Genomic DNA, 144,179 nt, shown 5'->3' on the forward strand with positions numbered 1-144,179 from the left:
GTCGAAACTACAGAAAAACCGTCTATAGCCGACCAAAACGTTTGGATTTAGTAAAACGCCAGCAAGCGCAGCTAGATGGAGACATGCTGCGCTGCTGCGGCATTTTGTGAGCTCCAAATAGACGGGATAGGACGCCGCGTCTCAGCGTCGGCCCGTCGAAAACTGTGTGCGCGAGGTGGATGCGCGACAAGCGAGCCGAGATCGATGTTGGGCTAAAAGCTAACCGTAGCTAACCGGTGTTCCAGATTAACTGGCGTAAGTCGAACAGCTGTATGGTAAACATGCTTTTGAGGAGCCGCTGATGAAAAACCAGCAAAAACACCAAATATTTTATCTGTGACATTTTTGAGGTTCTCTCAAACACAATCCGTTAGTCTACTTGCTGTTGAACCACAAAGTGTTTTAAAATGTCGCGTTTACCTTGTGATATTCTCACGAGGCGATCGCGAAAACGGCAAACAATAAACGTCACCACAATGATGCTCTTCACGGTACACCAACAGTAAACGATATGGAGAATCTTGTCTTCGTTATCGCTACTCTTGTACCATTTATTACTCAGATTTCAGTGTTTTCGCTTCACAACTAAAGCGTGCAGTTTACTATGTGTGCACTCTAGTGATGTGTCGGTCGCGAACGAAACGGCTCTTAGAGTCGAACCTTTAAAGTGAACGATGCGAGCCGACTCCTTATTGGGAGCCGTGTTGTTGTTGTTGTTGTTGATTTTTTTCTTCTTTTTTTTCTCTCACCCTCTCTCACACACTTTTTTCCGCTTCACTCTGCACACGAGCCTGTGCTTTGCACTGGGAGGAGGGGGGAGGGCGGTAGTTAGGCAGTAGCACAGGAACAGAGCTGGAGGGAAAGAGAGAAAGAGAGCCAGGGACAACAACGTCACATTAGAAAGGTATAGTAATCATACACAACTATTTTCAGTTGCGGATGATAAAGGATTCAGAAAGTTTATTCATGCAGGTCCATATGACAGAGAATGTGCATCTTCTTTTTGTTTTCATATTTTAAATTAGGTTTAATTAGGGCTGGGTATCATCACTGATTTCTAGATTCGATTCCGATTCACAAGGTCCCGAATCGATTTGATCCACGATTCGATTCTATTTGAATCTGGGAAATTTTGCTTCAGTCAGAAATATTCTAATTCAGATCAGTACATTTACATATTTTTGTATCTATAAAAAGGAAGCTGACACTCGCAAAACTTTATCAAAGGTGTGAGCGTCACAACAGAGGCCTTTATGTCAAAGTAGCTGAAGATAAAACACAGAAAAACATGAAGGTGATTTTCCTGGCCTGGGATTTTATAAAAATATTCTGCAGTACGTCAAAAACAAAAGAAAACCATTAATCAACACATGAACATTACCTCTGACCTTACAGCGGTTTTATTAGAGACACCGCTAAGCTCGAAAGTAAGTAAAAGGAAAAAAAAAAAACAGCGGCCGACAGCGCTGTAAACAACGGTAGACTTGTGCGTAACAAGCAAGCCAATAATGCAGAAAACAGATTTTTAGAAAGGAATGAAGTACAGAGAGAGAGAGAGAGCTGTGCATGAAGTGTGATTTTTATCATGGTGGAAGCAAAACGGCAAAACTAAGAGGGAATCCATGGCGAAGTTTATGGGAAGCGTAGTTTGGACCTCCTTTGCTGCTGGTTCGGTCAGTATTGTTTGGTGAGAGATAAAACCTGCAGCTTTAGAATCAGCGCAAAAAGGGCGTGAACACAAAGCGCGGACCCGCCGAAACATTAGAATCAGCGAGCTGTCGGCTTTCAGCCCCGACCGTGTCAGGTGAGAAAGGCGACATCTCACTGATTCTGATCCACCGGTCCGCGCTTTGTGTTTACGTCTTTGTGCAGAATCCGTGTACCTGCTGTCATTTCCTGTTTTAGCTGTTTGGTGGTTGTTGAAATTTTGTGAGGTTTCACCTGAGGGCAAAATAAATTTATATTAAAAAATCGATTCAGGATTTTAATGAATCGATATCACGTTATCCAAGCTAGAATCGATTTTAATCGATTATCAAAACCCACAAATGAACATTTTATTTTTAATTATTTGAATATATGTGAGTGCTTGTGTATAAATACACAAATAATACACATATGCTTTCAATTGTGTAAAGTGATCTAGGTAGCTCTGTTTTGGAAGTTCAGTTAATGCTACAAATGTGTTTTGGAGTTTGTACATGCGTTGTCTCTAGCATATACATACATACACATATATATATATATATATATATATAGATAGATAGATAGATAGATAGATAGATAGATAGATATATATATATATATATATATATATATATATATATATATATATATATATATATATATATATATATATATATATATATATATATATATATATATATATATATATATATATATATATATATATATATATATCTCAGTAGGGCTGCCATGATTAGTCGACTAGTCACGATTACGTCGACTATCAAAATCGTTGACGACTGACTTAATAGTCGACGTGACGTTTGAAACTTTGTAAGAGCCCAAAAGACGCAGGAATAAGTAGTAGGATTTAAGTGTAATAACGGACTGAAACAGAAGATGGCAGCACTGCATGTATAAGGATGCCAGCTGTCGTTAAACCCCGAAGAAGAAGAAGCTGTGTCGCAGAATTCATAGCATGGCCTTGCTCAGTTTCCCACAATAGCGGCAACTACTTAGTTTTAATATTACTCTTATTATACTTTCTGGGTCACAAAATAAACGTTTAACATATTTTCAGGCGAGAATGTAGCTGTGTAAACCTCAAATATCTGCTCAGTTTATCAAGACACCACATATTTTCAAAAGCGTCCCGACGTTTTTGGAGACGTCTGTTACACAACAGGTCAATACCTAGCCCGGGTTCAAGGCTCACTAGAGCCGTGAGAACACCGGACTCCCGGCAAATCGTTTTCAAACCCACCGCCGTCTTTCGTTACTCAGGTTAAACATGATATATAAGTCACTTAGATAACTTAAACATGTTATTGTTTGGCTTTTTTCAGTATTTTATTTGTTCCTGAGTAAATCGGTTTGGCTGAGATTAAAGTTATAGTTTTTACACAGCTGAATAAACATCAACCAGACAACTCAATATACTCCAGTGTCCTATTATATTTTAGATGGCAAGGACCAGACAGCTGAGTTTATTAAACTCCACTGAAACAATCTGGAAATTTCATTTAAATTCAGTAAACTATCATCTTGTCTTTATTTTTAGTTAGCACAGACCTGAAACATTTAAAGCTGTAAGCTAATGATAGTTATATAAGAGCAGATGCTGCTGGTGCAATAAGCTGTACGTTTTACGTCCAATGGATGATGATCTGATTAGTCGACTAATCGCAAAAATAATCGGTGACTAGTCGACTATCAGAATAATCGTTTGTGGCAGCCCTAATAAACATATATGTAAAACTACTTTTTTTTTTTTTTTTTTTTTTTTTTTAAATTAGTAATTCATTTTGTGCATTATTTTATATTGTTGTTAATAATAATTTAATTAAAGCAACAAAACAACATGAAGAGCTGGTTGGGAGCCAAAAGAGCTGGATCTTTGTAGTGAGTCGAGCTGAAAGACCCGGTTCTCTAAAAAGAGTCGGAATTCCCATCACTAGTGCACTCAAATGGTGTCGAGTCAACTAGCGCCACCTGTGGCCAAGTGCCATAGTCTACAGCCAGAGTAACCTGTTACACACATCTTCCCCGACGTTTGAATTTGTTTCATACACAATACATTTGTAACTTTCAATTTTTTCTCTTTTTGCGTCTTGCAAATAAACCTTTAAACTGAATGAAATCATTATGTATTTATTTACATCAGTAAGAAATGCCAAATTATATTCACAAAGAGAGTTGGTAGTTATATACAGTTTATATACGTATGGTCAATTTAATAAATATTTGTAAGGAGATGGCATTTACTGTGAATTTACAGTGATTAGTTACACTGTGATTAGTAATAAATAGACCCAGTGTGATTGAGTCGACCCTGTGAGAGTGGGTGGATTTAAGAAAGTGAGTGACACAGGTGTGTCAGTTGGTTTGTCATCTGTTTTTGAGTGTGGAGGAGAGTTAGAAAACTTTCTTTTTAATGCTAAGTTAGGAATATTCATGATTTAATTTGCAAAACTTGCATATGATCTCCAGTTTGTAGCAGATCTACTGACTATCATATAGCAACTGGAGCAGATTCAAATGTTGTTCAGTTCATTACTGCCACCCGGAAACATGTTGAAAGATGCAATGCCAGCGATGTGGAATGTAAAGACCAAAACCAGTCATTGTTAGAATAGAATGGAATAATCCTTTAATTGTCCTACAAGGGGAAATTTGGTTGTAACAGTAGGAAGAAAAACGCATATACAAACAAACAGGACACAGAACAGAAACACACAATTTTTTAACAAATTTACTTCAAGGACAATAGTTACCAAAAACAGAGTACTGTACAGTTACTAAAATTAAATACAGATAAGAGGCAAACCCGGGTTGTAGTTTGAATCGATTGATAAAATAGTGCAGTTACAGCGCTGATGTAAACATCTATGTTTGTTGGGAGCAGTGTTGATTGTACAGTCTGACACTGCAGGGAGGAAGGACCTGCAGAAACGCTCCTTCATGCATCGAGGATGCAGCAGTCTGTCACTGAAGCAGCTCTGCAGCAACATCTACATGCATGGGCTGGGAGACTCTGTCCATCAGAGATGTTATTTTGGCCAGAGTCCTTCTGTCTCCCACCACCTGCACTGGGTCCAGGGTGCATCCCAGAACAGAGCTGGCCTTCCTGATGAGTTTATCCAACCTCTTCCTCTCATCTGTCGATAAACTGCTGCTCCAACATACCTCACTGTAAAAATGACAGATGCCACCACAGAGTCATAGAAGGTCTTTAGAAGCGCTCCCTGGACTCCAAATGACCTCAGCCGCAGTGTTGTGGCTCCAGTCCAGTTTATTCAAGTGAACACCCAGGTACCTATACAGGTGAGGGCTCATCACAGTCCTCACCTGTAGGTGGCAGCATGGGGAGTTGATGGAGAGGTCTGCAGCGTAGAGGGTGAAAGACAACAGGGATCATTTTTTGTCTGTTCATTATACAGTCAGATTAGCTTGTGAGAACCATCTCTATCACCATGTTTGAATTCATAGGGAACTAAACTTTTTTGTTGTTGTTGCCACTGAGGAGAGTAGTAATTTTTGTTTGATAATCCAATGTGTTACGAACAACAGTTGTCTTTTTCTCAGGGATGTGACTGCTTTCTCTTCTTGTATTATAAGGTTTGATGTAGGAACTTTTGCACTGGAGACAGTGGCTGAGACTTTGGTCCTGATTTGTTCTGATTTAGGTTGTGGTAATTTATTAATCTTTATGGTGGTTTCCCTGGCTGTGATGAGCTCCACTATGGGCAGCAGTTGTGGAAATGTGGCAAAATCGAGTCTTTTGGCTGGCATAGTGTAAGCTCCTTAAATTACCACAATCTGGATGCCTGAGAACCTTCACAGAGACTGATAGGTTTGTAGCTTGAACCTATTCGCTGGAATGTTGAAGGCAATATAATTACACAGCAAGCAAGACACGAAGTAGGCAAAGTTCTTCTTGTTACTCATGCATAAGGGAGACCTCATTAACATATGACGTCTACATACAAACAAAGAGGTGTGTGTGTTGTTGTGATATTTTGATACTACGGTTAGCATTTACAGGATATTGTTTTGTAGTAATATTATACAGGAGAACTGTTACTCAATAAGGCCCATTTACTAGTTGTTTTTCTCTTTCTCTGTGACCCAAGAATTAATGTGTAAGACTCACAGGCTGGTACCCCAAGGTCGAAAATACCACAGAGACGAGACCACTTCCTTACTCCCATCCTCCCTTCCTTATCCTTTAGAAAAGAGCTTGTTAAAGGCCAGGTGGTTCGTTTCAGAATTCACTAATGAAAGAACTCTGTATTCTATGTCTAGGAGTGTATTTTGCTGGGATGATCATAAATTGTAGCTGAACTGATAAACTACACAAAGGATACTTCTTTGCTCACAAGGCAGGAAGACGTTTCCTTATTTGGTCTGTACCGGTTTGAACTGAGAACCTGCTGACACACGAACCTTTTTCCTCTATATAAGCTGTTGTATGATAAATAAACCTTTGAGTCGATTTAGGAAGGCAACCTGAAGCAGTCTGTGTTTCCTTGTTCTCCCAAGCTGCTCCCGACGTCGTAACTAACCCAGCTGAGCGGCATACCTGAGTGTTACTTTGAATAATTAGGAATCTTATAAGGAAAGGACAAAACTCTGCTTATCGGTGCTCACGCCTTGGAGGGAAACCGGGACGGAGATTTTCTCTTCGATTAGAGGGGTTATTGCTTGACATATACTGGCTTGTTGTTTTTCAGCTGTGCGTGATGAGGTGTAAAGTCAATATAAGGTAGGTTAGATCTATGTGTCGACATGGTTTAGTTATGTCGTAACCTATGTCTGAGTTATGTGACAAAACCACTGTTTGACCTTCACTTGTGTGAGCAGTTATCATGTTGTTGAACAGTGTGAGAGAAACAAAAGTGTGGCTTGTTGTATTTGTACACGTTTTTTTTTTTTTTTTTTTTGGCACAGTGTGTGACATAGAGTACCGGACAAAAAGGATGTTGAGTTCATTCTCTGCTGAGGCGTCCAGCTGACACAGAGGCTGTTCCTTCTCCATCAGGTCGGTACATAGGGCAGAGAAAACATAAGCTGTTATCAGTGTCAGCAAACATTTCACCCTTTGTGTTAAATTAAATACACAAATTCATTTTTGCTCTGGGTGTCTGCGGCTGCTGGAAAACTGAGCTAAATTTGCACCTCTAGCTTGTCCAACAGTGCATAAAGCGTTTTATGAATACTAGGATAGATTCATCAGGCTTCTGTTTACACATAGTTGCTGCATTTAAGTCAATTTTGTCTCTGGACATTGTTAGCAGGAATTTCTTTAGATTCTTAAAGAAATCGGTGATTTTGTCATTATTTACCCACAAAAACTCTGCAGTTGTGGATGCTTTATCATGCTTTGGATCTAATTCACCTATCTCTCTTATGAGTTGTGACTCGGTTACTCCAGGAATGCATTGACACAATATGTACCTGTAATCCGGACCACCCAAATGGTGATATCTGGTACTTCTCTGTAGTGCAGAGACAAAGGCTGTAGGATTTTTAAGAGGATCGGGAAGCTCTTTAATAGTTGTCACTAATTCTGAGATTTTAGGGGGCTGAATACAACACTGATCTCCTATTATCATAAAGGGGTAAGCGTCATTGACGTCACTAGATTTTGGGTCTGTTTGTTTACTACCGCGAGTGTTGGCGTGAGGACCTTTGTCATTCTGGCTTTGTTTTTCCTTTTTTCCTTTTAGATAAGTCTTTATTAAAGTTCGGGTAACAGGTATTTCTTTAGCTACCTCTAAACCTCTAGCTACGATATCGTGGCGTTTCATGTGGGTGTCTATCGTGGACACTGCCTGATGCAAAAGTTTTTCTTCATAGTCGTCTAAATTTTTTCTCATAAGTTCCTCACATTCTTCTTTCAAAAGTTTTTCTCTTTTTCTATGTTCTGCTAATTCTTCCTCGCGGCGTATATATTGTTTTTCCTGATCCTGTTTAAAGAGATGGCTAAGATCCGTTGCATATGATTCAGGTTTTTCGTCGCTTTCTTTTGAGCTGGTTGGATCAGAATGCTGACATTGTTTACGTGCAGCTGCTACAGCGACTATTAATTCGGTCTCATCGTAAGGGTGTGGGGCTGTAGGCTGAACGGCTGAACATGCAAGACTAGCTTTTCCTGCGGTAGATTTATTTTCTATGCCAGAGCCTGCACTAGTTTTATTTGATGTTAAAGCATCTACACCTGGTTCCGGTCCCTTTTTCCATAGTGGTAACATTTGATGTATCACGTTGCGGCATTCTATCATATATTTTCTACAGGACTTTTTAAGCAGACTACTTTTCTTATCGCAAATGGTATTCAACATTTCTACTGACCTGGTTTCTGGCGATAATCGTTCGGGATAGGGCTCCGAAAAGAAATTAGAATGCATTGTACTTACAGTTCTTAAGTTGTAGACAAAATCAGTCACATAAGCACTTCCACACGTTCTGGATACGTAATCATGGAAGTCTTCACCGACTCGCGGACGTGGGTTGCACGTGACCGGAAGTGGGAGGCGTACTGAGCCGTTATTTTTATATTTTATTTTTTTTGGTTTTACAGTTAATTTCGATTTTTTTCTCGGACCTGTCTGTGGTCTTTGAATTATTCTGACCCATGTTCAGTGATTTCCAGAGGGGTTTACACGCTTTGAAGGATTTATGTTAGTATTTTGCTGAGGCACAGCTGAGGTTACTTTAAATTTATTGCTAGCAATTTTTGTTTGGGTGAGCAACTTCTCACTTAACGAGCAACTTCTCGCAATACAACAGGCAACTTCCTGTGTCTTTCTGCTTTTTAATTTACTTTATTCGGGGACTAAGGAAGTCGTCAGTGTATCTCTCTGGATCACTAAGTGAAACTTCGTCAGCATATCCCGTTTTATGGGTCGATCACTGAGAGAGGTATAATACGGTCTTTATATAAATATGAAAGACGCATATTTACCTTCGTCAGCAATCCCACTTCTTGACACCAAATCGAAGAGAAAATCTCCGTCCCGGTTTCCCTCCAAGGCGTGAGCACCGATAAGCAGAGTTTTGTCCTTTCCTTATAAGATTCCTAATTATTCAAAGTAACACTCAGGTATGCCGCTCAGCTGGGTTAGTTACGACGTCGGGAGCAGCTTGGGAGAACAAGGAAACACAGACTGCTTCAGGTTGCCTTCCTAAATCGACTCAAAGGTTTATTTATCATACAACAGCTTATATAGAGGAAAAAGGTTCGTGTGTCAGCAGGTTCTCAGTTCAAACCGGTACAGACCAAATAAGGAAACGTCTTCCTGCCTTGTGAGCAAAGAAGTATCCTTTGTGTAGTTTATCAGTTCAGCTACAATTTATGATCATCCCAGCAAAATACACTCCTAGACATAGAATACAGAGTTCTTTCATTAGTGAATTCTGAAACGAACCACCTGGCCTTTAACAAGCTCTTTTCTAAAGGATAAGGAAGGGAGGATGGGAGTAAGGAAGTGGTCTCGTCTCTGTGGTATTTTCGACCTTGGGGTACCAGCCTGTGAGTCTTACACATTAATTCTTGGGTCACAGAGAAAGAAAAACAACTAGTAAATGGGCCTTATTGAGTAACAGTTCTCCTGTATAATATTACTACAAAACAATATCCTGTAAATGCTAACCGTAGTATCAAAATATCACAACGTGTGTGTGTGTGTGTGTGTGTGTGTGTGTGTGTGTGTGTGTGTGTGTGTGTGTGTGTGTGTGTGTGTGTGTGTCAGGAAGAGGGTAGTCTCCCCCTCACCCTAGATGGTTCACCCTAGATAACACGGTGAGGAAGTCCAGCAGTTCATCTAAACAAAAAGCACTTAGACTAGAACAGACGTAGCTACGTTAATCCTACCGTAAAACAATAAGACAAGGTACGACCTCTCTCGTGCTCTCTAATGCACACAAAGTTTGCAGACTATCAAGGATCAAGCCTCTACCAATCTACAACTAATTATAAAACTCTAAGCATATATAAGTAGATGTTTCTAAGCATAAATGACAATCAACAATACAAAACCTAACAGAGACGTTATTTTTAGAATCCAGACGAGGATTTTACAAACTGTATGTGTGCATGAGAGATGTATAGAAAGAATATACATATATTTTATCCCTGACAAAAAAATATATACGTCGTTTTGTGTGTTTCAGCCATTTGGACTCAGCTCAGCCACTTCAGAGGAAACAATGACTTCAACTCAAAAGGTGAGGAAAAATATCTCAGTTACACTGTTATTGAAACTGTGTGCACAGCTGGATGTTAACAGCAGCTTTATCTTTTCCATCCTTGTTTGAATTCATAGGGAAGGGATTTGGTGTGTGGTAAACAGGTAAATGAACTTTTTTTTTTTTTTTAATTATTTGAATATATATGAGCGTTTGTGTATAAATACACACACGATACACATATGCTTTCAATTGTGTAATTTAAGTGATCTAGGTAGCTCTGTTTTGGAAGGTCAGTTAACGCTAGAAATGTGTTTTGGAGTTTGTACGTGCCTTGTCTCTAGGGGCCACCACATATATAAATAAAACCACTGTAGTAATTCTTTTTTTTTTTCTTTTTTTGCACAATTTTATATTTTTGTTAATAATAAATTAATTAAACCATCAAACAACCTGAAGAGCAGGTTGGGAGCCGAAAGAGCCGTCTCTTTTTAGTGAGCCGAGCCGGAAATCCCATCACTACTAGCAAACACGCTTTGCCTTTGATTGAAAAAAAGGAAAAGCACTCCTTCCCTATTGGTGGGAAAATATACCATTTCAACCAATCAAAAAATTATATGGCAACATGTGGCATCTGGTTGTTTGGGAAGAGGGGGAAGTTTTAGGAATGACCAGTGAATGAGAGAGAGAGTTTTGATACGTGAGAGATTTGTGACGTTTTACCGTATTTGGAGTCTCAAGTTAGTGTGTCATCTTGTGTAGTTAGTGTGTAGTGTAGTCGTTGTTTTCTTTTGTGTGTCAATTATCAGTGTTGGGTGTAATGCGTTACTAAGTAATGCGTTACTGTAATTAAATTACTTTTCCACTGAAAAAGTAGAGTAACTAATTACTGTTAAATGTACTTTCGTTACATTGTAAAATAATTAAACTCGCTGAATATCATTATTTAATTTCAGTAATTTGTTTTCTAAACGTAGAAGTAAACTCAATCGCTGTAGTGCAGCTGCACGTCATTTCGCGCCAGTTTGCTGCACAGTCGTATTCTAAAGCAGAAGATGTCGGACTCGGCTGAAGCGAGTGGCTGTTTTATGAAATGGACATATTCCCGTCTCTTCACTTTTCTGAAACAAGCAGACCAGAACATTACAGTGAAATGTAAGCTATGTCCTGGGGAGAAAAAACTATCGGCTGCTGTTAATAGCACGAGTAATCTACTGAAGCGCCTGACACGAGAGCATAAACGAACACTTCTGGGTGATTCTTGTTCGTCATCCATGGATAACACCGCGGCAACTCCTGCTAAGCAGGCAAAACCTGATTTTACTTCAGCAGCACAGAAAGCGTCTGAAGGTGAGCTTAAAAAGATGATTGCAGGCTACATTGTGGAAGAGATGCTACCTCTGCGTACCTCAGTCTCCGTCTTTAAAAAACTTTATTTATTGTTTAAAGAGTTTAATTTCTATTGTTTGCCCACTCAAGGTTTATAGGGATTTTAAGAAGTATTTAGTTAAATTATTTATTTAGTAATTAAGTTACTTTTCTGACACAGTAATTAGATAAGTATTTTAAATACAATATTGACTAAGTAATTAGTAATTAATGACTTTTTTTAAAGTAACTTGTATATGAATATTTCATACTTTAAGGCTGCCTGTTTATTTGGGGACATGAACAAAATACATTGGACTTGTACATAATAACATCACAGATGATAAATTAAAAAGATTTTAAGTAAATGCTTGTGCATTCTTCAAGTCTTGTTGAATATGTTGAATTGAACTATGTGATCTATTTAACGCCTCTCCCAGTCAGTGCTGTTCTCCATGCCTGTGTGACTGTACATGATGTTATTAGCACAAACGCTTTAAAGGTGATCATTTAGGACTTTAGCAATAATACAGACAGCAATGTAGCTAGCAATAAAACTGTTTTATTGGAAATGAACTTAAAAAAAAAACACACATCCATCCATCCATTCGCTTCCGCTTATACTTTTTCAGGGTCGCGGGGGGCGCTGGAGCCTATCCCAGCTGTCATAGGGCGAGAAACAAACATCTGTCTCCTATTTTTTTTTTTTTTTTTTTTTTTTTTTTTTGTCACACAGGAAAGAAGCATCATTATCCACTGATAAGACTTATTTCTTTCTTTTATTTTTTCTGTTTTTTCAACAGAAGAATATCTCTAACAAGTTGGTTTATTCACATTTTCACATCTTTAGTTGTAAGTGAAATGTGCATTTTGAGTTTATACACTATGTATATAAGGCGACCGTTCCTTTTGCAGTATTTGTGTGTGTGTAAGCACCTTGAAAGTGCTTAAAGTGCTTGAATTTGACACTGAAAACGGCATATAAACCCTGAATGGAGTTTCAGTTTGTTCCACGACTGTATTTCACACACTGCTTCTGTTTGTATCTCTGTCACTGCAGGACCAACATGGAGCCAGAAGTCAGCGCTCTCAGGAGGACGACAAACCTCACAGAAGAAAGAGAGAGAAAAAACACAACTGTGAGTTGTGTGGAAAATCTTTTACCCGGGCTGAACGCCTAAAAACACACCAAGTCATCCACAGTGGAGTTAAACCTTACAGCTGTGAATTGTGTGGAAAGTCTTTTACCCAGGATGGAAGCTTAAAATCACACCAAGTCATCCACAGTGGAGTTAAAGCATACAGCTGTGATCACTGTGGTAAAGCCTTTGCTCACAGTAGGTACTTACGAATTCATCAAGTTGTTCACTCTGGAATCAAGCCATACGGTTGTGACATTTGTGGAAAAACCTTCACCCAGTCAGGGCACCGAAATGTTCACCGGCGCATTCACACCAAAAATGATGTTTACTGCTGTGATCAGTGTGGAAAAGTCTTTGTGAACTCAAAAGATTTAGAGAGCCACATGTTTACCCACACTGAGGAGAGACCTTACAAATGTGACCTGTGTGAGAAGGCTTTTAAAGAGCCACGTTCGCTGAAAAAACACCAAAAAATTCACACCAGAAAGAGACTCTACAAATGCAGTTACTGTGAGGTATGTATTTATATTTTTACAGTTGCAGTTATTTTGAAGTATTAAATGAATGTAGTTTAATTTTCAAAAGTGAAGTGAAATTTATTTTGGTCAACAACAACACAGGTTATTGTCTTGATGCATTCTCAATCATCCAGGAAGGTAAATCTCCAAAAAGTTGATTCTGTCCATCTGGACGTAGCGTTTTGTGGGACAAACGTTTCGTCACTCGTCTTCAGTCTCAGCTGACTGCAGGTTTCCCCAATCTTATAAACAGCACATTTGCATAATGACTGAAACCAGCCCACTGAAGGAACAATGGGCTGGGAGGTCAGTTCCTTAATCTTAATTATGCAAATTCTCATGACCATTGATCAACAACCACTGACCAAAACCCGCTGATCAAAGACCACTGATCAATGGCCATGAGTACCATTCACAGAGAGTTGGGGAATGGCTGCAATCACAGCATTGCAAGATGGCGAAAGATGTACCAAAGAATGCATTGAGTAAATGTGGTTATCCCAGCTGGACTTTTGTCAAAGCTGGAAAAGCACCTAAAGAAAGCTCCAGCTGATCCAGGAGAGAAGGACAACCGCCTGCCTAAGCGAAAACCTGTAGTGATCCCATATGTGTCAGGAGTATCGGAGCAGTTGAGACACATTTTTTTTCTAAACACCGGGTCTCTGTGGCTTTTAAACCCCAAAACACGCTGCACAAAAAATTGGTCCGCTCCAAGGATCGGGTCCCCCGACACAAACAGAGTAACATAGTGTACGCTGTTAAGTGCCAGGAGGACTGCCAGGATTTATACATCGGCGAAACCAAACAACCTCTGGTCTATTTACACCTACAGGCCAGTGGACACTCTTTCAAGGATGAGGATGTACACATCTTGGACAGGGAGGAACGCTGGTTTGAGGGTGGAGTCAAGGAGGCCATTTACGTGAAAAGGGAAAGATCATTTCTGAATCAAAGAGGGGGCCTAAGGGTACATCTGTCACCATCTTACAATGCTGTGATTGCAGCCATTCCCCAACTCTCTGTGAATGGTACTCATGGCCATTGATCAGTGGTCTTTGATCAGTGGTTGTTGATCAATGGTCATGAGACTTTGCATAATTAAGATTAAGGAACTGACCTCCCAGCCCATTTGTTCCTCAGTGGGCTGTTTTCAGTCATTATGCAAATGTATGTTTATAAGATTGGGGAAACCTGCAGTCAGCTGAGACTGAAGAAGTCATTTGGATGAGTGATGAAACGTTTCTTGGGAGAAACATTATGTCCAGATGAACAGAATCAACTATTGGAGAACACAGATTATCGTTTTACATAAAAGTAGTCAATCATACAGTAACTGAAATGTCCATTCAAGTATTCAATTTCACTCCCAAAACTGACACACATCTATACGTAACATTGGTTCTCACTTTAGGTATTTCAAACTTATAAGACCCCCTCAAATCATATTTTCCATCTCTTAGTTTAAACATACTTAAAATACAAATTGGAACATTCTTTTTCATCACTAGATACATTATTTCTAAAGTTTTAGAATGTATAATGTCCATGAATTTTAACATAGATGATCCTACAAAAACTGGTTGGTGGACTCCTTAAATCCAACTTTATTTATTATTCCAATAGCTCGTTTTTGCAATTTAAAAAGTGTGTGTGTGTGTGTGTGTGTGTGTGTGTGTGTGTGTGTGTGTGTGTGTGTGTGTGTGCGCGCGTGTCCAAATTTCTGCACAATAGGTCATATAAGGCAAACAAAGGGAAGTATACAATGGTTCAAAGCTAAATAAGACATGAAAACTTCATGTACAGAATATTCAGTCAAATCTGACACAAATCTATTGAAACTCCTGATGATGGAAAAAGTAACGTTTTAAAAGCTCCTCCCCTTTCTATCTAACATTCACACTCCAATGGATAAATCGGAGAGCAGCTTGGGGTTAGTATCTTGCAGCATCCAGAGTAGAGCATCTAGGTGTTTAACCATTCCCATTAGGTAGATTACTTACAAATGAAGAGTCTATTTTGTCCAGTAAGCTGAGCGTTATAATGTAAACAGTAAAATGTATTGGATGTGGGCAGAGATGCTCTTTATTTCAGGCGATGTTCAGGATAAAAATGTTGAAGGAATTCGCTGACTTACACCGTCTCTGTGTCTTTGTTTAGAAGCAGAGCGACACAGATGGATCCAGTTCTCGACCCTGTCATCACTGTGGTGGTGGGAAAAACTTTCACTGTGACCTTTGTGGAAAAATGTTCAGTAATCAATGGAGCCTAACAATACATCAACGTAGACACACTGGAGACAAAATGAACTACTGCAAAGAATGTGGGAGAGGCTTCCCCACACCGAGTCAATTAAAAAACCATGAAGTCATTCACAGTGGGGTCAGAAAGCACGTCTGTGACCAGTGCGGGTCATCCTTCACCACTCCAGGTGACCTTAAAGTGCATAAACGAGTCCACACCGGAGAGAAACCATACAAGTGCAGACACTGTGACAGAAGCTTCTCGCAATCATCTGGTCGTAGCAAACATGAACAAACACACTGGAAGAGAATTTCAGCTGTGACCAGTATGACAAGAGCTTCAGGAATCTCAGTTCAAATTCCAAATACAAACGATCCCACGCTGTAAATAAACTGTTTCACTGTTACCAATGTGCAAAATCATTCACTTCATTATCTGCTCTGCGCAAACATCAGCGTGATCATGCAGGACTGAAATCACTGGATCACAATGAATCTGAAGAGACAGAAAGATCCTCTTCTGGTTTCAGGGTCAGACTTAAACACCTTGAGATCAGGCTCCACAGAGTTCAGATGGAGTCTCCTGTAAAGAGTGCAGCTGATGTCACACTTGGATCTGATGCGGTAGCTCTGATTTCTGGGCCTGCAGTGTATATAATCCTGAATGTTTCATCCAGGAAGCTGGAATAGAATAGAATCCCTTTATTGTTGTTATACAGATGTACAATAACATACAGAGCATCTCCTACTCGGTACAAACATGTAAGCAGGGGCTTACAGTTGCTGCAGTACTATATACCCATTGGACAGTGTTTGCAGAAAACCAAATATATTAAAAAATATCCAAATATAGAATTGGTGGTTCAAAAGTTACAATTTGGATTATTGAAAATTACTTGTTTATAGAGGGAATAATGACCATTTTAAAGATTTTGAAACCTGTCGTTGCCTAGTTTCACTTTCGTGTCTTTACGCTCTCCTTGAAGTCCACATGTTATTGAATGTATTTTGATTCACATGTTCTGCAGCTGTTTTCTTGTTGATTTGAAGTTTGTGTTATGAAATCCTGATACACTTAGAGTTCATCAAATATAACTAATGCTTTGTCTAGTGTTTTCTTAAACAGTTTGATGTGAAAAATGTGTAGTTTGAGCCATGATTTCAGGTTCAGATCAACTGTTTTCAGTGGCAGAGGTGGAGGTTTATCAGAGGAGACTTGGCTGTTCTCCGATCACACTGAACAGGGTTCCTGCAGCTTATTATAAACTGAAATTCTCTTCAAGGAAAATAAGGTCATAAAATTTTATCTCAAAACCTTGCTGTAGGTATGAAGTTTGCAAAGGGTGTGTTTAAGATGCTAAACGGATGAGTTTTCCTTCCAAACTGCAAACAAGCTGTGCTTTCTAACAACCAAAGTGAGATTAATCAGACTACTTTCATAATCCATAAGGACATTATTATGTACAGAAGGGTAAATTGAGCTTAAGAGTTTTTAGTGTCATGAAAATGACTCTCCTTTTACCTGACTATAATCACTATGGTAAGCAGGGATGCACCAATACTGGTATCTGGTATCGGCCTCAACACCACATTTTCTAAAGTACTCGTTACAAGTCCCCCGATAACGGGGACCGATACACCGGTCTGAGAAATGTCTATGTTTGAGCGGCAGGTAAGGGGTTAATCACAGGTGCCGAGTTCCCACGCGCTGGAACAGCACGTATTACATGCTCCAGTCCCTCATTGAGCAAAAGCGAGTGGTGGGCGTGTATGTGTCCGAGCATGAACTCCCTGGCTGTATCCCAATTTAGGGACCATCAGAGACCCTTGTCTAGTAGAGCGCAGTCCTAGGAACAACTAAGATACTACGCAGGACATTCAAGGGGCGAGAGGGAATATTTTAAATATTTGATATGTACCATGTCTGCTTGAGCAGAAGTGTGGTGAATGGTTGCTTGTCAATGTTGGTTCTCTTTCACTCTAGCTGTGGCTGTCCTCCAGATTTTTGAGCCTCTCTTTGCCTCTGTTTGCACCCACAAACTTCCATTAGTCAACTAAAATGTGCTTCATATTTTGTCTGTCACAAGTTTCTTGCTCTGATATTCAAATCATTGGTAATTGTTAGAAAAACAGTAGCTTGGTGTACATGTACTGAATGTGATTCTAACTGCTTTGGATAACATATAATAATGATGGAAAATAAGCATTTGGTCAATAACAAAAGTTAATCTCAATACTTTGTTATATACACTTTGTTTTCACAAGCCCAACAATAACACTTCTCACTATTGCCAATATTAACAAAACTAAAAAGGGTAGGCCAAGTTATATATATTAAGAAAAAGAAAATAAATAATGATGCTGTAGTGTTCATTTGACTTTGGGACCTGAAGTGGAGTTTGTACCCGGAAACGGCTAATGACATCAGACTTCTAAGACCGGATTCCAAGTTCACCATCAGGATCGCTCAGCGTCGACATCATGAGAACTAATTATAATGAAGGCCGTTACATTTAGAAACATCATCGTGTCTTAAACATAAAAATATAATGCTACTTTAGCTTGTGTCACATATTCAGTGAAATTAAATAACTTAAGCCATCACGTACAATGGTTTGCAATAACATGTTTATCAAAATGGGTGGTGTATTTGGGATCATTGTCATGCTATAAAACCCAGCCACCTTTTATGATCAATATCCTTGCTGATGGAAGGAGGTTTTTCACTCAAAATCTGACAATAATTAATGAAAATTGTAAATAATTAATGAAAATTGTAAATAATTAATTAAACAAATACTTTTGACACATTTAATTATTTATTTCACATTTTAATTAATTATTGAGACATTTCAATACTTATTTAATAGTGTATTTAATTAATTCATTTTGGCACACTTGACTCTTCATGTCTTACCATGAATTTATTTTATCTGTCAACCTCACCCATCAAACCCAGGGGGCGGGGTTAACGCTAATCAAGTCAAAACCATTGCTTTAGCCTGGTGGCCGTTGTTTTTAGAAGGCGTTACTGGATATCAACAACTGGCATGTGGAAACTAAGAGAACTGAACTTTGAAAAACCCAGTTTGTGTGTCACCAAATACCATTGTAATATTTTTTTAGCTGAGAATGTAGCGGTTTAATCTTCATGTGTCTGGTCGGTTTGTCAAGATACAGCCTCTTTGCAAAAGTGCTTTGATGATTTCGGAGATGTCTGCCCAGCCCAGTCTTACAGCAAAGCGTGCGAGAGACCTGCTCGCCTCAAAGCGCAGGCCCCGGTACTCAGCTGCCATAACCCCCGCAGTACACTGACTTCATTTACTGAGGTTATATTTATCAGGTTTTTATTTCATAATGTTCATATGTGTCATAAATGTTTAAGTCGCCAGTTCTGAATCATAACTAACATTAAAAACATGTTTAGGAGGAGAGAGAGCAAAAAAATCAGATTATTTCGGGGCGATCGTGGCTCAAGAGTTGGGAGTTCGCCTTGGCCTTCGCCCGACTCCGACAGTCTCGGTCGTTGTGTCCTTGGGCGAGACACTTCACCTGTTGCCTACTGGTGGTGGTCAGAGGGCCCGGTGGCGCCAGTGTCGGGCAGCCTCGCCTCTGTCAGTGCGCCCCAGGGTGGCTGTGGCTACAATGTAGCTGCCATCACCAGTGTGTGAATGGGTGGATGACTGGACGTGTAAAGCACTTTGGGGTCCTTTGGGACTAGTAAAGCGCTATACATATACAGGCCCTTTAACATCTGATCTTTGGGTTTTTGTTGAATACTCAGCCTGACCTGTGTATAAGATAAGATAAGATAAGATAACCTTTATTAGTCCCACACGTGGGAAATTTGTTTTGTCACAGCAGGAAGTGGACAGTGCAAAAGTTATGACGCAAAAATTAGAATACAATAAGAATAAATACAGTACACAGCTGTACAGAATAGAATAAAATAATATACTATATACAGTAGAATAAAATAGAATAAAAATATACAATAAGATAAAAATAGAATACGAATGCTATATACAACTGAGTAAAAATACAACGATGCCAGAAAGGATTATTGCACTTAGTGTTATTGCACATGTGTGGATGTGTGTGTTTGTTCAGTTAAAGTCTTTGTTGTGGAGTCTGACAGCAGTGGGGAGGAAAGACCTGCGAAATCTCTCCGTCCCACACCGTGGGTGCCGCAGTCTCCCACTGAAGGAGCTGCTCAGTGCTGTCACAGTCTGCTGCATGGGGTGGGAGACGTTGTCCAACAGGGATGACAGCTTAGCCGCCGTTCTCCTGTCACTCACCACCTCCACTGGGTCCAGAGGGCATCCTAGAACAGAGCTGGCCCTTCGGATCACCCTGTTCAGTCTCTTCCTGTCCCCAGCAGAGATGCTGCCGCCCCAGCAGACCACACCATAAAAGATAGCAGAAGCCACCACAGAGTCATAGAAGGTCTTCAGGAGTGGGCCCTCCACCCCAAACGACCTGAGTCTCCGCAGCAGGTACAGCCTGCTCTGCCCTTTCCTGTAGAGGGCGTCTGAGTTATGAGTCCAGTCCAGTCTGTTGTTCAGATGAACACCAAGGTACCTGTAGCTGTCCACAGCCTCAATGTCCATACCCTGGATGTTCAGTGGTTGCAGTGGAGAATGCTTGTGCCTGCGGAAGTCTACCACCAGCTCCTTGGTTTTACTGGCGTTGATCTGGAGGTAGTTCAGCTGGCACCAGTCCACAAAGTCTTGAGTCAGTCCTCTGTACTCCTTGTCGTCCCCATCAGTGATGAGGCCGACTATTGCAGAGTCATCAGAGAACTTCTGCAGGAAGCACTGGGTGGAATTGTGGGAGAAGTCTGCAGTGTAGATGGTGAAGAGGAACGGAGCCAGAACCGTTCCCTGTGGGGCCCCCGTACTGCAGACGACCCTGTCCGACACACAGTCGGACCCTGTCCGACACACCGAAACACAAACTGTATTAAAAGAAATAACGTTGGTGTTTCCATCATGTAGTAACTGCTGGCTTTAACTGTACAAAGGTTGTTCGACAGTATGAAACACATACAGACTTCATGATGTTCGGCTAATATTTTTATTGTGAATATTAATCATGAGGGTAAACGGCCCTGTATACCACGGAGCGAGGTCAGCATATCCACGATATCTTCAGCTCTCTGTGTTAACCCATCAAACTAATCTAATGGTCATCTACGAATAATTCACGGGGTCATATCAATATGATTTTAACAAAAATCATCCTTAATACTGCCAACCATTCCAGAGACGTGCACTCAAACTTTACAACCGCATCACTTAACACTGCAGTTTTACATGTGCACTTTTTTTTTTGCAGTCCATTCTGAGCTTTGTTGGTCTACGTGCCATCGGGTGAGAAAGCCGACAAAGACAAAGCAAACCCCATGAATTACCAAAGATTCACACCAAACTTATCACAAAGATGACATTCTTGGTTGCTTTAACAAACATTTTATTATGTCACGGTTTCATTCACTCATGATTTGTCGTGAGCACTTCTTTAGTTTGAACCCAGTGACAGTATGAAGTTATTAGATTTGTTTTTATCTCAGTGTTTTCACTTCCAGCCATAAAGTATTTCCACATGGGGCTCCTCTTTTAATTAATTCCAAATTTAATTAATTATTTAATGGTGTATTTAATTAATTCATTATGGCAGTCCTGGCGTTCCATACTCTTTCTCACGCTCTCATCTCAAAAATGTGATTTCTCAGCGTAGCTCCATCATGTGACCGCACAGAAACGAATAACAGCAGAGCAGGAACTAAGGGGGCGGAGTAAAGTGTACCGCAGAGGAGACGAGCAGAAAGAGCTCCTTTTTCATGAAACGGGAGTAAAGTACTGAACTTTGAGGAGAGAAAAAACCGAAGTACCGATCATAAACCACTACCAACGTTTGTATCGATATCTACAGCCATCTGCCCACCCTTGTCTCCTGGCTAGTAGCTGAGATCAGCGTGAACCACGTCGGTTCACGCTGATCTGTTTCCTGTGTTTGGAAAGAGTTCCAGCTTCATCGCGGAGTTTCATCTAAAGGTAAGCACCGAGCTAACTTTACTGTGAGTTCAGTTCATGTTGAGTTTAGCTCCTGAATGAGGTCTTCTGCTGCTCTCCTCGGTGTCTGTTCACGGTTTAATGTGAACACGTTGAGAGAAGAGAGAGTGTATTGCAGTGTATTTTTGGAATGGCGACGCGATAGCTTACAGCGGCCCACGGCCACACCGAGTCCAAACCATGGTGTGGGGCTGCTCGTTATAACGAAACATATCGGTTGACGATAGGAAAACATCTATCGTTTCATATCACTCTGGGCCTGTCTCAATAGAGATTGACAGACCACGTGACTTTGGCGCATTGCATTGTGGGTGGCAACAAAATCAAAAAACTCCATCAAGCGCTAGCATTTCCAGCACCGGTGATCATTCATTCTGCGGTCCTAATCCCTACTTGCATTTTATTTGCCCCAAAAACATATATGTGAACACGGCAGGTCCGTACAAAGCCAGACTTCACGAAAAGGCAAAAAAAAAAAAAAAAAAAAGAGGAACAAAATCAGAGGAGTGAAAGGGTCAGACCCATACAAGCATACAGAGTGGAGTAAGGGCGTTAGCCTGCTGCCCGACTTTTATCACGCACATATTTACTATTATATGGTCCTAAGTGTGAGTGCATACACTCACAAAATGTTTAGTGACTTCAGATCCCTGCAACAAGCCCAGCTCCAGTTTACTTTGGTGATTTGGACTATTCCATTTCACAGCTGTTGTTACATTTTTGTCCTTTATCTCCTGTACAGGCCAACGCAATCTAATTGTTGTTTCAGGTTGTAGTGTTACACAACATTTTCAGATCTAATAGAAATAAAATGAGTTTCGTAATTCATTCAATTTATTGTCTTTATTCATAACTGGCATTATTGTTTCATTCTATTATAGAATCTTCCAAAAAAGAGGCTAAATTGTATTCAATGGTGCTTTATTAGCTGCTTCGGTGAAAAAATAATCAACAATGCAATAAAAAAAACATATCAAAACAACTTACTGGAAAACCGTTATTCATCACTTGATTGCTTCAATACAACACTTGGGCACATATGTGCTTGACTTTTCGTGGCTGTTTTGATATTGCTCTCTTTTTCTTAACTGATCAAATCTTGCTGTGGTAGCAGCTAGGGCTGCCATGATTACGTCGACATTCGTCGACTCTTTGTTACTTCGGAAACATGGCTTGAACAATTTCTCTTCCACATCGGAATCCAATAAAAACCGTTCTCTTTACCCATCGGCTTCCAGTGGCTGTCATGCAACTGGCCCTTGCCAGTTAATGCAACAATAATGCAACAGCTTCTTGCCATTCTTCATGTTTCTTTTTATCGTTGTGTGACTTTACTTGTGAAAGCCTCTCTGCGCTAGTACCGCTTGCCACTCGCACCTACAATCCTTTGCGGTTTTATCCCGGAAATGACATTTTATGCGTACTTGTGCATACTTCCGTACTCATGGTACGCCATCAGTCGGAGACCAAGTAGTTTTCCAATCTGGTCTTTAATTTTGACATCATTAGCCGTGCCTGGGCCCAAGCTCCGCTGCAAGTCCCTAGGGCTGTGTTCCAATCCAGCAACCACACTCTTCGTAGTGCGCATTTGGAGACCAATTACGTCACAGCGACAGCTGTCCCAACTCGAAGTGGTACTCCAAATGCGGTCGACCAATGCGCCAACGATGGCCCCAAATTTGAAGTGTGGTCTGGTGTAGACTTCATGGTCCCATATATCCCACAATTCATAGCGCTGTGGAGGATGTGGATAATTTTGACACGAAAATATGTGTGACGGCTGAAGTGGGTGGCCGAGGAGTAAACTTTCAAAAGGAAGTACTGAGTATTATGTCACTTATTTACAGTGGGGCAAAAAAGTATTTAGTCAGCCACCGATTGTGCAAGTTCCCCCACTTAAAATGATGACAGAGGTCAGTAATTTGCACCAGAGGTACACTTCAACTGTGAGAGACAGAATGTGAAAAAAAATCCATGAATCCACATGGTAGGATTTGTAAAGAACTTATTCGTAAATTAGGGTGGAAAATAAGTATTTGGTCACCTCAAACAAGGAAAATCTCTGGCTCTCACAGACCTGTAACGTCTTCTGTAAGAAGCTTTTCTGTCCCCCACTCGTTACCTGTATGAATGGCACCTGTTTGAACTCATCATCTGTATAAAAGACACCTGTCCACAGCCGCAAACAGTCAGACTCCAAACTCCGCCATGGCCAAGACCAAAGAGCTTTCGAAGGACACCAGGAAAAGTATTGTAGACCTGCACCAGACTGGGAAGAGTGAATCTACAATAGGCAAGCAGCTTGGTGTGAAAAAATCAACTGTGGAAGCAATCATCAGAAAATGGAAGACATACAAGACCACTGATAATCTCCCTCGATCTGGGGCTCCACGCAAGATCTCATCCCGTGGGGTCAAAATGATCATGAGAACGGTGAGCAAAGATCCCAGAACCACACGGGGGGACCTGGTGAATGACCTGCAGAGAGCTGGGACCAAAGTAACAAAGGTCACCATCAGTAACACACTACAACGGCAGGGAATCAAATCCCGCAGTGCCAGACGTGTTCCGCTGCTGAAGCCAGTGCATGTCCAGGCCCGTCTGAAGTTTGCCAGAGAGCACATGGATGATACAGCGGAGGATTGGGAGAATGTCATGTGGTCAGATGAAACCAAAGCAGAACTTTTTGGTATAAACTCAACTCGTCGTGTTTGGAGGAAGAAGAATACTGAGTTGCATCCCAAGAACACCATACCTACTGTGAAGCATGGGGGTGGAAACATCATGCTATGGGGCTGTTTTTCTGCCAAGGGGACAGGACGACTGATCCGTGTTAAGGACAGAATGAATGGGGCCATGTATCGTGAGATTTTGAGCCAAAACCTCCTTCCATCAGTGAGAACTTTGAAGATGAAACGAGGCTGGGTCTTCCAACATGACAATGATCCAAAACACACCGCCCGGGCAACAAAGGAGTGGCTCCGTAAGAAGCATTTGAAAGTCCTGGAGTGGCCTAGCCAGTCTCCAGACCTCAACCCCATAGAAAATCTGTGGCGGGAGTTGAAAGTCCGTGTTGCTCGGCGACAGCCCCAAAACATCACTGCTCTCGAGAAGATCTGCATGGAGGAATGGGCCAAAATACCAGCTACTGTGTGTGCAAACCTGGTAAAGACCTATAGTAAACGTTTGACCTCTGTTATTGCCAACAAAGGTTATGTTACAAAGTATTGAGTTGTATTTTTGTTATTGACCAAATACTTATTTTCCACCCTGATTTACGAATAAATTCTTTACAAATCCTACCATGTGGATTCATGGATTTTTTTTTTTTCACATTCTGTCTCTCACAGTTGAAGTGTAGCTCTGGTGCAAATTACTGACCTCTGTCATCATTTTAGGTGGGGGAACTTGCACAATCGGTGGCTGACTAAATACTTTTTTGCCCCACTGTATGTGCAAATGCTTAATAATGAAGAACATTAAAGTATTGTTGGTGGCCACATGTCGACAAAGTTATGTGACATTAATGATGTTTGTACTAACTCTGTTTTAAAGCCTTTACTTTAAAATGTATGCCGTTCAATGGTTGACCTTAATCTTATGGAGAATGGGATGATTTTATGGAGAATTAAATTCAGTAATATATCCACAAACACAACAAGCCAGTGAATACTGCTCGGTTTGCAATCCTGAATAACACGACACAAGCAGGATTCACTTAAGGCTGGGCGATAAGGTCTAAAATCTATATCACGGTATAATTTGAAGCATGTGCGGTAATGATATATATGACGATATAGTATATTCTTTCTTCTATATAATGTACTTTACACACTTTAAAGTCACACTTAAAATCCTTTAATTTTCTTAAAAATCGACAGTGTGCTTTGTATGAATTATGGTTGTGCTTACTGACCGATTATACGTAGCACATGGCGTGCAGAAATCTTTCAAAGAATGTTTTAGTACGACTTTGGTAAGTTATGAAGGCACATTGCTTGATGGAGTCAGGAGCCACGCGAGTTATCTGGGTCCTAAATTCCATCTCTTCAGGTCCCAAAGTCAAACGAACACTGCGGCATACTGAGAGTTAAAAACTGTCTAAATTCTTTCATCTGTAATAAAATGATCAGTGTTGCTGCTCCGCCAGGTGTAACATTAAGTCTAACATCCAGTGTCGCAAAATCAATCAATCTAGAGCAGTGTCACAAACCACGGAGGCCCCAGGAAAGTGCAATCAAACGATGAGTTTATTAACAGCCCGGAGAAAAGATCAACATATGTCTTCTGACTAAAGCAGTGGGAATGACAGATTAAAATAGGTTCCAGACATTAGTCACAGTTAATGGTGCATCTTGTACATCTTTAATGGCTATAAACAGACATAGAACTTCTCTTTTCTATAACACCTTCCATACAAGGTAATAAGCTTCAAGCCCTCAGGGTCTCTGGGGCTAATTATTGACTCTGGTCATCTGTTGGCAAGTAGAGTAAAATATAGTGAGACACCAAATGAGTTAAGGCCTCAGGCCGGACACATTCCTAGATTATATGTGTTATATGTATTTTAAGCATGCATGCAATCATCCTTCTATGTTCTAGTTTCCCTCAGCATGTATCACCTGGACAGTCACGCCAGTGAAGCTTAAGACCCTTAATGAACCGAACATCAACTCAAAATAAGCACAGATATGCAATGTGTATAAAATACTTCTAACCGCACTTGTAATAAAAGTTAACATAATGGAAGGATCCTCAAATGAACATCTTCAATAAACAACTGTAATGCAATATCAATACTGTGAGAAATATTATTACATGAAATAATGCTGTAAAGAATGTTATTAATGCAATTATAATGATGCAGATTATATGGCAGCAATAAAATAATTTCTGTATCTCCACACCAGGCATCATGAAAACCGAATTTATGAAATTCAACAGAGTTAGAAGTTAGCAGGAAGTTAGCTCGCTAGTTTCCACCTAAGCATGATATAGCATGTTCTGACTGAGATATTAGTGAAACAAATTAAAATGTACAGCCATGCTATCACTTTCAACATAAATGAAGACGGAAAACTAAACTAAACAGCAGGGATGTTTGCAGGGTTACTGAAGTTCCACCGAGGACGCCATCACCATAGCGCTCCACACTGCGCTGAGTCACCTGGAGCACCGAGGAAGCTATGTGAGAATGCTCTTTCTGGACTTCAGCTCAGCATTCAATCATATCATCCCGGAGATCCTGGTCCAGAAACTGTCTCACCTGGGACTCTCCACCCCCATCTGCCTCTGGATCAAGGACTTCCTGACAAATAGACCACAGTCTGTCAGACTCGGCCCCCACCGGTCCAGCACCATCACACTCAGCACCGGGTCTCCACGAGGATGTGTTTTGAGTCCCCTCCTGTTTACGCTCTACACATCTGACTGCTCCCCTACCCATCTCTCAAACACCATCATAAAGTTCGCGGATGACACCACAGTGGTTGGACTCATCTCAAGGGGGGATGAGTCGGACTACAGAGATGAGGTCAACAGACTGACTGAGTGGTGTTCAGTTAACAACCTCCAACTGAACACCACGAAAACTAAAGAACTTATCTTGGACTTCAGGAAGGGCAGAGCAGACCCGGCCCCACTTTACATTCACGGGAGCTGTGTGGAGAGGGTACACTCCATGAGGTTTCTGGGCGTGCACATCTCTGATGACCTCTCCTGGACTGCAAATACTACAGCGGTGGTTAAAAAGGCCCAGCAGCGTCTCCACTTTCTGAGAGTGCTCAGGAGGAACAACCTGGAGGAGAGGCTGCTGGTGACATTTTACAGAGCCACCATAGAGAGCATCCTAACGTACGGCATAACATGGTATGCAGGGTGCTCAGCTGCGGACAGGAAAGTACTGCAGAGGGTCATCAACACAGCCCAGAAGATCACTGGCTGCTCTCTGCCCAGCCTGGAGGTCACTGCAAACTCTCGGTACCTCAGCAGAGCTGGCAATATCATCAAGGACTACTCTCACCCCAGCAACCAACTGTTTGAACTATTACCGTCAGGCCGACGGTACAGGTCACATAAAACCAGGACAAACAGATTCAGGGATAGCTTCTTTCCCAGAGCTATCACCGTAGTAAATAAGCACAAAAACAATTGAACCTATTCCATACCGTCACTGTCATTATATTAATGCTGCTATCCTGTATATATTGTACATACTATTGTTTGAGTACTTACGATTGTTTTTTTTTTTGTACTTTTTATATTTTACATTTATATTTATTATTGAAACTTGCACCAAGGGAGTGGCACTCCAATTTCGTTGTACTCTGTACAATGACAATAAAGGCTATTCTATTCTATTCTATTTGCTATATATTGTGCTACGCGATCGCTAGCGACACAGGTACGTTAGCATAACATTAGCACAGTGAAGCTGAAGGACGAACACTAACTTTTTTCCACTTGATAAAAGTTAACGTGAGGGATTCTGGTGGTTAGGGACAAAAGCAATCACATAGCAGGATGCTATACACGGGCCAAACTTCAGTCAGGAGAACAACTGAGATAATCCATCCATAATAAGTGGTTCGTTTTTAATGTACTGCTGCACAAGTTAGGCGGTAGTTGCATCATAAGGTTTTAAAAACTGAGCTTTAAAATGATTAGTGGTAATAAAGACCAAGAGAGGCCGACAGTGATCACTGAGTGTTTTTAGGGGCTTTTTGAGATAAAGTAGAACAAGATATAAAGCAATAAACCATGTTAAAAACACAAAAGCCTTATTAAAGGCGAAGTAGTTTGGGCCTGGAATTAGCCATTGAAGACTTGATTTAAAGTACGCATCGAGCTGAGAACGTGAAAAATTCCTAGATGTGTTCTCGTTCCTCCTGTTTTATCAAGCATGCATTGGTGGTGACTTGTGTGTACTTAGTACAGCTAAATATCCTAGAATGCATTTCATCCAAACGCCAAACACGGCAATGGTAGATGAGCGCGGCTAAAACTTAAATATTACTCTATATCTAAAATCACAAAATAAAAGTTATTTTAATGTGAATGTAGCTGTGTAAGCCTCAGATATCTGCTCGATTCAGCAAGATATACATTTCCAAAGTGATCCGACATTTTTGGGGATGTCTTTTACCCACCAGCTCCATAGCTGACCGGGAGATCGAGGATCACTAGAGCCGGTGAGAACAGCGGACTCCCAGCACATCGTTTTCAGCAATATTTTCTCATCGATTTGATGGTCACTGTTAGTGGTGCAACGGGTCAAAAATCTCACGGTTCGGATCGGATCACGGTTTTAAGTCACGAATTGGATCAGCAAAAACAGGAAAAAAAAGACAAAAATTCGACTCGCCATTTACTTAAGTATTTTTGCCTCTTAAAAAACATTCAACTGAAGACTCATTCCACGCACTTATATAAAAACAAATTAAGGTACAATATAGGGGTGGGCGATATAAACGATATATGATATAAACGATATAAATTTGACCAACGATAGAGATTTTGACTATATCGCTCTATCGAGATAGCGCATGTTGATGATGTCATCAAGCTGTGCCTGTTTTGGTCGAAAGCATCGCAGCGGCTACAACCATTATCATCTGCAAATTATGGCGACAGTCATAGCAAAGAGATGAAGCACTTTTGAAATATGGGGAAAGCCAAAAACTGCGCTTCCTCTACTTCCGTAACACTGATTCATTAATGTTGAATTCTCTCGCAGCTGCTCTATTCCCATGTTGTTGCAGTATATTAATGACTAACCTCGTATTGTGGATGAATAATCTCAGTTGTTCTCCTGACTGAAGTTTGGCCCGTGTACAGCATCCTGCTATGCGATTGCATTTGTCCCTGACCACCAGAATCCCTCACGTTAACTTTTAATGAGTGGAAAAAAAGTTGGCGTTCAGTCAGTTTGTCTCCACTGTCTGTTGTTATGCACACCATTTTTTTCCTCCTCCAAACTCCAAGAGATAAGACCCTCCTTTAATCCATGTGCTAGAGTCTCGCCTGTGTGATCCTCGGGGAAAAAGGCAGTTTGTAAGCACCGACTTTTCATGGTGAAGTCCCTGGTAACATAATGGACTGTCAGGCTCATGTAAGGCTCCATAGTTTGACTCGACCATAAGTCTGTCATTGCCGCAAAATGTTGTACTGCTTGTAATTCCGTTGAATAAAGAAACAATCATTTTTGCCTTTTTAAAAAAAAATTAAAACCACTTTGTAACTGATGTGATGTTCTATAATGTAGAATCCATGTCATTTATAGTTTACAAATGACAAAATGTTTACACAAAATCATGACAGTTTACATGATATCACCCACTACTAACATTACTTTAATTACTGTATCTTTTGAAAAATTACCGCTATTCAGACAGCACAAGAATATTCAACAGGAGCAAGTTTCATTTTATCTGGTTTTACCACCATACTGTTCACCAAAACGGCAGCAAACCTTCACCATCTTATCCAGAAGGGTCACCTCTTCACCCTGACTGAAAATGTCTGGAGCACACCAACAGATATTTGGAGATGGAAGAGAACTGGATATCAGCTCGTCTCACAGCTGCTATCCAGGCTGGACGCCTTCGTTTGGTAACATCGATACACGAGCTGCCTCATGTTGCTTCCAGGTTGGGAAAGAATGAAAAGATAAACCCTTTTCAAGCTTATTGTCTTGCTGGTCGTGCGATCGAACATTGCAGCCAACCACCCAGCAAATACGAACCATGGCTGTTGTGTGTGCCTTCGCTCCTTTTTCGCTTGCACTTTGCTTTGACCCCAAAAATGGCGCATCAGGCCAAAATCCTTTCCACGCCCACCCCCGTGACATCACGCTCCAAAGCCCTATATAAGTGAAAAGCGAGATTACATCAAAGGGAACTTTAGTTTCATCTGGATCAAGTGTAAGTTTGTTTGAGTGGGACTCCTTCTTTGTGTGTATATATGGAAGTCCATATATACAGGGTGCAGCATCCACCGGGTAAAGGTGGTGGTATGCAGGGAGCTCAGTGACTTTTTCAAGTTCTTGTTGCAGCTGATGACTTTCTTTTTGTAGTTGCTTCTGGGGTTTCACCTTGAAGCTTCATAGGTATTGTTGTCACTGAGTGTAGTAATGTTTATTTGCTCTGCTTCTTCTTGTCAGGGATAAAATACATATCTATACTTTTGTGTCCCAGCTGAGTAACAGGAGGAGAAGAGTCTGGTGGAGCAGCAGAGGAACAGTTTCAGCCATTTGGACTCAGCTCAGCCACTACAGAGGAAACAATGACTTCAACACAGGAGGTGAGAAAATATCTCAGTTACTGTTATTAAAACTGTGTGCACAGCTGGTTGTTAACAGCAGCTTTATATTTTCCATCCTGGGCTCCTCCACACATGCAGAATGTACGTCACAAACAGAAACCACAGAAGTTACAAGAAAATATGGAGATCATATTTTATCAGCACACAATTGGGGGGGGGAAACAATGTCATCAGTTCAACTCAAACTTTTCCAAAGAGGAAATATTTTTTCCCAACAAACAATTTCTTCAATAATGTTTTCTTTCCATTTTCTTTATTATCAGTTGAACTCAGTTTTTTTTTTTTGTTGTTGTTTTTTTTTTTATGAAGTAAGGCAAATTTATTTGTATAGCACAATTCAACAACAAGGTGATTCAAAGTGCTTTACAGAGACATTAGAAACAAAAACAAATAAAAAGCATGATTTAAACATGTAACAGCTTTTGTCCAGTGATCAATATTTCTTCATTGTAGCACATCATTGCAATGTGATACTATCACCAGAAGGTGGCGGTAAAACAACTACAATGTGTTTGTTGACAACTTTAATTCCACTAATGGAGTTTCAGTTTGTTCCACGACTGCATTTCACTCACTGCCTCTGTTTGTATCTCTGTCACTGCAGGACCAACACGGAGCGAGAAGTCAGCGCTCTCAGGAGGCCGACAAACCTCACAGAAGAAAGGGGCAGAAAAAATACAGCTGTGAGGAGTGTGGGAAGGATTTTATTTGTCCTGCAAACTTAAAAAGACACCAACTCATCCACAGTGGAGTTAAACCGTACTGTTGTGAGTTCTGTGAAAAGCCTTTTACCCAGGCTGCAGACTTAAAATCACATCAACTCATCCACGTTGGAGTTAAAGCGTTCAAATGTGACTTGTGTGAAAAGTCTTTTACCCATCCTGGAAGCCTAAAAAGACATCAACTCATCCACAGTGGAGTTAAAGCATACAGATGTGACTTGTGTGGAAAGTCTTTTACCCACCTTGAAAGCTTAAAAATACACAAAGTCACCCACAGTGGAGTTAAAGCATACAACTGTGACTTGTGTGGAAAGTCTTTTAGCCAGGCTGCAAGCTTAAAAACACACCAACTCATTCACAGTGGAATTAAGGCATTCAGCTGTAAGTTGTGTGGAAAATCATTTACCCAGTCCCAAAACTTAAAAAAACATCAAGTTACCCACTCTGGAATTAAGGCGTACAGCTGTGACATTTGTGGAAAAACTTTCAGCCATGTAGGGTACAGAAATATTCACCTACGGATTCACACGGGCAATGATGTTTACTGCTGTGATCAGTGTGGCAAACTGTTTACAACAGATGCACAGTTACAAAGCCACATGTTTAGCCACACTGAGGAGAGACCTTATAAATGTGACCTGTGTGATAAGGCTTTTAAAGAGCCAAGTTCCCTGAAAAAACACCAACAGATCCACACCAGAAAAAAACTCTACAAGTGCAGTTACTGTGAGGTATGTATTTTTCTTTTTAGACTTGCACTTATTTTGAAGTATTATGTGAATATAGTTTAATTTCAAAGCTAAACGAGACATAAAAACTTAATGTACAGAATATTCAGTCAAACCTCACACAAACCTTCTGAAACTTTCCTGATGTTGGAAAAAAATATGTTTTTAAAGATTCTTCCTTTTCTATCTAACAATCACACTCCAGTGGATACATTGGAGAGCAGCTTTGGGTTACTTTCTTGTGGCATGCAGAGTAGCGCATCCTTAGGTTTAAAAATCAGTCTTTCCATTAAGTAGATTACCTACAAATGATGAGACATTTTCACCCAGTAAGTTGAGTGTTATAATGTAAACAGTAAAAGGTAACCGAATATTGGCAGAGCTGCTCTTTATTTCAGGTGATGTTCAGGATAAAAATGTTGAAGGACTGACTCACACTGTCTTTGTGTCTTTGTTTAGAAGCAGAGCGACACAGATGGATCCACTTCTCAACCCTGTCGTCGCTGTGGTGGTGGGAAAGACTTTCGCTGTGACCTTTGTGGAAAAACGTTCAGCCATCATCGAAGTCTAGAACTACATCAACGTAGACACACTGGAGACAAAATGAGCTACTGCAAAGAATGTGGGAGAGGCTTCCCCACGCCAAGTATATTAAAAATACATGAACTTATTCACAGTGGGGTTAAAAAGCATGTCTGTGACCAGTGTGGGTCATCCTTCACCACTGCAGGTCACCTTAAAAGTCATAAACAAGTCCACACAGGAGAGAAACCATACAAATGCAGACACTGTGACAGAACCTTCTCGCGTTCAACTAGTCGTAACTATCATGAGAGTACACACATGGAAGAGAACTTCAGCTGTGACCAGTGTGACAAGAGCTTCAAGAATCTCAGTTCATACTCCAAACACAAACGATACCACGCTGCAAATAAACAGTTTCACTGTTACCAATGTGCAAAAACATTCACTTCATTATCTGCTCTGTGCAATCATCAGCGTGATCATGCAGACCTGGAGTCTCTGGATCACAATGAATCTGAAGAGACAGCAAAGTCCTGTTTGGAGGGTCAGACTTAAAAACCTTGATCAGGCTCCACAGAGTTCAGCTGATTTCACACTTGGATCTGATGAGGTAGCTCTTATTTCCGGACCTGCAGTGAGTAATCCTGAATGTTACACTCAGGAAGCTGAAATTATAAATATGTACGTCAAGTTTTTATTTTTCTTTGATTACCTTTGATGCTCTGTTTCAACATGAATGTTTTTTATTTATTTATTCATTTCATAAGTTACCTCAGTTGAATTCCATGTTCATGTTTAATCCTCCTGTTTTGTAATCTGTGCTCTTAAATTGCTTTTCTCCCAAAAGTCCAAATAATTTTACACCAGTTGCTCGTGAAGCTTCTAATATGAACTAAATTGGTCAACAGGCTTTGAAACAACGACTGATGTGACTTGATACCGAAAATAAATAAAAAATAAAAAAAAATTCAAGCTAAATTTGTGTTGGGCTGTACTTTCATGTAAAACCAGTTTGTGCCAGCAGTTGGAGAAATGACTCACTACAACCATTATTCAGTCTTTAATTCTGGCGTCAATAGCCGGGAATGAGTGCGCTAACATACCTGCAGGTTGCTGTTTTAATGAGTGTTTGATGGAAAACGACAAGAGCGGAGTTTGCGCTCTCCAGTCACATGATAGGTGAGTACTAGTAAATAATTTTTCAGTACTTGTACGTAGGGCTGCACCATTTTGCATAAAATGAGAGTCACGATTTTTTTTGCTTAGAATTGAGATCACGATTCTCTCTCGATTTTTTTTTCCAATATAAATATTTATCGCACTTATTAACTGCACATCAACTTCGTAACAGTTGAGACTGAACATAAAAACAATAAATGTCTCACTTGTCTACGCTTACGTACAAAATATTTAATATTTACAATACTTTAACAATAACATTTTGAACAGTATTCTTTGCGTGTGTAAGGTGATGAGAGAGGTAGGTAATAGGTATGTTTCTTAAAATGTAAACCACAAATATTAACAAAATATAACGCTTGACATGACGATATGATAGTTGACCATGGCAGGACCACAACAGAGAACGTAGTCCTTTTTTTATGCAGCCAGCTGCTTAAAGGTGTTTTGCCAAGAACACAAGTCGGTCAACATTTTGAGGCTTCAGTGAGGAACGGAGACACGTTACAATGTCCCCCCTGTGCTGAACACCCTTTCAGAAAGGGAACTTGTGGCAGGAATACAGAGGTATTTTTTTGCCAGTATGGACAGTCTTGGAAATTCTCCCTTGTGTTCCCTCCACCAGACTAAGGGGTCCGCTTCACTATCAATGTTGCTTAAGAGCAAATATGACAGTAGTTCTGAGACGACATCTTGCTCAGGCTGGGATGGTGTCTCATTGCCTTTTGCTGCTTTAAGGAAGCTGCCTAAGGTCTTTCGGCTCTTCTTCATGGGGGCAGCCGGGGATGCAGTTGAGGTGGAACTCAACTAATCTTAACATTCTGTTCCACACCACAGTAATACCTTTAAAATAATAAAGTACAATATAAAAATTTTTCTAAGAATTTAAAATGTGTGAATATCATTATGAGTCTGATGTGATCTGATGTAAACATAATTACCACAACTGAATTTATGCTAGTCATCTCATGTGTCAGTCTGGCTTTTTTTTTTTTTTTTGTCCTCATGGATGTAGTCCATCTTGGATCCAGAGATGTGGCAATGTCTAACAGCTCCTGTGTGTTTGGATCACTGTACTTTTCCTGAAGGTACCCCAGGACTTTGGACTTAATTGATCGTGTGAGATCCAAGTCATCTTCCTGCACAGCCACAACTGATGTTTCAAAGAGGTGGAGAACCGGTTTCACTGAGATGTTCACATATTGCTCTCCTGACAGGGCATCAGTGAAGTCTGTCAGTGGGCTGAGTGTTTTGTTGAGTGCCTCGAGAACTTCAACATCCTGCCATGTTGGAACCAGGTGTCTAGTCTTCCGATCAGAGGAGAGAACATGTGAAATAGCAGGTAGCTGTTCAAGTACCCTCTGGACCATAGCTTGTCTGGAGCCACATCTTGTTGGACACTCCATTTTAAGCTTGTGCTCTGGTAGCTTAAGCTCATTTTGGGCCTCAGCAAGTTCCCTCTTCCGTCTCCAACTGTAACTGAAGCAGCCCACAATTTTATGTAATATCTATGCACCTAATGCAGACATACCCGCCTTTTTTCATAACCTGTCACAGTATCTTTTGGAATTAGAAGGTGCACAAATAGTGGTAGAAGGAGATTTTAATCAAATACTGGATCAAGACCTAGATAGATCACTTCCTAGGAGAGGCACAGAGAGTAAATCTGTAGTTGCCATAAGGCAGATGACCTCAGATTTAGGTCTGAATGATATTTGGCAGACAATGCATCCAGAAGACAGGGAGTATTCCTTTTACTCTCCACCTCATAATGTTTATACTAGAATCGACTACTTTCTTATTTCTGAAGCCTTAGCCAGCAAGCTTTTTGCAGAGACCTACAGCACGATCAATTCTTGGATCTTTCATTGCATTCTCTAACAAGAAAAAATAAAATTTGAATCAGTTCTTGTCATGAACTAATTTATTATTATATTTAAAATCTTACAGTATCATTATCAATATCATTATTGCCTAATTATTATTGTTGTTTAAAACATACAGCTGTATTAATATGAACTATTTTTGTAGTATTATTAATGCTGCTATTGTTGTTTATAATATACATCATACTAGCATACAGCTATTGTTTTTTTTGTTTGTTTTTTTTAAAAAAAATAAAATTATCAACTTACAAGAGCAGCAAGATGTAGTCTGTGGCCAAAACACTGAAGCTTTGTCCAGTTAAGGGATGCTGCTTTCACAATGTTGGCTCCACTGTCTGTTGTTATGCACACCATTTTTTCCTACTCCAAGAGATAAGGCCCTCCTTTAATCCATGTGCTAGAGTCTCGCCTGTGTGATCCTCGGGGAAAAAGGCAGTTTGTAAGCACCGACTTTTCATGGTGAAGTCCCTGGTAACATAATGGACTGTCAGGCTCATGTAAGGCTCCATAGTTTGAATCGACCATAAGTCTGTCGTTGCCGCAAAATGTTGTACTGCTTGTAATTCCGTTGAATAAAGAAACAATAATTTTTGCCTTTTTTAAAAAAAAAAAAAATTAAAACCACTTTGTAACTGATGTGATGTTCTATAATGTAGAATCCATATCATTTATAGTTTACAAATCGTTAGCTTCATAGCATAAGTGCCTAAGTCATTTTTTGGTCAAATTGAGATTTTTGCCTAACTTTACTCCCCTACCACTGCTGCATCATCCTGTCCGTCTGCCTATGTCACTGGCCAAAAATGACTTAGGCAATTATGCTATCAAGCTAACGAAATGACAAAATGTTTACACAAAATCATGACAGTTTACATGATATCACCCACTACTAACATTACTTTAATTACTGTATCTTTTGAAAAATTACCGCTATTTAGACAGCACAAGAATATTTAACAGGAGCAGGTTTCATTTTTCCCTGGTTTTATTATCACACTGTTCACCAAACGCAGCAAACCTTCACCATCTTATCCAGAAGGGTCACCTCTTCACCCTCACATGGAAGAAGTAATCTGATTGGCATGGTGGTATGTTTGAAGCATGTCCCTTGTGTAGCGCTGGAACCCAGTCATGATGTGCTTCACCCATTTCATCGGCTGGTTTACTGCAATAATGCCAAATAATTAGCAACTCTATAAATAGAAGGTAGTTCTGCAAAATCACTCAGTAGGATGTTTGTTCTAATTTGCTATGAGCTCAGAGTGCATAGAAAATAAAACTAATAGACTATAAAGAGTGATATGAACATGTTTAGAACTTACCGGAATGAAAATGTCTGGAGCACCAACAGATATTTGGAGATGGAAGAGAACTGCACGTCAGCTCGTCTCACAGCTGCTATCCAGGCTAGACGCCTTCGTTTGGTAACATCGATACACGAGCTGCCTCATGTTGCTTCCAGGTTGGGAAAGAATGAAAAGATAAACCCTTTTCAAGCTTATTGTCTTGCTGGTCGTGTGATCGAACATTGCAGCCGAACACACAGCAAATACGAACCATGGCTGTTGTGTGTGCCTTCGCTCCTTTTTCGCTTGCGCTTTGCTTTGACCCCGAAAATGGCGCATCAGGCCAAAATCCTTTCCACGCCCACCCCCGTGACATCACGCTACAAAGCCCTATAGGAGGACGCGCTGTCGTGTCATCCATGTTTTCTACAGTCATTGATCTCTATCCGTTCTTTAAGTCTGACGTCACTAGCCGTGTTTGGGCTCAAACTCCGCTGCAGGTCCCTAACGATCAGTGTGGCATCACGGAGAGTTGAAAAACTGTCTAAATTCTTTCATCTGTAATAAAATGATCAGCGTTCTGCTCTTCCAGGTGTAACAATTGAGTTTAACATCCAGTCATCCATGAAAATGGAATTTATGACATTTAACGCAGTTAGAAATTAGCAGGAAGTTAGCTCGCTAGCTTCCATCTAAATATAATATAGCATGTCCTGACTGCGGGATTTTCGAAACAAATTAAGACGTACAGCTCTGCTATCACTTCCAACATAAATGAAGACAGAAAACAAAACAGCAGTGACGTTTGTAGGATTACTGGAGTTTGGCTAGCTGGTATATAATAATGTGCTACGTGACCGCTAGCGACACAGCTATGTTAGCATAATATAAACAAGCTAACTTTTTTCCACTCAATAAAAGTTAACGTGAGGATTCTCGGTGGTCAGGAGGACCAAATGTAATCGCATGGCAGGATGCTGTAAACGGACCAAACTTCAGCCAGGAGAACAACTGAGATAATTCATTCATAATAAGTGGTTCGTTCTTAATGTACTGCTGCACGAGCTAGGCGGTAGTTGGGTTAGTCATTCATATACTGCTGCATGGGCTGGGCTGTAGTTACATCCTAAGGTTTTAAAAACTGAGCTTAAATAAATGATTAGCAGTAATAAAAGCCGAGGGAGGTCAACAGTGATCACTGACTGTTTTTAGGAGCTTTTTGAGATTAAATAGAAGAAAATACATAACATTAAACATGTTAACAACACAAAAGCCATATTAAACGCAGACTACTTTAGGCCCGGAAGTAGGATTTGTCACGTCATCACTTAAAGACCGGATTAGGGAAACGAAAGAGCAGGTACTTTGTGTGTGTTCAGCGAAGTTGTGTCACGCCACCGCACTGCAACAAATCACCGCAGAGCAGGAAGAAGGGGGCGGAGTCTTTTTTGATATAGAGAAAGTGTATGATATGATGTGGAGGGAAGGTCTATTAATAAAAATGAGCTAAATGGGTATAAATGGTCGAATGTTCAGATGGATTAAGGATTTTTTGGAAGGCCGACGAATAATAGTGAGGATTGGGAGGAGTTATTCGGAGAGTTTGCCGATAGAAAATGGAACGCCACAAGGAAGCATAGTTAGCCCGTTATTGTTTTCACTGCTGATAAATGATGTGTTTAAGAACATAGAGGGTGGGATGGGGCAATGTGGGCAAGAGGACGAAGGTTAGACTTTTTGGTAAAGAAAGTGCAGGGGGCAATCACAGAAATAGAACAGTGGTCATATAAATTGGGGTTTAAATTCTCAGCTGATAAGACTAAAATAATGGTTTTTACAAGAAAAAGAGTTGGTGTTGACATCAGGGTCAGATTATATTGATAAGAATTAGAAAGGGTAAAACAGTTTAAATTTTGGTGGTTGTGGATTGATGAAAGGGTGATGTGGTAGGACTTGACTTAAGCGGCCAAAGAAGTGCAGGAGGCTGATGCTGTCCAGTGTAGCAAGTGATTTATTCACCATTTTGTAGTGATGGCCCGCTTGAAGCTGACGCTCCGGAGCGTGTGTCGAAAAAAACAACACACTGGTTCAGAAGCACTGTGTCGAGGCTTGCTTCGTTTGGCAAAAGTCACGTGACCAGTGACATCCGAAGCTTCATTACGCACGTAACTGCTTCGGTACCTGATTCAAACAGATATAAGGAAGTGAATCATCCACGGGATTCGTGGAGTGTGTTGATGGTGACAGATAGCGACGAGGTGATCATTCCACTGACAGATATGGAGCCAGCGAGGAAGAGAGGACGTTATGGCGTGTGGAAATATTTTGAGTTGATTTTGCTCAATTCATTTTATCTGCCGAAGTGAAAAACTTGAAATGTCCAAAATCATGTTTTCATAATGTAAATATCATTACAGCATATGACTTTAGGAACACTTCCATGTGAATTAAAGCTAATGAAGACTACAAAAATGTATTTGGCACTATACGTACATTACATTGCTACAGTTTAGAAAATCATTTTGTTCATTGTTTTTAGGTGATAGTCTGCAGGACCCAGGAATACCTGCATATCTACCAGCTTGCAGTGTGGTTCCTGCACTCCACAGCCTCTTCTGTTCCACGCAAGTGGATTTTCTCCAGGGCAGGAGAAACTATTTCTAAGAAAAGAAACAGACTCAGCCAGCGCACAGTAACACTAATCCTCTTTTTAAATGTAAATAACAAAAGGGCTACCTTACATTGATCATGTTTTTACTTTGCAAGTTCTTGATTAGGGGTGGGTTTTGATTATCGCCTTTCTGATTACAATCCATGCTAAATTGAATAAAGTGATATTGATTCATTACAATCCTGTGTCGATTTGTAAATTAACGTTATTATGCCTGAAACGCCAGCATCTCAGGTTAAACCTCACAACATGTCGTCAAACACCATGCAGCTAAAACAGTAACTGCGAGCAGGTTTACGGATTCTGCATACATAACGTGAACACAGAGCGCGGACCCGACGCGTCAGAGTCAGATTTTGGTGCGTCGGCGGGTCCGCGCTGTGTTTGCCTCTTTTTTCTTCGCTGGCTTCTGCAGCTGCAGGTTTCATAACTCTCTGTTTACATCTCTAATTAAGTCTCACATGTGTCAGCTTTCTTTTAATAGATACGAAATTATGGATATATACTGTTAAATGATCAGAATTGTAATATTTCTGACTGAGGCAAAACTTTCCAGATTCCAATCAAATTGAATCGGATCCTGTATCGAATCAAAAGGATTCTACAAATCAGTGACGATGCAGCCGTACTCAGCCCCCTAAGCATTTTCCCTTTCCAGTTCACAATCAATCCCACCCCTAGGTCAAAAATATGTATAGGAATTGGCCTAATCTAATATTTTGTATGAACCTGTCCAGCTGTCCAGTGATTAAACGACAAGTAGATGGAGGCAGGACTTCACAGCAGGGGCATACTCCATAATGTGCTGTGCATTATCATATGTATATTATATATATTGCTCACTTATTGTATTTACCAACATCAAGGAGTTATGAGCAAAGAAAGGCCACACCATAGTGCATGTTTAAATAGGGAAAGTTTATTGATCAAAATGTATTACGCAAATACGCATTACATTTTTTTCAGCCCCCCAATCGAGAAAACAAAACCAATTACATGTTCAAAGCAACGGAACGGTGGCCCAATATCAGAGAGAACTCCACTCTTGAGTGAGCAGTGATAATTGAGCAGTCCGTTTTATTTTGCAGATTCAAGCTGCTCTTCAAAATTTTCACCACCAGATGTCACCGGAGAGGACTGTGTTGAAAAGCTTCGAGTAATGAACCGTTTTTCAATACAAGCTTCAGTGCTTCGGAAAGCTTCATTTGGCCATCACTACCATTTTGTGACCCAAATAATATTTACAAAGAAACAAATAAGAAACTCAAATTAACTCAGTTCAAATAAACATAAGTGAACTTAAATCAACGGAAATTAAGGTCAAACTGCACACAGCTACACCGATTGAACCTTTCTCCTCAAACACCTGAGTTCTGCTTAAATAGTCCACTTAACCAAACAATTTCTCCTCTCGACTATTCCATTCAGTAGGTAGGTAAGATGAACATGATTATATTCAAACCTCTACTGCCACTCTTTACTAGCAACATAAACTCTATGGTGTAATCAATACATATTACATCAATAAATGTATTTATCCATAAACCCTCTAAAATCAACTTTATTAAATTATAAGAGTTCTTCCCCTTCTGCACTTGGTCTCTTCCTGTGACCTCAGATGAACCCAGAAGCTATAAAGCAGGAAGTAAAACTACATTTCCTCCTTTTGTTTCTGGAAGACAGGTAGGTAAGGTAGGTTCTAAACAATACAAATTAACAGTTGAAGTAAATAACATGTTAACTTAACAAACTTGTATGAATTGATTTAAACCAAGATGTTATATTATATAATCTGTAAAAGTGCAAAACATAAACAAACCCGGGATATTAGATGTTTGCCTATTGCAGATTACATGCGAAATATGGTTAAATCAAAACAAGAATGTTAACTAAGAATATGGACAAATCGTACTTTCACCCACTTTGTCACAGGTGACATGGACTGTACATATTCAGAAAATAATAGACCAATGCAAGAAAGTAGTGATGGCCAAATGAAGCTTTCTGAAGCTTGTATTGAAAAACGGTTCATTACTCGAAGCTTTTCAACACAGTCCTCTCTGGTGACATCTGGTGGCCAAAAATATGAAGAGCAGCTTGAATCCACAAAATAAAACCAACTGCTTCATTAAGATTGCCCACTCACTCTACAGAGTGGAATTCTATCTGATATTGGGCCGCCGTTGTGTTGCTTTGAACGTGTATTTTTTTTTTTTTTTTTTTTTTTTGGTGGTTAAAAAAAAATGGTTTATTTGTTTAATAAATAATTTTGACCAGTAAACTCTCCTTGTTTAAACATGCACCATTGTGTGGTCTTTCTTTGCTTGACACTTCTTGGTGTTGGTAAATACAATAATTGAAAAATACCACGTTACATATGATAATGTACAACACATTATGGAGTATGCTTCTGCTGTGAGGTCCTGCCTCCATGCACTTATGCAATTAACCGCTAGACGGGTATATATATAAATAATATTATATTAGGGAAATTTTCCTATACATGTTTTTGACCTGGGGGTAGAATTGATTGTGAAAGGGAAAATGCTTATGAACTTGCAAACTAAAAGCATGATGCATTTAAGGTAACCCTTTTTCATTTTTATTTAAGAAGAAAATTTGTTCCACTGTGCGATGGCCGAAACTGTTCCTTTTCGTGGAGATAATTTCCCCTGCCTTAAGGAAAATCCCTTCACATGGCCCAGAGGATGCTGGAGCGCAGAGAAACTGGTAGAGATGCAGTTATACAGTCTACCTGGGCCCCACAAACTATCAGCTAAAGAGAATAAATACATTAAATTGCTGCACATTTGGCAGACTAACATTTTCAGATTAATTAAACAATAAAATATATCTTTTACAACATTACATGTAAAGAGTCAAGTGGAAGTTTTTCTATGGAAGCAGTTAGGTTCTAAATGAAGCTTCGGACGTCACTGATCACATGGCTCTGGCCAAACGAAGCAAGCTTCGACACAGTGCTTCTGAAGCAGTGTGCTGATTTTTTTGACACACGCACCAGAGCTTCAGCTTCAAGCGGACCATCACTACAAGAAAGTGTTGAATATAATGAGGTGCTTAGTGGGAACTGACTGGGGGGCTGATAGGAAATCTTTAAAAGCTTTATATACTGGGTTGATTAGGTCAGTATTGGATTATGGGTGTGTCGTATATAATTCTGCTGTCAGAACAAGTCTTTGTAAGTTGGATGGTATCCAATATCAAGCGTTAAGACTTTGCTCAGGCGCATTCAAAACAACATCTGCAGCAGCTGTACAGGTAGAAATGGGAGAAATGCCATTACAAATAAGAAGAGAGCAACTGGCATTGAATTACTGGGCAGGTTTACAAGGACGTGGTCAGGATCATCCGACAAAAACAGTTTTCCAACCATGCTGGGAAAAAGAGAAACATGAATAGAAGAGTTTTGGGTGGACAGTGGGACAGAAAGCAGCTGAACTTAATCTGGACAAGATAAACATAAGTCAAACAGCACCGTTGCCTACAATACCACCATGGATGCTCCCTGATGCAGTAGCAGATTTCACATTGTTAAACAAAAAGAACAAGGAGAGGGGTTTATCTTAAATCTACATACAGCACAGGAATATATTAATCAGTATTAGAGTTATGTCAAAATCTACACAGATGCATCAAAGAATACAGCCAACCAAAGCGGGATAGCCTTTATTGTTCCTGAATTTAATATCAAGGTGGGGAAAAGGATCAGTGACGATTTATCAGTGTACACGGGTGAAATGGTTTCATTATTGTTAGCTGTCCAGTGGGTTGAAGAAACAAAACCACTAAGATCTGTGACATTTTCAGACTCGAGCTCCTCACTGGCCAGTCTGCAAGACAGTCACTCAGACTGCAGACCTGACATTCTGATAGAGATCCAGCAAACATTGTTCAGACTTGTTATGATGGGGCTTATGGGCACATTCTTATGGGTACCAGCGCATCGTGGAGGTAAAGGAAATGAAATGGCAGATAGGACAGCAAAAGTCGCAACAAGGAGACCGATGGTAGATATGGTTATTAGTGTGAGTAGGACGGAGCTCAAGAGTACAGTACGATACAAAATGAAGGAAAGGTGGCAAAAGCAATGGGAGGAAGAGAGGAAAGGGCGATGGTTTTATAAAATCTAAAGGAAAGTGGGGAAAATGAGAAGTACAGGCCGAAACATGATAGAGGATACGATTATATCTCGACTGAGATTCGGACACACTGGTTCAAATAGCACCTTGTTTTTAATAGGTAAACACTGTACAGGGGAGTGACTGCAGTAGGGAACAGGAAACAATAGAACATGTTTCTTGAATTGTCAGAGGTTTGATATTGAAAGGAGACAACTGATCAAAAAGCTGGACGGTATGGAAGTGAAGTTGGACTTGATTGATCTGTTTCGCACGACCTCTTTAAGTGAAAGTTATCAGGCTGTATTTTGGTTTTTAAGGCAGACCCATTTGTTCGAAAGGATTTTATTTTTTATTTTTTTATTTTTTTTGACATTCCGGTCCGCACTCCACACCAGTTGGTGGCGGCAATGCACCCTTTTGCTGTTTGCCAACCGCCAGTAAACCCTATACGGCAGAAGAAGAAGAAGAAGAAGAAGAAGAAGAAGGGGGCGGAGCACAGTGTGTGTGCAGGAGAGGAGCCGAGCAGAGAGAGCTGCTTTTTCATGAAACGGGAGTAAAGTAGTGAACTTAGAGGAGAGAAACAAACTAAAGTATCGATCATAAACCACTACCAACGTCCTGATCGATATCTGCATCGATCTGCCCACCCTTGTCTCCTGGATCGTAGCTGAGATCAGCGTGAACCACGTGGGTCTCTGCTCCCTGATCTGTTTCCTGTGTTTGGAAAGAGTTGCAGCTTCATCACGGAGTTTGTGGGCTCATTTAAAGGTAAGCACCGAGCCACATCCAGGGTTAAAAAAGCATTATGTACAGTTCAGTGCGGGCATCGCTATTCAACAGTACCTTTCGGTGCACCTCGTAAATTCAGGAAACTGTACACCTAAACTCACAAGGTTGTTTAAATGATCCTGTAGTTTTCTTCTCCTTTACGAGGATGGCCGGAATATTAGGGGCCTGCTGCATATGTATTCCTTACAGTAGTCACAACCATAGCTAATAGTAATAATTTAATAATAGTAATAAGGTATTTTCAGTACTAAGATCAAATTTGGAGCTTATATTTTGGTCGTTTGTTTTTATTATTATTCTTTTAGTTAAAGTAAAGAAACTAAAATGTTAAATTATTCTTAGTGTTTTTATTATTTTATTATCATCATATTACTTGGTTTTATCCCAAAAGCTAATATAACAAATAAAATACTCTCAAAATTACATATTTCATTAGTTTGGGGTTGTTTTTGGGTTGGGCATAGTCTGATGAGAAGGGGAAGGATTTTGGGAGAACTACATGTGTTTTATTGAATCTATAAACAGACACACACAGTGCAGTGAGGAATTAAATCCACATTTGGCAGCACTGAAAATTATACAGAGATCTTTGACTTTTGAACTTCTCCCTTAATAGAGATGTTATGTTACCAGATGTTACGCTATGAGTAAAAAAAAAATGCTTGGACACTGCCAGCATAATGGGCAAGTTTTTGATGAGGCTCACGTGCAAACCTAAAGCAGAAGATGAAGATCGCCAAATATGCTTCCAAACCAACATCCTTCTAAGCCAAAGAGTAGAAAATATGATGACGTGTATCTTACCTTTTGCTTCACTTGCACAATTGTGGTGTTGGGTGTAATGCGTTACTATAATTAAATTATTTTTCCACTGAAAAAGTAGAGTAACTAATTACTGTTCATTTTTAGGTATTTTAATTACAGTTACTTACAATGTACTTGTGTTACATTGTAAAATAATTAAACTCGCAGAATATCATTATTTAACTTCAATAATTTATCTTCTAAAGGTAGAAGTAAACTCTGCCGCTTTAACATCGCTGTAGTGTAGCTGCGCGTCATTCCGCGCCAGTTTGCTGCACAGTCGTATTCTAAAGCAGAAGATGTCGGACTCGGCTGAAGCGAGTGGCTGTCTTATGAAATGGACATATTCCCGTCTCTTCACTTTTCTGAAACAAGCAGACCAGAACATTACAGTAATATGTAAGCTATGATCCTTGTTCATCATCCACGGATAACACCGCGGCAACTCCTGCTAAGCAGGCAAAACCTAATTTTACTTCAGCAGCACAGAAAGCGTCTGAAGGTGAGCTTAAAAAATGATTGCAGGCTACATTGTGGAAGAGATGCTACCGCTGCGTACTGTAGAGTCTCCGTCTTTAAAAAATTTTTTTATTATTTAAAGAGTTTAATTTCTATTGTTTGCCCACTGAAGGTTTACAGGGATTTTAAGAAGTATTTAGTTAAATTACTTATTTAGTAATTAAGTTACTTTTCTGACACAGTAATTAGATAAGTATTTTAAATACAATATTGACTAAGTAATTAGTAATTAATGACTTTTTTAAAGTAGGTTTCAATAATCAATTTTCTGATCGAGGTATTAAATCCTGAATCGATTTTAAATATAAAACGTGTATAACTGAAGACAGTAGTGACATCTTTAACCAGGTCTTCCCATTAACACCTGACCTGTCCAGAGGTTCAGTCAATGAGCTTGTCAAGGTCAAATTTATTGATATGGCACATTTCAAACAGCTGATGCTGCACAAAGTGCTTAACAATATAAAAATGGCATTAAAAAGCAACAATGTAATGCAATAATAACTGTATAAAACAATAATAGGACAGTAAGAGAATTAAAACAATAACTAAAACTAATTCAAATAAGACCAAAATGCTTGGGTCATAGTGTGTTAAAAGCCAGGGCATAGAAATGTGTCTTCAGTAATGATTTAAATTGCTCAAGTGTTTGTGCAGATCTAATATTTAAGGGGAGACTATTTCAAAGTCTGGGACCTGCCACAGAGAAGGATCTATCACCACGAGGTTAGTCCGTGGGATGGACAGCATTAGTTTTGAGCTAGACCTCGTGGTTTTTCCTGGAGCATAGGCAGAGAGGAGCTCAGACAGGTAAGGAGGGGCTCGGGCATTAAGTGACTTAAAAACAAAAGGTAAAAGTTTAAATTTGATCCTGTAGGAGACAGGAAGCCAGTGTAAAGAAGCTAAAACTTGGGTTATATGCGCTCTCCATTTGGTACCAGTTAGGAGTCGAGCAGCTGCATTTTGAACCATCTGAAGACGATGGATGGTGGCCTGATCTAGACCATAATACAATGAATTGCAGTAGTCTAATCTGCCAGTAAGGAAAAGGTGAATAACACGCTCAAAGACGTTAGAATCAGAATCAGAAAGGGTTTTATTGCCAAATGTTGAGCGGGTTTAAAACATTAGGAAATTGCTGCGGTGCTTCAGTGCAAACATACTGTTATAAATACTGTTATAAATTAAGCTTAAATAGACATGAAAATAAAAATAAGAATAAGAATTAAAAGTGCTAAGTAGATAGATATATACATGATATATACATGAGTGCAGGTGGTGATCAGTGCCAAACATGGAATGATGCAGTGACACAGCGTAGGGTCATGTGTTAGTGGTGGGAACAGTCATATGGTTATTGTTCATGTGTCCAACAGCAGAGGGGAAGAAACTGTTCTTATGGCGAGAGGTTCTGGTGCGAATGGACCGGAGCCTCCTGCCTGAGGGGAGCAGGTCAAACAGACTGTGTCCAGGGTGAGAAGGGTCAGCTGAGATCCGAGCTGCACGCCGCAGTGTCCTGGAGGTGTACAGGTCCTGCAGAGATGGGAGTCTGCAGCCAATCACCTTCTCAGCAGAGCGCACAACACGCTGCAGTCTCTGTTTGTCCCTGATAGTGGCTCCAGCGTACCACACGGTGATGGAGGAGGTGAGGATGGACTCGATGATTGCAGTGTAGAATTGCATCATCGTCCGTGTTGAATTTCTTCAGCTGCCTCAGGAAGTACATCCTCTGCTGGGCTTTCTTAATGACGGAGGTGATGGTGGGCTCCCACTTCAGGTCCTGGGTGATGGTGGTACCCAGGAAGCGGAATGAGTCCACAGAGGTGATGGGGGTGTCAGTCAGGATGATGGGGGGGAGTGGAGCTGTGTGCTTCCTGAAGTCCACAATAATTAGCTGGGAGGTATGGCTTTACCTTGGCTAGCTGTCTTAACTGAAAAAAGCAGGACTGAACTACTGCACTCACCTGCTTATTCAATTTAAAAGAACCATCAAGGTTGACTCCGAGGTTTTTTACATGTGTTTTACAATAGAAGGAAAGGGTGCCCAGAGTGCTGTCGATATGATTAAAGTTGCCAAAAATGACAACCTCAGTTTTATTTTCATTTAGCTTTAAAAGAATTTAATGACAACCACTGTTTGACATCATCAAGGCAGCGTAATAAGAGCTGGGGACGGTCTGATCCTGCTTTTAAAGGTAGATAAATCTGGAAATCATCAGCAAAACAGTGAAATTAAATGCTGTAGCACGAGAAGATGGAGCCCAACAACAACAACAACAACAACAAATAGAGTGCGAACAGGGCAGGATCCAAAAGAGAGCCTTGAGGTACACCGTATTTAAGAGGGGCTATTTTGGAGTTGTGGGGGCCTATATTGACATAAAAAAGACCTTTCTGACAAATAGGACCGAAACCACTGTGAGGCAGATCCTTTTAGGCCAGCATGAAATTCTAGCCGTGATAACAGGATGTCGTGGTCAACCGTGTCAAAAGCTGCTGACAAGTCCAACAATAAAAGGGCAGCACTCATTTTCGTGATTTTCCGCGTCATTTTCGCGAAAATGTAGTTTTGTTTTTTTTCATCAGTGTCTTGTAAGCCTATACTGGTGTTTTTAAAAGTTATGTTTGATTTTATGACTTTCTGTGTCGTTTCTGGGATTCTTAAAGTCAAATTGCACCGCTGGAAATCGTTTGTTTTGATGCATATGCTGTTTGTTTTTTTGTTTTTTTTTGTTTTTTGCAAATTTGCAGTATAATATTTATTTTTGTTTTTCCTGCAGTATATAAAAATTGGTGTATTTCAAAAATAAAACTATGAAGACACTTAAAATAAATTATCTTTGGTGGGAAACTATTTTGTGCAACTTTTTTGTATTTACAGTTTTGAGGGATAAGCCTCTTAAATTTCTCTAACTAGAAATATATGTTAAAAAAACAAAACGATTTTCAACTTTTTTGTAGTTTATTGCAATTTATGTAATTACTATGCAATTAATGCATATATTCAAATTTGGGCTATAAATGGTAAATGGCCTGCATTTGTATAGCGCTTTACTCAGTCCCTAAGGACCCCAAAGCGCTTCACACTACATTCAGTCATCCACACACTGGTGATGGCAGCTACATTGTAGCCACAGCCACCCTGGGGCGCACTGACAGAGGCGAGGCTGCCGGACACTGGCGCCACCGGGCCCTCTGACCACCACCAGTAGGCCAACATGGGGTTAGTATCTTGCCCAAGGATATTTGGCATGCAGCCAGGAGGCAGCCTGGGATCAAACCACCGACCTTCTGATTAGTGGCTGACCTGCTCTGCCACCTGAGCTACAGCCACCCCGGTTGTATTGTATTGTTGTATTGATGTATAGCAACTTGAAATGCTCCAAAAATGGCACTACAACATGTAAAAATATAATATAAGCTCTGGCGGACTTGGTTCTATGGTAGGTCTTAAAGGGTTAAGGACATTAAAAAGTACCCGATGCCTGTGACTGTTTACTGACACTAAGTTTGAGACAAACCGTGTCTTTCCAGCTTTTACAGCTTCTTGGTAAGCAGAAAAACGAGTCCTTAAAATCTGTAGGGAAACGTGCAATCTGTCCTTTTTCCATCTCCTTTCGGCGCGTCTGTAGTCACGTCTAAGGGAAGCGCGTATGTTCGTTCAACAACGGCTCTGATAAATGCTTAGCGCGCACAGTCCTGAGCGGAGCAATAGAGTCCAAGATATCAGTGCAGGTAGAATGAAGAATGTCCGAAAGGTCCTCAACACCTTTACACCCCTCCGACAGCCAAACCCATCTATTCTCTGATTGGATAGTTAAATTTGTGATTGACATGACATTGGCCAATTAGATGAAAGGAAGAAAAATAGGGTCAAAATTTGTACTTGAAACTTGAGTGCAGAGTTTCACACGTATGCACTTTTTGTTACAGTACAGTATTACAACAGTGTATTTACCTGTTCCGTATTCCATATATGTATTCTGTTATTAGCTAGACAAAGAGAATCAACATATTTCACTGTCATAGACATACCTAGTTTTCTTATCAAGCTTTCTTCAAAACAAATGCTAAAAAGATAAATCCATAAATCCCAAATATTCTGAAAGAATTATGTAATCAGCACCATCTCAATATGTGTGATGAATTTAAGGAAACGCTTTATGGCAGAAAAAGCGACTAAAACAATACATGATGGAGCCGAACAGTAACATTACAGAATGTTGGGGGTGTGCGATCCAAACTAATGTGCTACCCATAGCATGCTGCTAAAGCCGTAAACAAATACTTACAAAAATCGAATGTATTATACTACGCAATGTTGTGCGCTTTCAGTTTCCGACTTTTATAACTAATCTATGAAATATATCGGGTGTGACTGCTTTTACTTTATATTTCTGGCACGATGCTGGCCGGCAAGCAGGACAAACATGATCAGACAGGGAGACGTGGCATGTCGTTCCTGAATACCCCACCATTATGAGAAAACCGTGCGGATCATAGACTTCTGACTGCTAACAACAGGCCAAACCATGGTCTCACACTGCCACCTACTGGTTCAAAAATGAATCATATGCTACAAATATCCCGGACTAGTTACCAGGTCTCCTATTAAAACTAGTTAATTTAGGGCATTTTCAAATGAAAATGTCACTTGCTTAAACATAAACGAATTCACAAAAATGTGATCACACGTTGGTGGGTATCACACAAGGTTCACAAGCAACACCAGTTTGCAAAATACAAGAAACAACCGTCAGGTGCTCAAAATGAACCTTAGACTCAATCATTAGAACCGGCTGTTCCCCACAGTATGCCATGTAATAAATGTCTAAAAATATCTAGTTTCATGCATTGGTCAAAACACTCAACTCCATGTACACAATGCTCAGCTGAAAACACTTCACAAAAGTCAAGTTGCCCGACATTTACAGAATTTAAAGAAAATGCACTATTTTGGATATATATTGTTATCAGGATGAGGAATGTCTTATATTGGGATATAAGATTTTGGTCTGCTTCTTTTTGTCAGGGATAAAATACATATCTATACTTTTTTTTGTGTCCCAGCTGAGTAACGGGAGGAGAAGAGTCTGGTGGAGCAGCTAATTTCAGCCATTTGGACTCAGCTCAGCCACTACAGAGGAAACGATGACTTTAACACAAAAGGTGAGAAAAATATCTCAGTTACGCTGTTATTGAAACTGTGTGCACAGCTGGTTGTTAACAGCAGCTTTATCTTTTCCATCCTGGGCTCCTCCATAAATAGAGAATCTACGTTCACAAACAAAAACCACAGAAGTTACAAGAAAGCACAAAGATCATATTTTATCAGCACACATGCACACACATGGCAGTCTGTTACACAGGGGGCAGCTCCTGTATCGAATCTTGCTAACTTGAGGTATGTAATCTGTGTAGGACCATGAATTGAAGGAGCCCATGTCTGGCACATATAGGAGTGTACCCTGTAGAGCAGTGATTCCCAAACTTTTTTGCTGGGCCCCCCTTGTTTTACAAGAAAAATGTTCGCGCCCCCCCTTCTCGCGCGTGAACAAACACCCTCCAACCACACACGCCCATATTTTGCTCCATTGTGGTTTGTTTCACACCCCAAACATTTAGTAAACAATTAAGCAAATACAAGTAATCTGCAATAAATTACAGGTAGTAATAAAATAAACTACTAACTCTTTTACGCTGCGTCCGCACCTACACGGGTATTTTGGAAAATGCAGCTGTTTCGTCCACACGTAAACGGCGTTTCGAATCACCAAAAACTGAGTTGTTTTTTTTTTTAAACGCATGCTCAGTGAGTTCCTCGGGCAGCAGAAATCCAAGGAAGAGGAGGAACCATAATGGCAGGACAGGCCCCTGCACGGTATGTACCACCAGCAGATAGAGGAAGTGGCTGACATCCAGAAGTCCTACCAGTGGCTGGACAAAGCTGGACTGAAAGACAGCACAGAGGCACTAATCATGGCAGCACAGGAGCATGCTCTATGCTCGATAGAGAATGGGGTCTATTATACCAGGCAAGACCCTAGGTGAAGAGGGTGTAAAGTTGACTCCAGCACTTAACAGCAGGGTGCACGATGCTGGCAGGACAAACATGGAACGCCATAACCAAGTTATTGCTCCAAAAGTTGATTCTGTTCATCTGCACGTAGCGTTTTGTGGGAGAAACGTTTCGTCACTCATCCAAGTGACTTCTTCAGTCTCAGCTGACTGCAGGTTTCCCCAACCTTATAAACAGTAAATTGGCATAATGAATCTTGTAGTATTGTCTTTACCTCATTTATTTTTTTTATTTCCTTAGATTATCTCTCTGTTCAACACTTTCGCTGACACTTGATGTCTTTTAAATGTTCTATACAAAGAAATCTGTCTTGACTTGACTGCAGTGTGTTTAGTGACATCTTTGACTCCACTAATGGAGGAAGTTGGAAGGTTGAGTTTGTTCCACGACTGCATTTCACTCACTGCCTCTGTTTGTATCTCTGTCACTGCAGGACCAACATGGAGCGAGAAGTCAGCGCTCTCAGGAGGCCGACAAACCTCACAGAAGAAAGGGAGAGAAAAAATACAGCTGTGACGAGTGTGGGAAGGGGTTTACCCGTCCTAGAGGCCTAAAAACACACCAATCCATCCACAGTGGAGTTAAATCTTACAGCTGTGAGTTGTGTGAAAAATCTTATACCCAGGCTGGACACTTAAAAACACACCAAATCATCCACAGTGGTGTTAAAGCGTACAGCTGTGATGAGTGTGGGAAAGATTTTTCTCGAAAGGATTCACTAAAAACACATCGGCTTAGACACATTGGGGAGAGACCATTCAGCTGTGACTTGTGTGGAAAATCTTTTATCCTTGCTGAGTATTTGACAAAACATCGACGCATCCACACTGGGGAGAGACCATACAACTGTGACTTGTGTGGAAAGACTTTTACCCAGGCTGGAAACCTAAAAAGACACCAGCTAATCCACAGTGGAGTTAAACCGTACACCTGTGATCAGTGTGGTAAAGATTTTCCTTACAGTAGCTATTTACGGCTTCATCAAGTTACCCACTCTGGAATTAAGGCGTACGGTTGTGGAATTTGTGGAAGACACTTCAGCGGCAAACAGAGCCGAAATAAACACCTACGCATTCACACCAAAAATGACGTGTGCTACTGTGATCAGTGTGGCAAACTGTTTGTGACATACAACAGCTTAAAACAACACATGTTTACACACGCTGAGGAGAAACTTTATAAATGTGACCTGTGTGATAAGGCTTTTAAATCTCCACGATCCCTCAGAGTCCACCAACAGCTCCACACCAGAAAGAAACTCTACAAGTGCAGTTACTGTGAGGTATGTATTTATATTTTTATTTTACCCTGGACTGTTTGGATTTATCACACTTGAATTTCAGTTCAGAGGTTTGCTTCCATGATCCTTACAAAAACACTGAATAACTAATTCTCTGTAGACACAGTATCCACTTTGTACCATATACAGGCCCATGTTACATTTGCCATTTCTGCTGGAATTTGGCAAGTGTCAGTAAAGAACATAAGTCATCTATCTAAAAACAATGATCACTGTTACTTTGTATCCATAATCGGATTTAGAGTTGCAATTCATTTGAAGCATTTTTTTGAACTAATTTTAATATCAATGCAATCACATAGCAGGATGCTATACACGGGCCAAACTTCAGTCAGGAGAACAACTGAGATCATTCATCCACAATACGAGGTTAGTTATTAATATACTGCAACAACATGGGAACAGAGCAGCTGCGAGAGAATTCAACATTAATGAATCAATGTTACGGAAGTGGAGGAAGCGCAGATGAAATAATGATAAATTGCAGATGATGATGGTTGTAGCCGCTGCGATGCTTTCGACCAAAACAGGCGCAGCTTGGTGACATCATCAACATGCACTATCGCGATAGAGCGATATAGTCAAAATCTCTATCGTTGGCAAAATTTATATCATTTCTATCGTATATGAGGCATGTTGTAAAAAGCTCTTTGAGTGCTGAGGTAGAGTAGAGCCATTGCGGGTGGGTATAAATTTTAAAAAAAAAAGGCACTGCTAGCATAGTAGAGAACAGAAGCATCACCAAATATGTTTTCAAACCAATCTCTTTCAAGCCAAAGAGTAGAAATTTGATGAAGCCTATCTTACCTTTGTCTTCACCTTTACAATGGTGGATAATGAGGACAGTTTAAAGCCAAACAAGCTAAATGCCACTTGGAGACAAAACATCCACAGCACAAAGACAAGTCAGTTTACTTTTTTTAAACAAAAATTTGTGAATAGTTGTCCTTAACAGTGTCTTTTTAATAAAGCTGCATCCATGCCAGCAAATGCTTACCTCTGCTCTTATAAAGTTGCCTACCAAGTGGCACAGTGTAAAAAAGCCACACGCAATTGCGGAGGAATTAATAGCATCAGCATATTTATGATATGGGGGCAGGGAAAGCTCAGTAGGTAGAGCCTAGAGCTGGGCGATATGAGATTTTTTCATATCACGATATGTTTTTTTCATTTCAGGCGATAACGATATCTATCACGATATAAGCCAAATAACTATATTTGTAAGATTTAAATGTGCCGTTGCTCACAAGTAAAATGTGAAATAATCAGCAGCTTGGTCAAAGGAGCTTGCAAAGAAAAGCGTCTGGACTTCTAAAGAAGTCCAGACGCTTTTCTTTGCAAGCTCCTTTGACTACGATGACCTGGATGACTGAGAACCTTCACAGACATAATCAGCAGCTTGTTTTGATTTAAATATTTATTTCCCATAATAAGTTCAACAGGGTAGATGTACTTAAGGAACATGAGACTTTTTCAGATAAATAAAGGCAAATATTGCAAACTACACAAAAGGCAGCCGCTAAAGCGTTTAAGTTTCAAAATAGAACAAACGAAACAGACTAAATTGTCAATTCCACTTAGAAACAAAATATTAATTCTAAAAATAAATCTTACTTTGTTTTACAGAAGATCAGACAAAACTGACTAACTTTTGTCAATATCAAATAAACTGAGAACTAAAAGGAAATTCTCAATCTCTCCTTGTTGTACAGCTGAGCTTTTCAAACAGTTTTAACAGTTACTTTAGTCTGACAAAAGCCGAATGACGAATTAGCGCTTCCAGTCAGACTGAGCTGCACCTCTTTATTGTATTTCCAGACTTGCTTTCGGCACAATTTACAGTGCACGCTACTCTGTTTTTGTCAGACTTGAAATAGCTGAAATACCTTCACACTACGGAACTTCTATGGCTCTTCCGTTCGACAATCTCTCCGGCGTTGGAACCATCATCTGTTTTCTCTTCGGTAACCTTCGGTCACGCTCGGTTGATTTTTCCAGTCGGCACACTCATTTCCTCCATTACCCGGGCGGCACGGCGGCTGGCTGCTTCCCAAACAAATACACGTGTGTGGCTTGGCACTTGTGCTGTACGTAATAAGTCACGTGATGTGACGCTGCAGCTGTGATTGGTTCGGCTCTGCACTACTTAATTTGGATTGGCTGTTCTTTTTTTTATTTTTTATTTATTTATTTATTTATTTATTTATTTATTTTATTGTTAAGAGGACAAGAGAGATGAGGTCTATCGCAATAGTTTAATTTTTCTATCGAGAAAAAGTTATTTCGCAATACATATCGTTATCGTTCTGTCGCCCAGCTCTAGTAGAACCCCATGATCAGAAGGTCCGACATTCAAATCCCCTGAACAGCTACCCTGAGGTACCCCTGAGCAAGATACCGTCCCTACACACTGCTCCCTGGTGCACCTCCTTAGTGGCTGCCCACGGCTTCACTGAGTGAATGGGTCAAATGCAGAGAGAGTAATTTCCCCACAGGGATCAATAAAGTACACATTTATTATTATTATTATTATTATTATTATTATTATTATTATTATTATTATTACATGTCAGAGGACATAGTGGAACAGCCTAATGATAAGGTGCATGATAAACACTTTTCTCTGCAGATGGATGAAGCCACTGACAGTAACAGAGACTGCTTACTGATAATGTATGTCAGAGCGTCTATTCTTTTAAAAGATTTAATTTGCTTCAGCAGTTGAAATTAAAAGTTACAGTGCTGAACATTGATGTGAAATCAGCGGTCTGTTTTCTCACAAAGGATGCCCTTAGAGGAGGGCCGCGCAGTTTTATGCTAAAAGAAAAATGTATTGTTATGACTATTTTCTTCTGGCTTCTCCTGGCTGGTTCTCCTCTTGCACCTCATTCACATTTGACCTCGTCTTGTATCATCCCTCTTCCTGGAATAAGATGGAGAACGAAAAATCACCTCCCCAACCTATCTTTGCTGCATTTAAAATTATCTAGCAATTTTCAGCATACCGTTTCTAGTTATTATCTAAGCTCAGGACATGTTCGGTCTCCCTTGGTCAAGCAAAAGTATCTCCCTGACTTTAACCAGTGTGATGTGTAAGCATGTTTGCAGAACCCTCCGCAACTCAGCATGTCAGTCGCAATAATTCATAGTGCTGAATGAAGGTTTTGACCATCACTACATGGAGTGCCAACTCTTTAATGAGCACATAGCAATGTGTACATAAAAAACAGCATTGTTTAATCATTTTATTTCTAACTTCGCCCAGTAAGCTGAGTATTATAATGTAAACAGTAAAATGTAATTAGGCTGCTCTTTATTTCAGGCGACGTTCAGGATTAAAATGTTGGAAGGATTCCCTGACTTACACTGTGTTTGTGTCTTTGTTTAGAAGCAGAGCGACACAGATGGATCCAGTTCTCAACCCTGTGAGCACTGTGGTGGTGGGAAAGAGTTTCTTTGTGACCTTTGTGGAAGAACTTTCAGTAATCGTGGGAGCCTAAGAAAACATCAACTTAGACACACTGGAGGCAAAATGAACTACTGCAACGAATGTGGGAGAGGCTTCACTACTGCAGGTGACCTAAACCTGCATAAACGAGTCCACACAAGAGAGAAACCATACAAGTGCAGACACTGTGACAAAAGCTTCTCACAATCAGCTCATTGTAAAACACATGAACGTACACACGTTAAAGGGAACTTCAGCTGTGACCAGTGTGACAAGACCTTCAGAAATCTCAGTTCATACACCACACACAAACGATCCCACGCTGCAAATAAACTCTTTCACTGTTACCAATGTGCAAAAACATTCACTTCATTATCTGCTCTGTGCAAACATCAGCGTGGTCATGAAATTATTCCCATCGCTGGATCACAATGAATCTGCAGAGACAGAAAGATCCTCTTCTGGTTTCAGGGTCAGACTTAAACACCTTGAGATCAGGCTCCACAGAGTTCAGGTGGAGTCTCCTGTAGAGAGTGTCAGCTGATGTCACACTTGGATCTGATGAGGTAGCTCTGATTTCTGGACCTGCAGTAAACACACTGAATGTTAAATTTAGGTAGTATGGAGATAAACATAAAGTTTATTTTCCTTTGAGCGATATTAGTGCTTTTTATCCCTGTCACATTTTAATCTTTGTTCCCTTAGTACACAGTAGTGTGTAGTAGTTGTACTTTTTATTGTATTATAAAAGTTATAGGAATGTGTTTTTTACCAAACTGATATTGCATGAAAACTGCAGATGTGGATAATAATAACTTCATAAAGCATTTTCAAACAAAATACCAAGCAGCAATTTTACATACAGTGGTCATTTATCGCAGGAGTTATGTTCTAAAAATAACCCACGATAGGTGAAATCCGCAAAGTATCCAACTTTATTTTTTACAATTATTATAGATTATAGATGTTTTAAGACTGTAAAACACCCCACTACACACTTCATACATTTTTGTCAGACAGACATGGACAATTTTCACACTTCTCTTGTGAAAGTTCAAACCTTCGTAGAAAAAGACGTCCAGTATTATAGAATGAAACCACAGGCACTCACAGATGCCTTTGATGGTGCAAAACATTTCGTCAACATTGTGTTTTTTGGGAAGAAAACTGTCACGAGGCGGGATGGACTCATGCGCAGACAAGGGAAGCTAAATGCAGTTCCTTTTATTAACACACAACACCAGGTGCAACTATATATAGGTGAGAGAGGGGGGGGGATCCAGAGGGGCACAGGGGACGTCCAGAAATAGGGCCTCTTTACACATGAGGAAATCGTCACACAGTTCCAAAACACAACACACCAGCAACTCCACTCGCCCAGGGTTTTAAGGGAAAGAGAATCCTGCGCACAGGAACAAGCGGTTAATCCAGAAAGATAAAACGAAGAGACAACTTGAAACTAGGGTACGGAAGCTTACAACCGAGGTTACTCAATAGTCCAACCATGAGATGTTTCCAGCCACTGCCTTAAGTAGTGGACGCTGGTGAAGTGATGAGCCACAGGTGCGAAGGGCAGGATCGGAAGCCTGCAATGAGCTCTGCCCAGGCGACACATGGTGAGCGTGAGGGAGAACCAGAAACATATGTAGCCAACCTGGGTCCGCCAGGCAGACATGGGGACCATGACAAAAACTTACAAACAGACAGTACAGCATCTCACAGTCGCACTACTAGCGATCGAAGATTTATGTAAATTTGACAGGAGACACGGCAGACCACTGTGACTCAAGGTCTGATTATTTAAGACCTTGAGTCACAGTGGTCTACAATCAGTACCCAGAACATAATCCGCTGTTAAAAAAAATTAAATAAATAAAAAAACATGCAAATTTGCACACAAAAAAATCAGACCAGGAAAAGTGAACCATGTTATAGCGCCAGGCAACTGTATATACATGTGTATATTTTTTTTTCATTATAACTTTCTTGCTTTTTTCCAAATCTAACTTCTTTCTATGTATTTGTATGTACAGTGGAACCACAACTTACGAAATTAATTTGTTCCCAAGGGTCTTTTGTAAGTCGAAAATTTTCGTAAGTCGAAGCACCCATTGCGCATTTTGAGTGAGGCGATGCTGAACGATAGGCTATAGACTAATTGCTAACTAGAACAACAATACGTCGTTCAAGTGGAACAGCGAAGCGCAAGTACGGAACCCAAGGGGTTGTCACATGATTCGGAAGGCATTGTGGGCATTGTAGGCTCAGCCAATCAGAGCCAGTGGATTTCGTTACCCGGGCATTTTGCCGTAACACGGGCAGAAATATTGTCGTTCAGTGCCTTCATAACTTGAATTTTTCGTTAAACGGGGTATTCGTGAGTCGGGGTTCCACTGTATTTATTTTATCTGTTACCTCAGTAAAATTTTAATTGTTTTTCTATTTAATCTTCTTATGCTGTGGTAATCTGTGCTCTTAAAAGTGTTTCTTCCCAAACTCCAAATAATGTCACACGAGTTGCTCTTAAAGCTTCCAGTATGAACTAAATCTGTCAACTGGTTTGTACCAGAAGATACAGCAGTGAGTCAGTGTAACCTTTAGTTTATTTACTGTATCTTTGACGTCCACATGTTGTTTGTTATTGGATGCATTTTGATCCATGTTCTGCAGCTGTTTTCTTGTTGATTTTAAGTTTGTATTGTCAAATCCTCATTCTGTTAAACCATTAGTTATATTTGATGAACTCTCTGTAAAGTTTGTTTTATAAAACACTTTGGTGTGAAAAATAAAGAGATGGTCTCACAACAAGTAGTTTGAGATTTGAGTTAAGATTCAGATTGATTGTTTGAAGGTTAGGGTTAGGAAAGTATGAGTAAAGATCATGTTTCTTTTAGCATTGTTAATGGCCAAAAATGTTATTCTAGTTAGAGTCCATGAACACTAAACTGTTTCAGACCAGTTGACGTTCAATTCAATTTTATTTTTATAGCACCAAATCACAACAAGAGTCGCCTCAAGGCGCTTTATATTTTATGGTAGGCCCTACAATAATACATCCAGAGAAAAAACCCAACAATCATATGACCCCCTATGAGCAAGCACTTTGGCGACAGTGGGAAGGAAAAACTCCCTTTTAACAGGAAGAAACCTCTGGCAGAACCAGGCTCAGGGAGGGGCGGGGCCATCTGCTGTGATTGGTTGGGTTGAGAGAAGGAAGACAGGACATAGACATGCTGTGGAAGAGAGACAGAGGTTAATAACAGATATGATTCAATACAGAGAGGTCTATTAATACATAGTGAGTGAGAAAGGTGACTGAAAAGGAAAAACTCAATGCATCACGGGAATCCCCCGGCAGTCTACATCTATTGCACCATAACTAAGGGAGGATTCGGGGTTACCTGATCGAGCCCTAACTATATGCTTTAGCAAAAAGGAAAGTTTGAAGCCTTATCTTAAAATCCAAGCGGGAAGCTGGTTCCAGAGAAGAGGGGCCTGAAAACTGAAAGCTCTCCCCCCCCCTTCTACTTTTAAATACTCTAGGAACAACAAGTAGGCCTGCAGTGCGAGAGCAATTATATAGGGTGATATGGTACTACGAGGTCAGATAAGATGGGGCCTGATTATTTAAGACCTTGTATTTGAGAAACAGGATTTCGATGTTCAATTCTGGATTTAACAGGAAGCCAAAACAGGAGAAATCTGCTCTCTCTTTCTAGTCCCTGTCAGTACTCTTGCTGCAGCATTTTGGATTAGCTGAAGGCTTTTCATGGAGTTTTTAGGACTTCCTGATAATAATGAATTACAGTCGTCCAGCCTGGAAGTAATAAATGCATGAACTAGTTTTTCAGCATCACTCTGAGGCAGGATGTGTATATATAGCTTTTGAGCTCGAGACATACCAAGGGCTCACAGAAGAGCTCGAGAAGATGTGGAGGGTGAAGGTAATGGTGGTCCCCGTGGTAATCGGAGCACTAGGTGCGGTGACTCCCAAGCTAAGCGAGTGGCTCCAGCAGATCCCGGGAACAACATCGGAGATCTCTGTCCAGAAAAGCGCAGTCCTGGGAACAGCTAAGATACTGCGCAGGACCCTCAAGCTCCCAGGCCTCTGGTAGAGGACCCGAGCTTGAAGGATTGACCGCCCACAGGGGCAAGCAGGGAATTTTTATATATATATATCTATATATATATATATATGCCACTGAAAACGTTACATCCAGATGAACAGACTCAACCTTTTGGGATGTATGGAACATTGTATTTGTTTTAATTACATTATTATTTGGTGCACGTGTTTTTTGCTGCCATGATGCCTGGTCTCTATTGGAAACGACATTTTTAATAAATCTCATTCCCATTCATTTTATAATAAAAGAATTAATAAAAAGTTATCCTGTGGAAAAATGGTAAATGGACTGGTTCTTATGTTGTGCTTTTCTACTCTTCTGAGCACTCAACGCACTTTATACAACTTGTACATTCACCCATTCACACCAGCACATTTCTTTCCTAGGTGCTTTCTAACTGACATTCACACACATTCATACTCCGATGGATGCATTGGAGAGCAATTTGGGGTTAGTATCTTGCCCAAGAATATTTGGCATGCAGACTAGGGGAAGCCAGGAATTGAACCACCAACCTTCTGATCAGTAGCTGACCTGCTCTACTATCTGAGCTACAGCCAACCAAAGAGGGGAATTTTTGATTCCTGTGCGCATTACCTCCTGGTACCCTGCTTCCTAGCAATGTATTCCCCCTTAGACTTACCTAAAGAAGCGCTTACACCTGAGTTGATTTGTTGTTGTTGTCTTCAAACATTCTTTATTTTCAGACCACTGCACATTGTTCATTTAACCTTCTGAACTATTCCATTTGAGTCCTCCAAGTGACTGTTTTGCTAGTTTAAGTCTTCTTCCTGTTTCCACTACTTAGTCAAAACCAGCAATAACAACCTGTATAACACGTAACACTGTGGCTTAGCTGGTCAAAGTTACCTGCCTTATAAACAAAAATCTCAGTAGTGCCTATAACCTACATCCATACATGCTCTTTCTCCTTAGAGAATGTTGACTGTAGGGCAAAACGGTGTCTAACCCTGCTGCTTGATGAACACCTTCCTAAATCAGTGAGCCAATGAATAAAAGCCATTTTAGGAGAAATATACTATGTGAAATTTTGTGTAAATCACATTTGTGTGGCTCATTTAAATCTTCTTCTGAAAGTGAAACACTTAAAAATACATATGCCATAACCTTTGAGTCACAAGCTGACCCTGAGCCTCCCCAGTAAATCCAGCAGCTTTTTAACACCAGAAGTCTTTCATTTGCTGCAGACGTTAGTAAATCTGACCCTAAATTATAACAAGCTGTTCTTGTTTATTTGGTTGTGGACTTTGGGAGGTCCAGAGCAGGTCCACAGGTCCAGTTCAGATAGAGGGGGAGGAGGTGGAGGTGGTCACCACATACAAGTACCTCAGGCTGTGGGTGGACAATAAACTGGACTGGTCATGCAACACAGAGCACCTGTATAAAAAAGCCCAAAGCCGACTGTACTTCCTCAGGAGGCTGAGGTCTTTTAACATCTGCAGGAAGCTCCTGAGGATGTTTTACCAGTCGGTGGTTGCTGGAGTACTTTTCTATGCTGTGGTGTGCTGGGGGAGCAGCACAGCAAAGAAGGACTCATCCAGGCTGGAGAAACTGATCAGGAAGGCTAGCTCTGTGGTCGGCATGAAGCTGGACACTCTGGTGACAGTGGCAGAGAAAAGGACATTAAAGAAACTGCTGGACATTATGAACAATGCTGGGCATCCTCTGCACACGGCCATTAACAACCATAAGAGTCTGTTCAGTGACAGGTTGCTTCTCCCCAAGACAAGAACTAACAGACTTAAAAACTCCTTTGTCCCACACGCCATCAAACTGTTTAACTCCTCTCTGGAGGGGAGAGGGAGGGGAGACAGGAGGACAAAGGAGGGGGGAACAACTAAGCTGTAGTGCCTCTTCACCTCACTGTGCAATACGTTTTGTTTATATACAACAGTACAATAGACTTCAATACTTGGAATGCGCAATTCCCTTGTATTCATATTCCTATTTAATCTATTTATCCATTTTGAATACTCTGTGTATATATGTTAGATTTCTGCTCACAGTCTGTAACTTCTATTGGTGCTGTACTATTGGAAACCGAATTTCCCGGAGCAACCCACCCGAGGGATTAATAAAGTTTTATCTAATCTAATCTAATTAAAAAAAAGCTGGGCTAGAACACATTGTGACAAAGTGAAATGTTTTTTTTTAGTGCATCTTCTGCACATTGTAGTTTCAATGTAGTTTTCAGTTCTTCTCTTTTCCTGAGTCTCTTTTCCACGACGTTTTTATAGAGGCTAAGGAAAAGAAGCTAGGAAAAGGAGATAGGAGATGGAACGCACCCCACGTGTGCGCAGTGACCGCACAGCAACGAACCACAGCAGAGAAGGAAGAGGGGGCGGAGCACACTGTGCGCGCAGGAGAGGAGTCGAGCAGAGAGAGCTGCTTTGTCGTGAAACGGGAGTAAAGTAGTGAACTTAGAGGAGAGAAACGAACTAAAGTATCGATCATAAACCACTACCAACGTCCTGATCGATATCTGCATCGATCTGCCCACCCTTGTCTCCTGGATCGTAGCTGAGATCAGCGTGAACCACGTGGGTCTCTGCTCCCTGATCTGTTTCCTGTGGTTGGAAAGAGTTGCAGCTTCATCGCGGAGTTTCTCTCGGTTTGTGGGCTCATCTAAAGGTAAGCACCGAGCTAACTTTACTGTGAGTTCAGTTCATGTTGAGTTTAGCTCCTGAATGAGGTCTTCTGCTGCTCTCCTCGGTGTCTGTTCACAGTTTATTGTGAACACGTTGAGAGAAGAGTGAGAGAGTGTTTGGAGAAAAACACCAACTAACCATTAGCTCAGCATGCTGGGAGAAGTTGGAGCAGAAAAGTCTTTTCATTGTCCCTGCAGCTGTTTTTCTGCCTGCACCAAACCTCTACAGCCTCGTTTGTGTTTACCACGGTCACCACATCCACGGTTTAAAAACGACATCCACGGTTATTTAAAAGGCTGTTTTGTTTCGGTTCTTCTTTGCTGGGATCAGCATATCTGTAATCACGTCGTTGGTGTTTTTCATGCAGTGCTTTATATAATTCAGTCATAACTGTCTGTAGTTATTATATTAATTTCTTTCTCCTACAGTTAAAATAACCACACTACGGACGGATAAGCGTCGGTTCGTCAGCAAAGACAGTAAAACCATCGTGTGGCTCAGCCGACCGCTTATTTATTTTTCATATAACCCTTTCACAATAAAGTTAAAGATCCTGTTGAGACTTTTCAAAATAAACCAAAAATAATGACAATATACAGTATTAAGATAAGATAAGATAAGATAAGATAGAACTTTATTAATCCCTCGGGTGGGTTCCTCTGGGAAATTCGACTTCCAAAAAAAGCACAGCAACGACCAAAGTTACAGTTACAGAACTGTTATATATATATATATATATATATATACACACACACACATACACACACACATATATAAATACAGAGACAAATATAAATAAAATATACGAAGGGGATAAATAGAATAAAAAATAAAAATACAAGTGAATTGCACATTTCAAGTATTGAGTCTATTGCACCGTTGACTATTTACAAAAAGTATTGCACAAGGTATTGTACAGTGAGGTGAAGAGGCACTACAGCTTAGTTGTTCCCCCCTCCTTTGTCCTCCTGTTTCCCCTCCCTCTCCCCTCCAGAGAGGAGTTAAACAGTCTGATGGCGTGTGGGACAAAGGAGTTTTTAAGTCTGTTAGTTCTTGTCTTGGGGAGAAGCAACCTGTCACTGAACAGACTCTTCTGATTGTTTATGGCCGTGTGCAGAGGATGCCCAGCATTGTCCATAATGTCCATCAGTTTCTTTAATGTCCTTTTCTCTGCCACTGTCACCAGAGTGTCCAGCTTCATGCCGACCACAGAGCTAGCCTTCCTGATCAGTTTCTCCAGCCTGGATGAGTCCTTCTTTGCTGTGCTGCTCCCCCAGCACACCACAGCATAGAAAAGTACTCCAGCAACCACCGACTGGTAAAACATCCTCAGGAGCTTCCTGCAGATGTTAAAAGACCTCAGCCTCCTGAGGAAGTACAGTCGGCTTTGGGCTTTTTTATACAGGTGCTCTGTGTTGCATGACCAGTCCAGTTTATTGTCCACCCACAGCCCGAGGTACTTGTACTTGTTGACCACCTCCACCTCCTCCCCCTCTATCTGAACTGGCAGTGGACCTTCTCTGGACCTCCCGAAGTCCACAACCAGTTCCTTAGTCTTTGAGGTGTTGAGTTGCAGGTGGTTTGTGTGACTCCATGCGACAAAGTTCCTCACCAGACTTCTGTACTCCTCTTCCTGATCATCCCAGATACACCCCATGATGGCCGTGTCATCTGCAAACTTCTGAATATGGCATAATTCAGAGTTGTAGCAGAAGTCAGAGGTGTACAGGGTGAAGAGAAGAGGGGACAGCACAGTTCCCTGTGGTGCTCCTGTGCTGCTGACCACTGTGTCAGACGTGATGTCCTTCAGCCTGACGTACTGTGGCCTGTCGGTGAGGTAGTCGGAGATCCAAGCCACCAGGCAGGGGTCCACCTCCATCCTGTTCAGTTTTTCCTGAAGCATACAGGGCCGGATGGTATTAAAGGCACTGGAAAAGTCAAGAAACAGGATCCTGACCGTGCCTTTTCCCCCATCCAGGTGTGAGTGGGCTCTGTGTAGGAGGTACAGGATGGCATCCTCCACTCCGACACCCACCTTGTATGCAAACTGTAGTGGGTCCTGGGCATGTTGTACCTGTGGTCGGAGGAGGTTGAGGAAGAGCCGCTCTAGAGTCTTCATAAGATGTGACGTCAGTGCCACCGGTCGGAAGTCATTCAGCTCATTGGGCCGGTTCTTTTTGGGGACCGGGACGATGCAGGATGTCTTCCATAGGGCGGGCACTCTCCCCAGTCGCAGACTGAGGTTGAAGACTCGTTGTAGCGGCTCCCCAAGTTCAGCAGCACACGCCTTTAGCATCCTAGGACACACCTTGTCTGGGCCTGCTGCCTTTCTGGGGCGAAGCTTCCTCAGTTGCCTCCTGACCTGATCCACTGTGACACTGGGAGATGTTTGGGAGGAGGGGAGGGGGGGAGATGTCTTGCTGCTGAGAGAGGGATTGGAGGAGGGGGGTGTCATGGTGTCAGGAAGGGGGGGAATTTCAGAATATGCATCAAACAAGTTACCTCACATAGAACATGAAGTCCCTGTAAATGACTCTTACACTGTATATATGAGAGGTGAAACATTTGCAGAGATTTGCACAAGATTTTCAGTCACTTTTTTCTAACCTTCTTAGACTCAGAACTAAAGATGTCCAGCTTTGTGTGTCTGTCGAAATACTTTTAATAGAACAAAAGACAGTCAGCATCCAAAGAGGACCGAAAGCAACGATCAGAGTATTTCTCCACCTGCTGTATATGTATCCCTTAAATTTGCAACATCTATAGCTAACAATAATTATGATATTATAGTATTTTCAATTATAGGATCAAATTTGAGCCTCTATTCTCAAGACTTGTGTTTTCTGAGCATTTGTTTTGATTCTTGTGCTTTTAGTTAAGGAAAATTAAAGAGACTAAAATGACACATAATTCTTAGCGTTTTTATTATAATTTATTATCATCTGTCTTCTCAGATGAGAGGTAAAACGTCTTCAAGAAGTCCAGTCGCTTTCTTTCTAAGCTCCTTCGATTACGATGACCTGAATGACTGAGAACCTTCACAGACATTGTTGATTAGCATGACACTAGCATTACATTTTCCATTAGCATTGGTGTGAGCCTTGTATACTGATAAGATACATGGAGAAGAGGAGGACAAAAACAGTGATGCTGTCACATTTTGGGAGAGCTGCATGTGTTTTACTGAATCAGGAAACAGACACACACAGTGCAGTGAGGACTTACATCCAGATTTGGCAGCGCTGAAAGTACGAGAGAGACCTTTGACCCCTTAATAGAGATGCTTAACCAGATGTAAAATAATCAGAAATGTACCCAGTGACTGAGCCGAACAATACTGGTTGGGAGTGTAAAGAATATAAATGAATAAAAAAATGCCTCTCTACACAGGGGAATGGGCTGATACTGTGACTTTGGGAGAAAATGTCACATTTTTACAGCCATACAATTTGAAAATGATCAAAAGTGTACAAGAGAACATGTTTAAGGTTTGCAGGAAACATTTTATTTGAATTCAATTTCAATTATACAGCAACAAGTCACAACAACAGTCACCTCAAGGTGATTTTAATTATGAATCTTTGAATATATGCTGCTACAGCCGTGAATGTGGGAATTCTTGTAATTTCTGGATGTAATAATTTCACATTTCTGAAGACAGCTTTGAGAAAAATACAGGCTTAATAGTTGGTAACAGCTTGGTTATGATACTGTATTAACTAACTTATAATTTATTCCAGCAAATCAAAATTAACCCAAAATGTTCTTTTAAACAACTTTGTCTTTAAGAGTATGGATTGCTGAAATTATGAGGTGCACCTAAAGGCACCATGAATAGCCATAGCATGTCCGTGGTTCCTGTTTGAATTGATAACAGGAAATGGATTAGAGCAATCTGCTGTAGTGTTAGAATTTTAGATAACTTCACTAATGAGCAGCAAGCTCCAATGCATTTATTTAGTTGCAAGGAAGCAATGGCATACACAATATTATCCTGGGAACAGATATGTGTGAGATGCTCTTACAGAAAGAGTTCAGTTACATGGTCTACCTGTACATGATTCTCTCCGTGCTTTGGATAATGGATGGCAGAGGAGTCACAACAAGGCTGGAGGAAAAAGACTGATTCGAGGGACATGAAGACAGAGAGATGCATTCCTTCAGTTTTCTGAAAAGAGTGTTGCCTAGCTTTACTACATTTTTCTGTCATTTCACTCCTGTTTATGCTACACTCCTTTATAATATTTACTCAAGATGCAGTGAATAGTGTTTTTCTGCTAATACATCAGTGTTACTTTAGGGAAGACAACTCCCAGTTTCTAGTTTCTATGCCCCACTCCTTTACGATTTGGGGCAACTGCTTAAAGTCTTTTAGTGTGAACAAGTTGAAAGGCATGAGCAGAGAAACTAATGCACAGGTTCCTTTCCCTTCAAAGGGTAGTCTAGCTCTCAGCTTGCCATCCCTGCATAGCTACCACACATCAACCCTTTCTGTGGTATGGTTAACAAACCAATCCTTGAGGTAAGGGCCAGGGGCTTGGGTCACATCATAGATGATGTTGCACCAGCTGAAGTCCTGCATATCCCAAACTTGAACATGCCTGTAAAAACAGGTGTAATTTTCATGTTAACTTTTAGCATTTGGAGGCAAAGATTTACAGGCCTCACTTGGAGGGTCAGTGAAGTGCTCGTAAACAACTGAAAGCCTGAAGTGGGGGAGTTGTTGGTGGAGTGGAGTCTTCAGGCTTGTGGTTGGTTCACTGTCGGAGTGTTTTCCAGACTGAAACAGAGTCATTAGCTGAAAACAGTTTTTGGACCTGAAAGTCTTTCAAACTGTCTCTGTCCCCACTCTGAAACACTTCCTGCTTTTCCAGCCTCAGCCTGCTTTGGCTTAGCTGTAAACCAGAGCTCGTCATTATTCTAACTCACCCTGGTGTTTGATGCTGTGCAGCTGTCCTCACAGAAGCTGACGTCACAGGTTATCACAGCATCTCTATAATAATTATTAAATCTGGTTCTTGTCATTCTCTTACTGAATAGAGAGAACACGACTCAGTTAATCAAAATATTTATAATTTTTATTTAATTATCTCCCAGAAGAGAGAGACCTGCACAGCCCAAAAAGCCAGTTGCAAAATCTCTAGCATTACAAGCCAAAAATGTCAATCATATAGGTGTTATTTTAGTCCTTTACACGTCACACATAGTTTCAATCAAAAAAAACCTCCTTCTGTGTTACTAGTTCCACTTTTTCTGTCTGGTTTCCTGTATTTTATTAATATGTCTGTGCAGCTCTGCACTAAACTTCCTGTTTTTTAAACTTCCACTAACTTAAGCTTCTGTTGCTAAGGCGACCTGTCACCCTCTGGCCTAGTTCTCTCTCACAGCTGGCCTTGCTTTATAGAGGCCTTTATTATTAACATACATAAAAGAATATAATCAGAAAATAAGCATTAAGAATATATGTTTATTCCGTAACATAATCCAAACTGTTGGTAACAATCCTGAAAACCTGCCAGTCGGTGCAGTCCAGACACACCTGCAGATTCTCCACAGCCTCATCAGTCCACTGCTTCAGTGTCTTTACAAAAGCCTTAGAGAGTTTCAGTTTGTGCCTGTTTGCAGGCATCAAGTAAACCATGACTTAGGTCTGCATTAGGTCTGAGAATCCTATGTATTGTGAGATGATGACCCTCTTACTATCAGCTCACCTTCAGCGTTTTTGCGTTTGTTCGTAACGCAAGAACAAACGTGTGGAAAAAGCGTGAGTCGTTATCACCAGAGATTTTGAGTGAAACCATTTTCAAACCTTGATTCACCCTATCATGTGGTTAGCTGCTGTCCCTATTAAAGAGCAAAGAGCCTTTCTTTCCACTTATTCCATGTAAAGGATGGCTACAATGAGTAAAAACATGGGAGCTAATTGCATATCCCTGTTTCTGTCTGTAGAAACCGTTGTTGTATTTAAAACTCTGGTTTCATCTGGATCAAGTGTAAGTTTGTGGACCTTGTTGGTGAAGTCAGCAGAGTTTTTGATGTGATGGTGTGTGTTCTCCACAAGGGGAGCTAGGATGGTGATGAGGTGCTTGGAAATGTTGTAGGTGGCTGAGTTTATGCTGCTGCCAATCCAATCCTTTGTGTATCTATGGAAGTCCATATATACAGGGTGCAGCATCCACCGGGTAAAGGTGGTGGTATGCAGGGAGCTCAGTGGCTTTTTCCCTTTCAACTTCTTGTAGGCAGCTGATGACTTTCTTTTTGCTTCTGGGGTTTCACCTTGAAGCTTCATAGGTATTGTTGTCACTGAGTGTAGTAATGTTTATTTGCTCTGCTTCTTCTTGTCAGGGATAAAATACATATCTATACTTTTTATGTCCCAGCTGAGTAACAGGAGGAGAAGAGTCTGGTGGAGCAGCAGAGGAACAGTTTCAGCCATTTGGACTCAGCTCAGCCACTACAGAGGAAACAATGACTTCAACACAGGAGGTGAGAAAAATATCTCAGTTACTGTTATTGAAACTGTGTGCACAGCTGGTTGTTTTTTTGTTTTTTGTTTTTTTAAAAGCTCTGTTTGTATCTCTGTCACTGCAGGACCAACATGGAGCGAGAAGTCAGCGCTCCCAGGAGGCCGACAAACCTCACAGAAAAAAGAGAGAGAAAAAATACAGCTGTGAGGAGTGTGGGAAGGATTTTAGCCATCCTAAAAACTTGAAACCCCACCAACTCATCCACAGAGGAATTAAATCGTACAGCTGTGCTGAGTGTGGAAAATCTTTTACCCAGGCTGGACACTTAAAAACACACCAAATCACCCACAGTGGAGTTAAACCGTACATCTGTGACTTATGTGGAAATTCTTTTACTCAGGCTGGAAGTTTAAAAACACACAAATTCATTCACAGTGGAGTTAAACCGTTCAGGTGTGATTTGTGTGGAAAGTCTTTTACCCATCTCGGAAGCTTGAAAACACACCAGCTTATCCACAGTGGCGTTAAAGCGTACAGCTGTGACTTGTGTGGAAAATCTTTTAGCCAACCTGGACACTTAAAAACACACCAACTCATCCACAGTGGAGTTAAAGCACACAGCTGTGACTTGTGTGGTAAAGCTTTTACACGCAGTAGCCACTTAAGAAGCCATCAAGTTACCCACTCTGGAATCAAGCCGTACAGCTGCGACATTTGTGGAAAAAATTTTGCCCAGCCAGGGCACCGAAATATACACGTACGGATTCACACCAAAAATGATTTTTGCTTCTGTGATCAGTGTGGCAAACTGTTTGTGACACACAAAGACTTACAGCAGCACATGTTTACCCACACTGAGGAGAGACCTTATAAATGTGACCTATGTGTAAAGGCTTTTAAAGAGCCACGTTCCCTAAGAGTCCACCAACAGATTCACATCAGAAAGAAACTCTACAAGTGCAGTTACTGTGAGGTATGTATTTATATTTCTTTCTTTTTACAGTTGCAGTTATTTTGAAGTACAATGTGCATTTAGTTTAATTTCGAAACGAAATGAGACATGAAAACTCAGTGAATTCTGACACAAATCTCCTGAAACTTTACTGATGTTGGAAAAAAGTAAAGTTTTAAACCTTGTCTCATTTCTATGTATCTAACATTCAAAGTCCAATGGATCCATTAGAGAGTACCTTGGGGTTATTATCTTGTGGCATGCAGAGTAGAGCATCCAGGGGTTTAACATCCAATCTTCCCATTAAGTAGATTTCCAACGAATTAAGAGACATTTTCGCCCAGTAAGCTGAGTGTTATAATGTAAACAGTAAAATGTAATTGGACACTGGCAAAGATGCTCTTTATTTCAGGCAATGTTCAGGATAAAAATGTTAAAGGAATTCTCTGACTTACACTGTCTTTATTTAGAAGCAGAGCGACACAGATGGATCCAGTTCTCAACCCTGTCGTCAATGTGGTGGTGGGAAAGTGTGTCGTTGCGTTGTTTGTGCATAACATTTCAAACATCAAGAGAGCCTAAAACCACATCAGTGTAGACACACTGGGTACAAAATGAACTACTTCAACGAATGTGGAAGAGGCTTCCCCACATCAAGTCAATTAATAAAAAAGCAATTAACCATAAAGCACTATCTCCTTCACACTGGTATTCAAAAGCACCTTTGTGACCATTGTCAGTCATCCTTCATTACTGCACGTGACCTTAAAGTGCATAAATGAGTCCACACGAGAGAAACCATACAAGTGCAGACACTCTGACAGAAGCCTCCTACATCGGCTCATTGTAAACGTCATGAGATTACACACATTGAAGGGAACCTGCTAAGGAAGAATTTCATGGCTCTGAGTACCGTTTGGTTTTTTGTGATGTATATGAACAATAAACTTCCTGAATCTTGAATGTAGAGTCCATCAGAACACAGAATTATATTTCAAATATATTTACGACTTAATTTAAACAGAATGTGGGAGAGGCTTCCCCAAACCAAGTGAATTAAAAAAACATGATCTGATCTCAAGTGGGGTTAAAAATCGCCTCTGTTCTCTGGGCTTTACTTTCATGTAATACCAGTTTGTACCAGAAGATGGAGCAGTGAGTTAGTGTAACCTCTTATTCACAGTGGCAACAAAGTAGTGATGGGAATTCCGGCTCTTTTTAGAGAACTGGCTCTTTTGGCTCAGCTCACTAAAAAGATTGCCAGCTTACCGGCTCCCAACTGGCTCTTCAGGTTGTTTTGTTGCTTTAATTAATTTATCATTAACAATGATATAACATTATGTACAAAAGGAATTACTAATGTTTAAAATAAAACGTGGTTTTATTTATATATGTTTATATAGAAATATATATGGTGGCCTCTAGAGACAAAGCACGTACAAACTCCAAAACACATGTCTAGCATTAACTGAACTTCCAAAACAGAGCTACCTAGATCACTTAAATTACACAATTGAAAGCATATGTGTATTGTTTGTATATTTATACACAAGCACTCTTATATATTCAAATAATTATGATTAAAAATGTTCACCTGTTACTACCACACACCAAATTAGGTCATTGGTACACCCTGGCTTGTGTAGCCACTAGGTAACAAAAGCTCAACACTGCGCCTAGCATCCTGGAGCACTTCTGTTTGGAGTTTGTACGTGCTTTGTCTCTAGGGGCCACTGTAAATATGCTTTTATTTATTCACTCCACATAAAATGTAATAAAATACAAAAAACAACTATTTACATTTCAACTTTTAACTATTTAAATTTTCAACCTTTTCCATTTAAACACATTTAAAGTGAAACAACACAAAACACTGCAAACCACAATACAATTAAATATAAATTAAAATATGCAAAAGAAAAGAAGATGCACATTTTCTGTCATATACGCCTGCATGAATAAACTTTCTGAATCCTTTATCATCCGCAACTGTAAATAGTTGATTTGATAATTACTATACCTTTCTAATGTGACGTTGTTGTCCCTGGCTCACTTTCTCTCTGGCTGTATCCCAATTCAGGTTCTGCAGCCTTAACCTACGCAGCCTTAACGGTCCACAAGGGCCGCGTACTCAAAGACCACTAAGACCGGAAGTGCGAGGCTTGTGAAATGGGACGGTCTAGCCTCCGTCGTGCTGCCCAGGTTGCCTAGCAACAGCTGGAAACGTTTCATACAGCTTTATTTGACAGAAATGAAGAAGAACATATTTTGTTCATTTGTTTATTTGTTGCTACAAGAGCTTTGTGTGATTTGAGGAGTATCTGAGGCTGAGACCACGGAACTGCAAAACATGATTGTTGGGCTTCATTTCTGTACTGAACAGTCATTTTAAGATTAGCTATTAAATAACAATTAGCTCATGTTGTTCATGAGACTAAAGTCAGTGTAAATATAATATGACCAATATTATAGTTAATCATTATTAGTTATTACAGCAGTGAACTTGAACTATCAAATCACTTTTATTGTCACAACACATGTGCAGGTACACTGGTACAGCACATGTGAGTGAAATTCATGTGAGTGAACTCTGTGTCAAATACTGAGCTTCAGTAAAGATTCAAGTTGCAGTTATTTATAGTTCCCATCACCTTAGATGTATAGATGTGTTATATATAAGAGACAAATATTGTTCGTTTAATATGTTGGTATTATTACATTTGGCTCAATGCTTACATATATGTGTAAAAAGCAAATGTACGAGCTGTGATAACTGTGTCTGATAGAATGAAGAGTAGACTGATATATGAAATATTCCTTTATTGGGTGAGAAAATCAGACCATGTCATAACTGCTGTAAGTCACACAGAATAGATATCAGAGCCTTAAACAGGCTGACGTCTGTTAAATGGGTCAAACTGGGCAGAAAGTCTACAAACACATAACATCCTTATAGAATATGATGTAACACTATAGATCAACTTAGCTCATTCAGGTTATATTCAGGTTTCTGAACATTAAACTTGTTTCTGCCTTTCATAGTGTGTAACTTGAAGGCCCTGAGTACTTTCTCCCACACTGGAAACACTGGGATGATCACATTATTTGAACATTACCTAATAAGACTGATTCAGCACAGACAGTCATGTTAAACTTTCCTAGCAGTCCTTCACAAACAGGGAACAGTCTGTCTATTCTCTCCATCTGTCAGCTGCTGCTGGCTCTTCCTCCTCCTCTTCCTCACACACTGCTGAGTTTGTCCTGGTGGATCATCAGGGCTGCAAAGCCTCACAGATGATGTGCAGCAGTGGGTCCCTCATTCTGTCCTCACTCTGGACACTTGCAGTCGTCACACATGGACATCAAATGTGTGATAAGCTGCAGGATTCAAACACAAGTGTAACTTATAAACACACGTTCATACTTTTATTCCACAATCAGAGAGAAAGAAACAGAGAGAGTGCAGGACAGACAGACAGGTGACAGTCTCAGGTGTACACACTGCTACACAACAGCACCAGAGAAGCAGGATTTAGTGTTTGTGTTATTACGAAACAAGAAGAGTTCCAGATGGTGCAGTGGACACATGTGTGACTGCTGTGATTAAAGCATCTTTCTTTCAGCTTAACGAGTGAACCGTCAGCTCGTTCAAACACACGTTAAAGTCCATTTGGCTCGACACCACCGAACAGAGGCAGCAATATAACACAGCTAACATTAACAATGCAGTGAATCCTGCTTGTGCAGTGATATTCAGGACTGCAAACCGAGCAGCATCACTGACTTTCAGCTTGTTGTGTTTGTGGATATATGACTGACTTTAATTATCCATAAAATCATCACATTCTCTGTAAGATTAAGGTCAGCTATTGAACGGCGTATATTTTAAAGTAAAGGCTTTAAAACCAAGTTAGTACAAACATCACTAATGTCACATAACTTTGCCGACATGTGGCCAACAGGAATGTTTTAATGTTCTTCATTATTAAACATTCGCGCATAAATAAGTTACATAATATTCAGTACTTACTTTTAAAAGTTTACTCTTCGGCCGCTCCTCTTGCACCGTTTTTTTTTGGCAAAATTATCCACACCCACCTCCGCGCTATGAAGTCTGGGATATGTTGGGCCACGAAGTCTACACCGCCACATCCTTAAAATTCAGGGAAATGAAGGACGCATTTGAGGCCGCATTTCGAGCAGCCTTTGAATTGGGACAGCCTTGGTCGCGTCGCTGTGACGTAATCGGCCTTAAAATGCGGCCTTTAAGGCTGCAGACCCTGAATTGGGATACGGCCTCTCTCTCCCTCCCGCTCTGTTCCTGTGCTACTGCGAGTGTAACTACTGCCCCTCTCCCCTCTGCCCTGTGCAAGCACAAGGCTTACATGCGGAGTGAAGCAGAAAACAAGTGCGAGAGAGAGGGTGAGAGAAAGAAAGAAAAAAAAAAACACGAGCCGGCTCTCAACTCAAAGAGTCGGCTCTAAGAGCCGTTTCGTTCGCGACCGTCACATCACTACAGCAGCACACATCAGGACCATTTTAAACATCACATTTTAGGTAATTAAAATTCCATCAAACCTCTACTTTTGGCTCCTCCTTTCACTTTAGTGTGTTTACCGTATCCACAAATTGGCCACATTTTGTTATTTTTAGTGAATGCGTTTTGATCCAGATGTTCTGAAGCTGTTTTCTTGTTGATTTGATGTTTGTATTATGAAATCCTTATGCTGTTAAAGCATTAGTTGTATTTGATTAACTCTGTGTAAAGTGTGTCTAAATAAGCAGTTTAGTGTGTAAAATTAAGAAATTGTCTCACAACAAATAGCTTGAGCCAGGATTTCAGATTCAAACTAATTTAACTGTTTTCAGTGGCACATGTGGAGGTTTATCAAAGGAGGAGACTTGGCTGTTCTCCACTCACAGTGAACAGGGTTTTTTGCAAAAACCTGCTGTGGGTATGAAGTTTGCAGAGGGCGTGTTTGAGATGCTAAAAAGATGATTTTTCCTTCCAAAGTCCAAACACAAAACTGTGTGATTGTTAATACCTGAAGTGAGATTACAGGAAGATAAGCTGAAAAAAAATATTAGTGCAGTGTGCACTCCTGTGTTTCTAAAGAGCAGCTTTTACAGTGACTAATGAAATAAAGGCTAACCATTCCAAAACCACCTTTGCGCATGTTACCATTAGTGGAGGTCCAGTTTGTGTGCACTGGCATGGATCTCATCGGGTTGTTTTCAGTGTTGGGCAAGTTATTTTGAAGAAGTAATTAGTTATAGTTACTTCTTCAAAAAAGTAACTGAGTTAACAATTGATTTACACTATTATAAAAGTAACTAAATACTACAAAATATTTTTTTAAGTAATAATGTTTATAATGTTACAGTTTGATACTCTGATGATTTCTTGTGAGCATTCCTTTAGTTTGAACCCGGTGACAGTATGAAGTTATTATGAAGTTCACTGCTCTGTCACAATCACCATGGTTCATCAACATTTCATGATGTGTGTGAATTTTTCTTTCCACTGTTGGTGTGTTTTGTTGTGTTGATTAAAACAACCAAATGCAGCTTTCATAGTTTATCATGTGTTGTGAAACTGTGATCTTTGGAGACATGGAATGTGAATGTGTTGTCTGAAAAACACTTTAGGTTAACTTCTGCTGTTTTTAAATGTGCTACATAAATAAGAATGATTTGACTCGAAAAATAAAAACTTTTTATGTTCAGACGTCTTTATTCTTGAAGTTTAAAGTTGGATTGTTAAATTCTAATAAAAGTGGTAATTTAACACATTCTAATAATAGTAATAATGATGATTATGATAATAATAATAATAAATTTTATATATAGGCGCCTTTAAGACCCTCAAGGTCACCTTACAATGGCACAGAAGGAAGAACAGCACCTTAGCATGACGTTATACTATAACCATAACCTTAAGAAGTATTCCGGATGGGTGAGAGAAAAAAGTTAATTCGTTGTTGGATTTGTGCGCATGCGCCACGTCTGCGCGGAAACATTGGGTAGGATGTTTTTCCAGGTAGGATCGATTCCCAGAACACCAGCTATCCGAAAACAGCCCAGTGGCTAACAGCTGGTGCTAATATCTGACAGTAAATATGTCCAAAAGTACTTTTTTTTGCCTTTTCGTCAAGTCTGTCTTTGTACAGACCTGCCGTGTTCGCCGTCGTTTTGTACATCACTGTTTTTGGGGCAAATAAAATGCAAGTAGGGATTAAAACCGCAGAATTAATTATTACCGGTGCTGGAAATACTAGCGCTTGATGCAGTGTTTTGATTTTTTTGCCACTTGTACCCACAATGCAATGCGCGAAAGTCACGTGGTCTGTCAGCAGCGGCAGCATCCACTCCCCCTTCTACCCTGTGAAAGGGTAGATTTGATTGGGATTAATATAATATATAAAAAATATATTATTTTTAATGTCAGCTTTTAGTTTACAGGTATGACTGAAACTTCATTTCAGCACTAAATGAGCGACCTGGATATTCTTTCCCTCTCTGACTGCGTTGCTGTTTGCAAGATTAATAACGGGAAAGCAGGAAGAAGGGGGCGGAGCAAAGTGTGTGCGCAGGAGAGGAGCAGAGAGAGCTGCTTTTTCACGAAACGGAAGTAAAGTAGTGAAGTTAGAGGAGAGAAACAAACTAAAGCATCGATCATAAACCACTACCAACGTCCTGATATCTGCATCGATCTGCCCACCCTTGTCTCCTGGATCGTAGCTGAGATCAGCGTGAACCACGTGGGTCTCTGCTCCCTGATCTGTTTCCTGTGTTTGGAAAGAGTTGCAGCTTCATCGCGGAGTTTCTCTCGGTTTGTGGGCTCATCTAAAGGTAAGCACCGAGCTAACTTTACTGTGAGTTCAGTTCATGTTGAGTTTAGCTCCTGAATGAGGTCTTCTGCTGCTCTCCTCGGTGTCTGTTCACAGTTTATTGTGAACACGTTGAGAGAAGAGTGAGAGAGTGTTTGGAGAAAAACACCAACTAACCATTAGCTCAGCATGCTGGGAGAAGTTGGAGCAGAAAAGTCTTTTCATTGTCCCTGCAGCTGTTTTTCTGCCTGCACCAAACCTCTACAGCCTCATTTCTATTTGAAGTGATAATCAATTTTGAATTGATTTTCTAAACCCACCCCAACTCACCCTGGTGTGTGAGGTGGGGTGGGTTTAGAAAATCGATTCAAAACTGATTCAAATTGATTTTAGCATGAACAATGCGATATCTATTTATTAAATCGTAAATGGATTTTGAAATATAAATATATTTTGCCAGAAATGCCAGAATCTCAGGTTAAAACTCACAAAACTACTTCAACAACCACAAAACAGCTAAAACGGGTTATCTGCTGTAAAAAGCCAGGCCAGGGAAATGTCCTTCATGTTTTCCTGTGTTTTATCCTCAAATACTTTGACTGCCATAATGCTTACACCTCTGATGAAGTCTGACAAATGTCGATACTGATAAATTACTAGAATTATAATATTTCTGACTGTGTGAGTCAAAATTGAATTGAATCAAGTCCAGACCTGCTGAATCAGAATCAAATGGATTATAGAAATCTAGGCCGAGGCTCGAAAGAACGGGATGTAGCTGTGGGTGATGAGGAAAGATGAAAAGAACAATTGATAACTTTTTCATTAAGTTAAGGCCTGATCTGTCTGAAATTCATAGCCAGTGCTCTGACACGGAGCCATCAACCTTTCAGCTTATTTTTAACACTGGTTCAGAGACCGCATCAAATAATGAGCCACATATGATTGACTCCGAGCCACAGCCCACTGACAGTAAAAGGGGGAACGTGAATACATTTCGAATAGAGTAGCTTGACCAATTTCCCTGGCTGTGATACAGTAAAGCTGACAACATAATGCACTGCGTTTACTAGTGGTGCAACAGATCAAAAATCTCACGGTACGGATCGGATCACGGTTTTAAATCACGGATCAGATCGATTTTTGGATCATCAAAAATAGAAAAAAAGACAAAAATTCGACTCGCCATTTACTTATTTAATCAACTGAAGACTCATTCCACGCACTTATATAAAAACAAATTAAGGTGCAATATGGACATTATGGACCAGGCTGGGCAGCCTCTGCAGGCTCTGCACACGGCCATAAACAACCAGAGGAGTCTGTCAGTGACAGGTTGCTTCTCCCAAAGGCAAGGACCAGCAGACTTAAAAAGTCCCACACGCCATCAAACTGTTTAACTCCTCGCTGGAGGGGAGAGGGAGGGGAAACGGGGACAAAGAAGGGGGGAACAAGTAGCTGTAGTGCCTTTTCACTGTGCAATAGTTTTTGTTAATATCCAACGGTGTAATAGACTCACAATACTTGAAATGTGCCGTTCCCTTGTATTCTTATTCCTATTTATTCTATTTATCCCTTTTGTATTCTCTGTATTTATATAGGTGTAAATATGGTATATTTCTGCTCACATTCTGCGACTTCTGTCGGTGCTGTGCTACTGGAAACTGAATTTCCCGGAGGAACCCACCCGAGGGATAAATAAAGTTCCATCTAATCTAATGTAATCTATAGGGCAGTGCAGGGCTTTGTATCTACCACTCCGCTGTGATATAACGAGCAGTCACGGTCACGTGGCTTTCCGTTGCCCTGGAGCTTCACCCATTTGTAGTTAGAGCAACAGAAGATGCCTGGGACAGTTCAGCCATGACTTTAAACTTCTCCTGCTCATACATGCTTGGAACCATCTTGTCACACTGAAGTGGATGCGCAACGAGATATCATAGCGTGGCTCAAGCACGTTCATCACAGTTTAAACCGCTTGTTTTGCACAACGGAATACGGCCTCCCGTCTGCAGCTAAACACCCCAATAGCTTTAGTAATAGCTTTAGCCCGGTCGGATCGGGCAGCAAAAGGCTGCTTAAATGCCGCAAACTCCTCTGCTCCTTCACTTGGACCGCTAGCGCTGACCATAACTACTGCTTGACAGACTGATCAAGCGCACCAAACACATACTTTTTTTTCTTTTCTTTTTCGAATCTTCGGATCACGTGCGTACCGAACCGTGGAGAGGGATCGGTTTGGATTTCGGATCAACCGTGATCCGTTGCACCACTAGCGTTTACTGTCGTGAGTGTGGAAAGACCATGCCCGGCAATTCTGTATTCATGACTCTTAATTGAAACGCTGAAAAAGCACAGTGTATCCAGAAAACAATTACCGTATATGTTGTGATAAATGCATTGTCCAAGTGCCCCAACTCCCCACTGCTTTCAGTGGCAGGCAGCAGCAAACAGGTCGATGGAGGAGGCCGATGTGATGACTAAGTTTAACATTGTCTACAATATTACCTAAAACTGCCAAAGCACTTTAAGCACAAGCACTTTTTCAGTAACATATCTTTCTTGTAGAGCAGTGTTCCAAATAAAGAACTTTGTGTTGACAAGATTGTTAGTTAATCATTTACAAATCAATATTGTCTGTAAGCACAGCAATTTAAAGAAAAAGTCACAGTTAAAACTGCGGTGTTCAACGATGTGGTTGAAAAATTGTGGTGCACCTAAGAAAAAAAGTTAGGCACACCAGGGCAATCTTGGCAAAAAGTTAGTCTAGAGTCTTCCTGTTAAAGAGCCAAGAGCCTTTCTTTCCACTTCCTCCATGTAAATATGTCTGTGAAGGTTCTCAGTCATCCAGGTCCTCGTAGTCAAAGGAGCTTGCAAAGAAAAGCGTCTGGACTTCTTTAAGTTGCTTGAAGACGTTTCACCTCTCATCCGAGAAGCTTCTTCAGTTCTAAGGTCAAATGGTGGAGAGTCCCAGATATAAACCTAGTGGGAGTTTCCCCCCACAGAGGGACAAAAGGACCCCCTGATGATCCTCTAATCGCCTGAGCCAAGGTGGGAAACTGGGCGTGGGTCCCAATCAGCCAGAGTTTCGGGTGTGTTCATTGTGAAACCTGGCCCCACCTTATCATGCGAATTCCTGAGGTCAGATGGCCCAGGATGTGAGTGGGCGTTAAGGCGTCTGGGAAGGATCTCAAAACTGGATTATAGATGGCAGAGAGTTGGTGTCGTAAACCCCCGCCTCTGTTCAAAGATGGTCACTCACAGTGGACATAGATGACTTCTTTCATCTATAATCTTTAATCATCTATAATCTTTCATCTATAATCCAGTTTTGAGATCCCTTCCCAGACGCCTTAACGCCCACTCACATCCTGGGCCATCTGATCTCAGGAATTCGCATGATAAGGTGGGGCCAGGTTTCACAATGAACACACCCGAAACTCTGGCTGATTGGGACCCACGCCCAGTTTCCCACCTTGGCTCAGGCGATTAGAGGATCATCAGGGGGTCCTTTTGTCCCTCTGTGGGGGGAAACTGCCACTAGGTTTATATCTGGGACTCTCCACCATTTGACCTTAGAACTGAAGAAGCTTCTCGGATGAGAGGTGAAACGTCTTCAAGCAACTTAAAGAAGTCCAGACGCTTTTCTTTGCAAGCTCCTTTGACTCCTCCATGTAAAGTTTGGCTACAATGGGACACACTGGGGAGCTCACAGCACATCCATGTTTGTGTCTGTAGAAACCCTCGTTGTATTTAAAATATGTGGTGGTAAGGCAGAGGTCTAACAGTGTGCAGACCTGATCAGGGTGAAGCTGGTTCTGGTTTTAAGGAGCTGTCTTGATGTAGTTGTTTCCTGACAGTCTCCACTGCCTCGGTTGGAGGTGTACAAGTGAAAAGTGAGACCACATCAAAGGACACTCTGGTTTCATCTGGATCAAGTGTAAGTTTGTGGACCTTGTTGGTGAAGTCAGCAGAGTTTTTGATGTGATGGGCTGTGTTCCCCACAAGGGGAGCTAGGATGGTGATGAGGTGCTTGGAAATGTTGTAGGTGGCTGAGTTTATGCTGCTACCAATGAGCCTGAGTGGGACTCCTTCTTTGTATGTCTATGGAAGTTCATATACACAGGGTGCAGCATCCACCGGGTAAAGGTGGTGGTATGCAGGGAGCTCAGTGGCTTTTTCCCTTTCAAGTTCTTGTTGCAGCTGATGACTTTCTTTTTGCTTCTGGGGTTTCACCTTGAAGCTTCATAGGTATTGTTGTCACTGAGTGTAGTAATGTTTATTTGCTCTGCTTCTTCTTGTCAGGGATAAAATACATATCTATACTTTTGTGTCCCAGCTGAGTAACAGGAGGAGAAGAGTCTGGTGGAGCAGCAGAGGAACAGTTTCAGCCATTTGGACTCAGCTCAGCCACTACAGAGGAAACAATGACTTCAACGCAGGAGGTGAGAAAAATATGACAGTTACACTGTTATTGAAACTGTGTGCACAGCTGGTGTTTGTTGACATCTTTGATTCCACTAATGGAGTTTCAGTTTGTTCCACGACTGCATTTCACTCACTGCCTCTGTTTGTATCTCTGTCACTGCAGGACCAACATGGAGCGAGAAGTCAGCGCTCTCAGGAGGCCGACAAACCTCACAGAAGAACGGGAGAGAAAATATACAGCTGTGAAGAGTGTGGGAAGGATTTTACCCAGTCTGGGAGCTTAAAAACACACCAAAACATCCACAGTGGAGTTAAACCGTACAGGTGTGACTTGTGTGGAAAATGTTTTACCCAGAAAGGACACTTAAAAACACACCAACTCATCCACAGCGGAGTTAAACCATATAGCTGTGAGTTGTGTGAAAAGTCTTTTAACCAGCCTGGAAGCCTAAAAAGACACCAACTCATGCACCGTGGAGTTAAAGCATACAATTGTGAGTTGTGTGGAAAATATTTTAGTCAGAAAGGATATCTAAAAACACACAAACTAATTCACAGTGGAGTTAAAGCGTACAACTGTGAATTGTGTGGAAAGTCTTTTACCTATCCTAGAAGCTTAAAAACACACAAACTAATTCACAGTGGAGTTAAACCATACAGCTGTGAGTTGTGTGGAAAGTCTTTTACCCAAGCTGAAAGCTTAAAAACACACAAACTCATCCACAGTGGAATTAAAGCATACAGCTGTGAGTTGTGTGGAAAGTCTTTTACCCAAGCTGGAAGCTTAAAAACACACAAACTCATCCACAGTGGAATTAAAGCACACAGATGTGACTTGTGTGGAAAGTCTTTTACCCATTCTCAAAGCTTAAAAACACACAAACTCATCCACAGTGGAGTTAAAGCATACAGCTGTGAGTTGTGTGGAAAGTCTTTTACGTATCCTAGAAGCTTAAAAACACACAAAAACATCCACAGTGGAGTTAAACCATACAGCTGTAATCAGTGTGGTAAAACTTTTGCTCAAATTAGTAACTTACAATGTCATCTAGTTACCCACTCTGGAGTTAAGGCGTACAGCTGTGACATTTGTGGGAAATCCTTCAGCACGCCAGGGTACCGCAATGTTCACTTACGGATTCATACCGGACAGGATGTTTTCTGCTGTGATCAGTGTGGGAAACTGTTTACAACAGCCACACACTTACAAAGCCACATGCTTACCCACACTGAGGAGAGACCTTATAAATGTGACCTGTGCAATAAGGCTTTTAAATCTCCACGTCACCTGAAACTCCACCAAGAGATCCACACCAGAAAGAAACTCTACAAGTGCAGTTACTGTGAGGTATGTATTTATTAGGGGTGCAACGATACACAAAATTCACGGTTCGGTTCGGTTCGATACTTTGGTGTCACGGTTCGATATTTTTTCGATACAAAAAAAATGTTCATGCCTTTTTAATTTGTCATTTATTAAAATTATAAATATATATTTTAACTCAAAAGTACAGTTTTTAAATTTAACCCTAACCCTTGTGCGTGTTTTTTATTTTGACAGCGAATGCGCACCTGCGGACCACTTATGTGCAGCCCTGGTTATTTAGCTCGTCATATTGCAGCCACAGAAATTATTTTGTCCATGAAACCATAAAGCTGCACTTTCTTTTTGCCTTATAGTCTGATTTGTCATAACTTTTCTGTTTTGTGGTAAGCTTTTCTTTGGCTGTCACTTCTTCACCCTGACCTGTCTTATTTGGCTCAGCAGAACTAAAATATATATCCTGCTGCTTTTACACACGTACTCACATAAGCTCAGCGATTCTCTGCGCGATCAACCTCTCACATGTTTAAGCTGCGGGAGATTTCACTTGTCATGTTTGCATAGTAAGCTAACGATTAATAAGACGATGTCAGAGGAATTGGTGCACAAATTATCATCACTCACAGATCAGTGCTGTCGCTCTCTATACACAGTTCGCGCGATTGCAAAGTGAAAGCAAAAAACAAGCGCAAATTCAAACACGATTTCAATATGTCACATATTGACAGTGGCTCACCGATGCCAATGACATAATTACCCAGCTACATTTCTGAAAGAATGCAAAAGCATTGACATATATTTTTCCTACAATAGCCCGACGGGCAGGGCAGAGATAGATTTTGGTAGCCCGACTGAAAAAAATCGCTAGCCCCGGGACGTTGGGCTAGCGATATTGCGAGCCCTGTATCTGATTGAGGAATCACTCATCTTTGGAAAAGAGAGTTTATTACAGAGAAATGTCTCTTTCCAAAATAAAAGCTATACTATCCGCTTCTTCTGGGCTATATTCTCAGCAGCATAAGGAGAATCATGTGCTAACAGCTGTCTAAATGACTCGGCTAAAGTTAGTAGCATGCTTGCTTGTTTTTTTTCTGCTTCCACTTGTCTTTGCACTAGGATGATGTCGGCGTAAATGTGCAGTCATATTCGTTGTGTTCCCACTAGTGCTTTCAGGTTAATCTCCTTGAAATGACCTTAACGCCACAACACGGCAAATCTCCGTTAACGAGCTACCGCCGATCGCCCGTTCATGGGGCTAGACGGCCAACACGTTAACGAGCTAACTGCGCTAACACACTAGTTCCCACCCATGTAATTGAGCATTGCATGGCACATCCAACATACTGTTTTACTTTAGTTCATGACTGCTTACCTTCAGGGTCATACGTCACATGAAAACCAAAATAATTCCAAACGCCAGATCTGAATGAGGGTGGGGGAGGTCCATGTTGCAAGGAGAGCTTAACTTCTGTCTCGCTAGCTTGCCCTGCGCTCTTCCTTCTGACGATGCTGTCTGTGTTGAGCGCTCAGTGAATCTGCGTTCGACTACTCCGCCTAGGCTGCACTGTCGAGCCTAGGCGGAGTAGTCGAACACAGATTCACTGAGCGCTCAACACAGACAGCATCGTCAGAAGGAAAGTTGATAAAATAAATTACAAATGTTGTATTGTTCGATACATATGCGTACCGAACCGAAAGCACTGTATCGAACGGTTCAATATCGATACGAATATCGTTGCACCCCTAGTATTTATCTTTTAATTTTAGCCTGACTGTTTGGAACTACTCTGCTCATTCAATTTGTTAACTTTCTGTAATAACTCCTTAGTAATTCTACTGCATATAAAAGCAGTGCTTATTGGATTTTAGTCTCAGCTATTATTTATTTCTTCCATAGTCATAAAACCAGTAAGTAATAACTCTTCTGTAGTCACAATCTCCCCATTCTCCCATAGTTAAGACTGCTACAATTTGGCCAGTGTTAGATGACTTATTATCTTCTTTACTAACTAAAATCAGTTATTGTTGCTTTAAATTGGGAGCGAGACCGATTTGGTTGCAACTTTTCATGTGTATTTATGAAGAATATGATATAACTTTTTGCTTAGATACAGTTGTTTTTGTTTTAAATAAACTGGATGCAAAAATGAAGAATTATTTTAACCTGCATGTCCTGAACCAGAAGCTGGTCTTGAGTCTCTCTGTTCTTGACAGGATGGCGTGGAGCAACGGTTTGTTGTTGGGATGGACTGGGTCCTTCAGTGTCTGAGCTGCTCTGGACCAGCATCTCCTGGTGTAAATGTCCTGTAGGGAGAGGAGAGGAGTCCTTCAGCAGCAATCTAATATATAAATCTGCCATCCTTAGTACAGCCGTTCCCATACCAGGATGAGATGTTCTGTGTGAGGATGCTCTCCACAGGGGCTGAATCGAAAGTTCTGAGGATCCCTGGACAGACACCGAACTTCCTCAGTTGTCAGAAGTTGTACAGGTGCTGGCTAGCCTTTTTGTATGTGGGCAGACCATGTCATACCTGAGGAGATGTGGACACTGGGATACATACACCAACCTCCTTGGTGTTGCAGACGTTCAGCTGGAGGTGGTTATCCTGGCACCACAATGACAGATTCTTCATTTCCTCCATGTAGGCCGCCTCATCGTTGTTGGAGATGGCACCCAACACCACTGTGTCGTCAGTAGATCACAATGGTATTAGAGCTATGAGTGGCCACGCAGTCTGAAGTATAGACAGAGTAGAGCAGTGGCGAAAGAACACACCCCTGTGTTCTCTCGCCACTGCTCTACTCACATAGTTACCCTGTTTCCTGTCCACATGGCTGAGAGTGGTGTGCAGGATATGGACGATGACGTCCTCTGTGGATCTGTTGGGTTGGTAAGCAAAGTGGAGTGGATCTGTGGTATTTGTGGTGGAGAAGGAGATGATGTTTTTCCACAGCCTCTCAAACACCTTCATTACCACCAAAGTCAGTGCAACTGGCCGGTAGTCATTCAGGCATGAGGGCTTGTTGTTCTTGGGCGCAGGGATGATTGTGGATCTCTTGAAGCATGTGGGGGCCACAGACTTTGCCAGAGACTCACTGAAAATGGAAGTGAGCTTACTTGCTAGCTGGTCCACAGAACAGACGCAGCAGCTGGCCGGTGATGCTATCTGGCTTAGCCGCTTTCCTTGTGTTCACTCTCAGCGACGCATGGACGGCGTGCTTTACGATACGGATCACCGGTCCCTTGCCGTTGACATCACCGTCCTCTGTTGTAAGGCAGTAGTTAGCATTAGCCACCTGGCTAACCTCGAAACTGGTGTAGAACGCGTTCAGCTCATTGGTAAATGCAGAGTCTGCATTGATCGGCGCAGTGTCTCTGGCTTTGTAATCTGTGATGGTGCTTAATCCCTTCCACATGCTACCCAATTTCGCTGTGCAAGAAACTGCACAATGACAATAAAAGTTCTAAAAATGTTGAAGGAATTCCCTGACTTACACTGTCTTTGTGTCTTTGTTTAGAAGCAGAGCGACACAGATGGATCCAGTAGTCAACCCTGTCGTCACTGTGGTGGTGGGAAAGACTTTCATTGTGACCTTTGTGGAAAAACTTTCACTCGGCAACAAAGCCTAAAATTACATCAGCGTAGACACACTGGAGACAAAATGAACTACTGCAAAGAATGTGGGAGAGGCTTCCCCACATCAAGTGCATTAAAAAAGCATGTACTCATTCACAGTGGAGTCAAAAAGTACGTGTGTGACCAGTGTGGGTCATCCTTCACCACTGCAGGTGAGCTTAAAGTGCATAAACGAGTCCACACAGGAGAGAAACCATACAAGTGCAGACACTGTGACAAAAGCTTTTCACGATCAAGCAGTCATAACCTTCATGAACGTACACACATGGAAGAGAACTTCAGCTGTGACCAAAGGCATCAGCGTGATCATGCAGGACTGAAATCACTGGATCACAATGATTCTGCAGAGACAGAAAGATCCTCTTCTGGTTTCAGGGTCAGACTTAAAAACTTTGAGATCAGGCTCCACAGAGTTCATCTTGAGTCTCCTGTAAAGAGTGCAGCTGATGTCACACTTGGATGTTATGAGGTAGCTCTGATTTCTGAACCGGCAGTGAATAATCCTGGATCTTAAATTTGGGAATCTGCAAGCATAGACATGAAAATCAAGGTTTTCTCCCCTGAGGGATTTAATGCTCTAAATTTCTATCCCTGTTAAATGTTAATCTTTGTTCAATTAGAACACAATAGTGTTTAGTAGTTGTACTTTTTAAAGTAATATAAACGCTATGTGAATATGTTTTTTTTTTTTTTGTTTTTAACCAAACTTATATTGTACCAAATATCAGTGTATGGCTATATGCATCAATTTCTTTCATTTCAACTTTCTTTTTTTTTTTTTTTTTTTTTAATAAACTTGTTTTTCATCTATTTATCTTGTGTTACCTCAGTTAAATTTGAATGTTTTTTTTTATATTTAAACTTGTGCTTTGGTAATCCCTGTTCTTAAATCCATTTCTTTCAAAACTCCAAATCATTTCACACTAGTTTTTGCAGTAACTAGTAAAAGGATTTTACATTTAAAAGCTGCAAAGTATTTTCTCCCTTCCTGATTTTTATGTGTGTTACAATTAAGTGCTTTAGTTCATTAAACAGACTTTGAAAAACAAAATGTTTGTATGTATTAAGGGAAATAAATAAAGCCAAGCAGTCTGAATAAATCATAAATGCCAAAGCCTATCTTAGGGGTAGTATTAGTTCATATACCACAATGCAGAAAAAGGCATCAACTTGATTATGAAGCAGTTCTAAGTGAATGTGTACTCATCAGAGTGTAGTAATACAGATAGGAAGATGGCAGGATTTTTAGATAAGCACTTTTTGTATCGTTATCAGAGAATCCAAGGGAAGCATTAAATACCCCAGTGACTGAGGAGGAAGTGCCACTTGCTATCAGTTCTTTTAAAGGAGGAAAAGCATCAGCACTTGTTGGTTTCTGCTCAGAATTTTATTAAAAAACTACATCATCTTCTTGCCAGATCATTGACGGATATTTTTTTAGACTCTTTTAAGAATGAATGTCTTTCCCCAACACTTAGACAGGCTAATATTTCGTTAATTTTAAATAAAAATTAATCACCAGATAGGTTTGGATCATATAGGCGGATCAGCCTCATCAATGTCGATTCTAAATTACTCTCTAAGCTATTAGCGATGAGACTGGGGGGCATTCTCCCATTGCTTATAAACCCTGATCAAACAGCTTTGTCCACAATCATTTCTCATTTATAAATATTAGACGATTGTTAAATATTATACAATATTCGAATCAGACAAATTATATGGCTTATGTTATATCTTTAGATTCTGAAAAGGCATTTGCCAGAATCGAGTGGACATGCTTTTTTTTACCGTATTACAAAGATTTGGCTTAGGCAAGGGTTTTATTGGATGGATTAAAACTATCTACAAACCTCAACAAGCCTATGTTATAACAAATGGTGTACAATCATCAGTCTTCCCGATCGTTGGGGCGATCGGGAAGGTTGCCGGTTCGAGCCCCGGCTTGGACAGTCTCGGTCGTTGTGTCCTTGGGCAAGACACTTCACCCGTTGCCTACTGGTGGTGGTCAGAGGGCCAGTGTCCGGCAGCCTCGCCTCTGTCGGTGCGCTGTGGCTGTGGCTACAATGTAGCTGCCATCACCAGTGTGTTAATGGGTGGATGACTGAATGAATGAAATAAAGCGCTTTGGGGTCCTTAGGAACTAGTAAAGCTCTATACAAATACAGGCCATTTACCATTTCACACTACAAAAGAGATATGAGGCATCTTTGCATTAGCACTTGAACCTCTCCTGAGGCCATTTGCCAAGATATGCATGGCATAACAGTGGGTGGAGCAAATCATAAAACTGGATTGTATGCTGTCGATATTTTGTTCTTATTAAAACCAGAACTATCAATATCAGACATTATGTCTATTATATGTAAGTTCAGCTGGTTCTCTGATTCCAGAATTCATTTAGGGAATTCAGAGGTTATGCCGCTGGGTGATCAGGTTAACTCTCTGACAGATATTTGCAATTTTCAATGGTCCTCTTGCGGTCTCACATACCTTGGGCTAAAAATTCTTAAAGACCGATGGAAACTGAACTTGTCCCCAGTTCTCATTGGAAAAACAAAAAAGAGAGAAAAGATTTGGACAGATGGCAAAGTTTGCTGCTTTCTCTTTAGGAGCCATGTGAGCCTAATTAAAATCAATATTCTCCCTTGTTTGTTATATCCAGTACAAATGTATGGGCTCAAATTGTGGTCACAAGTATTTTGTACTTGTAAATCAGTTTTGTACTTGTAAAAAGAATTTGTGTGTGTGTAAAAAAGATTTTTGTGTGGACTGGCAGTTCCAAAGAGCGCCCCTCCGACAGCCAAACCCATCCATTCTCTGATTGGATAGTTACATTTGTGATTGACATGACATTGGCCAATCAGATGAACGGAAGAAAATTAGGGTCAAAATTTGTACTTTTAACTTGAAACTTGAGTGCAGAGTTTCACACGTATTTTTTTTGGCTAAGTCGACACTATTAAACCCGGTTCTTTGATCCCCATGATAGAACGGAGAAAACCCGACTCAGGAGTGGTAAAAACATTTATGATCCTTTATTCAATCATCTTCCGGAAGAGAGAGCCCTGCACAGCCCAAAGCCAGCTCTAGCATTTAGAAGCTAAAATGTGTCTCATATAGGTGTTATTTTGGTCCTTTACACGCCACACATAGTTTCGATAAAAACAACTGCTTGTATGTTACTAGTTCCGCTTTGTCTGGTTTCCTGTATTTTATTAATATGCCTCTGCAGCTCCACACTAAACTTCCTGTTTTTCAGTCTGGCTGAGCACTTGGTTTATGAGTCAAAACTGGCCTTGCTTTACAAGCCTTTATTATTAAAATGCATAAAACAATATAATCATAAAATAAGTGCTAAAAATATATATTTAACAACACACAAATATCTTTTTTACACACAAATTCCTTTTACACATACAAATCCTGATTTACAAGTACAAAATATTTCTGACCACAATTTGAGCCCATACAAATGCTACCTCTATGGATAACCCCGAATGTTTCTCGGGATATAGAAAAGGTTTTTTCAAAATATATCTGACATGGAAGAAACCTGGATTAGAAATTAGACTCTTACAATTGCCTACACATAGGAGAGGCATAGGTTGTCAAATTTAATTTTCTATAAATGGTCAGGCCATACCCGTTTTTTTTTATGGAAGTGGTTACATGGTTATCTCAATTTTGATTCCCTCCTAGACTCTTGGTCTGCTTCACCTTTTTAACTTTGGAGCCTAGTTGTAACAAAAAGAAACTTTTTCCAGCTAATCAATCTAATCTTGTTCATTCCAAAGTTTCACAATCTGCAGAAACAGCTACGTATGATGATTTGGAGACATTTCTTATAAAGCAAAAAGACAGAACTAATTTTATTTCTGCCTTTTATTCTTTACTATATGCTCATAGTAGCAGCACACTGAGTGTTATGGGAGGGGGATCTTAATAATGAGTATACAGAGGAGGCTTGGAAAGGAGCCATTCCCATAGCTACATCTACTTTTACTTGCAACCGCTTACGAGAAACCCAATACAAAAATTTACACCGCCTATATATAGCTCCTAATGTTTTGCATAAGATTACACCTCAGGTTTCCCCCTTCAGTATCAAATGTCAAAATGAAACTTGCATCCTTGTCCATTACCTTTGGGAATGCAAATTAATCGAACAATTTGGAGTTCTATATCTCAAGTACTGAGTAATATTTTTAAGAATGGGATCCAAAAGGACCGTGGATATTTTCTTCTTGGTTCACTTTCAAAAGAATGAACATTAACTTACTTGCAGCATAAACTATGTGATAAACTGTTACTGTTAGCTGTTTTCTGGTGCCTCCAGGTAATTAGGAAGTGAGCACCAAGGATGAGAGTTCACTCTTGTAGTTTGTTTTTTAAATCTGTGGGTGAATAGGTAGTTTTTTCTTTTTCCTCATAGTTTCTTTTTCTCCTCTTTTCCCCATATGTGTAATTGTAAATGTAAGGACTTTAACTGTATGCGATTCCCTTTCTTTTGCTTCTTTGTTATGTTTTTGTGTTTGTTCGGATGATAAATAAAAACTGTTGAATCACAAACTCACCTGAACTGGATCCTATCATTTTTATTTTTGTGTCATTTCTTGTAGATTGGTTTACCCGAATGTAGAATCTCTCTGTCATGGTTTGATCAGTAAACCTCATCCAGCTGGCTGCACTGAGAGGGAACCTGCTATACTGTGCATGTATTGAATTTTCCATTTGATGTTGTTGAATTCTTCCTTATTTTGTTGTATCCCTTTATGGACATGTAAAGAAAATCATTGTTGAGCTAATGCACGGTTTACTTCTGATCTATCTAAACTTCTCCATGAGCAGAACATGGCGTGGGCCAAAGCCCGGAGAACTAACCTCCACGCTGATCGGCTGTTTTTCAAGCAGCTGTGTGACACGTGCACAGTTGTCATTAGAAAAGTCAAAGGTGATCATTTTCTTACAGAGACAACAATCTCAATCACACAATCTCTATAACCGCTTAAAGATTCGGGAGACATTAAAATGATCTGGTAATAAAACTGTTGGTCGGCTTAATGAACATTTTATGATGTTATAAGAAATAAATGTAAAATTACATAAAAGGTTCTGACTGTATAGTTTCTTTGTTTTTTACTGTAGTTGTAAAAATTTAAGTTTTTATATTGGAAACTTTTGTGTCATCTAATTGTTTACGACATTTAACCTGATCACTAGTGATGTGTCCTGTGTGTCGAAGCTTTGAAGAGTGTCGGGTAATCTTGGGGGAGTTTATGTGAAGCGCGTATCGAGGCTCGCTTTGATTACGTATGTAGTGACGTTCGAGGCCTCGTGGGCAGTCAGTAACATGTGACTGATTCAGGAACTGGCTCACCAGTTTGCGCCAGATTCGAATTAAAATGGGCAGCAAAACACAGCTGATTTCCCATCACACTGTTGTGCTACATAGTTACTTGACCATTTCTTCTTTGATGGAACCAGCAAGGAAGAGATTTTTTTAAATCTCATCTCTCCTAATAAAGTATGCACACAGTAATAAATATAACAAATGATAAGCACCATAATATAAATAAACAACACCACAGATCCTATAATCTGATTTCTGTCTTTTAGTTTACTAAAACGTGAAGCGCCACACGCTAGTTTGTGTCATTATCCAGATGTACATAAGCATGATGGCACAGTTACACAATCACACTAAAACTCGGTGCTGATAGTTTCCACTTTCTCTTTTGTATTAGACATATGGAGACAATATTTGGGATAAATAACCATGAAAACTATTTATTTATTCAGTTTAGAGGTTTACAAATCACATTATTATGATTAAAGAGCCTGTTTCACTTGAATCGTCCACTTGATGGCGCAGTAGAGTCGACCAGTTGGATGGAAAGCTTCAGTTCATCACTTCCCCAATACTTGCACTACCTATGTGACCAAACATCTGACATTTATAGCGCCTGAGTGGAGGAGGCTCATAAACACAGACACTAAAACTCACGTATCCCACCATGACTTTATCTAGCAAAGTATTACCTTGAATCTCAAGCAGTACTGACAGACTATCCACATTTTCTCCATTTCTAACAGCTTTTAGTCTTTTTTTATTCCAGTGATCTCTCCTCCTTTGATCATTTTCCTCAATGGAGAATAACTGAAATCCCTCCTCCTCCTTTCTACTCACCCACTATTTTCCTTTCCATGACTTCCTTTTAACAAACCATTTGCAATTTAAGTGTTTTATTCTTTTGTTCTGCATTTTTAAATTTTATACACAAACTCCCGTCTCGGAGCACCTTAGCTAGCTCCACATCAGATTATGCCAAAACACCCACCTAAATTCAAACTGCTTGTCTCACAAAAACTCCACCTATTGTCCCGCTCAACCCATCTATCCTCCCTAGAGCAGCCCAACAAGTCTTCACAGGTCCCAGTTTATAGCCAGCCCAATTCAGTCTCGAGTATATGTTGAAAATACGTCATAACTTTGAGTCACAAACTGACACTGAGCCTCTTCAGTAAATCCAGCAGCTTTTTAACATCATTAGAAGTGTTTGAGCTGCTGCAGATGTTTGTAAATCTGACCCTAAATGTTCCTTCTTCTTTAAAATTCAAACTAATGAATTGATATTCATTAGTTTGAATTAAGGGATTTAACAGGTTGTTATTGTTTATATGAGCTCCATAAAACGACAGGGTTAGAACACATTGTGAAGAAGTAAGATGTTTGTTTTGTAGTCCATCTTCTGCACATTGTAGTTTCACCAGGCGGACATGCGGCGTCACATCGTTAAAGAGAGATGAGTGTAAAGCTGTTCATATTCTCAGCACCGCTCTTCCCTCTGAGTCATTAGCAATTCTCCTTTCCACAATGACGTTTTCATCGAGGCCAAGGAAGAGGGGTTAGGAAAAGGAGATAGGAAGTACTTTTGAATAGCACCTCACGTAGTTACATGTGTACAGCTGTGTCACGTGACCGCACAGCAACAAACAACGTCAAAGCAGGAAGAAGAGGGCGGAGCAAAGTGTGTGTGCGGGAGAGGAGTCGAGCAGAGAGAGCTGCTTTTTCACGAAACGGGAGTAAAGCAGTGAACTTAGAGGAGAGAAACAAAATGAAGTATCGATCATAAACCACTACCAACGTCCTGATCGATATCTGCTTCGATCTGCCCACCCTTGTCTCCTGGATCGTAGCTGAGATCAGCGTGAACCACGTGGGTCTCTGCTCCCTGATCTGTTTCCTGTGTTTGGAAAGAGTTGCAGCTTCATCGCGGAGTTTCTCTCGGTTTGTGGGCTCATCTAAAGGTAAGCACCGAGCTAACTTTACTGTGAGTTCAGTTCATGTTGAGTTTAGCTCCTGAATGAGGTCTTCTGCTGCTCTCCTCGGTGTCTGTTCACAGTTTATTGTGAACACGTTGAGAGAAGAGTGAGAGAGTGTTTGGAGAAAAACACCTGCTAACCATTAGCTCAGCATGCTGGGAGAAGTTGAGCGTTTGCTGGCAGAAAGTTGGAACCTTTAGCTGCACTGCGTAAATTCTTTACGCTCAACGAGATAGGGTTGTTTAAAGGCTGCTTTGCTTTATTTTTAATTTGTTAGGTTAGGTTAATCATATCTGTAACCACCTTGTTGTTCTTTGTTTTTAAAGTGTTCCTGCAACTGCAGCATACATGCTAAGCTAGCTGTACCACGTTACTTCCGCGCATTGCATTGTGGGTACGAGTGGCAACAAAATTAAAACATCAACAAATCATTAATTCCGCGGTTTTAATCCCTACTTGCATTTTATTTGCCCCAAAAACAGTTATGTACAAAGTCCGTACGAAGATAGTTTCCAAAAAGGCAAAAAATCAAGTATGAGGAAAAATCAAAGGAGTGAAAGGGTCAGACCCATACAAGCATACAGAGTGGAGTAAGGGCGTTAGCGTGCTGCCCAGCTTTCATCACGCACATATTTATTATTATATGGTCCTAAGTGTGAGTGCATACACTCACAAAATGTTTAGTAACTTCAGATCCCTGCAACAAGCCCAGGTCCAGTTTACTTTGGTGATTTGGACTATTCCATTTCACAGCTGTTGTTAAAATGTTTTCTTTATCTCCTGTACAGGCCAACGCAATCTAATTTTTGTTTCAGGTTGTAGTGTTACACAACTTTTTCAGATCCAATAAAAATAAAATAGGTGTTTCGTAATTCGGTCAATTTATTGTCTTTATATGTAACTGGCATTATTGTTTCATTCTATTATAGAATCGTATAAGAAAGATGCAAAATTGTAAAAATCCATTGTGCTTTATTAGCTGCTTCGGTGAAGAACAAATCAACAATGCAACAAAAAAAACATATCAAAACAACTTACTGGAAAACAGTTATTCATCACTTGATTGCTTCAATACAACACTTGGGCACATATATGCAGGACTTTTCGTGGCTGTATTGATATCGCTCTCTCTCTTAACCGATCAAATCTGGCTGTGGTAGCAGCTTTAACCTGTATGACCAGGTTGATAGAGGGCGCCAGTCTGGATCACATTCCAGCATTTTGTAGGCTGGTTTTCCTACAAAATACAACAAACATTAGCCCGCAAAGCTATAGTGAACAAAGCAGCATAGCGCAACGAATTCAATTCCAAATAAATATAAGACTTAACCTAGACGTAACCTACATCAACGATTATGTTATGATAAATTACGTAATAACTACAACTAGAGCTGGGCGATATGAGATTTTTTCATATCACGATATGTTTTTTTCATTTCAGGCGATAACGATATCTATCACGATATAAGCCAAATAACTATATTTGTAAGATTTAAATGTGCCGTTGCTCACAAGTAAAATGTGAAATAATCAGCAGCTTGTTTTTATTTAAATATTTATTTCCCATAATAAGTTCAACAGGGTAGATGTACTTAAGGAACATGAGACTTTTTCAGATAAATAAAGGCAAATATTGCAAACTACACAAAAGGCAGCCGCTAAAGCGTTTAAGTTTCAAAATAGAACAAACGAAACAGACTAAATTGTCAATTCCACTTAGAAACAAAATATTAATTCTAAAAATAAATCTTAGTTTGTTTTACAGAAGAACAGACAAAACTGACTAACTTTTGTCAATATCAAATAAACTGAGAACTAAAAGGAAATTCTCAATCTCTCCTTGTTGTATAGCTTAGCTTTTCAAACAGTTTTAACAGTTACTTTAGTCTGACAAAAGCCGAATGACGAATTAGCGCTTCCAGTCAGAGACTGAGGCTACGTCCACACGTACACGGGTATTTTTGAAAACGGAGATTTTCCGTTTTCGTTTTAAAAAATAATCCCGTCCACACATAAAGGGAGAAATGAAGGAAAACGCTGCTATGAACATGCCAAAGCAGCAGGTGGCGCTAGATTCCTAACCGTGCAGAAATGTTGGCCAATCAGAAGTCTAGAAGCCTCGGTGGGAAAAAGTAAACAAAGCTGGGGCATAGAAGCAGAACCGAGTCGTATGTGTGGAGGGACAGTAACTGTGTGTATATGTAAGCATTTAAACACTGCAGAGAGTAGAATTAACAGTAACAGTATTGTAGAAATTCATTTCACCGAAACAATAACGCGGCGCACAGTGTGACGCATGCACCAGTTTATTGTATTTCCAGACTTGCTTTCGGCACAATTTACAGTGCACGCTACTCTGTTTTTTGTCAGACTTGAAATAGCCGAAATACCTTCACACTACGGAACTTCTATGGCTCTTCCGTTCGACAATCTCTCCGGCATTGGAACCATCATCTGTTTTCTCTTCGGTCACGCTCGGTTGATTTTTCTAGTCGGCACACTCATTTCCTCCATTACGCGCTGGCTCCATTACCCGCTGGCTGCTTCCCAAACAAACACACGTGCGGCTTGGCACTTGTGCTGTACGTAACAAGTCACGCGACATGACGCTGCGGCTGTGATTGGTTCGGCTCTGCGCTACTTAATTTGGATTGGCTGACCTTTTTTTTTTTTTTTTAAGAGGACAAGAGCGGCAAGGTCTATCACCATAGCTTAATTTCTCTATCGAGTAAAAGTTATATCGCGATACATATCGTTATCGTTCTATCGCCCAGCTCTAACTACAACAGAAGACTGACCTTTGTGGAAATTCTTGGAGCAGACTAACACGTGAGCTTGAGTGTTCTGAAAAGTTATATTTGGTCTTCGAGTGGCTGCAATCCAGGCCATCCGTCGCCTCTTTGTTACTTCGGAAACATGGCTTGAACAATTTCTCTTCCACGACGTAATCCGATAAAAACCGATCACTTTACCCGTCGGCTTCCTGTGGCTGTCATGCGACCGGCTATTGCAGTTAATAATACAACAGCTTCTTGTCATTATTTGTTTCTTTTTATCGCTGTGTGACTGTTTTCATATGAAAAATTTAAATCTCTATTAGATTATGATAGAAAAAATGGTGATTTGGCCTAGCACATGCACACCCCACATACCTTGAAACATTAGTTTTAGAGGCCCAAAACACCCAACCGAACCATTTAATTTTTGTTAAATTAAAGACTAATTATGTCTTGGGTTTTAACTATTTAATAATAAAGAAGGAAACATCACAAAAAGCACTTAAGGTCATGAAAATTATTTTCAATTCATTGACACATCCACCTTATTTATTGAAAGTATCGGTATCAGCGATACTGGCCCATATCTACTTGTTATCGAATCGATACCAAAATATGCATCTTATTGCTAGCCGTGGGGATTAGTCAGGGCTCTAGAAACTAATTGGTTGGATATTCGATCTAATTTCTCAATGGTGTGACTAATCCTAGGTCGTCCAAGTAAAAAGGTCGCCTGTGGTCAATGACAGACAACGTACTGCCCATATATTGTGATCTAAACCAATCAGAGATAGTCAAGGGCGGAACCTCTAAGATGTCCATGCCCAAGGTATGGATATTGAGATGATCAATTCCAAGCCTTTATGGCATTTTTAATTTATTCTTCCTTTTTATTTTATATATCTTGAGATGTTTAAATTTCAGCTCAGTGAAGCACTTTAAGCACAAGAACTTCTTCAATGGTGTATTTTTTGGACTATAAGGCAGACTTAAAATCCTTTAATTTTCTCAAAAGTGTGCCTTATGTATGAATTCTGGTTGATAAGTGAAACTTTTTTCAACTTATTCTTCTTGCTTCCTCCACTTCCATACCATTGATTCATTAATGTTCAATTCTCTTGCAGCTGCTCTATTTCCATGTTCTCCTGGGTGACTGATAGAGTTTGCTTCATAAATTCAAATTCAAATTCAAATTTTATTTGTCACGTACACAGTCATACACAGTACGATATGTAGTGAAATGCTTGGACAACTGCTCGTGACCTAAAGAAAACAAAAAAGGAAAAGGCTATGAATAAGATAGGAAATAAATATGAAAAATTAAAAAGGGTAAATTTAACTAGGAAGGAATAAAATATAAATTAAGGTTAAAAATGAAATAACTGTACAACACAAATTAGAATGAAGGGTAAATTTAACTGGGAGAATAAGATAAAATATATAAATTAAAGTTGAAAATAAAATAACTGTACAACTGTTAAGGTTCAAAAATTGAGGAAGGAGAGTACAAACCACCCATGGTCCAGAAGCTCTTGGTCAAACAATGATTTTTAATGAACACACGTGTGGGAAGACACTCTGTACGCAGACAGCAAGTGATCTTCAACTTAATCAAAGCATGAACAGATATTTTATAGCATCAGGGTTTGATTTACTGACGCCCCTTCATGCGTCACAGATACATTTTATACATAGATCAGATCAACACCACAATGACTTTTAACCCAGAAGATCATCTTCTATTTTCATGGCTGGTACTTTCCGTTCTTGTCTTAAAGTGAATTGTTCCTCTTTCTTGCCGAGACAACAAGGACGGTTCCTCTTTTACCGAGACATGACTAATCTCTCCTCTAAATAAAGCTAACTCATGTGTGTGTGTGTGTTGACCTCACATGCTCTTTGTGTCACCTCTTCACCTACTAACTGTCTGTGTCTCGTCCTCAAATGCTCTTTCTCAATTCACCTGTTGCACTTCTGACCTTTCACCAGGACAGAGGCTCACTGAGACTATATGTATGTCTTCTACTAAATAAATGTTTTAACCAAGAACCTCTACTTAAAACCTTAATATAAAATGACCTGATATATAAGTGTTTTGTAAGCATGTATTGCAATTCCTTCTATGTTCTAGTTTTCCCTCAGCATGTATCACCTGAACAATCACGTCAGTGAAGCTTAAGACCTTTAAAGAACCTGAACATCAACTCAAATAAGCACAGATATGCATTGTGTACACAATAGTTATAACTGCATCTGATACACAATATAGAACTATAAAAGAATGTATGAGAGTCATAAGCAGAGTCTCTTAAAAGATGCCATTTTGGGGGCCTTACACACACAACAGAGTATTATTATGTTGAAGCACAATACGTGTCACTCCGCGAGGATCCTGACTGTGGTAGCCTTAATGCTCTGACAATCCATCAAGCGGTGCAGCTTTGTGGACACTGTTTTTCAACAGTGTCCACTGCCTCACTGTGGTTTGATCTGAATCAAGTGTAAGTTTGTGGACCTTGTTGTTAAAGTCAGTGGAGCTTTTTATGTGGGTGTGGGGTGTGTTCCCCACAAAGGGTACTAGGATGGTAGTAATGTGCTGGACAATGTTGTAGGTGGCTGAGTTTATGCTGCTACCAATGAGCCTGAGTGGGACTCCTTCTTTGTGTATCTATGGAAGTTCATATATACAGGGTGCAGCATCCACCGGGTAAAGGTGGTGGTATGCAGGGAGCTCAGTGGCTTTTTCCCTTTCAACTTCTTGTAGGCAGCTGATGACTTTCTTTTTGTAGCTGCTTCTGGGGTTTCACCTTGAAGCTTCATAGGTATTGTTGTCACTGAGTGTAGTAATGTTTATTTGCTCTGCTTCTTCTTGTCAGGGATAAAATGCATATCTATACTTTTTGTGTCCCAGCTGAGTAACAGGAGGAGAAGAGTCTGGTGGAGCAGCAGAGGAACAGTTTCAGCCATTTGGGCTCAGCTCAGCCACTACAGAGGAAACAATGACTTCAACACAGGAGGTGAGAAAAGTATCTCAGTTACTGTTATTGAAACTGTGTGCACAGTAGAGCAGGGCGATATGGCCAAAAAAATATGTCACACTATGTATTTGAAAATTTGAGATAACGATATAACTGACGATATAATTTTTGCGAGACAAAATACAACTCCACAACTTTACTAGCGCAAAAAAACCCCCATCCATTTATTTTCACTTAAACAAGCGGCTGTTTTTTTTATGTGCATTAAAGCTATATAAATATTTAACAGTGCAAATGCAAATTTCTTGCTGAAAGCTTAACCAAAGTGCATTTCCAGTAGAAATGTGCTGACATATCCTGAGCATAACCATGTATAATATCCACTGAAGTTAAAAAGAGGTGCTTTGCTACATTAAACTGCAGTGTGGCAAATAAAAAAAGTCAAATTTGTATTTTTCGGATCATAAGGTGCACGGGATTATAAGGCACATTAAGCGAAACAAAGCAGTCAGATAAATCAAACTTTATTAAACTCATTCTTCTTGCTTCCTCCACTTCTGTACCATTGATTCATTAATGCTGTATTCTATCACAGCTGCTCTATTCCCATGTTGTTGCAGTATATTAATGACTAACCTCGTATTGTGGATGGATTATCTCAGTTGTTCTCCTGACTGAAGTTTGCTCCGTTTACAGCATCCTGCTATGCGATTGCATTTGTCTCTAACCATCAGGAAACTTCACGTTAACTTTTATCGAGTGGAAAAGTGTTAGTGTTCATCCTCCAGCTTCACTGTTTATGTTATGCTAACATAGCTGTGTCGCTAGCGATCACGTAGCACATCATTATATATCAACTAGCCCAACTTCAGTAACCCTACAAACGTCACTGCTGTTTAGTTTCCTGTCTTCATTTATGTTGGAAGTGATAGCAGAACTGTACGTTTGATTTTTTCAGAAATCTCTCAGTCAGAACATGCAATATCATGCTGAGGTAACTAGCGAAACTAGCGAGCTAACTTCCGGTAACTTCCTGTTAACTTCTAACTCCGTTAAATGTAATACATTTTGTTTTCATGGATGCCTGGAAGTTAAACATCATAGTTACACCTGGTAAAGCAGCAATGCTGATCGTTTTATTAAAGATGAAAGAATTTGGACAGTTTTTAACTCTCAGTGATGCTGCAGTGTTCGTTTGACTTTGGGATCTTACAGGACAGAGTTTAGGACCCAGATTACTCCCAGATTTACGAGCACCTTAGTCCGACAAATACGGCAATGACGACGGCCCGCTTGTATGTTCTACAATAAATGTGCTTTGTTGTATATCTGACGGACAAACACCAAACCAGTGAAGTTGCACCATTTTTAAAAACCAATTCTGGTTCATCCGTTTCACTCAACAATCCGCTTTCTCCCCTCTCATTCTCCGTTGCCGCCGTGGTTTTTCGGCTATGTGCGTATGAAAACAAAGGCACTGCGCATGCGCGCTTTACCCATATTCTGTCGCGATATTTTATTTTCTTATCGTTGCCCAACATTTTACCGGTATTACCTTGAACGGTATAATATGGCCCAGCCCTAGTGCACAGCTGGTTGTTTTTTCAAGTTAAAGTCAGCTTTATTGTCAAAGACCATACATACAGGCCCTAAGTGTACACTAAAATAATATAAAGATAAAAAATAAAATAGGAGTGTTATGTACAATAAAATACTGTACAATTATTTATTTATTTATTTATTTATTTATTTTTGTCCCGTTTGGATCTTTAGCCATCAGAATTGTTGTCTTAAGGCCAAGAAAGATGCCAAGCGGATTTATTTTACCAAGTGGATCATCATGGCCTTGCCATATTGGTCCATTTGATTGACCTTTATTATAATTATGAATTTATTTTATTTTCAGTTGCTACAAACGGGACAGACTGTACAATTATTTAAACAGCAGTGTCCAACACAATCATGGTGCAGGAGCCATACCACACAGTGATGCAGCTGGTGAGGATACTCTCGGCGGTGCCTCTGTAGAAGGTGCTCATAATTGGGGTTGAGGCTCTTGCTCTCCTCACTTTTGCAGAGGCTGTAGAGTCGTTATTAAGCTTTGCTGACATGTGACGCAGTGTTTTTTGACCAGGAGAGATCTGAGATTTGCACACCCAGGAACTTGGTGCTGCTTACCTCTATAATGGGGCGATATGGCCAAAAATATTTATCACGATATACATTTGAAAATGTGCGATAACGATATAACTGACGATATAATTAACACGAGACAAAATACTTTACAACCAATGTTCCCTCTAATTTTTCATGTGTCTGAGCGAACACACAAACTCCCTGAGCGGACACTTGGACCACTGTGAGCAACAGCAGACGTGTGCACTGTGGTCGCGCTAGTCCATTGAAGTTACATGGTTTATTAAAATAATAAAATTACAGCATTTACATTTATGTTAGACTACTTTTAATTAACTGCTTTAGCCCACTTACAATGAAAATTTAAAAAAAATCTTGTTCATGACCTGTGTAGCATGTTAACACTATTGAAAGTAAAAATAAGAGAGTCCTGTAACTCTCTCTCTGCAAAATACAGTATATAATGACCAATGTTGGGCAATTAATTATGCAGTTACAAAAAAGTAACTGCGTTTTGCAAACAACAAAGCTTTTTGCAGCTATTTACATAAAAATGCAGCCAAGGTGATTTTAAATAAACATTTCAAACTATTTACAGAACAATCAGCTGTTCTGCATCAAATCTGATGCCACACAAATTATTTGTGCCGCTCCAAAAATATTTCTGTCCACTATGAGATAAAGGAGAACAACAGCCTGATACCTGCAGGCCTGACAGCAGGAGATGTATCACTGCTGTAACACCTGTAACATTCAGCAGTCGCCTCATTGTTCTGACACACACAACAAAACTATTGGCTACACTACACACTAACTACACACTAACTACACAAGATTATCTCTCACATCTCAACCCACCGCCGTCACTCCTAAAACTTCCTAAACCACTAAATGCCATGTTGCCATCATTTTTTGATTGGTCGACATGGTACATTTTCCGAGCAATAGGAAAGGGTGGGGGTGTTTTTGGTTTTGTCTTTGCTCACAGGCGGAGAGCGTTTTCCTTATAAAACGCCGTTATGACCATTTTTTCCCCCCCGCAGTAAACAACGACAGTATTCAGGAAGAAAACCAAACATTGCAGATATTTTTATCATAACTCTGGTTTTACGTGGCCGATCAACACAATTTAAAAACTGGTATAAAGTCCACACTTTTTCAATCAACTGTTCCGTCTGTCCTGCTCACATCTCCAATGGTTGTACATGTTGTCATTTACTTGACTTCACTGCACATCAGCTGCTTTGCCAGCTAAAACACTGGTGTCGGCACATAAGGACGCTGTGATAGTGTCCTTATGTGCAGGCAGGCTATAGACAGGCTATATATGAATGTGAATCGCATTATTGGCTGGACTATGGGATAATGTGGCATTGTTCTAATCCCATACGGGAGCAGCCAGTCACTTACTGACTAACACTGCACAGGGCTTGCAAAATCGCTAGCCCGACGTCCCGGAGCTAGCGGTATCTCCGGTCGGGCGACCAAAATCTATCTCAGCCCCGCCCGCTGGGTTATCATATAGCCCGACGGGGCTCCTCCATACATAAAGAATCCACATTCACAAACAAAAACCACAAAGTTATAAGAAAACACAACGATCATATTTTCAGCACACATTGAAACAACAACATCATCAGTTGGACTCCCCATTTTTCATGAAATGAAAGATTTTCTCCAGCGATCAATATTTCTTCAGTTATGTTATTTTCATTCCAATTCTCATTGTAGCACGTCATTGTAATGTGAAACTACCAACAAAATGTGGTGGCAACACACCTAGAACTTGTTTGTTGACATCTTTGATTCCACTAATGGAGTTTCAGTTTGTTCCATGACTGCATTTCACTTACTGCCTCTGTTTGTATCTCTGTCACTGCAGGACCAACATGGAGCGAGAAGTCAGCGCTCTCAGGAGGCCGACAAACCTCACAGAAGAAAGGGAGAGAAAACATACAGCTGTGATGAGTGTGGGAAGAATTTTAGTGGGGCTGGACACTTAAAAGCACACAAACTCATCCACAGTGGAATTAAAGCATACAGCTGTGAGCTGTGTGGAAAGTCTTTTACTCAGGCTGGAAGTTTAAAAACACACAAACTCCTCCACAGTGGAATTAAAGCATACAGCTGTGAGCTGTGTGGAAAGTCTTTTACCCAACCTCAAGGCTTAAAATCACATCAGCTCAGCCACAGTGGAATTAAAGCACACAGCTGTGAGCTGTGTGGAAAGTCTTTTAAGACGGTTGGACACTTATATAGACACCAACGCATCCACAGTGGCTTTAAACCATACAGCTGTGATCAGTGTGGCAAAACTTTTTCTTGCAGTGAAAACTTACAACTTCATCAAGTTGTCCACACTGGAATTAAGCCGTACAGCTGCGACATTTGTGGAAAAACCTTCCGCTGGCTACTCAGCCGAAATAATCACGTACGCATTCACACCAAAAATGATGTTTACTGCTGTGATCAGTGTGGCAAACTGTTTGTGAGATATAAAGACTTAGAACGCCACATGTTTACCCACACTGAGGAGAGACCTTATAAATGTGACCTCTGTGATAAGGCTTTTAAAGATCCACATTCCCTGAAATCACACCAACAGCTCCACACCAGAAAGAAACTCTACAAGTGCAGTTACTGTGAGGTATGTATTTATATTTTTACAGTTGCAGTTATTTTGAAGTATTATGTGAATTAAGTTTAATTTCAAAGCTAAATGAGACATGAAAACGTCATGTACAGAATATTCAATCAAGTTTGAGACAAATCAGAATCTTTCCTGATGTTGGAAAAACGTAAAGTTTTAAAAGCTTCTCCCCTTGCTGTCTATCTAACATTCACACTTGGGAAAGCTTGGGGTTAGTATCTTGTGACATGCAGAGTAGAGCATCCATCGATTTAACCAACAATCTTCACATGAAGTCGTTTACCTACAAATGAAGAGTAATTTTCGCCCAGTACGCTGAGTGTTACAATATGTAATTGGATGTTGGCAGAGCTGATCTTTATTTCAAGCGAGATTCAGGATAAAAATGTTGAAGGAATTCCCTGACTTCCACTGTCTTTGTGTCTTTGTTTAGAAGCAGAGCGACACAGATGGATCCAGTTCTCAACCCTGTCGTCACTGTGGTGATGGGAAAGCGTTTCACTGTGACCTTTGTGGAAAAACTTTCAGTCAGCAGTGGTGCCTAACATTACATCAACGTAGACACACTGGAAACAAAATGAACTACTGCAAAGAATGTGGTAGAGGCTTCCCCACACCAAGTACATTAAAAATACATGAGCTTATTCACAGTGGGGTTAAAAAGCACGTCTGTGATCAGTGCGGGTCATCCTTCACCACTGCAGGTCACCTCAAACAGCATAAACGCGTGCACACAGGAGAGAAACCATACAAGTGCAGACACTGTGACAGAAGCTTCTCACAATCAAGTAATCGTAACCTTCATGAACGTAGACACATGGAAGAGAACATCAGCTGTGACCAGTGTGACAAGACCTTCAAGAGTCTCAGTTCATACTCCGAACACAAACAATCCCACACTGTCCCCACAGTTTTACAGTTACCAATGTGCCAAAACATTCACTTCATTATTTGCTCTGTGCAAACATCAACATCAAGCGGACCTGAAGTCACTGGATCACAATGAATCTGAAGAGACAGAAAGATCCTCTTCTGGTTTCAGGATCAGACTTTAAAAACCTTGAGATCAGGCTCCACAGAGTTCAGGTGGAGTCTCCTGTAAAGAGTGTCAGCTGATGTCACACTTGGATCTGATGAGGTAGCTCTGATTTCTGGATTTACAGTGAATAATCCTGAATGGTACATTCAGGAAGATAGAAGTATAGATATCTACATCTAATTCTTGTTTTTCTTTGGCTACCTTTGATATTCCATTTCAAAATGAATGTGTTTTTTCATGTATTTAGTTTTACTTTAGTTTATTTCCTGTCCTGTTGATCCACATGTTCTGTAGCTGTTTTCTGTTTGTCGTTTGTGTTGTGAAATCCTGATACTACTAAAGATTTGGTTATATTTGATTAACTCTAACGTTTGTTTTATTAAACACTTATTAAATAGTTTGGTGTAAAAAAATAAAATAAAGAAATTGTCTCACAACAAGTATTTTGAGCCATGATTTCAGGTTCAGATTAACTGTTTTTAATGGCACATGTGGAGTGCCATCAGGGGACACTTGGTTGTTCTCCACTCACACTGAACAGGGTTCCTGCAACTCAGTAAAAAATTATCTTCAATGAAAATAAATTCGTAATTTTCATCCCAGAACTTTGCTGTGGATAGGTAGTTTGCAGAGGGTGTGTTTAAGATACTGAAAGGATGAGTTTACCCTTCCAAACTGTAAACAAACTGTGTGCTTATTAACAACTGAAGTTAGATTACAGGAGGGTAAATTGAGTTTAAGAGTTTTTAGTGTCATTAAGATGGCTCTTCTTTTACCTGACTTATATCCCCATGAAAGCTTTCCATGTAGGGGATGTTGACTGAGGTAATGCAGTCGGACAAGGGAGGATCCACACAGATACATGACCTCAACCTCTTTAAAGCTTGGCGAGAGGTTCTAGTGAGCCTGGTTAAGGGAACAGATGAGTTGGGGCCGGAGGTGCCAAGTTCTACCATTCCCGCCTCCCTCCTTTTTGATAACCATCTCACACAGGACCAGAGGACGAATTGCAACAGTGTTTTGCAGATGTGTTCTCCCCCCTGCCTAACTGTATGACTCATCATCGAGCACCATGCAGTCTGGCGTGATGGTGCATTCACAGCCCTATGTGATGCCTGAACATAAAAGGCAATTGTTCAGAGAGAATTTTCCAAAATGCTGAAAATGGGAGTAATAGAAGAATCGCAACCCCATAGTTGTAGTTGTAGCCTCAGTTGGGCGGCGGGGGGTGTGTGGCAGAGGTGTGGTCTGGCCTGCTGCATTGGTTAGTTAGTTAGTTAGTTAGTTTTGACCTGGACCTCACGGTTCTTTCTGGAGCATAAAGAAATAGGAGTTCAGACAGGTAAGAATGGGCTTGGCATTTAAGGGATTAAAAAAAAAGTAAAATTTTAAATTGGATCCTGTAAGTAAAAGGAAGCAAGAGGGGCCAAAACTGGCCTAATATGCTTTTTCCATTTTGTGCCAGTTAGCAGATGAGCAGCTGCATTTTGGACCAACTGAAGATGATAAAGAGAGCAATGGTTCGAACCAAACTACAGTGAGCTGCAGTAGTCGAGTCTGCAAATAATTGCTGTATGAATAACACGTTCAAAGACATTACAGTTTTTCTGAATTGCTAAAACACTAACTCCCATTGCAAAAACTAAACTGTCAACTAAGAAAACTCTTTCATCAAATCAATCCCACAGTTGCCAAAATCTTAAACACTATTCATCTGGCTAAGACACCATTTGCAAATCTGAATCTCCAATTTACCAAAACTCTAAACACATTCTCAAACACAAAACACATTTAGAAATGTGGTGCACTTGTACCCAGAATGGTGCACACAGGCTACTAACACACTTTCTTCATCATTAACACACTACCACTCAAAATTGAGAAGACATGTTGAAACCTCTTCTTCTGCTTTTGCTAGACTGAATCCACAGGGATGTATTCATGAGGTCTAACCATTGAGTCAAGCTCAAAGATTCTCTGTACACAACAAACTAATTTTAGTTCTGTAAATGAAATAGAATCATGTATAAATGTGCTATGTATACAAGTATACTTATAACTAAATCTAATATAAATAAATGGGGGCGATCGCTGCTCAAGAGTTGGGAGTTTACCTTGTAATCGGAAGGTTGCTGGTTCGAGCCCCGGCTCGGACAGTCTCGGTCGTTGCGATGGAGTTCTCCACAGTCATCTTACTGTTGGGCCACACAACAACGAACCTCTAGCAACATTCCGTTGTGTTTTGTGTGCTTTTGCAGCATTTTTCTTTTTGCAGCATTTTTCTTTTTGCAGGCGTTTTTCTTTTTGCAGGTGTTTTTCTTTTTGCAGGCGTTTTTCTTTTTGCAAGTGTTTTCTGAAGTTGCAGTCCATTTGGCCTCTCAGCGCCACCATATATGTCTGGAGGCTCACATCCGCCAAGGACTGGGTACAAGACTTGGCTATTTTAAAGCCTCCACGTTGTCAATTCTCCATCATTATAACAAAGGTAAGTCAGCTTGAGTACTGCAAGTAAAATGCCTTTGATTTTGCCCGGAACATTCAGATTAGTGCAAACATAAATTCATTCATGAGGGGGAAATTACAGTGAGAACATTTGGAGGCTCTGTTAGATGGATAAAATAGTGAGTTCAGTGCATTGATGTGACATTGGCCTAAAGGATTTAGTCATTCTTTGTGGTTAAAGAAATTGCACTAATTAATTTATATGTATTATGAATAATCCTAATTATACATCTTGCTTCTGTGTTTATGTCCTGTGTAACTTAAAATACATTCTATTTTGGTTTTATACATTGATTAATGACCTGCAGAATCTCTTTATCATGTTAAGTGATTTATAATTCTCACTTAAAGTCGATATTCTCCCTCTCCCTCTTGAAAGTGATTACATCCTTGCATTACATAGTTTAGTTTCATTTTTTGCAGTTGGGTTTCTGAAAAAAACAAACAGGCAGACTTAGAATATAACATGCAGCATTCTATAGATAGATACATTAAAAGTTTTTTTTTTATTACATGCATGTGCTAACTTTCTAAACACTTTGTTACATTTGTTATAAATGGATTTGAAAGTAGATAAAAATTGTGTCAGCCTTGGCTCATTAAATTTCTTGTCTTTAAATTAACTTTGTCTGTGTGTTTCAGGTACTGCACTCTCAAAGACTGAATGAACTACCATAAATAATAATAATAATAATGTGTATGTGTTAGTCCATATTGGGAAATTACTCCTCTGCATTTAACCCATTCACCCAGTGAAGCAGTTGGCAGCCACCAATGCAGCGCCCGGGGAGCAGTGTGTAGGGACGGTACCTTGCTCAGGGGTACCTCAGGGAAAATGCAGATAAGAATGGACCATCTCTAGTGGAAAGTTACTGAGTCACTGATGTTTAGACTAGAATGAGAGAGCTTCTGTAATATAACTGTTAGGGACACTCCACCATTTTGAGATCCGTGTCAACGTGTCTTGCAGGACGCATCTCCCTTCTAGAAGTATTGTGAAATTAAGTGTTAAATGGTTTACTGAGTAGTGTTTTGTCTTTTATTGGATGCCTCTGAGGAATCAGAAGAACTCGGTGAAGTGTTGATATTTAATAATAGATACATAAAAAGATAAATAAAAAAATTACATGTATGTGCTAACGTTCTAAACACTTTATTTGTTACATTTGTGATAAATGAATTTGAAAGTAGATAAAAAACATTTGTGTCAGCCTTGGCTCTATGATTGCCATAATGAATGAATTAAATACACCATTAAATAATTAATTAAATGTGGCAATAATTAATTACATAAATATTTACGACACTTGTAATTAATTATTGACATATTTAATTAATTAATGACACGTTTAATTAATTATTGACACATTTAAATAATTATTGACACATTTAAATAATTATTGACATATTTAATTAATTATTGACACATTTAATTAATTATTGACACATTTAAATAATTATTTAATGGTGTATTTAATTCATTCATTTTGGCACAGTTGACTCCTTCAGGTCTCACCATGAAATAAATGTATCTGTCAGCCTCACCCATTAAACTCAGGGGGTGGGGTTAACGCTGATCGAGTCAAAACCATTGCTTTGGCCTGGTGGCCATTGTTTTTAGCACACAACAACCGGCACGTGGAAGCTAACAGAACTGCACTTTGAAAAACCCAGTTTGTGTGTCTCCAAATACCATTGTAATATTTTTTTAGCTGACAATGTAGTGGTTTAATCTTCATATGTCTGGTCGGTTTGTCAAGATACAGCCTCTTTACAAAAGTGACTTCTTTTACTGAGGTTATATTTATCGGGGTTTTATTTCCTGATGTTCTTATGTGTCCTACGTGTTTCAGTCGCCAATTCTGAATTAGAATCAGAATCAGAATCAGAATGGGGTTTATTGCCAAATGTTGAGCAGGTTTACAACATTAGGAAATTGCTGCGGTGCTTCAGTGCAAACATGGTGTCATAAATAACACTTAAATAGACATGGAAAAAATAAAAGTAGGGATAAGAATTAAAAGTGCTACGTGGAAAGATATGTGCATGAGATATACATGAGATATATACATGAGAGTAAGAATTAAGAGTGCTACGTTGAAAGATATATACATGAGTGCAGGTGGTGATCAGTGCCAAACATGGAATGATACAGTGAACACAGCGTAGGGTCATGTGTTAGTGGCGGGGACAGTCATATGGTTATTGTTCATGTGTCCAACAGCAGAGGGGAAGAAACTGTTCTTATGGCGAGAGGTTCTGGTGCGGATGGACCGGAGCCTCCTGCCTGAGGGGAGCAGGTCAAACAGACTGTGTCCAGGGTGAGAAGGGTCAGCTGAGATCCGAGCTGCACGCCGCAATGTCCTGGAGGTGTACAGGTCCTGCAAAGATGGGAGTCTGCAGCCAATCACCTTCTCAGCAGAGCGCACAACACGCTGCAGTCTCTGTTTGTCCCTGATAGTGGCTCCAGCGTACCACACGGTGATGGAGGAGGTGAGGATGGACTCGATGACTGCAGTGTAGAACTGCATCATCGTCCGTGTTGGCAGGTTGAATTTCTTCAGCTGCCTCAGGAAGTACATCCTCTGCTGGGCTTTCTTGATGACGGAGGTGATGGTGGGCTCCCACTTCAGGTCCTGGGTGATGGTGGTACCCAGGAAGCGGAACGAGTCCACAGAGGTGATGGGGGTGTCAGTCAGGATGATGGGGGGGAGTGGGGCTGTGTGCTTCCTGAAGTCCACAATAATCTCCACTGTCTTCTGGGCATTCAGCACCAGGTTGTTGTGGCTGCACCAGGACACCAAACGTTCAACCTCCCTCCTGTAGGCAGACTCATCCCCGTCCGAGATGAGTCCGATAACGGTGGTGTCATCTGCAAACTTGATTAGCTTGACAGACTGGTGGGTGGAGGTGCAGCAGTTGGTGTACAGGGAGAAGAGCAGAGGAGAAAGAACACAGCCCTGAGGGGAGCCGGTGCTGATGGTCCGGGAGTCCGAGACATTCTTTCCCAGCCTCACATGCTGCTTCCTGTCCGTCAGGAAGTCAGTGATCCACCGGCAGATGGGATCAGGCACATTCATCTGGGAAAGCTTGTCTCGGAGATGGTCTGGAAGGATGGTGTTGAAGGCAGAGCTGAAGTCCACAAACAGGATCCTGGCGTAGGTTCCTGGGGAGTCCAGATGCTGCAGGATGAAGTGTAGGGCCATGTTGATGGCATCATCTACAGACCTGTTGGCTCTATATGCAAACTGCAGGGGGTCCAGGAGGGGGGCCGTGAGGGTCCTGAGATGGGAGAGAACTAGGCGCTCAAAGGACTTCATGACCACAGATGTCAGAGCCACGGGTCTGTAGTCATTTAGTCCAGTGATCCTAGGTTTCTTGGGGACAGGGATTATGGTAGAGGACTTGAAGGAGGCAGGCACATGACATGCCTGCAGTGAGGAGTTGAAAATGCCAGAAAACACTGGGGCCAGCTCGTTTGCACAGTGTCTGAGGGTGGCAGGAGACACGCCGTCTGGGCCGGGAGCTTTCCGAGCATTCAGGTTCTTAAACTGCTTCCTCACATCTGCTTCATGAATATGAAGAGTTGTGGTGGGAGGAGGTGGTGTGAAATCCTCTTTTGTGTGGGGTGAGGAGGGGGGTGTTGTAGGTGAACGGTTTGAAGGTGGTGATGGCTCTATGGAGGGGGGAGAGGTGGGGGAATGAGTGTCCAAAGTGTCTCTATTGTTGGGGCCGTTGGAGGTGTGAAGGCTGCCTGATGGCTCGTCAAAACGGCAGTAGAAGTCGTTAAGGGTGTTGGCCAAGAGCAAGTCATCAGTGGAGTGGGGGGTTTTAGGCTTGTAGTTTGTGATATTCCTAAAACCTTTCCACACAGAGGCCGAGTCATTCTCTGAGATCTGCTGCTGCATCTTCTCAGAGTGCTGATGTTTAGCAATGTCCACTTCTTTAGTGAACCTGTACTTGGCCTCTCTGTAGCAGTCCCTGTCTCCGCTTCTGAACGCCTTTCTCTTTTCCAGCCACAGCTTTTTGAGTTTAGGAGTAAACCAGGGTTTGTCATTGTTATAACTCACCCTGGTGCGTGATGGCACAATGCTGTCCTCACAGAAGTGGATATAGGAGGTGACAGTGTCCGTAAACTCGTCCAAGCTGTTAGAAGCAGCCTTCATTGTGTCCCAGTCTGTAGACTCCAAACACGTGCGAAGCTCCTCCACAGCCTCGTTGCTCCACAGTTTTTTAGTCCTCACGACAGGTTTGGAGAGCTTCAGCCTCGGTCTGTACGCGGGGATTAGGTGGATCATGACGTGGTCAGAAAGTCCGAGTGAAGCGCGGGGCACCGCGCGATAGGCCCCGCTGATCGTGCTGTAACAGTGGTCCAATGTCCTCTCCTCTCTGGTCGGGCATTTAATATACTGCTTGTATTTTGGAAGCTCATGGCTCAGATTGGCTTTGTTAAAGTCCCCAAGAGCAATGATGAGAGAGTCCGGGAATGTCCGCTCCATGTGCAGTATCTGCTCCGCGAGTGCGCACTGAGCTGCCTGCGCATCCGCATCTGGCGGGATGTAAACAGCGGCCAGGATGAATGAAGCAAACTCCTGCGGAGAATAAAACGGTTTGCAGTGAATAAAAAGGTATTCCAGAGAGGAAGAGCAGTGCTGAGCAATCACTGTCACATCTGTGCACCAGCCACTATTGATGTAGAAGCAGAGACCTCCACCTTTGGACTTACCGGAGAGAGCGGCCTGCCGGTCCGCGCGCAGCAGATGGAATCCCTCCAGTTTGAGCGCGCAGTCTGGGATGTTCTCACTGAGCCACGACTCCGTAAAACATAAGACACAGGAGGAGGCAAAGTCTCTGTTCATGCTTCTCATCAGGGCCAGTTCGTCAATCTTATTCCCGAGTGAGCGAACATTAGAAAGGAAGATCCCAGGAAGAGCGGTTCGCAATCCGCGTCTCCTCAAACGCACGAGTGCGCCGGCTCGCTTCCCTCTCTTTCGGCGTCTCGCTTTCCTGGTCAGAGTCAGCAGTAAATCTGCCGCAGATGCGACAAATATTGGGAATAAATCCACAGGCGTTGTAGTCCTGTAGTTAAGGAGCTCTTCTCTGGTGTACGAATATCCAGAGGAGTGCCCAGACACAGAAGAAATGCACAAAAACAAAACAAAAGTAACGCACTGAAGCACCAGGGCGACCATCCGCGGCGCCATCTTGGTTATATATATCTAACTATCTAACGAATTATAACTAACATTAAAAACATGTTTAAGGAGGAGAGAGAGAAAATAAATTCGATTAACATCTGATGTTTGGGTTTTTGTTCAGTAATCAGCGTGACCTGTGTATAAACGCATAAAAGAGATAACGTTGGTGTTTCCGTCATGTAGTAACTGCTGGCTTTAACTGTACAAAGGTTGTTCGACACTATGAAACACATACAGACTTCATGATGTTCGGCTAATATTTTTATTGTGAATATTAATCATGAGGGTAAACGGACCTGTACACCACAGAGTGAAGTCAGCATATCCACGATATCTTCAGCTCTATGAGTTAACACAGTTTCCCAGCTGACTAATCTAACGGCCATCTACGAATATGTCACGGGTCATATCAATATGATTTTACAGAAAATCATCCTTATTACTGCCAACTATTCCAGAGACGTGAAAATCTACACCATAAAGAACAAAAAAATATAGCAGTCTAACGCAACACTGTAACAAAGATGAACCGTCAGTTTGTCACAGATCAAAGTGTGAATGAAAGTGATTGGTTGAACAGGTGTCCGTGATGTGTGTTTTCTGCATTTTCATCAGCATAAGAGACTCAGCAGCAGATTAGAATAACATTTATACATTTAATAAATCACCAAATGAATACACGATCTAACCTGTTCCGACAATTTGAGTTTGTGTTCTCTCAGCTGCAGACTCGCTGCTGTTTAAATGTTTGAGAGGAAGATTAGATATAATGCAAACATCAAGCTGTGTGCCGGTGATTGAACATGAGCACTTTTGCAAACATGTTCTATGTTGACAACCTGACCAGACATGTGAAGATTACGTTGCGACATTCGCAGCTAAAACACTATTAAAAGTGTAGTTGGTGACAGAAAAACGGGGTATTTTAAAACTACACCACCACCATTGCTGCCTGTGATTTGAAATGCATTCTGGGATACCTGGCTGCCCCAAGTCTACACAAGCAATCGATTATCTAGGATCGACCTGTCTTGACTTACTTTGCACGGCAACCAATCAAATGTTAGAGAAGCTGCATGGCAGCGTTAACCCCGCCCACTTGGTTTGATGGGTGAGGCTGACAGATAAAATTATTTCAAGGAGCGAGATAAAGGGGACTAAAGTGCCAAAATGAATTAAATAAATAAATCATTAAATAATTAATTAATTAAAACTGTCAATAATTATTAATTAATTAACTACATGTGTCGTAAATATTTATGTAATTAATTATTGCCACATTTAAATATTATTTAATGGTGTATTAAATTAATTCATTTTGGCAGTCCTGGCGTTCCATTTTGGCTCATTAAAGTTCTTGTCTTTAGATTAACTTTGTCTGCGTGTAATCGTGATACAGCCAGCGACGCTGTGCAACTAAGTCACGTGACCAGAAACCAACAAGTCACGACAGAGCAGGAAGAAGGGGGCGGAGCAAAGTGTGCGTGCAGGAGAGGAGTCGAGCAGAGAGAGCTGCTTTTTCATGAAACGGAAGTAAAGTAGTGAACTTAGAGGAGAGAAACAAACTAAAGCATCGATCATAAACCACTACCAACGTCCTGATATCTGCATCGATCTGCCCACCCTTGTCTCCTGGATCGTAGCTGAGATCAGCGTGAACCACGTGGGTCTCTGCTCCCTGATCTGTTTCCTGTGTTTGGAAAGAGTTGCAGCTTCATCGCGGAGTTTCTCTCGGTTTGTGGGCTCATCTAAAGGTAAACACCGAGCTAACTTTACTGTGAGTTCAGTTCATGTTGAGTTTAGCTCCTGAATGAGGTCTTCTGCTGCTCTCCTCGGTGTCTGTTCACAGTTTATTGTGAACACGTTGAGAGAAGAGTGAGAGAGTGTTTGGAGAAAAACACCAACTAATCATTAGCTCAGCATGCTGGGAGAAGTTGGAGCAGAAAAGTCTTTTCATTGTCCCTGCAGCTGTTTTTCTGACTGCACCAAACCTCTACAGCCTCGTTTCTATTTGAAGTGATAACAGGAAGTCAGAGCGATCTGCTGCAGTATCAGGGTCACTATAACTTTATTGTCCAGCTGCTGTGGATGAACACATGAGAGGAAGTGAACTCCTACAAAGTCTCATTTTAATGAGTGTGGCTGCTGTAAAGTGATGCACAGGAAGATGTTAACAAAAACTAATGAAACAGAGATGAAAGTAAACAGTGTTCATATTTGAAAGCACAGAGAAAAAAAATATATTGTGGTGGTTAATGTGCAGCTCTTGGTGATTTGGGAGAAGAAGAATGTTTTTATCGTGTTGTGGATTGAATGTTGGATTTTATTTTTATTTGTTGTTTACAGAAAACAGAAGTTTTGTCCACTTGTGGTTTACGATGGAGACTTTGAGTCTGGTCCAGCTGCCTTTTGGGGGTTCTGTCTCTTAAAGAGTATTTACATCTCTCATGTAGGGAGGGAGGACCCATGGAGGGTGCAGACACTGTGAAGTAGTGATGAGGTCCAGGACATGTTTTATAATCACGGGGGTTGCTGAAGGTGTTGAAAGTCTTGGGTGGGGGGTAACAGGTCATTGTTGGTAGAATCCACAGCAGGAGCTGTTCAGGCTGTTGGTGTGCATTGTTGGTGCAGTGGGGTCTTTAGGTTTGTGGTTGGTTCACGTTCTGAGTGTTTTTCAGACAGAAGCAGAGTCGTTAGATGAAAACAGGTTTGGGAAAGTCTGAGGAACTTGGAAAGAAAAGCGTCTGGACTTCTTTAAGTTGCTTGAAGACATTTCACCTCTCACCCGAGAAGCTTCTTCAGTTCTAAGGTCAGATGGCGGAGATTCTCAGATTTAAACCCTAAAAGGACCCCCTGATGATCCTCTACCTAATCACATGAGCCAAGGTGTGAAAATGGGTGTGGGTCACAATCAGCCAGGTCATTGTGAAACCTGGCCCCACCCTATCATGTGATTTCCTGAGGTCAGATGGCCCAGGATGTGAGTGGGCGTTAAGGCGTCTTATAAAGAAAGTGACTGGACTTCTTGTGTGGCTCGGTGCTGTCCCTGTTAAAGAGCCAAGAGCCTTTCTTTCCACTTCCTCCATGTAAAGTTTGGCTACAATGGGACACACTGGGGAGCTCACAGCACATCCATGTTTGTGTCTGTAGAAACCTTCTTTGTATTTAAAATATGTGGTGGTAAGGCAGAGGTCTAACAGTGTGCAGACCTGATCAGGGTGAAGCTGGTTCTGGTTTTAAGGAGCTGTCTTGTTGTAGTTGTTTCCTGACAGTCTCCACTGCCTCGGTTGGAGGTGTACAAGTGAAAAGTGAGACCACATCAAAGGACACTCTGGTTTCATCTGGATCAAGTGTAAGTTTGTGGACCCACAAGTGGAGCTAGGATGGTGATGTGTTTTTGCTGCTACCAATGAGTCTGAGTGGGACTCCATCTTTGTGTATCTATGGAAGTCCATATATACAGGGTGCAGCATCCACCGGGTAAAGGTGGTGGTATGCAGGGAGCTCAGTGGCTTTTTTCAAGTTCTTGTTGCAGCTGATGACTTTCTTTTTGCTTCTGGGGTTTCACCTTGAAGCTTCATAGGTATTGTTGTCACTGAGTGTAGTAATGTTTATTTGCTCTGCTTCTTCTTGTCAGGGATAAAATACATATCTATACTTTTGTGTCCCAGCTGAGTAACAGGAGGAGAAGAGTCTGGTGGAGCAGCAGAGGAACAGTTTCAGCCATTTGGACTCAGCTCAGCCACTACAGAGGAAACAATGACTTCAACACAGGAGGTGAGAAAAGTATCTCAGCTACACTGTTATTGAAACTGTGTGCACAGCTGGTTGTTAACAGCAGCTTTATCTTTTCCATCCTGGGCTCCTCCACACATACAGAATGTACTTCATAAACAGAAACCACAGAATCCCCAAAAGTTGACTCTGTTCATTTTGATGTAGCGTTTCCAGTTGCAGATGATCCGTCACCACCAAGTCATTGGTTCAGGTATGTGGATGACACCTGGGTGAAAATCAAACTCAGCACGTACCACATTGCAGGCATCACATTAACTCGGTGCACCGACACATCAAATTCACCAGGGAGGATATGAAAAGTGGCAGGTTAGCCTTCTTAGCCTGTGAGATTTCTATCAGTAATGGGGGACATCTAAAAGCTGATGTTTACCCTAAACCTACGCATACAGATCAGTATTTAAGGTTTGACTCTCATCATCCACTGGAGCATGAACACAGAGCAAACACCATCCCTACTGACACAACGGCCAGGAAGTAGAAGAATATGCCATCAAGAAGCCCCTGAGTAAATGTGGTTATTCTAGCTGGACATTTGTCAAAACTGGGAAGGCACCTAAAGAAAGTTCCAGCTGATCCAGGTGAGAAGGACAACCGCTGCCTATGTAAAAACTCGATGTGATCCCATTTGTGTCAGGAGTATCGGAACCGCAGAGACTCATTTTTTCAAAACATCTTGGTGGCTTTTAAACCCCAAAACACGCTGCTCCAAAAATTGGTCCACCCCAAGGATCGGGTCCCCAGACACAAACAGAGTAAAACAACCTCTGGCTAAGAGGATGGCACAACACAGAAGAGCTGCTTCGTTAGGTCAGGACTCTGAAGTCTATTTAAACCTACAGGCAGGACAGGGAGGAACTCTGGTTTGAGTCAAGGAGGCCATTTACGTGAAAAGGGAAAGACCATCTCTGAATCGAGGAGGGGACCTAAGTATTACGCTGAAAAAACCACAGAAGTTACAAGAAAATATAAAGATCATATTTAATCAGCACACATTGAAACAATAGCATCAGTTGAACTCACAATTTTTCATCAAGTAAAAGATTTTTTTCCCGTGATCAATATTTCTTCAATAATGTCATTTTAATTCCAACTCTCATTGTAGCACATCATTGTAATGTGATAGTATTACCAGAAGGTGGTGGCAACACACCTACGACGTGTTTGTTGACATCTTTGATTCCACTAATGGAGTTTCAGTTTGTTCCACGACTGCATTTCACTCACTGCCTCTGTTTGTATCTCTGTCACTGCAGGACCAACATGGAGCGAGAAGTCAGCGCTCTCAGGAGGCCGACAAACCTCACAGAAGAACTGGACGGAAAAACTACAGCTGTGATGACTGTGGGAAGGGTTTTATCCGGGCCGACAGCTTAAAAAGACACAAACTCATCCACAGTGGAGTAAAAGCACACAGCTGTGACTTGTGTGGAACATCTTTTGCCCTGCCTGAAAATTTAAAAACACACCAAGTCATCCACAGTGGAGTTAAAGCACACAGCTGTGACTTGTGTGGAAAATCTTTTAACCTAGCTGGAAACTTAAAAACACATCAACTTACCCACAGTGGAGTTAAAGCACACAGCTGTGAGTTGTGTGGAAAATCTTTTAACCTAGCTGCAAACTTAAAAAGACACCAACTCATCCACAGTGGAGTTAAAGCACACAGCTGTGACTTGTGTGGAAAGTCTTTTAGCCTGGCTGAAAGCTTAAAAACACATCAAGTCATCCACAGTGAATTTAAAGCATACTGCTGTGACTTGTGTGGAAAGTCTTTTACCCTGGCTATAAGCTTAAAAAGACACCAACTCACCCACTCTGGAATTAAGGCGTACAGCTGTGACATTTGTGGAAAAAATTTCAGCCAGCCAGGCAGCCGAAATATTCACCTACGGATTCACACTGGAAATGATGTTTACTGCTGTGATCAGTGTGGGAAACACTTTACAACAGCCACACAGTTACAGCGCCACATGTTTACCCACACTGAAGAAAGACCTTATAAATGTGACCTGTGTGATAAGACTTTTAAGTCTCCACGTCACCTGGAAAAACACCAACACGTCCACACCAGAAAATAACTCTACAAGTGCAGTTACTGTGAGGTATGTATTTATATTTTATTCCTGAATTTTAGCCTGAGTGTAACAAGTCTGATTAGGCGACGTTCAGGATCAAAATGTTGAAGGACTGACTTACACTGTCTTTGTGTCTTTGTTTTGAAGCAGAGCGACACAGATGGATCCAGTTCTCAACCCTGTCGTCACTGTGGTGGTGGGAAAGAGTTTCACTGTGACCTTTGTGGAAAAACCCTCAGTGATCAAGAGAGACTAATAAGACATCAACGTAGACACACTGGAGACAAAATGAGCTACTGCAAAGAATGTGGGAGAGGTTTCACCACATCAAGTGCATTAAAAAACATGAACTCTGTCATAGTGGGGTCAAAAAGCACGTGTGTGACCAGTGTGGGTCAACCTTCATTACTGCAGTGCAGATAACATTAAAGTGCATAAACGCGTCCACACAGGAGACACCATACAAGTGCAGACACTGTGACATAAGCTTCTCGTGTTCAGGTAATCGTAACGTTCATGAACGTACACACATTGAACTTCAGCTGTGACCAGTGTGACAAGAACTTCAGACTCCACACACAAATGATCCCAAGCTGTAAATAAATGTGCAAAAACATTCACTTCATTATCTGCTCTGTGCAAACATCATCTGAACTTTACTGTTTTGGAGGGGGCAAACACAGTGTACAGATGACTGTTAACATGTGCTTGTCAGGCACTCTTTTTGGCTGTCGTGGTTTACACTTTACACTCTTTCATCTTCCTTCGTTTCTCACCTGTACCAACCATTGACTCTCATGGTCATTTTCCCCTCTCTCACGCTCACACACAACAGGAGGGGCAGCCCCACACATTCTCCCTGCAACACGGACTGTACGACCCACGAGGCTACATTGTTAAAGGTCTGTGCCTGTAACACTCTGCTCATATTGTCTTCATATTACTTTTTTTTTTTTTTAAATAATAATTAAAAAAAAAAATTCTTCACGTCGATATGCGGGCCCTGAGTTTGAGACCCGTTTTAATCTTTGTTCCCTTAGAACATTAGTAGTTGTACTTTTTACTGTATTATAAAAGTTATAGGAATGTGTTTTTACCAAACTAATATTGTATCAAAACTGTCGAGATGTGTGTGTGTATATATATATATATGTGTGTGTGTGTATATATATATATATTTATTAGGGGTGCAACGATATTCGTATCGATATTGAACCGTTCGATACAGTGCTTTCGGTTCGGTACGCATATGTATCGAACAATACAACATTTGTAATTTATTTTATCAACTTTCCTTCTGACGATGCTGTCTGTGTTGAGCGCTCAGTGAATCTGCGTTCGACTACTCCGCCTAGGCTGCACTGTCGAGCGCAGATCCACTGAGCGCTCAACACAGACAGCATAGTCAGAAGGAAGAGCGCAGGGCAAGCTAGCAAGACAGGGAACACAACGAATATGACTGCACATTTACGCGACATCATCCTAGTGCAAAGACAAAAACAACAAGCATGCTACTAACTTTAGCCGAGTCATTTAGACAGCTGTTAGCACATGATTCTCCTTATGCTGCTGAGAATATAGCCCAGAAGAAGCGGATAGTATAGCTTTTATTTTGGAAAGAGCCATTTCTCTGTAATAAACTCTCTTTTCCAAAGATGAGTGATTCCTCAATCAGATACAGGGCTCGCAATATCGCTAGCCCGACGTCCCGGAGCTAGCGATTTTTTTCAGTCGGGCTACCAAAATCTATCTCTGCCCTGCCCGTCGGGCTATTGTAGGAAGGAAAAATATATGTCAATGCTTTTGCATTCTTTCGGAAATGTAGCTGGGTAATTATGTCATTGGCATCGGTGAGCCACTGTCAATATGTGACATATTGAAATGCGTTTGAATTTGCGCTTGTTTTTTTGCTTTCACTTTGTAATGACAGCACTGATCTGTGAGTGATGATAATTTGCGCACCAATTCCTCTGACATCGTCTTATTAATCGTTAGCTTACTATGCAAACATGACAAGTGAAATCTCCCGCAGCAAGCTTAAACATGTGAGAGGTTGATCGCGCAGAGAATCGCTGAGCTTATGTGAGTGCGTGTGTAAAAGCAGCAGGATATATATTTGACTACGATGACCTGGATGACTGAGAACTTTCACAGACAGATATATATTTCAGTTCTGCTGAGCCAAATAAGACAGGTCAGGGTGAAGAAGTGACAGCAAAAGAAAAACTTAACACAAAACGGAGAAGTTATGACAAATCAGACTATAAGGCAAAAAGAAAGTGCAGCTTTATGGTTTCATGGACAAAAGAATTTCTGTGGCTGCAATATGACGAGCTAAATAACCAGGGCTGCACATAAGTGGTCCGCAGGTGCGCATTCGCTGTCAAAATAAAAAACACGCACAAGGGTTAGGGTTAAATTTAAAAACTGTACTTTTGAGTTAAAATATATATTTATAATTTTAATAAATGACAAATTAAAAAGGCATGAACATTTTTTTGTATCGAAAAAATATCGAACCGTGAATTTTGTGTATCGTTGCACCCCTAATATATATATATATACACATACACACACATCAATGTCTTTCATTTGACGTTTCTCAGTTTTTAAAATGTACTTGTTTTTCATGTATTCATTTTATGTGTTACCTCAGTTACACTTTAATCCTTTTTCATATTTAATATTCTACTGTGGTAATCCTTGTTCTTAGATTCCTTCCTCCCAGAACTCCAAATAATTTCACACCAGTTGCCCTTAAAGCTTCCAATATGAATTAAATCCGTCAGCTGTCTTTGAAACAACAACTGCTGTGACTTTATGTCCAGAAAAAAGAATCTCAAGCTAAACTGGTGTTGGGCTGTACTTCCATGTAATACCAGGTTGTACCAGAAGGTGGAGCAGTGCTCCAAGAGCACGTTCTTATTCACAATGGCAGCAAAGAAATGTTAAAAGCAGCACACATCAGGGTCGTTTTAAAGATAGCAGATGACTCCTTTTAGTTCATTCAAATTCTATCAAACCTCTACTTTTGGCTGCTCCTTTCACTTTAGTGTATTTACAATATCCTTGAAGTCTACGTGTTGTTTTTTAATGAATTCATTTTGATCCACATGTTCTGTAGCTGTTTTCTTGTTGATTTGAAGTTTGGATTATGAAATCCTGATACTGTTAAATCATTAGTTATATCTGATGAACTGTGCAAAGTTTGTAGGGTGTGAAAAATAAAGAAATGGTCTCACAACAAGTAGTTTGAGCCATGATTTCAGATTCAAACTAATTTAACTGTTCTCAGTATCACAGATGGAGGTTTATCAGAGGAGGAGACTTAGCTGTTTTCCACTCACACTGACCAGGCAGCTCATTAAAAACTCTGGATCGATCTTCCAGGACAAAAAGGTCATAAAATGTTACATTTTTCTCAAACACTTGCTGTGAGTATGAAGTTCGCTGGGGGTGTGTTTAAGATGCTTAAAGGATGAGTTTTCCTTCCAAAGTGCAAACAAACTGTGTGCTTGTTAAAACCTGAAGTGAGATTACAGGAGAGTAAGTTGAGAAACAAAAGTATCTGGGGTGTGGTGTGGCAAGAAGATACTCTGAAACAGAAAATCAAAGTATTGGAGCAGGTTTTACCGTGACCAATCAAAGAAAGCCCGGCAATTCCAAAAGCATCTTTGCCCCTTTTACCATTAATAGATGTAAAGTTTGAGTGCATATGCATGAACCTCATCCAGCTATTACACAGAGGGCACATGGATATCGCTTTGTATTAGTTCTGGTCAATTATGCACCACAATATCCCAAAGCAGTGCCACTGTGCAGGATTTCTGCAAAAAGTGTGGCATAGGCTTTCATTTCATGCCCAGAGTTGGTATCCCCAAAGAGATACTTACTGAGAGTGATGGGTTGGTGGAGCAGCTGAATAAGACTTTAAATTCCATGATTCACAAGAGGAATAGACTCTAATACAGACAGCACTCAGAGACACAGGGACTGAGAGCAAAAAAGACTTTTATTACAGAGTGCGTGCAAGGGGCACTCAGCAAGTTAACCATAAACTGAAGTAGAGTAACAAAGCAAACTATGAATCTACACTAAAAATACTCTTATGGAACACTATGAACTTATAGTATACTGTGAGTAATCGAGCTGGATGAGACAAGGGAAGCAAAACTAGAAACACTGACATGAGACACGGACCTTCAAAATAAAGCCGGAAACACACTGACTGAACTCTAGACATGTAAACTTAACAGCAACTGGGGAGACAGAACATGGGAACATGAAACATGGTACAAAAAGTCACAGTAGACACAACATGGAACACAGGGAAGCCATATTACAAAACCTAAGAACTAAACCAGAATCGTGACACACGGTAACTTCCAGTGCAGGACCCCTGAGGAGTGGGGCGGAATTTTTACGATCACTGTAAATGAGGGGAACGGGTGTAAGCTGGGATTTTGGAAGCTGATCCAAAGTGTATGTAGCAAATTGCAAACAGTCTTACTTTTATTCAGGTGGAGGCAAAGCACAGAGGAGTAGGTGGTCCGGGTGTGGAGAAGAGGTAATCCTGAGGAGTGAGTTTGTTAAAGTCAGAGTGTTGGGCAGGGAGGCAGGCGAACATGAGTGGGAAGCTGCAAGTAGACCAGCAATTGAACCAAAGAAGGTTATGACAGTGACTCAGCAACATCCAGAGGTTTTCTGTGAGCAGAAAGTACAGAGGTCAAACACACGAAAAACTCTGTTGTTTGCAGTGCAGGAGGCCTCCACGGGATTTTGTGCCTTTGCGTTGCATCATCTGGCCATCAGCGGCAGCAGCACCTGCACAACAGTGGGGCTAGACTCTGATTATTTTCACTGGGAGACAAAGTTCTTGTAGTTTACTCCCTTCTGCTAACTTGAAAGAGGTGAGGCAGTTCTTGGAACTGACTGGTTACAACCACCAGTTTGTGGCCGGCTTTCTAGAGCTGACCAGTCCCTTAATTTAATTAATTCTTATGGAGATTTACTGCAATTGGCTATAAGTGCTATCAGATTCATTTAGAGCTTACTGTAACTCACTAAATTTCTTTGAGATTGTTGACAGTCCCATCAGATTGAATTCAAAATTTCCAGAAATCCATCTTTGTTTGATTTCAATATCACAGACATCCTGCATAAACAAACAGCTGCTTCAGTGTTTGCAGATGACATTAGTGACCATTGCAACAGTCAAAAGCAGAATTCATGATCCATTTCATCTTGATTGGAAAAGAATTTATCTCATACCAGATATGGAATCTGCCTGGAAATTATTTTATGAAGAACAGGATATTTTAGTGATATTACACAAATGGAAGAAAGCAGTCTTACATATTTGTTTAATATGTGCATTGAAGGACATGTCCTGGTCAGAATTACTGAAAGGTTCCTCACAGTGTTGCTGGAGGCCAAGGTAATGCCATCCAGAAAACAAGTAAATCCTTATTTGGTTCAGTGGAAAGACAAGCTGTTCCAATTGCTTTCCAATGGTGAAAGTCTTGATGGATGGCTGCTCTGAGGAAAGGCAGCTCAGAAACTTTACCAGCGGGACACATTATTGTGTGCCTCAACTTCACTGGGTTTTTCAGTCTTTTATCACAAGCTACTCTGCCTTTTTTTTACTTTCATTGGTTAGGTTTATGGATTAGAGATCTGATGTAGATTATGATATTAACATTTTGGGACACATCGTCAGCAGTGGACCTTGGATTAATTGGGTGTTTCGGCCATTATGACTAGACACCCTCATCCAGGGAGGCCCTGCCAGGGTTGATCAGGCCAAGGAGTGTCTCACATATTAAATTGTTATTTCTCTTCTACTTTCTTCTGTTTAGTTTTCTACAATTTTTCTATCAATTCACTGCAAAATGAGAAGTAATACTTACCTTATTGATATTTAGGAGCCTCACTTCTTTGAAGGGATAGAAAAGGTGATAGAGAGAAGTAAGACAAAAGAGACAAGATAGGAGAGAGCAGACCCAGATCTGGCATCCCACATCTCCGTGCCAGATCGGGCTGTACGCTTTATCTCCCCGCTGCTTCATTCAGCAGGGCAACTTGCACGTGAGAAATAAATAAAATAAAGTTTAGCCACAGCCAGTGAGTGGTCCTCTCAGCAGTGTTAGCTAATTCTCTTATAGCCTGCTGTTGCACCTGTCCTCTGATTCCAATCTCTCTAAGCAGTTTTGCTGTTGTACTGCTGATAAAACTGGCACAGAGCTTCCTCCAAGCATTACAAAAGATTCACATCAAACTTATTACAAAGTGCTCGTGAGCACTCCTTTAGTTTGAACCCAGTGACAGTATGAAGTTATTATGAAGTTTGCTGCCCTGTCACAATCACCATGCTTCATCAACATTGTATGATGTTTGTGAATTTTGCTTTCCACCGTTGTTTTGTTTGTTTTGTTGATTAAATCAACCAAATGCAGCTTTCACAGTTTTTCACGTGTTGTGAAACTGTGATCTTTGGAGATGTGGAACGTAAATGTGTTTGTCTGAAAAAAACACTTTGGGTCAACTTCTGCTGTTTTAAATGTGCTACATAAATAAGAATAATTTGACTAGAAAAACAAAAAGTGTTTTTATGTTCAGACATCTTTATTCTTAACGTATTTGTAACGTTAAAAGTTTGATTTATTCCATTCCATTAAAATAATTAATTTCACATCTTTTATTGGGATTAATATAGTTTTAATATGAGCTTTCAGTTTATAGGTAATCAGCCTACTGAAGTAACAACTATGATGACCAGTAACATTTTGAAATGAACATGAACTAATGCTGAAGATCCAACTCAAGTCGTGACTGAAACTTTAATTTCAGCACTAAATGAGTGACTTAGATTGAAAATGTGACGTCATTTCCGGGGTAAAACTGCAAAAGATTGTGGGCACGAGTGGCAAGGGGTACTGGCGCATGCAGGCTTTCACATGAAAACAGTCACACAGCGATAAAAAGAAACACAAAGAATGGCAAGAAGCTGTTGTATTATTAACTGCAATAGCCGGTCGCATGACAGCCACGGGAAGCCGACGGGTAAAGTGATCGGTTTTTTATCGTTTACATCGTGGAAGAGAAATTGTTTAAGCCACGTTTCCGAAGTAACAAAGAGCCGACGGATGGGCTGGATTGCAGACCAAATATAACTTCCCAGAACACTCCAGCTCACAGGTTACTCTGCTCCAAGCATTTCCACAAAGGTCAGTCTGCTGTTGTAGTTATCATAACATAATTGTTGATGTGGTTACAAATAAGTCTTTATTTGAATTGAATTTGTTGGGCTATGCTGCTTTGTTCACGGTGGCTTTGCGGCCTAATGTTTGTTGTGTTTTGTAAGAAAACCAGCCTACAAAATGCAGGAATGTGATCCAGACTGGCGCCCTCTATCAACCTGGTCATGCACAGTTTAAAGCTGCTACTACAGCCAGATTTGATCGGTTAAGAGAGAGAGCAAGATCAAAACAGCCACGAAAAGTCCCGCATATATGTGCCCAAGTGTTGCTCTGACATCACCAGGGTGGCGTCCTTCATAGGCTTGAGTGCCCTGACAACTTCTTTTGCACATGTGATGTCAGACTCACTTAATGTGAAGATTTCTTTTTCACTCTTCCTAACTTCTGCAGAAAGCAGAGCTGCACAGATGGCTGGTTGCTGTTCTAAAAATCGTTCTATCATATCATAGGAGCTGTTCCATCTTGTTATTACGTCCGTGATCCATCTGTGAGCAGGTAGCTGAAGGAGGCGCTGTTTCTGCTTCAACTGATTGCTGGCTGTGGTGCTGCGCCAAAAAAAAAGGCTGTTACACGTCGGATCCTCCCGAGAAATCGCACCACGGATTGTATTTTCAGTGCTTTCTGTGAGGCGAGATTCAGACTGTGTGCAAAACATTGTATGTGCGTTATGCCTGCAAGTCTAGCCGCGAGAGCCATGTTTGGTGCATTATCGGTAACAACAACAAGGTCCTTTGCGTTCAATCCCCATTCAGCCACAGCGTCAGTTAGTAACGCTGCAATGTGCTCACCTGTGTGACTGTCATGCATGGCTCGGGTTTGTAGTACATGAGACTGAAGGTTCCACTGGTCCGTTATGTGATGTGCTGTAACAGTTACGTACGATTCAGTGGCTCTCGAAGTCCAAGCGTCGCATGTTAAAGCAACTGTCTCTGCCGAGCTGAGAGAGTCCAGCACTGTCGCTTTGACTTCTTGGTACAACTTTAATAGAGCGATGTCCGTGATGTGTTGTCGGGAAGGAACGGTGTAATGGGGCTCCAGCGTTTTAATCATATTACGAAATCCTTTATTCTCCACAACACTCAGAGGGCGCATGTCTTTGCAAATAAAAACAAGTACTGACTGCGTTATTTTTGTTGTACGAGTTGAAGTTGCTGGTAGTTTCGAAAAGTTAACTTCTTCAATTGTCCGTTGAGCGGGATCACCTCGTTTCATTTTAAAATTAGCATTTGGCGCTACATCGCTATGGTGTCTACACACGTGTGTTCGTAAATTCGTGGTGTTACCCGAATATTTGACTCTGGCGGTGCAGATTTTACAGACTGCATAGCTCTTGTCATAGTCTTTACTGCCTTCTTTTGTCCTAAATCCAAAATAAGTCCACACATCAGCTTTGAAAGCTGCTGGGGCCGGCTGTATCCTCTCCTCTTCGGTCATCAGTTAGCTAGCACAATTGGCCACACATCCACTGTTCTACTTCGTTGGTTTTTGGCAAACTAGACGCTTCTACAGTTATCGCAAGACCTCGTTTTTCCGTAACGTAAAGGCGGTAAAAACTGCCATCTCCAAACTCCCAGACCCACTCGGCGAAGTTGTCATGCTCCCAAACACTCCCCTGTCTACCAGTCTCTCCACCAAACATTGTTTAATTTCCACCTTCTTAGAATGCAACGGAACATCCACATTGAATAAATTAGCCACTACTAACAAATCTGCTTTATTGCACCGCTCCAACTTTTCAATGGAGGGCTGTTGCGCAAAATCATCCATGTCAAACGACATCATGAGCAAAGCAAAAAAGAAAAACACAACTCTGCAGACAACTAACCACATCCAATCACTCTAGGTCCGCAAAACTCGCGCCCAATGCATAGATGGATGACACTCTCCCATTTTCCTCAACTCCCACATTGACGGTCCCCCCACCGTAAACATCAAAAGGAAACAAATTACACGAACAAAAAAGGGACGAGCCCCTAGGTTAGTATCTTGTAGCATCCAGAGGTTTAAACATCAATCTTCCCATTAAGTAGATTACCTAGAAATGAAGAGTTGTTTTCGCCCAGTAAGCTGAGCGTTATAATGTAAACAGTAAAATGTAATTGGACGTTGGCAGAGATGCTCTTTATTTAAGGCAATGTTCAGGATTAAAATGTTGAAGCAATTCCCTGACTCTCCCTGTCTTTGTGTCTTTGTTTAGAAACAGAGCGACACAGATGGATCCAGTTCTCGACCCTGTCGTCACTGTGGTGGTGGGAAAGACTTTTGCTGTGACCTTTGTGGAAAAACCTTTAATCGGCAACGGAACCTAAAATGGCACCAACGTAGACACACTGGAGACAAAATGAACTACTGCAAAGAATGTGGGAGAGGCTTCCCCACACGGAGTCAATTAAAAATACATGAACTCATTCACAGTGGAGTCAAAAAGCACGTGTGTGACCAGTGTGGGTCATCCTTCACCACTGCAAGTGAGATTAAAGTGCATAAACGAGTCCACACCGGAGAGAAACCATACAAGTGCAGACACTGTGACGGAAGCTTTTCACGGTCAGCTAGTCGTAACCTTCATGAACTTACACACATTGAAGGGAACTTCAGCTGTGACCAGTGTGACAAGAGCTTCAGGAATCTCAGTTCATACTCCGAACATAAACGATCCCACGCTGTAAATAAACAGTTTCACTGTTACCAATGTGCAAAAACATTCACTTCATTATCTGCTCTGTGCAAACATCAGCGTGATCATGCAGGACTGAAATCACTGGATCACAATGAATCTGACGAGACAGAAAGATCCTCTTCTGGTTTCAGGGTCGGACTTAAAAACCTTGAGGCTCCACAGAGTTCAGCTGGAGTCTCCTGTAAAGAGTGCAGCTGATGTCACACTTGGATCTGATGAGGTAGCTCTGCTTTCTGGACCTGCAATTAATAATCCTGCCTCTTAAATTTATGAAGTTGCAAAGTATTGTCCTCCTTCCTTTTTCTTTTAGTTTTCTGTCATTTCTTAAAGATTGTTTTGCCTGAATGTTGAATCTCTCTCTCGTGGTTTGATCAGTAAATCTCATGTGGCTGGCTGCACTTAGAGGGAACCTGCTATACTGCACATGAATTCAATTTTGCATTAGATATTGTTGAATTCTTCTTTATTTTGTTGTATCCCTTTATGGATGTGTAAAGGAAATAAATGCAGACATAATGGTTTACTACTGATCTAGCTAACCTATTCCACGAGCACAACATGGCATGGGCCAAAGTCAGGAGAACTAAGCTACACACTGATTGGTTGCTTTTCAAGCAGCTGTGTGATGCATACACAGTTGTCATTAGAAAGGTCAAAGCTGATCATTTTGTTGTGGAGACTTATAGGGGCTATTTCAAACAAATAGCCCCTATAAGATTTGGGTGACGATAAAATTACCTTGTACATTGTGAATGGGTTAAATGCAGAGGAACTATTTCCCTATGGGGACTAACACGCACACTTGTAATGAAACTGTTGTTTGGCTTAATGAACATTTTATGATGTCCCTGAAACTCTAAATCAGGGGAGTCAAACTCATTTTACATCACAGCTTCTGTGACCTTTAGTGGGCCAGCCCAGTGAAACTCCCCTTTCTGTCAGTAATGAAATTACATATTTAACTGCTTTTATACACAACAAATGAGAAAGAAAGAAATCTGTCAGCATGATTGTTTGGACTTGAATTGTGAGACATAAATTTAGAATTGCAGAAAAAGTTCTGACTGTACAGTTGTTGTTGTTGTTTTTTTTAACCCTATAAGATAAGATGACCTTTATTAGTCCCACAGGTGAGAAATTTGTGTTGTTACAGCAAAAGTGCAAAGTTATGTAGCAGAAATTAGAAAACACTGGAATGCAATAAAATAAAACAGAAATACAAATACTATATACAACTGAGTAGGAAAATACAACTTCGTCAGAAGAAGAATTGCACATATAGCAGTCTTATTGCACATGTGTGTGTTTGATCAGCTGCAAAAGTCTTTGTTGTGGAGTCTGACAGCAGTGGGGAGGAAAGACCTGCGAAATCTCTCCGTCCCACACCGTGGGTGCCGCAGTCTCCCACTGAAGGAGCTGCTCAGTGCTGTCAGAGTCTCCTGCATGGGGTGGGAGATGTTGTCCAACAGGGATGACAGCTTAGCCACCGTTCTCCTGTCACTCACCACCTCCACTGGGTCCAGAGGGCAGAACAGAGCTGGCCCTTCGGATCAGCCTGTTCAGTCTCTTCCTGTCCCCAGCAGAGATGTTGCCGCCCCAGCAGACCACACCATAGAAGATGGCTGAGGCCACCACAGAGTCATAGGTCGTTTGGAGTGGGCCCTCCACTCCAAACGACCTGAGTCTCCGCAGCAGGGAGATCCTCTATTACTCCCATTGTAGGCAATCCATCTTTTAAACCATCTATTCTACACAGTACATTTAGACTTTGGAAACCGGTAGGACTTTGCACAATTGGTAATCTATACTAGGAGGATGTTTTTGCCTCTTTCAAGCAGTTACAAGAGCTATACAAGCTACAAGGGAGCAACTTTTTTCTCAGATACCTCCAGATAGGAGACTATGTCAGGAAATGCATTTCGAGTCATTGTGAGTTTAGTTTAGTGTAGTTTTCTCTGGTCCCCTCCCCAATCAGACCAGGAGGGACATGTTTACCTGCATATTCTCCTTAACTTGCTGGTTGTCTGTGTGGTTTCCAAAAAATGATGTGGGCTTCATAGATAACTGGGAAGCTTTCTGGAGGAAACCTGGTCTTGTTATGAGAGACAGCATCCATCCCACTTTGGATGGAGCAGCTCTCATTTCTGGAAATTGATCAAATTGATCAAACCCCCCAAAATGTGACTATCCAGAGTTGGGACCAGGAAGCAGAGTTGCAGTCTTACACGCCTCTCTGTAGTTTCTCTCCTGTCACCCCCACAAAACCCATCTCCATAGAGACTGTCAGCTCCCAAACTGTCACGTCTGGCGTGGCAGGCGTGTGGAGTAGGAGAATAGGACTCAAGATGCAACTTTTGATGTAAGTGACCTTTATTTTATAAGGTGGGTGAAAACAAACAGAAACAGCAAAAGCGAGGATGAAAACTAAGCAAAACCTAAACTGGGAAAAACTAACGAAACAAACCTGAAACCAAAAACAGAGATGCTGCTTCAGAAGCACTGTGTCGAGCATTGATTTGTTTGGCCGGAGTCACGTGATCAGTGACATCTGAAGCTTCATTTAGAACATAAGTGATTCAGTGGTTTATAAGGAAGTGAATCATTCATAAGATTTGTGGAGTGTTTTGATAGTGAGAGATAGCAAACCACTGGTCATTCCACTGAGAGAAACTGAGTCAGGGGAGGTTTTGTCATGTGTGGGAGTGTTTTATCTGAAAACGTGAAAAACTTGAAAATGTCAGAAAACAGCTTTTCATAATGTAAATATTATTACAGTATATAACTTTAGAAACACTTCCATTTGACTTGAATTTAATATTATAAAAAATGTAAACTTAAAATGTTATTCTAAAATGTGCAGCAATTTAATTGGTTTATTCTTTTTAGGCGATAGTCTGTGGGACCAAGGAAGGCCTTATACCTGCATCTCTACCAACTTGCAATTTCTGGGCACTCCAGCCTCTTCTGTTTCAAGCAAGAGGATTTTCTCTAAGGCAGGAAAAGAAACAGACTCGGTCATCGTACAGTGAAGCAAATTCTCTTATGAAATCAAAATGAAAAAGGGTTACCTTAAATGGATCATGTTTTTACTTTGCAAGTTCATAAGTAGGGCTGGGTTTCGATTATCGATTTTACGATTAAAATCGATTCTAGCTTGGATAAAGTGATTTTTAAATATACATTTATTTTGCCTGAAACGCTAGAATCTCCACACATAGGACTCAGTTCTGCTTCTACGTGTGAGGACGGCAAGATGGCGAACTAAGCAGCTGTCCTTATCTTAGCTCTGGTGCAAGGTACCTTTTAGCCCTCCTTTTTTGATGATTTGTTCCCTCAAAAATCTTACGCCGACTTCACAAAGATGCCAAAAAACCAGAAGAAGGACAAAGGGGAAAGCAAGTCTTCCCAGAACGATAAAATACAAGATTTGGCTTCAGCTGCGGATGATCACAACTACTGCCTCTCAGACATGGAGTTTGAAAGTGGCGACGGGAAAAAAAGAAATCTGGAGGAAATTAATGACTTGCTTCTCTCAACTCTGTCTAAAGGTGACCATCCGAGAAAGATTGCTAATCCCAGTCCCACAGCGAGCGACATACTGGCAGCTATTCAAGCTCTCCACATGCGATTTGATAAACAAGATGACAAAATGGCGGACATTAACAACAAATTATTGGAGAATGCCTCGTTGATTGCCAGTCGTGCTGAGTCCATTGAATTCAATGCAACTGAAGTCCGTGAAGTCCGTCCCTAAACAGGAAAGTAAACTAAGTTTTTATTTTTTTATATATATTCAAGTTTGATATTTTTAATATTTTGAACTCTATTTTTATTTATCTTTAATGCTACGCACGTGTTTATCCTTTGTGTCGTTGAATGTTAGAGGTTTCAGGGAAAAGGTTAAAAGAAAAGCAATGTTTATGTTTATCAAAGGGCTAAAAGCGAATTGCGCCTTACTACAAGAAACTCATTCAAGTGACGCTGATGCCACCTTCTGGTCAAAACAGTGGGGTGAAAAAATCCTCTTCAGCCACGGATCCAACCACTCTGCCGGAGTAGCCTCATCGTTGTCACTGATGAGGCCAACCACCGTGGTGTCATCTGCAAACTTAATGATGGTGTTGGAACCATCAGCAGGTCTGCAGTCGTGGGTGAAGAGGGAGTAGAGGAAAGGGCTCATCACACAGCCTTGTGGTACATCGGTGTTCATCGTGATTGTAGATGAGCAGCGGTTATCCAGCCGGACATGTTGGGGGCGGTTGGTCAGGAAGTCCAGTAACCATTTGCAGATGAGGGAACTGATGCCCAGGTCTGTCAGTTTCCTGATGAGTTGTGAGGGGTGGATTGTATTGAATGCTGAACTGAAGTCTATAAACAGCATTCTGGCGTAGGTGTTGTTGTTGTCCAGGTGTGAGAGGACAGAGTGCAGTGCGATGGAGACTGCATCCTCTGTGCTCCTGTTCTGGCGGTATGCGAATTGGTGGGGGTCCAGGGTGGGGGGGAGACAGGATTTGTGAAGTGGTGTTGGAATTTCCAAGTAAGAAATGCATTCCTGCCCATGCACTGCTGGCTCTGTTCTGCTGGCTCCGGGTCCATTACGCTTGCATTAGAGCCTCTTATTGTGTGTTTTGTTTGGGTTTCCAGCAATGCGTGGAATTACCAAAACTGGAGAGGGGATAGCCTAACACAGTGGTTCCCAAACTTTTTTTGCTAGACCCCCCCTTTGTTTTACAAGAAAATCTTTGTGCTCCTCCCCTGACGTACACATCACTCATTTTTCAAACTCCATTGCAGTTTATTTTACACCTCAGACCTTTTGTAAACAATGAAACAAAAGTTAACTAAAATAAATTACAGGTTGCAATAAAATAAACCACTAAACAAACCATCTTTATGGTGTAATTATTTCATGTATAGTTGTTTGTTTGTTTGTTTGTTTGTTTGTTTTACTGTGTAATAATATTCAACACTGCTATCAATACATTTTTCAAAAAACATCTGTGCAAAATGGGTTTAAAAACAAAAACAACTGTGGGATACTGTTCTTCCGTGATTTGAACCAGGGAAACAAATTGTGGCAGGATCAGCCTGATATTATTTGTATCCCACTGTAACTTAACTGTATAAAGAGCTAATATCACCAAAATGTCATTATAAGAAGTGTTTGTGAAATAAAAATCAAGAATGTGGGATACTGTTTGTCCCAGATTTGGACAGCCAGTGCGTGCTCCCTACACAGGGGAAATAAATTCTGTTAGTGATACATACTATGGCACCACCATGGTATGTATAACTTATAGTCAGACTAAAGCCAGACTTTCAGATCCTCCCTGTCTGGAGGTAACGCTCCCTGATTCCTAAATGTACTCTTTTTCCAGTGGATTAAGGTTTGTTGCAGGTTTACACAGGGATAAGTGTATCCAGGTTTTCCTTTCAGCAACTTCAACTGGGCGACCGTGGCTCAGGGGGTTTGGGAAGCGTATCTGTAACCGGAAGGTCGCCAGTTCGAACCCGGGCTCTCTGTCCTGGTACTTTACCCTACCGCCTACTGGTGTTGGCCAGAGGGGCTGATGGCGCGATATGGCAGCCTCGCTTCCCACTCTGCCTGAAGTCCTCCACCATAGTCCCCTAAGAAGCCCCACATCACCGGGCCTAAGAAGCCCCACATCACCGGCCTGAATGACTACAGACCGGTGGCACTCACCCCAGTGGTAATGAAATGCTTTGAGAAGCTGGTCCGCAGACACATCACAGCAGCCTTGCCCCGCAGCCTGGATCCACACCAGTTTGCCTACAGAGCAAACCGGTCCACGGAAGACGCTGTAGCCACAGCACTCCATGCTGCATTAACACACCTGGAAGAGCATGGTAGCTATGTGCGGATGCTCTTCGTGGATTACTGCTCAGCTTTTAACACCATCCTTCCACACAAACTGGTGGCCAAGCTACAAGACCTGGGGCTTCCATACAGCACCTGCATGTGGATCAACAGCTTCCTCTCGGGCCGTAGACAGAGAGTCAGAGTTGGCCATCACACATCCTCAGCCCTGAGTCTCAGCACTGGCTCACCCCAGGGCTGTGTGCTCAGTCCACTGCTCTACTCTCTCTACACACACGACTGCACTCCTCGCCACCACAGCAACATCTTTGTGAAATTTGCAGATGACACCACAGTGGTGGGGCTCATTTCCAAGGGAGACGAGTCTACGTACAGAGACGAGGTGGAGCAGCTGACGTCATGGTGTAAGGCCAATAACCTCCTCCTCAACACTTCAAAAACCAAAGAACTCATAATAGACTTCAGAAGGAAAAAGGCAGAGATCCAACCACTATTCATAAATGGGGACTGTGTAGAAAGGGTGGCAAGCTTCCGCTTCCTGGGAGTCAATATAGAGGAGAACCTTTCCTGGAGTGTGAACACCTCCGAGCTGCTGGAAAAGGCCCAACAGAGACTGTACTTCCAGAGAATTCTCAGGAGGAATAACATCACACAGAGACTGCTGGTGTCCTTCTACAGAGCCACCATTGAGAGTGTTCTAACTTACTGCATATGCATCTGGTACACTAGCTGCACAGGGGCTCAGAGGAAAGCACTCCAAGGGATCATTAACACCGCCCAAAAGATCACTGGCTGCCCTCTCCCCACACTGGAAGTTCTACACAACGCCCACTGTTTTAAAAAGGCCCAAAACATCATAAAAGACACCTCACATCCTGGCCACTCCCTGTTCGAACTGTTGCCCTCAGGCAAACGGTACAGGGCAATCAGAGCAAGGACTAATAGACTCAAACACAGCTGTTATCCAACTGCAATAACACATCTGAATACTACAAAAAAAATGTTCATCACGCCACTCTTGTGTTAATCTATGCACGGTCTGAAGCATGTGTGTGGGAATGTATGTGAATGTTTTACTGTTACATCTTATCAGAATCAGAATCAGAATCAGAAAGGGTTTTATTGCCAAATGTTGAGCAGGTTTACAACATTAGGAAATTGCTGCGGTGCTTCAGTGCAAACATACTGTCATAAAAATATAAAAATAAGAATAAGAATTAAAAGTGCTAAGTGGATAGATATATACATGATATATACATGAGTGCAGGTGGTGATCAGTGCCAAACATGGAATGATGCAGTGACACAGCGTAGGGTCATGTGTTAGTGGTGGGGACAGTCATATGGTTATTGTTCATGTGTCCAACAGCAGAGGGGAAGAAACTGTTCTTATGGCGAGAGGTTCTGGTGCGAATGGACCGGAGCCTCCTGCCTGAGGGGAGCAGGTCAAACAGACTGTGTCCAGGGTGAGAAGGGTCAGCTGAGATCCGAGCTACACGCCGCAGTGTCCTGGAGGTGTACAGGTCCTGCAGAGATGGGAGTCTGCAGCCAATCACCTTCTCAGCAGAGCGCACAACACGCTGCAGTCTCTGTTTGTCCCTGATAGTGGCTCCAGCGTACCACACGGTGATGGAGGAGGTGAGGATGGACTCGATGATTGCAGTGTAGAATTGCATCATCGTCCGTGTTGGCAGGTTGAATTTCTTCAGCTGCCTCAGGAAGTACATCCTCTGCTGGGCTTTCTTGATGACGGAGGTGATGGTGGGCTCCCACTTCAGGTCCTGGGTGATGGTGGTACCCAGGAAGCGGAACGAGTCCACAGAGGTGATGGGGGTGTCAGTCAGGATGATGGGGGGGAGTGGAGCTGTGTGCTTCCTGAAGTCCACAATAATCTCCACTGTCTTCTGGGCATTCAGCACCAGGTTGTTGTGGCTGCACCAGGACACCAGACGTTCAACCTCCCTCCTGTAGGCAGACTCATCCCCGTCCGAGATGAGTCCGATAACGGTGGTGTCATCTGCAAACTTGATTAGCTTGACAGACTGGTGGGTGGAGGTGCAGCAGTTGGTGTACAATTATTAGTATTTTAAGTATTCTATCTATTTTATTTATTGAATTTTATTGTTTTATTTATATTTTGATATTGCTAGGGATGATGCAATGATCGGGGACCATTCTTCATTTCGTTGTTCTCGTGACAATGACAATAAAGTTTCTGATTCTGATTCTGTCAGTCTGCCCCAGGCTACAACCGTAGCTTGCCTCCACCAGTGAGTGAATGAATAGTGGCATTGTAAAGCGGTTTGGGTGCCTTGAAAAGCGCTATATAAATCCAATCCATTAATATAACTGCTTTGGGTTTTGTCTTTTTTTGTTGTTGTTTTGTTGTTTGTTTTTAGCAATACCTGATACGGTCCCTACCACCTGGGGCTCGACCGTGTCTTGCTTTTTATGGCCTTGATGCTTACCCAATCTTCAGGCTTCACTGGATTAGTGGAGTCCCCTAGGTCCTGTAGGGGGATTACATGAGATAATTACAGATATCTTTAACTACATCTTTTTTTAAACTGGACTAAATTTGCTTCTTCATCCTCGCCATCCCTAGAGAATGGTCTCAGTTTAGTTCAGGTAGTCTATATGGTCAACTATACACAATCTCAAATGTAGTTATTCTCATGTAAAAGTAGGCACTCAAACCAGTTCCTTCCTGTCTCCAAATGATTTTGTCCTATACTTGGATTTTAAACCTATTCCATACCGTCACTGTCATTATATTATGCTGCTATTCATACTGTCATCATATTAATGCTGCTATCCTGTATATATTGTACATACTATTGTTTGAGTACTTACGATTGTTTTTTTTTGTACTTTTTATATTTTACATTTATATTTATTATTGAAACTTGCACCAAGGGAGTGGCACTCCAATTTCGTTGTACTCTGTACAATGACAATAAAGGCTATTCTATTCTATTCTAAAGTGCCATTGTGTCTTTCTACTATGCCTGCTGATTGTAGGTTATAAGAACAGCTGCGTTTCACATTTATTCCCAGATGTTTTGTTAGGTGTTAGATGACCTGATTCATAAATAGACCCCCATTTATGTGTACTTTTTTACAAAAATCCATGTTTAAATGTTTGAACGGTTCTTTTGATCGGGGTATCGTTCCCCTTTTGGGTCTGTCCTGACTCTGAGGGTTGTTCTTTATGTACATTTCACATCTAGCACATTTTTTTAGTAGTTAATAAATCCATAGGTGTTAAATGCGTTGTTTATCATAGATGCATCCCTCCTGTTGAGAGTCATGTAGGAGAATTGCTCAAAATTGCATATTTATATACACTCTTAGGTAAGATGCACTTGCTTTCTGCTAAGTAGGTCCTAAACATTTCAAATTGCACTTTTTTTAATCCAGAGATGTTTTTCTGGGTTTGGCGCATGTTGCTGTATGCCTCACAAAATCTCTAAGTCTAAGTCTTGTGTGTGATTGTTCTAACATAAACAGCTCCATCAGTTTCCCTGACTCTGTGGTTGCCTTCGGTGTGCAGCACTGCTACAAATTGCTAACTGTTTTGGCAACTACAGGTTGTCCACTGTTGCCGAGTATTATATGGCCATGGAGGTAGCTACAACTGCTTGGAGGTTGAGGTTGCTCTAGAAATTGTATCGATACAGTGGCATTTATAAATGCACACTAGCTCCTACTATGCTTCCATCAGTCTGAAAGAATATTTGTCATTTAGAACAACTCAAGAGTCAACCTGCTCCCCAGTTGGTTGTATTCTGGTTATAAATCTATAGAACAGGAAGGTTACTGAGTGCAAATGTAATAGTTAATTAGTTAAGGAATTTCTTTTAAGTATGACTTTCTCTCTATGTAGACAGCAACAGATATGTGATTTGAATAATTAGAAACATATTGCATGTAATTACCAACCTGAAGGAATGAGGATGAGGATATAGATGTATTGGCAAGACAGTCATTCAAATCATAATCTCTTGATTTGCAGATACATTAAACAAAGCTGAAGTTAAGTATTATAATTATACAGAGTCCCAAGAATGTGGCAGGATAACTGGAATATCAGCATTCATAAAACATTCAGAAATATGGTCACTGGAAGAGGGTGGGTAGGTACCAGAGAGAAGAAACAGACAAGTACCAAACGGCAATGTGTGCTAACTAGAGGTCAGCGATCTGTCGGCTTCAGCCCCGACGGCGGGTCCGTGTCCATGTGAGAAAGGGGACATTTTACTGATTCTGATGCATCGGCGGGTCCGCGCTTTATGTTTACGTCTTTGTGCAGAATCCATGTTCCTGCTCTCATTTACTGTTTTAGCTGTTTGGTGGTTGTTGAAATTTTGTGAGGTTTAAACTGAGATTCTGGCTTTTCGGGCAAAATAAATTTATATTTAAAAAATCAATTCAGGATTTTAATGAATCGATATGACATTATCCAAGCAAGAATCGATTTCAATCGATAAATCGATAATCAAAACCTACCCTTAGTGCTTACAACGCATCCACTTAACACACTGTTTGCTGCTACAACTACACATGTTTCTTTTCCAAATATTTATTTATAAGTGACTTATGTATGTATGTATGTATGTATATATATGTATATATTGTACTATTCTTAGTTAGCATATTGTCTGTCTTGTCTTAATGTTGGTTTAAAATGGAGCACTGTAACAAAAAATAATTTCCCCCAGGGATCAATAAAGTATTCTGATTCTGATTCTGATTCTGATACTGCAAAGAAATTGAATCTGTTAAGCATGCACTGTTAGAATGCCAGGCACATGTCCAGGAGAGGAAGACGTTAATGGCAAATTTTGAGAAGCTAAAGATATTTTACATTAGAAAAACAGCCAGAAAAACTGTCTCAGGTCTGTGGTCAGCTGTTGAAATTTGTGATTAGAATGGATGCGTTTTTTTCCAGTTCCTGATCCACATTCCAGTCCAGTAGGTGGCGGTAATGCACTTTTGCAAAATGCCATTACACTTAAAAGAAGACTAAGAAGAAGAGTAAGGCTATCCCACTAGCATTGTTTTTATCGATAGTTGTGTCAGTCTGTTGACTTCGGCTCCATCACGGAAGTTCTCTCTGTTTGTGGGCTCATCTAAAGGTAAGTGTTTAGTAGGGATGGAAACTGAGATCATTTAGTCTAATTCCTTGGAATTGTTAGTCTGCCCGTCTACCCCCTGTCTTTTCTTACACTCGCGCTGTATTCAGCTGTTTTCAGTTCGTGTGTTGAAAAATGGTGGCGCAGTCTACAGCGTGGACATTGGCATTACTAGTTGTTATTGAACTAAAGAACGAGAGCGCGATGGTAGACGGGAAACGTCCTCCAGGATAGAAACAACACATAACGCTGCTAACACAACTTTAGCTCTTTGCAAGCATTTGCACAGACGGCATGCTAACGCTCAGCTAGCATAGAACTCACAGCGAAAGCTGAGTGAATAGAGATTGACAGACCACGTGACTTTCGTGCATTGCATTGTAGTTACGAGTGGTATTGCATTTCCAGCACCAGTAATCATTAATTCTGCGGTTTTAATGTCTACTTGGATTTTATTTGCCCCAAAATCAGTCATCTACAACACGACGGAGAACACGGCAGGTCCGTACAAAGGCAGACTTGACGAAAAGGCAAAACAAAGAACGAGGAAAAATCAAAGGAGTGAAAGGGTCAGACCCATACAAGCATACAGAGTGGAGTAAGGACGTTAGCGTGCTGCCCAGCTTTCATCACGCACATATTTATTATTATATGGTCCTAAGCAGTGTTGCCACAGTTACTTTGAAAAAGTAATATATTACGGACTACTGATTACTCCTTCCAAAAGTAACTTAGTTACTTTACTGATTACTTTATTTTTTAAAGTAACTAAGTTAGATTACTAGTTACTTTATTAGTTACTTTCAGAAGCTGCCAATAACACTCCCCACTGCCTCAACATAAAAACAACCGATTTTGCCAATACTCACTTTATTGGAAGTGTATTTTAACAGTAATGTCAACAATATATCTCCTGACATTTGAAGTTGAACTTAAAACTTTTTTCCTGACAGAAATACTTGTTTGTATGAAAATAAAGACAGTCTTGTTACTTCACTTAACATAAATACTTTTTATAAAAAAACAAACAAACAAACAAACAAAGAGTCTTTCTTGACTTCCCTTAAGATACTTTTTATACCATCCACATGTAAGCACTATTGTCCGCTTTTGTAACTTTGGACTAATCTTATGAAAAAAAAAAAAGAGACTGCAGGTCCAACTTAAATTGCCTTACTTCCTTGCAGGTAATTGTTTTAAGTTAATCAACTTGAAAACTTTAATAAGTTTATTAAGTGACTTTGATAAACTTAATTCAATTACTTGTAAATAGTTATTTAAATTGGATTCCCCATTCTCTGTTTTTTCAGTATATGTTGTCATCGCATGTTATGGGGGAAACAGTAGAGTGGAGCGAGTAAACCAGTGGTTGTACCTCATTAACAGAAGCTTCTCAAACCTTTTGTCAGAAAGTCGATTTCTTTTAGGCGTGAGCACCAAACCTCCCAGACTAAAAAGTCGCTCCACAGGAGCACTTGATGGGGTTGGAGTGTTATACTTTAAAAAAATTGTCTTTATGCTTGAAAATTTATGCAGAATCTGAAGGTCATAGCCTGACATCAGGTAGTCCATGACTTCTTTTTCTGCAGAATAGGTCTCCTCCTCTGGCTCTGCCTCAAAAGTGAAAAAGTCCATCTCACCTTGGCTGCTAGATGTAGTAGCACTGGGCACACTGGCAGGGTTTTTTGCCAGAGGAGCAGTGGTGCAACACTCTGCTGTCAGAAGCTGTTTTACTCGCTCCCTCCTTCCTGCATCTCTCAGCCATCGGAGTTTGAATTTTGGACAACTGGCAGCTGCAAGAAGGGCATCTTTGTCATCCAGCACACCGGCGAAACGAGTCTGAATAGCCTAAAAAACATAATTGATATTTTTATGCCTACAATTTATTATGTTATTGAATTATTTGCAAACCATGCCTAATATGAGATCAGTATTATGGATTAATTTTGTTTTAGGTTACTTGTAAACATTTTAATTGTTTTAATCTTATTTTTCAATGATAATTAATATTCTGTTCCATGTTTGTGAATTGTATGAAGCAAAAAATCTGACTAATTTCAAGATAGAGCGTACCTGTACAATGGCATCTGGAAGGCCTGCAGTCATCCTGGAGAGGTCATCTTTCACAGCCTGGGTCTTCTGCATCAGAACTTCAAGTGTTGGTAGTAAAGTTCCATATGTCCAGTGCTGCAGTCAGAGGTTTCATGGCCATGCAGTACTCATGCAGGAACTGGTATTCTTGATCTTTGAAGCACTTCAGTCCTAGCTTTGTGCACAGAGTATTCAGCTCACCCATGGGGATTTCTGCAATTCTCTTTACAGCATCAAAAAAGGAATTCCACCTTGTGGATGTTGGTATTAGGAGCTTTCTTTTGCTGATTTCTTCCACTGTTTCTGATGCAAGTGTAGATCTACTCGATTTGGTCCAAAGAGCTGTGCATTTTGCTGTGCTGCTCCTATACACAGCCCTGCTCTCTGCATTGGTTGTTAAATGTTTCTCCACATCACGTGTGCAAATTATGTTGATGGTGTGCGAAGCACACCTGCGGTGCGGGGGAAGAGACAGCTGACCATCACTTTCATTCTCAGCCGAGAGGATTTCTGACAGATCAGAAAAAGTGACATCATCGTCTTTGGGGCTGGACTCTTCCTCCTCCGTCTCATCATCGGACTCCGTGACAGGATGATAAACTTGAAACGCCTTAACAAAGTTGGATCCATTATCAGTAACTGTTGCAACTACTTTGTTGAGTAATCCATAAGAGGAGTGGATGTTTTCGATTTCTGTACCAATGACATCATACGTGTGTCTACCACGAATTCGCCTACATGCTAATGCAACCTTGTGACGCTCTAATGTGGTTCTACTGATCCAGTGGAGCGTTACTCCCATATAGCTTCTGTTGTTAGCAGTCCAAATATCCGCGGTAGTTGAAACAAAGTCAATCTCATTCAGTGTGGCCTTCAAATTTCTCTCCATTTCTGTAAACTCCTTCTCCAAGTAAGAAGTAAAAGTCGTTCGGTGAGGCAGCTCGGCATTAACAGAAGTAGGGATCTTTTTTATTATGGCACGAAACGAGGGCGAGTCAACAGTGTTTATAGGTAGCATTTCTTCTACAATATACTGCGCGACCAACTTCTTCAATTCTTCATCACTTACTGGTTTTGCACCAAAGTCCAACTTTTGTTGTTTGGGGGGTGTAGGACCTTCTGCGGAAGTCACGGCTCTCTGCTTCGGACCACTTGGTGGGACTCTCTCTGTGAGTTTGACTGTGCTGTGCTGCGACTCCAAATGTTTCTTTAAGTTTGACGTAGTGTTTTTGAAGGTAGATAACACTTTTTCGCCAACACAGAGTGTACAACGAACCTTAATATTTAAATCTTTAGTTGACAGAAACTCAAAATAGTGACCATATTTCCAGCTAAAGAACGAACATCTCTCTCCCTCCATTGTTGTTTACACTTTTTTACGTCGCTGGCTGCTTGTGAGCGGGAAACGTGACCTGTCGCTTATGTGACGTTTCACGACACGTATGCGTTTGTCATCCGCTGAGACGAAAAGAAAAAACCAAATCTTTTTGCTTAAAAAAAAATAGTAACGCACAGTGGTTTGGACAAGTAACTTTAATCTGACTACTGTTATGGAAATAGTAACGCGTTAGATTAGTCGTTACTGAAAAAGGGGTCATATTCGGAGTAACGCGTTACTAAGCAACGCGTTACCGGCATCACTGGT

General features: G+C 40.8%; 6 protein-coding genes, 1 long non-coding RNA gene and 4 pseudogenes across 15 annotated transcripts in view; 8 read left to right on the plus strand and 3 right to left on the minus strand.

Moving 5' to 3' along the window:
* Positions 1 to 6,707: 6,707 nt before the first annotated feature.
* LOC146662735 (uncharacterized) lies at positions 6,708 to 16,239 on the plus strand (annotated as a pseudogene). The gene is made up of 5 exons (XR_014913411.1): positions 6,708 to 6,727; positions 9,862 to 9,915; positions 10,014 to 10,040; positions 12,305 to 12,901; positions 15,062 to 16,239. The product of XR_014913411.1 is annotated as an uncharacterized LOC146662735 (transcript).
* A 4,678-nt stretch (positions 16,240 to 20,917) lies between these two features.
* Positions 20,918 to 58,446, plus strand: LOC146662736 (uncharacterized; annotated as a pseudogene). The gene is made up of 4 exons (XR_014913407.1): positions 20,918 to 21,200; positions 30,413 to 30,518; positions 52,303 to 53,151; positions 56,558 to 58,446. The product of XR_014913407.1 is annotated as an uncharacterized LOC146662736 (transcript).
* Positions 44,168 to 51,671, plus strand: LOC146662737 (uncharacterized). 2 transcript variants are annotated; one of them, XR_014913424.1, is made up of 4 exons: positions 44,168 to 44,446; positions 47,167 to 47,435; positions 50,861 to 50,959; positions 51,604 to 51,671. It is a non-coding gene; the product is annotated as an uncharacterized LOC146662737 (long non-coding RNA). The 2 variants fall into 2 exon arrangements; XR_014913423.1 differs by lacking the exon at positions 47,167 to 47,435.
* An 11,095-nt stretch (positions 58,447 to 69,541) lies between the features above and the next one.
* On the plus strand, positions 69,542 to 73,332 carry LOC146662738 (uncharacterized). 3 transcript variants are annotated; one of them, XM_085419402.1, is made up of 3 exons: positions 69,542 to 69,899; positions 70,005 to 70,853; positions 71,306 to 72,668. In XM_085419402.1, exons 1-3 carry the CDS (start codon positions 69,882 to 69,884, stop codon positions 71,387 to 71,389), a joined length of 951 nt encoding a protein of 316 aa, XP_085275528.1. In that variant the 5' UTR covers positions 69,542 to 69,881; the 3' UTR covers positions 71,390 to 72,668. The 3 variants fall into 3 exon arrangements, with proteins under 3 accessions (XP_085275528.1, XP_085275529.1, XP_085275527.1); XM_085419403.1 differs by lacking the exon at positions 71,306 to 72,668 and adding an exon at positions 72,913 to 73,332 and having other exon boundaries at positions 69,544 to 69,899; XM_085419401.1 differs by having other exon boundaries at positions 69,547 to 69,899; positions 71,303 to 72,668.
* Positions 73,333 to 76,596: 3,264 nt separating this feature from the next.
* Positions 76,597 to 88,483, plus strand: LOC146662739 (uncharacterized). Of its 2 annotated transcripts, none has more exons than XM_085419347.1 (4): positions 76,597 to 77,684; positions 82,002 to 82,107; positions 82,254 to 83,438; positions 86,934 to 88,483. In XM_085419347.1, exons 2-4 carry the CDS (start codon positions 82,090 to 82,092, stop codon positions 87,564 to 87,566), a joined length of 1,836 nt encoding a protein of 611 aa, XP_085275473.1. In that variant the 5' UTR covers positions 76,597 to 77,684; positions 82,002 to 82,089; the 3' UTR covers positions 87,567 to 88,483. The 2 variants fall into 2 exon arrangements, with proteins under 2 accessions (XP_085275473.1, XP_085275474.1); XM_085419348.1 differs by lacking the exon at positions 86,934 to 88,483 and adding an exon at positions 85,629 to 85,763 and having other exon boundaries at positions 77,522 to 77,684.
* Positions 88,484 to 94,070: 5,587 nt separating this feature from the next.
* LOC146662740 (uncharacterized) lies at positions 94,071 to 106,392 on the plus strand (annotated as a pseudogene). The gene is made up of 4 exons (XR_014913408.1): positions 94,071 to 94,363; positions 100,067 to 100,172; positions 104,152 to 104,916; positions 105,353 to 106,392. The product of XR_014913408.1 is annotated as an uncharacterized LOC146662740 (transcript).
* Positions 106,393 to 115,191: 8,799 nt separating this feature from the next.
* LOC146662741 (uncharacterized) lies at positions 115,192 to 134,368 on the plus strand (annotated as a pseudogene). The gene is made up of 4 exons (XR_014913419.1): positions 115,192 to 115,412; positions 117,330 to 117,435; positions 118,710 to 119,558; positions 128,988 to 134,368. The product of XR_014913419.1 is annotated as an uncharacterized LOC146662741 (transcript).
* On the minus strand, positions 126,223 to 128,747 carry LOC146662742 (E3 SUMO-protein ligase ZBED1-like). Its single transcript, XM_085419404.1, has one exon. It carries the CDS (start codon positions 128,222 to 128,224, stop codon positions 127,313 to 127,315), a length of 912 nt encoding a protein of 303 aa, XP_085275530.1. The 5' UTR covers positions 128,225 to 128,747; the 3' UTR covers positions 126,223 to 127,312.
* A 5,938-nt stretch (positions 134,369 to 140,306) lies between the features above and the next one.
* LOC146662743 (uncharacterized) overlaps positions 140,307 to 144,179 on the plus strand; it is a 36,702-nt gene continuing 32,829 nt past the window's right edge. The window contains exon 1 of the mRNA XM_085419408.1: positions 140,307 to 140,446. The gene's annotated coding sequence lies outside the window, so the exon portion shown is untranslated. The remainder of the gene's footprint in view (positions 140,447 to 144,179) is intronic.
* LOC146662744 (uncharacterized) lies at positions 140,453 to 142,611 on the minus strand. The gene is made up of 2 exons (XM_085419407.1): positions 142,517 to 142,611; positions 140,453 to 142,291 (listed from the first exon to the last, which is right to left on the minus strand). The coding sequence occupies exons 1-2, from the start codon at positions 142,586 to 142,588 to the stop codon at positions 141,773 to 141,775; spliced, it is 591 nt and encodes a 196-aa protein (XP_085275533.1). The 5' UTR covers positions 142,589 to 142,611; the 3' UTR covers positions 140,453 to 141,772.
* Positions 142,596 to 144,015, minus strand: LOC146662745 (uncharacterized). The gene has a single exon (XM_085417916.1). It carries the CDS (start codon positions 143,892 to 143,894, stop codon positions 142,596 to 142,598), a length of 1,299 nt encoding a protein of 432 aa, XP_085274042.1. The 5' UTR covers positions 143,895 to 144,015.

The sequence above is a fragment of the Rhamphochromis longiceps genome, linkage group LG9 (assembly GCF_057381845.1).
Source record: "Rhamphochromis longiceps isolate RC_006_pf linkage group LG9, R_longiceps_female_GT1.1, whole genome shotgun sequence".
Taxonomy (NCBI): domain Eukaryota; kingdom Metazoa; phylum Chordata; class Actinopteri; order Cichliformes; family Cichlidae; genus Rhamphochromis; species Rhamphochromis longiceps.

What these genes read in the sequence shown, in the direction of transcription:
- LOC146662742 (XM_085419404.1), bottom strand. Translation starts at nt 128,224, where the DNA reads ATGACCGAAGAGGAGAGGATACAGCCGGCCCCAGCAGCTTTCAAAGCT.
- LOC146662738 (XM_085419401.1), top strand. An exon ending in ACAAGTGCAGTTACTGTGAG is followed by an intron (nt 70,854 to 71,302) that starts GTATGTATTTAT and finishes GTCTTTATTTAG; the next exon opens with AAGCAGAGCGACACAGATGG.
- LOC146662745 (XM_085417916.1), bottom strand. Translation starts at nt 143,894, where the DNA reads ATGGAGGGAGAGAGATGTTCGTTCTTTAGCTGGAAATATGGTCACTAT.
- LOC146662744 (XM_085419407.1), bottom strand. Translation starts at nt 142,588, where the DNA reads ATGCAGAAGACCCAGGCTGTGAAAGATGACCTCTCCAGGATGACTGCA. An exon ending in TTCCAGATGCCATTGTACAG is followed by an intron (nt 142,292 to 142,516) that starts GTACGCTCTATC and finishes TATGTTTTTTAG; the next exon opens with GCTATTCAGACTCGTTTCGC.
- LOC146662739 (XM_085419347.1), top strand. An exon ending in ACAAGTGCAGTTACTGTGAG is followed by an intron (nt 83,439 to 86,933) that starts GTATGTATTTAT and finishes GTCTTTGTTTAG; the next exon opens with AAGCAGAGCGACACAGATGG.